General features: G+C 37.8%; 2 protein-coding genes across 6 annotated transcripts in view; one reads left to right on the top strand and one right to left on the bottom strand.

The window, feature by feature from the left end:
* Positions 1 to 38,984: 38,984 nt before the first annotated feature.
* Positions 38,985 to 109,387, top strand: LOC115439268 (rho GTPase-activating protein 23-like). 4 transcript variants are annotated; one of them, XM_030163087.1, is made up of 24 exons: positions 38,985 to 39,143; positions 79,756 to 79,947; positions 85,645 to 85,675; positions 85,863 to 85,955; positions 86,201 to 86,279; positions 86,408 to 86,468; positions 88,822 to 90,241; positions 92,974 to 93,138; positions 94,362 to 94,470; positions 94,574 to 94,613; positions 94,697 to 94,834; positions 96,055 to 96,363; positions 97,228 to 97,289; positions 98,675 to 98,781; positions 98,873 to 98,985; positions 100,060 to 100,212; positions 100,293 to 100,371; positions 101,784 to 101,857; positions 103,197 to 103,286; positions 103,364 to 103,489; positions 103,573 to 103,617; positions 105,193 to 105,286; positions 108,115 to 108,146; positions 108,229 to 109,387. In XM_030163087.1, the coding sequence occupies exons 1-24, from the start codon at positions 39,090 to 39,092 to the stop codon at positions 109,225 to 109,227; spliced, it is 4,665 nt and encodes a 1,554-aa protein (XP_030018947.1). In that variant the 5' UTR covers positions 38,985 to 39,089; the 3' UTR covers positions 109,228 to 109,387. The 4 variants fall into 4 exon arrangements, with proteins under 4 accessions (XP_030018947.1, XP_030018946.1, XP_030018948.1 ...); XM_030163086.1 differs by lacking the exon at positions 38,985 to 39,143 and adding an exon at positions 68,524 to 69,266 and having other exon boundaries at positions 86,408 to 86,462; XM_030163085.1 differs by lacking the exon at positions 38,985 to 39,143 and adding an exon at positions 69,051 to 69,266.
* Positions 109,388 to 132,357: 22,970 nt separating this feature from the next.
* acbd4 (acyl-CoA binding domain containing 4) overlaps positions 132,358 to 132,657 on the bottom strand; it is an 11,183-nt gene continuing 10,883 nt past the window's right edge. For both annotated transcript variants that reach the window (XM_030122542.1, XM_030122543.1), the window contains exon 11: positions 132,358 to 132,657. This exon is cut by the window's right edge. In XM_030122542.1, coding sequence (XP_029978402.1) covers positions 132,528 to 132,657 — 130 coding nt within the window. In that variant the 3' untranslated portion in view covers positions 132,358 to 132,527.

The raw sequence follows: 132,657 nt of genomic DNA, 5'->3' as shown, positions 1-132,657 counted from the left end.
TATCATTTAAATAAAAATGCTTATGATGGGATCTATTCCTTAGGTATTACCATGTTCTTTGATATGACACCAAACATTATTATTATCCAGCCTTATATTCACACAGAAAACACACAAAAATACAAACACACACTTTATGGGTTTACTTTACCAACATCCTCCTGTTGTTTTTTGTTTTTTCTCCTCTGTTATTGTGTTGCTGATTTTAATGTTGTATAAGTTTGGTGTGTGTTATAGATTTCACACACACACACACACACACACACTCTTAAAAGCACATTTCCAGTTGTTGTCTTCTTCAGAGCAGTGGGTCGGAGTCGACGCCGCCCTGTTATTAGTGCGACCACGCTCATAATGACCGCTTTAACTTCATGACACTTTGGGATGAATGTTGGAATTCTGCACAGTTTGACGTACGTCGTTACCCAGGACTTACGTAATATTTAACATCGGGATGAAAAGCAGGATTATCGGAGCAGTGAAAGAGGCAGCGGCAGGGTCAGGATACGAACAAACCTCAGCTCTCATTATCTGGATGAATATTTGGGATAGAGAGTGTTTAGTTCGTCAGTTTGATATGAAATATTAACCCTCTGGTGTCTGCCCATAGAGGTCCTTCTGAACACACACAGCACGAAATATGCACAGCACTGTAGTGATGTCAATTTTCATTTTCAGAGTTTATTTTGAGCTTTTTTTTTTGTTTGTTTTGTTTTGTTTTGTTTTGTTTTTTTTTTTTTTACATTTTTTTGTATTTTATCAACTTGAGCCATAAACAAAAATGCCAAATACTCAATAACTTAACCCTTTAAACACCATGTTTGTAATGTAAACAAACTATATTTTGACTTATAAAAAACACAAAAAACTTTTTTTTTTCAATAAACTAAATAAAAATCGATTACTTATTTTTTTTATTTTTTCATCCTGGCATATGTCAATGATTAACACCAACAACATAGGTTAATTTGCATTTTTTTTTTTTAAATTCTAGGTCAAATGTTAAATGCTAAAATGTGTCAGTGCACATATTTGACTCATTTGGCAGATTGGTGTAAATGTAGGAATTTAACATTGTTTACATTTGTCGATTTTAGTGGATGAATCAGAATTTTAAAAAATCACGCAAAAATGAACAACTTTTGAATTCTGTACATACAATATAACATGACATTTATAACATGAAGTGCAAAATGTGCATAATATGCTCACCTGGATACCAGAAGGTTAGCTTCACTGTTGAAATCAAGTGTTGTCCGTATGTTATTAGTCGGGTTATTATGGGTTTGTTGGTTCTTTTAGGAGAGACTTGAATAAAAATCTGCTAAAGCCTTTATTTGGTTCAGTATGTGGACAAATTTTATTCATTTTACAGAGAGATTTTTTACACTAACAGGCAAAACAAAGGTTTAACTTCTTTGGTAAACTAACATTTTGTTTGGAATAACATCGCAACTTCATTTTTATCTACTTAGATTTAGTCAAAATCACGATAGAGCTGTGATATTTGGGCAAAGTTGCATCTTTTTTTGACAGGCTTTATTTTAATTATGAATATTACCTTTGTTCGCTTGTTAGCAAAGTGTAGCAAGAAGCAATATTAGCATTTTCAATTTAACCTGATAGTTACTCTAGTTTTATCTCCATGTTAGCTTGTGTTGACTCCTGATAAAACATCTGTCTATTTAGATGTTAAATGATTTACTACCTTTGTTAACTATCTGCTAAATGTGGCTGTTAGCCAAGCTGTTAGCTGCTACAGAAACATACATTTGCTTAAAGCTGCTGGTTGTTGCTGACTTATACCAAAATAACAAAGTCACTCTTAGCCTCATTTTTGTCAGTGTCAGTTCTAAAAATATCTGTTTAGCTGTTGAATGCTTTATTATGCTTTTCAGCTAAAGTAGTACATTAGCTATTATAGAAATATAGCATGTGTTGGGTTTAGCTGTTTATTTTTTAGCAGAAGGTGTTTGTAGTATTTATTTGAGAACCTGTTTTCACCATAATCCAAAATTTAATGTAGTTGTATCTCTGTTTTAGCTTGTGTTGACGCCTGAATAAACAAAACACAACTGTCTATTTAGATGTTAAACATTCGATATATTCATGAGCTATTTGCTAAAGGTGTCTGTTAGCGGTTAGCTGACATGGCATTGTTGTGTATGTTGGGTTTAGCTAATTATTTTTGTTAATAGCTGCTTGAAGCAAGATTACTGAAACTATACCTAGACTTCTAAAAAAATATGTGTGTGTTTTCTTAGCTGTTTTATCACTTGTATGATATTTATTAGCTAGATTTACCTGTTCGCTGTTATGGAAATGGAGCATATGCTGGGTTTAGCTGATTATGTTTTGCAGACTTCATTTATTTGACATTCTATTTCTGTCAGTAAAAAGATATATTCCAATAATCCATCTGCTTTTGCTTTATATTTAGTGGTTTTTCTTGGTTTTCAGAAGGTTTAGGTGTTGTTGTGGTTTTAGCTTTTCCCAATGTTTATGAAACATTCATATATGTTTGAGCAGTTGGTCTTTGCTTTAGAAATTATCGCATTTTTCTTCAACAAAAAATCTGAATTTACTGTTATTTCAATCATTTTTATTCTCATATATGTGTAAAATAAATCAGAACCACATTATAAATCAGTTTTGATGCTCTCCACGTATCCAAAATAGTCAAATTAACCTTATAATTAAAGAGAAAACCTTTCATATTTGTCATATTTGTCTGTTTTTAGCCGTTAAATGGGTTCTTCCTCTAGTTATTTCATTTGTCTATTTGCTGCTGCAGAAATGTCAGTTTAATCAGATTATTTTTCATTAAAAACAGATGTGTTTGTCAAAGTTAAGCGTAATGCCGTTAAGTCTCTTAACTTGGTTTTAGCTCCTTTTTGTCTGGTTTAACCTCTCTAGCTTTTGAGCTAATGCTAATTTTGGTCATTTAGCTGCAGTAGAAGTATAGCATATGGTGGATTAAGCAAATTATTATCATTTGCTGCTCTTTTAGGTTCTTTTATGAAACAGTTGTGTACAAATGTTTTCAGTCGGACAAGGACGGGGAAGGTTTGGTAGCGCTTATTAACCCTTTAGGATTTAGGAATATTTTTTTCTAAAAATATTAAATTTTGATATGAAGATTTCAAAAAGCTGTATCTTGGAAGTGGTTAGCGATAAAGTCATACTGTAAATGAGAAAAATGTTGGATATGACCCAAAGTTTATGAGTGTACTGTAGATGAATGTACTTATCAAATTTGCATATTGTGATGTCACAGGGTGGCGGCCATATTGGATTCTGTAGCTTTTAGTACAATTTAACTTTTTGCGTATTTACATGGACGTTTTCTCTGTTTTCTTTTTTTTTTCATCTTATCCTTAAAATAAATGAACTTAAACATTAGTAGAAAGTAAAATGCTGTAAGTTTTAGTGTCTTTTTAGCCAAATCTGTCCTTATATATCTAAACTGAAACTAAATCAACTTTACTTCCTTACTAAACCAGCTCAAGACCACACCTTTAAACTGGATTTTCTTCTTCACTTTGAATAGAAACATGCCCTGAAATTGTGTTAGGATTGAAGGAGCACATGTTGCACCATCTATTGGTGGGAGGTAGTAACAAGATTTGGTAACTATCTGGAGCTATTATGGTCTGTTTCAGTTGCAGTATTGCGACTGTAGGGCATAACAGGTTAAATTTATCTCATGTTTTGTACTAAAATGTGTGTTTTTTCTTGTCGTGTGTGTTTGTTGTTGTTGTTGTGTGGTAGTAAAGACAGTAGAGCAGACTTAATGTGCTGAGAGTGGGTTTATTTCAGGGCTTTCAGTGACAAAACAGTGGAATGGGGGGGGGGGGGGTGGGGGGGTATTTTTGTCTTGTCTCTATGAGGGCGAGGGCATCTCACAGAGAAAGGAAGGTTGTGTATTTTTAGCCAATCGGCTCAAGTGATGCTGTTTATTCAGTCCATGTTCTGAATGTGTGCACGTGTGGACGCCGGGTCTGTGGGCTTTTCATAGTGAATAGAATGGGGGGGGGGGGGGGGGTCTCTGAGGTCTTTATATGGTCTGGGTTTAGAGGACAGTGGACGGTTGAGATGGAGCTGGTACCGAGTGGATCTGAGGCAGAATAAGTCACAGTTACGCGTTTGTGAAAGGTGCATTGTGGGTTTGGAGGTTGTGTATTTGTGTGTGTGTGTGTGTCAGAGACTTAAAACTGACAAAAAAGCTGGGTCCGGAATACGACTTGGTTTTAGAATTAGAAGTTTTCAGATGCGAACAGTGAGAGTCGAGTGTAGGAATTTAACATTGTTTTAGGGATTTAACGATTACTGGTATAACGATAAAGCACGGTAAAATTGTAGACAGTTAATATTAGTTTAAATTCTAAGTATCATGATAACCGTGTTTGATTAACACACTTTAAGGGGGAAAAACGCCTATGTAAAGATCTGCTTTTATGTCAAATATTTGAGTATAGTTTTAATTTTTTTACAATTTAATTGTATATACCTAATATTTGGAACCAATATTCACTTTTAAAGTCTTTGAAAAGGTTGGTTAAGCATCCGTGTGTTATTTATGCAATAAATTATATACATTTTTCAAATTGGATTTTATGGGGTTTTTTTGTGTTTTTTGTCCTTTTGTGTTGATATAGTAGGTTAAAGTGAAACATTATAGGCAGTTGATATAAATGAAGTTGTGCTGAAAAAAAAATCCCAAACATGAGTATAGTAAACATTTCTTTATATAGTATATAAACGCAAAATCAAAAGTACTGAAAAATGGACAAAATAGGCTCAGAAGGTACATTGTACCTATTATTTTATTTGTTTTTGGTTTTTTTTTGTTATTGTTTTTGTTTGTTTTTTTCAAAATACAACTTGGTTAAATTATTTCAGTGTGTGTATTAGTACTTTTTGAACATTTTGAGCACAATTCCAACAATACCGCGATAATAACGATAACCGTGATAATTTTGGTCACAATAACCGAGATATTAAATTTTCATATCGTTACATCCCTACATTGTTTACATTGTGTTGATTTTAGTGGATAGATCAGAATTTTTAAAAATTCATGCAAAAATAAACAACTTTTGAATTCTGATCTAAAAAGAATTGTGAAAAATAATATGACTATTTATAACATGAAGTGCAAAGTGTGCATAATATGCTCACCTGGATACCGGAGGGTTGAAATTAAGTGTTTGAGTATTAGTGAGCTGCATGTACGTATGTTATTAGTCGGTTTATTATGAGTTTGTTGCTACTTTGATCTGAGGTTCTTTTAGGAAACAGTTGAATAAAAATCTGAATGAATATTACCTTTGTTAGCTTACTTAGCAATTTGTAGTAAGATGCAATGTTAGCATTTTCAACTTAATCCAATCGTTACTCTAGTTTTAGCTCCATGTTAGCTTGGGTTGGCTCCTGATAAAACATCTGTCTATTTAGATGTTAAACTATTTACTGCCTTTATTAACTAGTTGCTAAATGTAGCTATTAGCTGTTAGCTGCTACAGAAACATACATTTGCTCAAAGCTGCTGGTTGTTGCTGACTTATACCAAAACAACAAGTCTATTCGAGTCGAGGGAGTCGAGGGAAATGCATTATGTCAGTGTGTGTCCTCACAGTGTTTTTGCCAGAAGTGTGTGGGTGTGTTTGTGTGTGTGTGTGTGTGTGTAAACATCAGGATATCCTGCTCTCGCTCTTGTGGACAGACGAACACATTTGCTGGAACAAACAGCAGTAGAAACGCATGAGAAGAAACTCTAATATCAGGGTCAAACAAACTGTAAACACAACAGGTCGTAATGAAGACGTGTGAAGCTAATGTTAGCAAACAAACACTTGCTGACAGGTTTAGTTCGCACTTTAGAACCTGTTGGAGGCAGAAGAAACAAGGCCAAGATCAAAGGTAAACTTGTTAGCACATGTAGCTAACAGGTTAGCCGTTTAGCCGTTAAACCAGGGGTGTCTAAGGCTACGTTCAGACAGCAGGTCGTAATGCACAATTCGGATTTTTTGGTGATGTTTTTTTTTTTTTTTGTGGACTTGCTTATATTATACATTAAATGCGACTTCTATCAGTTTTGAGTATGAACTGAATGCGACCCTGAAGAGACCCTCATGCACAAGAGGTCCTGACAAAGACGTGAAGGTCGGATAAATGCGACCAGGCCGTTCAGACTGAAGTCGCTTTGCAAAATATCAGATACGTATCGGATTTAGGATCAACATATGAAAGTGGACTGGGTCGGATTAGTGCTGTTCAAACTGTCTTTAACAGGTCAGATACAGGTCACGTACGGGCAAAAAAATCGGATATGGGCCACATTTGGCTGAAGTGTGAACGTAGCCAAAGTTATTTTAGTTCAGTTTCCACATTCAGAATAATATGAGCTCAAACGGTCAGAACAGTAAAAGGATGACAGTGGAAAAAAGTAGAATTACATCATGAAAATATTTACATCTGCAAACTATCCTTTAAAAAATATGAATGACATGAACAACCTGAAATGTCTGAAGAAAAAGAGACGTATTATATTCTGGAAATGGTTTATTTAAAGACGAATTCAATGTTCACAAAAACCATTTGGACCAGAACAGCCTCAGTGGTCTAACGTTTACAGCAACGGTACAAAAGTGTAGATTTTAAAAATATTTTAAATCCAAATCAAATCAAAGTTTATTTATATAGCACTTTACAACAACATAAAGAAGCCCAAAGTGCTTTACATCTAAAAGCATGATTAAATTATAAGATAGAAACAGGTTAATCAAGTACCATAAATATGCATAAAGCAATAGTTACAATACACACAGTGATAAAAGAGACCACAGACCACATTTTAATAGTTCTTTTGGGATCATTTGAGGAAAATCATACAATTTCCAAATCCAATTTTCAACTGGGAAGAGTGGATTTCAGTCAATGATAAATTTTGCTGAAAAAGTCACTTTTTCTTCAGTTTTCTCTGTTTTGATTTAATAACCTTTGTGTTTACTCTTAACTTAAGTATATTAAATATAGGAAAAATAAATTGATTTTCAAGATAAAATCCTCTTTTTGGGTCTTCATGTATTTTTTTGCATCATGTTCGATCTTCAGAATCATTTCCATCTTGTGCATTTGTCTTGTTCCTCTTTTTACATAATTTTTCTAATATTCTTTTAATTTTTTTATGTAATTTTCCTCATTCTGCAGCATTGATTCATCAGTAAAACCCATGGAGTTGAATCAATGACAGTGTTTGTTGACACTTGGTTTATGTTCAGTTAATGATATGTTTTGCTGAAAAAGTCACTTTTTCCTCAGGTTTCTCTGCTTTTTTTTTTGTTTGTTTTTTTAAGTCAAATTTTTATTCAAACAGTCTCACGACATATTGCACAGGACATCATTGGTGCAAAGTACACTTCTCTTTTTTTTTTTTTTGAAAAAGCAAAGAAGGGTTTCAGTATTACTCACACAACAAAAGAAAGAGAAAAAAAGACACAAAACAAAACAAAAAAATAACACACAGGTCATTTGTGAATCTTTGTTGCATGAATATCTTTATATAAAAATAGACTATCCAGTTTAATACAAAACAGAGGAGTAGTTTATGAAAAAATCAGTGCTTTTCATGGCCATCCTACTTTTGTACAACAATAGGTTTCTCTGTTTTTATTTAATAACCTTTGAATTTACTCTGAACTTTTATGAACATTTACATGGTCATCAAATTAAATATAGGAAAATACTTGAGTTTCACTGAAATATGCAAAATTCAGGGGATAATATTGGTATAAATGCTGATAAATCACTTAGAAAAGGTTAAATGTGACGCAAACTGGATTTGAACAGATCACAGACATAGTTGTGGGTCTTTAAGGGTTAATGTACTTGTGTTTTTCATCACTGTGCATAAACCTCAGTTTTAGCCTTGAGTCTGAGCGTTCAGGGTTAAAAATACACTTCCTGTGTTCAACCTGAACCGACACAACGGCCTTTGAGACGTGGTCGACGTACTCGATCTTCACAGTGACTGGGACTGATCTGACATGTCCTCGGTTCTGAAGCCTCTCTACAACGTCTCCTTTTATTTCCCTTCATTTCCACAGCTCTGACCACAGCCCTTTATCTTCCATGGGGATTTAACCCTTAAAGACCCAAACATCCACCGTCTGGACTCGGTTGAGGATAAAAGATCAAATATGATCACAGGGACGGTGGATCTGGTGGCAGTGCTCCATGTTTACTGTGTTATAACAAATAAAAACTTGTGATATTGTGATGTGAGCTGGGTTTAGATTTACATACTCAGCGTTTATGTACAAGACTTGATGCCCGAAAGGAAGAAACACCAAGACAGACACACACCAACACACACTAAAACACACCAACACACACCAACACACACTAAAACACACCAACACACACACCAACACACACTAAAACACACCAACACACACTAAAACACACCAACACACACCGGTCTATGTGTCTGTGTCCTCTGGGGATGACCACCACTCATAAGATATTAGCATCTTCTGTTTTTTGTTTTGTTTTGTTTTTTTGTCAAAACCTTTTTGGATTATTACAGAAAATCAGCTTTGCAGAAAAAAAAAGTCCATCATTCACACCTTTTTCATGACTTTCCCCCAGTTTCTGAAGAGCTATATTGTGGTCATTTAAATGCCATAAAATGTGTCACCGGAGACACAATGGTCTTCAAAGGGTTAACTTGGAAATGGAGTTAGCTATCGTTTACAAACAACCAGCTACCAGTAGGCAAAAGAAACAGTGACATTCAATAAAAAAATCACACTGGTAGAACACTCCAAAATGTCACTGCTGCTGCTATAAGTAATAAAAAATTTCCATGTCTCTCTCACCGACTGCACTCTGCTGCTCTATGCTCCGCCCACTTCCTCCCCTCCCCCTCAGCCAATGCAGGTCTCTACCCTAATGTTTTACAGACCAATAGAAAGCTCTGATTCTCAGTTTTCGTTTGAATTTTGTCTATACGGTAACGGTCATTAAAATGCCAAAATAAAAATTGTGTCACCAGAGACACAATCGTCTTCAAAGGGTTAACGTGGTAATGAAGTTAGCTAACGTTGACAAACAACCAGCTACCAGTACAACACAGAGTCCAACTTAAATGATCTCCGTCCACTCGGCTGTAGGTTTGGGAAGTTTGAACCTCAGAAAAGAATCAAATGTTGACCTTTGACCCATGGAAAATAAAGAGGGGATCCATTTGTCTTTGCAATGACCTGGTTCTTCTCTGAGCTGGAGGTCATTTATTCAGGTGTTTGCTTTCATACGACCTTCCTGATACAGTGATCATACAGAACACACCACCACAGATCTGTGAAATGACAACAGGATCACATCCACAAATCCTCATGTTGGTGTGGACAGACGGACGGACACAGGACATGTCTGTGCACTTCCTGTTTCCTGTCCTCTGTCAACATTTTATTACTGCGGCCCGAACATTTCCAGAACTTTCACTGCATTGGATGTTTTTCTTTGACAATGACAATGACAGATCCTGAAGATATAAAGAAGTGGATGTTTATTTTATGACTGGGACAAAAATGGAACCAGTTCAGGGACAGATTCAGAACTTTGAGTTTGGAGTTGTATGTGTGTTTTTTATCCTCTACTCTTACAAATATTAAGCATTAGATCATCATCATCATCATCATTGTTAAATAGTTTTGTCTTAATGTGTTGTGTTTACATCATTCTCATCATGTTCCATCGCCTTGATCGGATGTTTCTTTGAACTTCTCATGACTTTGTTGAGGTCAGAGGAATTAGGAGAATTCATTCAGACTTAATAGTATTTTGAGTTCCAGGTGGAATTGTGTTGGTATTTCCACACAGACTGTAGCTCAGATTTCCCATTCAGCCACAATATGATCTCAAATGGGTCACATAAAATAATATAAATAACAAAATAACCTGTAAATAATGACAACTCCAAACTTTTCATGTTTTAGAGTGAAAAAAGGAAAATTACATGATGAAAATATTTATGTCCACAAACTTTCCTTTAAAAAAAATGCAAATAACATGAAAAACCTGAAAATTCTTAAGAAAAATAAGTGCAATTTTAACAATATTCTGCTTCAGTTTATCATTTATACATGTTCATTACAACTTACAGATCACAGTGGATCTACAAAGATTCACAAAACATTTAATGACTGGCAGAATTTTGGTACAAATGCACTTATTTTTCTTGAGAATTTTCAGGTTGTTCATGTTGTTTGCATTTTTTTAAAAGAATAATTTGTAGATGTAAACATGTTCATTTAATTTAACTTTTTTACAATAAAACAAACAGAAAAATTTGTAGTTGTCATTATTTTTAGATGGGTGGTGAAGTGGATAGCACTCGTTTCTCGTAGTAAGAACATCCTGGGTTAGATTCCAACACCAGACCTTTCTGTGTGGAGTTTGCATGTTCTCTCCTCCCAACATGCACTGACAGGTTAACAGGTTTATCTAAACTGCCCATCGGTGTCAATGTGAGAGTGATTGGTTCTTTGTTTCTATATGTCAGTCCTGTGATGACCCATAGGTAGCTGGGATAGGCTCCAGCGACCCTAGTGAGGATAAAGCGGGTTCAGATTGTAACAGTTCACTCATTTTCCAAAGCGACCCTGCTACAACGCATTTTAAGGACACGGGTGGATTAACCATCAGCAGGAGAAAATAAGATAAAGACAAAAGTCAATAATCCATGTGTAAAGGGAAAAAGTTTAATCCAAAAAAAAAGAGAATGAATTCCACCAAATTTAGCTCCGCACTTTCCAGCACTGGCACGTTTCCAATGCAGCTTCTGACGTCCCACTCCTCCGAGCGTCTGCACACACGCGTCATATCCACCCCTTTTTAGATTGTCAGCGTGCATAACATTTTATTGAATCTTTTAGAAAATACAGTCTACTCTCGTTATACCGCCAACTTCCGTTCACGGCCAAATTGGCGGTATAGCGAAAATGGCGTTACAACGGGTTGCGTCCATAATGTGCATGTCTTTACTATATGATGTCTATGCTGCCTCCGTTAACCCGTTCTAATTGCGTTTCTAAATAAATCTTGATTCTGTTATGTTGTAAGGCAGGGATCGGCAACCTTTAACACTCAAAGAGCCATTTCGACCCGGTTTCCACGGAAAAGACAACACTGGGAGCCGCACCTCGGAGGTGCCACGGCGGCGCACCTCGGAGGTGCCGCGCCGCGACGCTGGCGGTATAACGGTCGGGAAATCAATGGTATAAGTGTTATTTGTGCATGGAACTGGGCTGGTGGATGGCGATAAGCGGAAATGGCGGTATAACGGCGGGCGGTTTAACGAGAGTAGACTGTACAACAAATGGTAAATTACCCCAGTGACCAAGTTGTTCATATAAAAGGTTTGTCCAATAAGTTATTTCACCCCTGCTGGAGGTCTTAATGTGACACATATTCAAACAGCATCATAAATATGGGAAATGACCTATGGGGTCTTTACAAGATTATGAATGAAGGAAGGAAGTTGTTCGAGATTATCATAATTAGGGCTGTAAGAAAATATCGGTTCTGCAATATAGCCCAATATTTCATTTCACAACACTGTATCGATATTAAAAAGTACTGTATCTGTATTTTTAGGTGTTTCTTCAAATGCACATATGGCAGAGTTTCATTTTTCTTTTTTTGTTTATATTTTATTTATTATTATTTAAAACTGTTTTATTAAATAATGTTAGTTCCTTTGTTGGGATCGCACAAATATGATGTTCTGATGTTAGTTCTGAACTAATAGAATATGAACATTTGAACAGGATCTGAATCTGTAATGTCTGTAAAACAGAATTTAAGTTCGAACACAGGAAAGTTTTGTGATACAGTATTATATCCTGTTCTGATCAAATAAAAATGTCTTTAGTATTTGCGCATATTTCTGGTGTAATTCAATTCTTCAAGGAAATAATCATTTTAAAAAAGAAACCAAAAAAAATTGCCTTTTTAACAGTATTGTGATATATCGCGATATATCGTATCGTGATCCTAGTATTGTGATTTGTATCATATCACCAGATTCTTGCTGATACACAGCCCTAATCATAACAGTATTTTACTGGTCTGACCCACTTTGGAAAGCACTGGTGCCGCACAGACAGAAGGTCCTGGGTTCGATTCCAACACCAGTCCATGGGGGTGGGACCTTTAGTCCATGGGGGTGGGACCTTTAGTCCATGGGGGTGGGACCTTTAGTCCATGGGGGTGGGACCTTTAGTCCATGGGGGTGGGACCTTTCTGTGTGGAGTTTACATGTTCTCTCCGTGTCTGTGTGGGTTCTCTCCAGGTACTCTGGCTCCTCCCACCATCCAAACACAAACTCTGATAGGTTAACTGGTTCATCTAAATTACCCATAGGTGTGAATGTGAGTGTGATTGTTTGTCTCCATATGTTCAGTCTGCGATGAACTGGTGACATGTCCAGGGTGAACCCCGCCTCGCCCGTAAGTAGCTGGGATAGGCTCCAAGCGACCCCCGTGACCCTAGTGAGGATAAAGCAGGTTCAGAAAATGAATGATTATTAATATATTAAGTGGAATTTTTGTATTTGAGTAATTCCTCCCGTGGGCCTGAGTGGACTCTTTGACGGTCAGTTTTGGACCACGGACCGTATGTTTACCAGCCCTGCTGTAGAGTAAATATGAGGTGAAGCTTTACTTCTGCCTGTTCATTCACTCGTTTATCCAGTTGAAGTGCATTTCAACCAGAGCCCGATTATAGCGTTTCACCGATTAATCAACATCAGCCAATATGTGGCCGATGTATAAACTTTTTTGCTGCGCGGAGATTCTGTTGCTCGCTGCTCCTGTGTGTGTGTGTGTGTGTGTGCTGTTTGGAGAGTCAGACGAAAAGTAAAGCGAGTTAGTTTCACTTTCACTCCTACTCAGATAATGATGCTATCACCCCCCCCACACACACACACACACAATCACATAATCACGGAGCAAACCCCCCCAACATGTGCTCTGACAAGGATGGACTGCTAATGCCCCCCACTCCGACCGACCCCCCTAACCCCTACTGGCGAAAATCATCCACTGCTACCGCGCACTCTAACAAGGATGGACCGCTAACCCTCCTCCGAAAATCACGGACCCCCCCGTCTTATGAAGTATTCACCCCCCCCCACACACACACTCATGTTCGTGCACTTCCTGTCTCCCTCACAGTTTCATTCTGCAGGCACACCTGGGTGTTAATAGTGTAGGGGAGACCGGGGACAGTTGTAACATGGGTCAATTGTAACTATTGCTATTGCTCCAATCAGGAACAACTTAGGACTCACCTAATTCACTCTGCACATGCTCAGTTTAGTCCTTAGTCCACATGGGCAATTGTAGTGCCATGAGGCAGACACATCCAAATTTGTGAATGAAAACAGAATTGTGTGCTCTGTCATATTTTTTGCGCTAATTATTTTTGTGATCTCATAGTTTGCATTTGAAAGTTGTGTAAATTATCTTTGTGAGATAAACACAGATTTATGCAGCTGTTTATCCACCTGTCCACAATTATCTGACAGAAGATTATTATATCCTGTGTAGATCAGTGTTCTTATTTCATATATCAGCTAATATATCGGTTATCGGCCGATATATTGGATATCGGCTTTTTTTAGCCCCTAATATCGGCATCGGCCCCAAAAATCCCATATCGGTCGGGCTCTAATTTAAACAGCAGTTCAAGTGTTTTCCACGTGGACTCTAACATGTACTGATCTTCTTCACTCCACAAACATCATACACTCAGACACAAAAGCGTTGCGGTCTATTCTTACATCCGGGCTCGTAATCGACATCCCAGCTCCGGACCTGAGTGTTATCAGCGCTGAGCAGAGCAGAGCAGAGGGGGGTGGGGAGGTGTTTGGGGAGGGGAGGGGAGGGGGAGGAGACAAAGGAGACGTCGCTGCAGGGTCGTAATGACAAATTACAATCACAATCACAAACGACTGCACGCTTTTCACATGTTTTCACGTCACAGGCGGAGCTTTTTGATCAGGTTCACGGCTGGTGTTTGTTTAGTCTGAGGTGACAGATGATTAGAACGTTGGCCCCTTACAGTCAGATGATTACACAAGCAGGGCGAAGGGCGTCTGGAAATACCTCTGCACGCATTTAATGGATCGATTTGTGCTTCGGTTTGCATTTTTTCAGCTTCAGACCCAGACGTTACATGTGTTCTCTGTCACTGACCCATCATATACAGTTAGCTTTTGTATATTTCAGTAGTTTTAGTAGCACTGTAGTAACATATGTGTGTTTAATATTTAATTCTGTAGCTTTTCACACATGCCTGCATGTTTCTGTAGTATTTTATGTGATATTTTTATACGGTCTTTTTTGCTGCTCAACTGATTTTCATTGTTCCTGTGACAGTGACAGTAACAATCTATTCTATTCTATTCTATTCTATTCTATTCTATTCTATTCTATTCTATTCTATTCTATTCTATCAAAATAAGAAAATATGAACACAATATCTATTTATTTATAGACTGTAAACTGTGATGTTAGCTCACATTTTCCGCCATCCAATAACAAACCAAGATAAGATAAGATAAAATTAGATAAGATACAATAAGGTAAGATAAAATAAGATGAGATAATAAAATAAGATAGGATAAAATTAGATAAGATAAAATAAGATAAGGTAAAATAAGGTAAGATAAAATAAAATAAGATAAAATTAGATAAGATAAGATAAGATAAAATAAGGTAAAATAAGGTAAGATAAGATTTAAAATAATATAAGATAAAGTTGGATCAGATAATATAAGGTAAGATAAGATAAAATGAGGTAAGATAAGATGATAAAATAAAGTAAGATAAAATTAGATAAGATAAGGATGAGACTTTTAGAACAGATGATGCAGATACTTGCAGGTGCATCCATCACTTCGTATCCTTCTCTGACTTCACGTGTCGCCCTTGACGACCAGCTGTTAATTCCACACATTAATGAACTACAGCAGTTTGTGTCCTCGTCGTCTCTGTAGCAGATGTTGTTCAGTTAAATTCTGTTTTTATCTCACCGGCCGATCGGCCATGACTTACGGAGAAGGCGCTGTGTCCGATGTTGCCATCGTCTTCATTAGCAATTTTTTCTCAGATGAAACTACTCATCAGATTCATTTCAACTTTTCTATGTTTCTTCTTTGGGACAACGTCTAAATACTTTGTTCACAGTTTTGAGCAATTCTGATTTTTGAATTTTTGATGAAATCTTGAAATTTTAAAAATGTGTCTTTACTTATAATGGTCCATATTTTGATGGTTTATAACATGTAAATGGTTCCAGATATCAGTCTAGGGATGTAATGATCTGAAAATTTCATATCACGGTTATTGTGACCAAAATTATCACAGTTATCATTATTATCGTGGTATTGTTGAAATTGTGCTCAAAATGTTCAAAAAGTACTAATACACAGACTGAAATAATTTAATCAAGTTGTATTTAAAATAAATAAATAAATAAATAAAATAATTGGTACAATGTCCCTTCTGTTGCAGAAACATTCAAGTATTAACCCTTAGTGGTCTGAGCCTATTTTGTCCGTTTTTCAGTCCTTTTGATTTTGCCTTTATATACTATATAAACAAATGTTTACTATACCCATGTTTGGGATCTGTTTTTTCAGCACAACTTCATCTATATCATCTGTCTATTATTTTTTCGCTTTAACCTACTATAAAAGCATAAAAGGACAAAAAACACATAAAAAATATAAAATCCAATTTGAAAAATGCATATACTTTATTACATAAATAACACACAGATGCTTAACGAACCTTTTCAAAGACTTTAAAAGTGAATATTGGTTCCAAATATTAGGTATAGAAAATTAAAATTGTAATAAATTAAAACTATACTCAAATATTTGACATAAAAGCAGATCTTTACATAGGGTTTTTTCCCATAAAAGTGCAGTAATCAAACACGGTTATCATGAGAATTAGAATTTAAACTGTAATACTAACTGTCTGCAATTTTACCGCGGTTTATCGTTGTACCAGTAATCGTTACATCGTTCCTATTGATCACTAGTCTCTTTTCCATTGGACATCTGCTCAAAACTTTACTGATATTCACTAAATGTTGAAAAAACAGAAGTGTGTAATGTTGTTTTTTCCATTAAATCACAAATGCGATGATTTGTTTATTTATTATTGCGAGATTGCACGAGAAGTCATTCCATAAACATGGCGACAAACGTAAATATGGTGGTATGGTATTACAGATATATTCACTATTATTATATATTACCCCTCTGTCTCGTACTAAATTAAAAAATGGTTGGGTTTCCTGGTGTGTCCACACATACTGCGACATGTTTCTTTTTTTCTAGTGAAAAAAGCTGAAATAGTAAAAAAAGATTCCCTTTAACCCTTAAAACAAAATGTCAACTTCAGGCTTTAACCATTTTCTAGTGATAGTCTTTTTTCTTGCTGCCAAAAAGGGTTTAATTTAATCCCTGTTTTGTTTTTATCTGTCTCTAGTATCTTCATATACGTTTATCTTTAGTCTGTTTCATTTCAGTCCATCTTTAGTTCAGTAGGTCTGCGATCGGTGCCTACAGAGTTAATCTCATCGGGTCCGAACTTTATCTTCCTAAAGTTCCCGTTTGCCTCCTCACCTTCTGCACTTCTTCTGATCTTTGTCCCGTGGAGTTTCTCATCCACTAAACTATGCAGCTGCTGGACCCGCCCATCGGAGCTCATCTGAATCCGTCCAGTCTCCAGATTCCTCCGACCGAAACGCCACGCAAGGACCCAACGTTCAGCGCCGCTGCCACCGTTCACTTTCTCTTTTAAAAATAGCTGCCATGGCCTAGCTGTCCTTAAAAAGCACAGCTGCTTCCAGTTTTGTTACTGCTTGGCTGCAGCTCGTTCTGTTTAATTACAAGTGAAGCATTGACGTCCGCAAAGACACGACTGTGAGGGAAAGGTCTCACTTATAATTCATAATGAAAGAGTATAAATAGCCTTTTTCACTTCAGAACTTGTGTTTTTCAGACGTGTTCGTGTATGAGACGGCCTGTTCACATGACATTTTAAAATGTTAATATCTCAGGAACAGCTAGACAGAGTGTTTTAAAGGGGTCGTATTTGTTTAAACCCACTTTTCTTAGTCTGTGGTTCATTCCTTTGTGTGTTTAGACCCTAATAGTTCATACAGTTTGAATGTGAACCCTCCAGCTGCTGCAAAACTATCTTTAGATTCATTCTGGCAAAAATCCAGAGGATTTCTACAACCTGTTTGAATTCCTGCTTAATTTGTTACATTTTATAACTCGTTCCGTGTCCACATTTGCACATATAAGGTCCAGACTTCAGACGAACATTTGTCCAGTACGACATAATTGTTTGTCAGCAGCAGCAGTTGTACACTGTAAAAAAAAAAATAAAAAGTAAAAAAAACAGTATTATTTCGGCAGCAGGGGTGCCGAAAAAGTACTGTTCAATAACGTAACATAACCATCTCATAAAAATACGCTAATTTTCCATAATTAAAATACAGTTTTTGCCCTAACTTTACATGAGATTTTGCTTCTTTTTTTTCTTGACTTTTTGACTTCAAAAAATTGCCTTTTTAACAGTATCATGATATATCGTGATATATCGTATCGTGATCCTAGTATTGTGATTTGTATTGTATCACCAGATTCTTGCTGATACACAGCCCTAGCTACAACTGTAGATTTGTACTAACTGATAAAACAGCATGAACATAAGTTGGTTTTGGAGTTTTTAGGCCCGAGCCAGTTTTTACTTGTAGTTGTGTGGTTTTTTGATGCTGTCCTACTTGTTTTATAAGCTACTCTAACAGTAGCTGCCTTTGCACGTTGAAAACATCTCAGTAAACACACATATTCATGCATATTGTTGTGAATGGATGAACTCAACAAAGACATCATTAGCTTCAAAGTGTAGTTGTATACAAACATGTGAATCGTTTTAATCGTGTGCAGTGAAACCTTTTAGATTCCGCATGAAATCCGCCCACTTAAAATATAACTTTCATGCTATCTGGTTTCAGCATAACTTACTTTTGACAACTTTCATCTAAAAATACCAGCGTATGTATATACTGAGAATAGATCAAAGCAGCAGAGGCCGAAGAAAGAAGGAGGTTAAAGGGAGGGAAGAAAAAAAGCCAGTACGTTCACCCTCAGAGTTAAACAAACTATATGTGCTACAGATGGTTTTTCTATGAGCTGCTATTTTGGCCCAACGTGGCGTCTCATTAGTTGAACTTTGTCGACAGGTCATGTATCTGTTTTCTATGTGTGTGTATGTACAGAATGTGTGTGTCATGACTGGAATGTGAATTATGCAACGTATGTAACTGTAGCGTGGTGCTAATGTTCAATACTCGGTCGTAAAAGGAGAAGAAGAATCTGCACTTCCTCTAATGTCCACTGTAAACCTAATCAACCCCCCACAGATCTGTTAGTTTTGGTAAGTAGTTTAATAAATGACTGACTCAAGGTTCCCAAACACCATTATATTTGACCCAGAACACTGTCAGCGTTCTAACATTTATAGCACCGATATAAACATGTACATTTTTTAAGATTTAAATTGTTGTTCTTTTGGGATCATTTGAGGAAAATCACCCAAATTCAGGGTAAAAAAGTGTCAAACTCTAGTTCAGGTTCCACATTCAGCCCAATATGATCTAAAGTGGTTCGGACCAGTAAAATACCGAGGCTTACACTGTCAGGGGCCAGCAGCAACGGTATATCCCTGAAATCCCCCCAATCCTCTGCTATATATAAAACTATTTGAATATATGTATGTGTGTGTGTGTGTGTGTGTGTGTATATATATGAATATTTGAAGTTTTCCTCATTGATTTCACTGTGTTTTGGCTGAAAAAACCTTCACAACATAAATATATGCCTGAAGATTTAACACTAATTTAGCTGTTTCTGTTTGAAAATGACCACGTTATGAGTTACAAAGATGGAATCATGAAACTGTCATTATTACCTCTGCCAGGAGGTGTTGTGATCACTTTGCTTTGTGTGTTTGTGTGTTTGTTTGTTTGTTTGTTTGTTTGTTTGCATGTTTGTTTGTTTGTTAGCAAGATAACTCAAAAAGTTAAGGACGGATTTTCATGAAATGTTGATACTGGTATAAGGAAGAAATGATTACATTTTGGTGGTGACTGGGGGGGGGTCTGTCTTGGTGAAGGTCTGCGCTCTCTGAGTGCTTTTCTTGTTTATAGGTTATTATGATGGTATTTTACTGGTCTGACTCATTTTAGATCATATTGGTCTGAATGTGGAACCTGAACTCCTATAATTGTTGATGTCTTCAGTGTAATTTCATAAATTCGTCCCATGGGATGGACTGGACTCTCTGTTGAGTCGGTTTTGGCCTCGAGCCATAGTTTGACCCCCTGCCATAGACCGTCAAATGTCTTCAGAGCAGAAAAAACAGTTTACAGCCCCATTTCTGGAGTTAATTTCCCCTTTTATGACTTAAACCTAAACTTAACCCTCAGACCAACTCTGACCCTTTATCCACGTCTGCGAGCGTCCAATCAAACGCCAACGCCTTTGTAGGTCGGATCCAGGGTTTATGGGTTAAAAACCAACACATAAGTGGTCACACATGAACAGACAAACGGTTCAGCTTTAGCAGCTGCTGTTCATTGTTACACTCCACTAAACAATATGTTGAAGTGTGCGCCGCTGATTTAACGAGCGAGGAATGTGGTGGTGAAATGAAAACGATCCCCGAGCCTCGGCAGCCATTGTTTCCAATGGGCTCAGTTTGTATTTTTATGGGACTCTCCTTCATCTGGTGTTTTTTCCCTGAAGACGCTGTGGTAAAAATAAATGAAGGCAGAGAAAGGAACAGGTCGACACAGAACACCGAGTAGATGAACCTGGGTACAGCCACGATTAGACCAGGTTAGATAAACTCACACAGATTATGTCTGTTATCAATAGACTGAATGGAAACGGAAAAACACAGACATAGAGGATCAATAATGGGTTTTAAAGACTGATAAAAGATGATAGTGTCCAGTATAAGATGTGCAATGTTTGTTTGTTGTCATCAATTTGTTTTTCTTCTTCTTTTTCTTCTTCTTATTATTACTCCGCCCCCCTAAGGGAAGGCAAGGGTGTTGTTTTTGGTTGGGTTTGTTTGTTTGTTTGTTTGTTTGTTTGTTTGTTAACACCCTAGCAGCAAAACTACTGGTTGAATTCATACCAAATTGGGTTTATAGATTGCCAGTGACCTTAAGTCGATTAGACTTTGGGAAAAGTAGGTCAAAGTAAAATTTTTTAGGAATTTTTTAAATATTTTTTTCCTGACTTTACTTATAATGGGTGAAATATCAAATGTCTGTAGCAGCAAAACTAATGGTTGAATTCATGTTAAATTGGGTTTATAGATTGCCAGTGACCCAAAATAGGTGTGGTTACATTTTGGGAAAAGTAGGTCAAAGTTCACATTTTTTATGATTTTTTAAAATCTTTTTTTTCTCCCATTTACTTAAAATTGGTGAAATTTCAAATGTCTATAAAAACATACATTTTGTTTCAATTTCCCTAAAACTTGGCACATATATAGAGGCAGTTGACATGATGACATCAGCTGGATCAATGACAGAGGAAGTGGCAATACCTGCGAGGGGTGGGGTTTGTTGTGCCTGGAACCACTTTTTATTATTACTATTAGTTACATACTTATATTACTTATTACTTATATGTCATTATGACTACTATTACTGTTGTCACTTTATTATAACTTTTATCCTGTGATTATTCATGGTTCCCACGGGGTCTTAAAAAGTCCTAAATGTCTTAAATTTACAAATCTGCATTTAAGTCATTAAAATGTATTAAACTTGATATGGTAGGTCTTATGTTATGTTTCCATAAACGTGTTCACTGTATTGTGTTTAAATGTGTCCGTTAAATGTTGAAACTGCGAAGACAGTAACATTTGTTGACTCAGTTCAACCCATTCCAACCCGACAATTTATACTGAAATTAGGACCCAATTATGGTGAACTTTGCAGCCGCAACAGCGGGAATGAAGGTGTTGAAGTAACTAAATACATTTTCATAAATTCTAGGAGTCCTCCTGTTCCAGACTAATGGTAGATGGAACCAGACCTACTTAGAGCAGAGTGGAGATCCAGGTGGACATACGAGGAGAATGAAACTGAAATGATGTCAATCTGCATCACTGAGCATCAAAACAACAGCCATTAAATCCATGATTATTGACCTGAACTTCAATGAACAACTAGAAAAAGAACCACCGAGCTCTGACGTTGGAGTTATAATTTCCCCTCATATGTCAGATTCACATCAGACTGGAACAGGAGTGTCAGATAGAAAAGGGACCCCCATGGAAAAGTGACCCCCATGGAAAAGTGACCCAAGGGTCCGTTTTCTATTTTAGAATTCTGACCCACCCTTATGGAAAAGTGACCCACCCCCAATAAATGATCCAATTTGAAAAAAAAATTAAATAAAATAAATAATTACATGTCATGAAAAACACAAAAATGTATTAACAATAATGCACAAATGTACAAACCATGATATTACAAATATTTAAGATTCAAGGTTTTTATTTGTCACATGTAGACATACAGGTACACTCACAGTGTAATGGAAGTGCGATAACCACCCCTGTGCAAACGGTGCATAGTTTAGAAGATAAGAAAATATAGGCTACGTAAAATATATTAAATCAAATAGAAAATGTACATATGAACGTACAGTGTAAACAGCAGTATATGTGTGTTATGTTACAAAATGTGCAATATGTGCGATTCTGTGTTTTTTTGTTTGGGGGGGGCTGGGTGTTATGTTGAGGGTTGAAAGTTCAGCGTGAACCAGTGATTAACGCCTGTTATTTACTCAAAAAAACTTACTGATTCAAATCCCATAACTTTTACTACAATCTGTTTACACCCATGCAGTGTTACATAGTTTTTGTTAAATATAATAGTAAATTAATATACACTATCTATCTATCTATCTATCTATCTATCTATCTATCTATCTATCTATATTCATAAAGCTTTTTTTTTCATAATTTGGGGTAGATTTCATGTCTATGATGTCCATCAACTCTAAAATGAACAGAGTATGTATTTTAATGTCTGTATGAATTAATTAATTTACTAGTTTCTGGTGAAAATTTCAAATTATTCACATAAATGTGTTAGAACATTTTATTAACATACAGTAAAATTTATATAAGGGTCAACATTCTGTGGGGAGGGTCAGTTTTCCAGACTACAAACTTAACCTGTATGACACCTGTGGACCAAAACCCGCCACCACAAAGTCTAATCCAGTCCATGGGATGAATTTGAAACAATCAAAGATTATAAAACTATTTTAGTTCAGGTTCCACACACAGACCAATATGATCACAAATGGGTCGGGCCAGTAAAATACTATCATAATAACCTATAAATTATATCAGCTCCCAGTTTTTCTCTATTTCATTTAAAAAAAAAAGTATAATAATAATTCAATGAAAATGTTATAATTTACAGACTATCCTTTCACGGAAATATCAATAACCTGAACAAATATGAACAACATGAAATGTCTAAAGAGAAATCAGTGTAATTGTACCAATATTCTGTCTGTTATTAAATGTTTTGTGTATTTGTAGATCCACTGTGATCTGTACGTTATCATGAACATGTGTGTAAATGATAAACTGAGGCAGAATATTATTAAAATTGTACACAAACAGTGCACAAACTGTATATATTATTCATATTATTCAGATTTTTTAAGGATAGTTTGTAGATGTAAACATTTTCATCATGTAATTTGACTTTTGTCACTATAAAACAGAAAAGTTCAGCGTTGTCATTATTTCTGGGTTATTCTGTTGTTATGTTAGTGTTCTGACCCACTTTAGATCATACAAGGCTAAATGAACTAGAGTTTGATGTCCCGGTTTATGAGGATTGATGATTAATATTCACATTTTTTAAAGGACAGTTTGTAAATATAATAAATCTAAATAAAAGATTAAATAAAAGTGTGATTTAAAGTGTGACCTTAGTCTGTAGAATCCACCCGGTGTGGACAGACCTTTACTGACTCTATTTAATTATTAATAAGGTCGTACTTACTTTCTCTCTACACGACTCATGACATCATCTTCGCGGGGCGACGCCTGCGGGCTCGTGTGTGACATCATCACCGCGCTGCGTCCTGGTGAGTCACCCGCCGGGGCTGATGGGTATTCGTGGTTACCATCTGTGTGTAAGGTCATCTGCTCCCGTTGTGTTTTCTCTGCGCTCCACTTGGTTTCGGAGCTGGAAATAGAACGGCGAGGGCCTTATTTGTGCGATGCGCGTTTGCTTCTGACCTGATAATAGTTTTCCTCCAGAGTGCATCTCCCTCAGGGCGCTGCCAACAAACACACAACATACCACGGGTTTTGTGTTTGTTACATGTTTGAGTAAAAGCATCCGGCCTGGTCTCTGAGGGTTCTTCTCTTAAACCTTTACATAACGTCCTTCCACATCCGTCCTGTCTTATCTGCACAGGTGGCATTTATCGTCTCACCGTCAGCTCGTCTTCTTACTTTACAGGGTGTATCAGAAAAAGTAGACTGTCAGAAAAAACATCAAACCAAAAACGCAAAGACGTTTTCAAAACCTGCTCATATGCGTTTACTGACCATGTAATTGTCCCTTGATTAACACGCGCTGGAATCCTTCGACTAACGGAAGTGTGTGCCTTCAGTTCAGATCCTGAAGTGTAAAACCCAAATCTGGACTCACTGAGCAGATTTTGCTGTAGAGGGTCTGCACGTGACATCACCGCTACAGAAGTCACAGCGGTTCTGTCCACTGAATGTCAGAAAAGAGGAAGATGAGTGACAGCGTTGGCTTCAATACTGTCTAAACCTAAGAACAATATTTAATAAAAAACGAGGAAGAGCTGTTGTGAGACTGATTGTATTTTCAGGTTCTTAAGCAGTGGAGCTATCGTTTTACAGGACACCGAAAGACAAAGAAAAGAGAAGGACATGGATCCACAAATCCAGGAAACCAAACCTAGATCTGTGGATCCTGTTTGGTGTCAGCTAACATTCATTTCTGCTGAATTTCTGGATCCAATCAGACCTGAAATGACATATTGTTTTGACTAACGTTCCTTCTTAGTGCAGCTCTTGGTTTCATGATCAGATCTTTCCTGGTTTTTGTCTTCATTTTGTGATTCTGAACCTTGTGCTCCTACATGATTAGTAAACTAACTGAAACTGAGGCCAACCTAGTTTTACAAATACGGGGGAACTGGAGAATAAAGCTACGACGGAGTATTAGGACCACAGAAGAAAAGAAACACACTGGTCACTACCAGTATACAGTCATAAAATATGGAGATAAAACCTGTAATTTTATGAGAATAAAGTCGAATACAAAAGAATCACAATGTTATGAGAATAAAGTCGTAGTCATAAAAAAACTCATAATTCAACAAAATGTCATTTGTTTATGAGGTTAAAGTCATCATATTCTGACAATAAAGCCATAATATTACCAGAATAATATTGTCATTTAAAACCAGGTGGTGTAAATCTGCTATTTTCCCAGAATGCAGTGGTGTCCTGCTGGTCCACAGCAGTAGTATCTGTGTTGGATAAAGGACTGGATCTGAACTAGACTCAGTAGATCTCCTCAGTCCCAGTAGATCATGTGTATATTCACTGGGCTCAGTCCACACTCTACTGGAAATGGATCCATGTCCAGTCCAACTGTCCTTTATTTAATTCAGATTTCACATTTTCTCTTTTCTCTGGCTGTGTTTACTGCTATAGTCCGTCATGTTGAACAGGTTGGTTTAAGACACTCAGTCTGACTGAGAGGGGCGTGGCCGGGGGGGAAGTGACGTATGTGCAGACCTTCTATTAATTTTCAGTTTCTCACCGATGTGTGAAATCTTTGTATCGATGGTAGAGGGTTAACATGTTATTACTTTTGTCCTGTTTTATGTGTGCAAGTAAAACACCAGTGGAACTTGTCATCCATGGTGACAGATCTCATTTTAACCCTTACACTTCCATGCGCAAAAGACTTTTATGTTGCACAATTCAAATGAGCGTTGTTCACTGAAACATGAAAACTGACCCAGGACACGGGTGTCAAACGGGACCAGGACGTGGTCATCTACAAAAGCACCCAGAGAGTGCAGACCTCCGCCAAGGCAGATCACCCCACCACCACCCGCCCACCCCCTGAGCACCACCAAAATTTAATCATTTGTTCATTGTGCCAGTATCAACATTTCTGTAAAATTTCATCCAAATCCATCCTTAACTTTTTGAGTTATCTTGCTAACCGACAAACAAACAGACAAACCCAGATGAAAACATAACCTCTTTGGCGGAGGTAATAAAGCACATATGAGCAGATTTTCAAAATGTCTTTGCATTTTGGTTTGATGTTTTTTTCTCAGTCTACTTTTTTCTGATACACCCTGTAGATACTATATCCCTTTTAAGACCATTGTGTCTCTGGTGACACATTTAGCATTTTTGCAAAACATGTCTCAGTCTGCATTAACTCTGACCCACCACTGCTTTAACTCTGTATTTAGAGTTTATTTAGTGGATTTTCATGATCCACATTTCAGGTCTGAGTGTCATTCAGTTTTGCTGGACAAAATATGCATCTAATTCCATTGCACTGCTCTTGTTTTTACCCAAAATCACCTAAGATTAAAATATATGAATAAAAATCATCTAAGATTTTGCTTAAAATATATTGTTTGTCTTATTTATAAATTGTTTAAAACTGCACCATCTTGTCATCTTGTTTTGTTTCTGCATCTCTCCTTGTAAACAGGGTAGGCATAAATAAGCTGTTACTTCAGCCTACTCCTTTTCGCCAGTGTTTAATATAGAAATCTAAACTGTATGTATGTATATATGATGTTCTGTCAAATGGACAAATACATTACTACTACAAAATGAAAAAAAACCCAATAAAACACCTACTTTTTTAAACTGTAGTGACAGGACTTATATTTTAAAGTGCTCATATTTGCCTAAACCCACTTTTATTAATCTGTGGTTCATTTATTTGTGTATTCGGACCCTAATAGTTCATACCTCAGCTGCTACAAAACTATCTTTATATTCATTTGGGCAAAATCGAGTGGATTTCTATCAGTTTCATGGCTTTTTTGGCAGATATGTCATTGTGTGGGCTTATCATACAGTGTATGGGCACATCCTAGGGGAAAACATGGACAGTCTGGTTCAGATATGACTGAATGATGCACATCAGGGGGGATTTAGAAGTGGGTATACACAGTGACTAAAAAATAAGTAGGTATACTCTGTATACTGGGTATACCCTGGACTACACCACTGCTTGTACTGTTACACAAGTATCTGTACTTCTGTACTACTTGTCATAACCATGAACTAAAAAAGACACACACCTGCAGTGACTGAAATAGAAAAATAACACTTCAGATGACCGATATAGAACAAACTGTTAATTTAATAATTAATCTAGTGTAAAGAATCAGTGCTTGTACTTTTACACACGTGTCTGTACTTCTTCTAGAGTAAAGAATGTATGGACTTGTGAGTGTGATGTAAAGGATCAGACACCTATTATTCATTTTAAGCATCACAACGGTCACATAATAGACCTTTAGCGCAGTTTAATCCAGTCGGTGGATTGCGGAGTCGTTCAGTGTTAGGTTTTTCTGTATCTTCAGTGGTGTGACGCTGATCTGAGGCGACCGTCCTGTGAAACGGAGCCTGTATGTGAAACGCAGAGCTCTAATCCAATCATCATTTACATGTGATCACACCAGGACAGGCCAACCGGCACAAAAGTCCACAGGAACCCTGGGTAAAAACTCACATGTGGGTTGTGTATGTATGTAGTGTGTCCACATCCTCCAGTGTGTGTGTGTGTGTGTGTGTGTGTGTGTGTGTGTGTGTTCCGCTGTGGTTCAGTCTGAGTCGGCTCGCCCCCTGGTGGCCGCCGCCCACCGCTGCATGTCCCGCCCACAGCTCCACCACTGAGGATTAGATGGATTAGATATTTAGTGAAATCTCCCCGTGCTGCTGTAAATAGACAGATGGGTGTGTGTGTGTGTGTGTCCCTCCCCCAACAACACACACACACACACACACATATATATATATATATAGTAACACACACTCAGCAATGCCTCGACACAACCCCAGGATGTAGACAGATGTTCGACTGTGTACGACTTTAATTCCAAAATAAAATGAAACATGAACACGATCCTTTTTTTTAATTTGACATTTCCATTTATTATTGATATTATTTCATTGATAAAAAGTCACATTTAACTCCACTGTTTCTGGTTCTTGTGAATATTCTGATCCATCGGTGCTAACTGGGGGTCAAAGACATGGGGGTGTGGACGCAGGATCCCCCCCCCATCTTTTATCGAGAAGATAAAAGATATGGAAAAACTCAATTAATACTAAAACTAAACTAAACTAAGCATTTAGAAAAAGACAAAAACTAATAAAAACTGGCAAACCTGCTCTAAAAACAAATTAAAACTAACTGAATTAGAGAAAAAAAAAAGTCTAAACTAAATAAAAGTAAACCACCATGAAAAATCCAAAACTATTATAACCTTATAACAACACTGTATAAGTAATAATAAGTAATATAAGTATGTTAGTAATAATAACAATAATAATAATAATAATAAACAATAAATTGACAACAACAAACAAACAAACAGGATGCAACCTTCTGATGGATTGGTGCTACATGGGGGTCAAAAACATGGAAATGTGGACGCAGGACAACCCCCCCCCCATCTTTTATCGAGAAGATAAAAGATATGAAAAAACTCAAATTAATGCTAAAACTAAACTAAAACTAAGCCTTTAGAAAAAAACAAAAACTAATAAAAACTGGCAAACCTGCTCTAAAAACGAATTAAAACTAACTGAATTAGAGAAAAAAAAAAGTTTAACTAAATAGAAGTAAACTATCATGAAAAATCCAAAACTATTATAACCTTGTAACAACATTATATAAGTAATAATAAGTAATATAAGTATGTTAGTAATCATAATAATAAGTAATAAATTGACAACAACAACAAACAAACATGAGCTAACCCTCTGATGAATTGCTGGTAAATGGGGGTCAAAAACATGGAGATGTGGGTGCAGGACCCCCACGGTGAGGATGAAACTCTTTTCAGAGCAGGCCCAGATTAAACCCCCCCCCCCCCCCCCATATGCTGAGGTCACCCTCCTCCTCCTCCCATATCTACATCTACATCTCTATCCACACAATCATCACTTTCCAGCACAACAACCATTAAATTAAACCCTCCTCAGCCTGCTTTCTATACTGGGGGTGGGGGGGTTAAACCCACTGGGGGGGGGGGGCACTGTGTACCCTCGTGGACTAAGACAATTTTGGAAACCTTTTGTTTTTTGGGATGTTTTGGCACCAAACTGCTGTTAATCTGGTTTTAACTGGGATATAATTCCCAGAAATCCTCCGTCCTTTCGTCCAGTTCTGTTTTAATGTTTGATTTTCAGCTTCGTGTGTTTGAGTTTCAGATGATATTAGAGAGTAAACAACTACATGAACACAAAAACATATACGGGAAGTCTGAAATGACATTTTCATTCACCGCCATCACAGATTGTCAGATAAAGCATCAGCTCCAAGCCTAAAAGACACACAGTTATTGTCACGGAATCTGTGAAACTGTTTTCATTTTGTTGCGTCTTTAACGGAATTTTTTACTTCATTGATTCTTTCACAAGTTCAGTTGATTTTGTCGGGTCTCGTCCCCAGATTTTTGTCTTTTTTGTTCCATCGTGTCTTTTACATTATTTTATTGTTTCATGTTCTTCTCGCATTTGCGGTTTTTTATCTTATATTTTACGTTTTTCCATTTTTCATCATGTTTTTTTTGTCTCTTTTCCTTTTTTTTTAAGCTTGTTGCGTTTTTGTGTTGTTTTTGCCTCATTCCGTGATTTCTGTTTTATTTTCTACTGTAGTTTTTGTCCTTTATGTTGTTTTTGTTCATTTGCTGTTATATTTAGTCTTTTGTGGGAGGTTTTTTTGGGTGGTTTTGTACATATTATTTGCTTCTTTGTGTTATATTTGTCTTTTGCATTGTATTTTGTCTGTATTTCATCTCTTTCTTGTCTTCTATTTTGTTTTTGTCTTGTTCTCTCTTTTACGTCAGTTTTGTCCACTGTCCATCATGTCTTATGCTATTTTCTTTCATGTTTTCCTCTCATTTGCTGTTTTTTATGTTTCACCTTTTTCCATTTTTTGCATCGTGTTTTTTGTGTCTCTTTTGCTTTTTTTTTTTTTAAGCTTGTTCTGTTTTGTGTTATTTTCGCCTCGTTCTATGATTTCCGTTTTATTTTCTACTGTATTTTTTGTCCTTTATGTCATTTTTGTCTCATTTGCTTTTATATTTTGTCTTTTGTGGGAGTTTTTTGATTGGTTTTGTACATCTTATCTGCTTCTTTATGTTGTATTTTGTCTTTTGCATTGTATTTTGTCTGTATTTCTTGTATTTTATTTTGTTTGGTCTTGCTCCATCCTTTTCGTCACGTTTGTCTACTGTCCCATTGTGTGTGTTATGTTTGGTTTTTTTTTATCTTTTATGTTGTTTTGTGTCTTTTACATTATATTTTAAAATACCAACAAAAAAAACATCTCTGTATACAATAAGCCAAGTCTAACTATAGTTATTAAGTGTTTTGTTCATTTTTAATATTGATTGTAAAATGAATTCATTGTAATCATTGAAGATCATTACGTCGCTGTAGCCTTAATATCTGTCTAATTAACTGGTGGTTAAAAAATACCTCTGATATAATATTTATTTCAGAGTTTATGTTTTGTTTTGTTTTTTTATTAACTATTGTAACATGTTATTAGCATATTAGCTAAAATACTTGCCTACGTTAATGGTAGTTACGCTAATTTGCTGTAAAAGTACTACAGAGTTTAGAGTTAGCATTTTTTCGTAAAGCCACATATTTGGCCTTTTATCTTGATATTGTACAGCAAAAGTTTTTTTTTTTTTATCGTGTACATTTTTTTAAAATAAATTTTGTTCATTTTTATTCATTTTATTATTATTTTAGTTGTTTTTGTTAATTTTGTTACTTATTTTGTTTATCTTTCTACATTTTGTGCTTAGTTTTTTATTCATATCTTCAATTTTGATCAATTTGTGGGTTATTTTGTCAATATTACTCATTATTTTGTTGATTTATTATTTATTTTTGTTAATTTTGTTGCTTATTCTATTCTGTTTTACTTCATTTTATTAAATTTCTTTGCTTATTTTTTCAAGTAATTATTATTTTGTAATTTCTTATTCATTTGATGACCATGAAAAGATGAATAACTGTATTTTACACCAGTTATTTCAGTGTGTTTATAGGTTTAGTGGTTCAGAAGTTATAGATGGGTAGATGGTTTGGTTGCCAGTTGCTGTTTGGGTCTTTATGGGTTAAAGTCAGCTAACGTGCCATTGTCACGGACGTAAACATCATGCGCGGTCGTCTTTACGTTTCCTCACATATGTTACATACTGTATCATAAATCTTGAGTGAAAACAGGAAACTAAACGGAGTTGATGGAGCGCTGCACTTTAAACCTCAGCCACCACGACGCCTCATTTTACTGCACATAGAAACACATTCATCGTATTACCTGTAAGATACTTAGTGTTAGCGTAGCGGTACCGTCATTAGCGATAACAGGATGGGCAGGACGTCCAAGCTGGTGCTTTTTAACGTCCCTCTGTGTGGAGCTTTTATGTGATAGCAGCGTTTGACTTCTCTTAAACAATACAGCACTCACAGACTCGACTTATATCAGGAGACCCATCAATTTATACATTTTTTATGATGTTTTTATCGTGGACGTTTAGCCAAGTCAGCACTTCTACTCTGTACTCTGTGGTATTCTATATGGGTGGATTGTTTCCTGTCTGATGGGCAGTTTAATATTTATATGCATGTGTCACTTTTAGAGCAAATCATCATAAACCTTAAAAAATTGTGCCATTTTGACCATTTATATCCGTAACATTGACTTCTATATGTAGAGGAATCTGTAGCAGAAACAGTGTTGAAAAGTAGCTCCGACACAGACTCCAACAAAAACTTCAAACATGTGTGAATGTTATTTTTTATTCTTTTATCTTTCCAGTATCCCGCCCATACAGGTCCTTCTAATCACCAAAAGCGTATAATCTACGCAGGCACCGTAGTAATGTTGAAATATTTTTCTTACAGTTTATTTTGAACTTTTTCACTTTTTTTGTATTTCATCAACTTGAACCACAAACAAAAGTACCAAATACTTAATAACTGTCATATTTTTTTAACCCTTTAAATGCCACATTTGTAATCTAAACAAACCATTTTTAATGCAAAAAATACGAAAACCTTTTTTTTCAACATAATACATAAAAATTGGTTTGTTTATTTTTTTATTTTTGCAGCCATATGTCAATGATTAAGAGCAGCATGGGTTAATATGCACTATTATTTTCTGTGCTGGGTCAATGTTCTAAAATGTGTGCGGTTTTTTACTCACTGGGTGTTAGTGTAGTAATTTAACATTGTTTATAATGTGCTGATTTTAGTGGATGGGTCAGAATTCATGCAAAGTCATGCAAAATGAACAACTTTTGAATTCTGATCTAAAACAAATTGTGAAAAATAATACAACCTTTTATAACATCAAGTGCAAAGTGTGCATAATATGCTCACCTGGATACCAAAGGCTTAGTTGGTAATTGATAAATTCACCTCTGTATCTATAGCATGAACTAGCATGTTAGCAAGACTATTGACTATTAGCAACCTAGCTTAAATATTGTACATAGTTTCTGAATTAGCTTTTTTATGGCTAAACTTGGTCTGTTTGCTTGAAAATGGTCCCTTGTGGAAATAAGAAAAACTCAGAATTAGCTTCTAAATGGTTTCAATAAATTTTCGGAGGGTGTAGGTAATGTTTGGGTTTCAGCATTTTCACCAGGTTTGACTTAATCACATCTCTGGGGCATTTGGAGATCCTTGTATGACATTGTTTTTGAACATTTTACAATAAAATACATAGCAATTAGCATCATTTTGGTCCATTTTGCTAATGATATATGCACAAAAAATTGCAAAAGTACCCAAAGCATCCAAGAAAAACATCAAACAAACCTTCCATATGTACATTAGGGACCAACTGTAATGTGATTTATGTTAGGTGTGATGTTTTCCACATTAATTTAACATTAATTTGTTGCAGGCGGTGCCCAAAACTTACAATTTTATACTACAGCTAAAAGAATTATTGTCAGTACTGAACTAATCTGCAGTTAAATGTATACAGTGTTTAATAAAACAAGATAAATTCAAGCACTGTTTTGTTTTTTTTGTGTAACTACGATGCTAGCAGTGGTGGAATAAAGTGTGTTGAGAAATGACCTGTAGCTGTGTAAATGAATGAATGAATGTATAATGAGCGTAACTGATTATAATTTACAGTGTTTAATGGTTTTCATTTCCGAGATCAACCGAGAGCAGCGTCCCACAAAAATCCCATTTGACGTCATGATGTCAGATTATGTTTACGTAACAGAGTTCATCTGTTCAGTCTGTGTGTGATTACAGAGGTGACATAAGACTGAGCACAATGACAAACTAATCTGACCACGACTGCTTTTCCATCACACATGAGCATCCATCAGCTGTCTGTGTTAACGGGTTTATTATTATTATTTTTTTTTTTTTTTCCATTTTTTATATATCCAGTCTTCCCAAACTTAGGTTCGGGGCCCAAAAATGAGTCACAGAAGTGTTTTTATGACATGAATGGGTTTGAGTGGGTGGAGACAGGTGTGGGGTTTGAGTGGGCGGAGACAGGTGTGGAGTTTGAGTGGGGCGGAGGACAGGTGTGGAGTTTGAGTGGGCGGAGACAGGTGTGGAGTTTGAGTGGGTGGAGGACAGGTGTGGGGTTTTGAGTGGGCGGAGACAGGGGTGGGGTTTTGAGTGGGCGGAGACAGGTTGGGGTTTGAGTGGGCAGAGACGGGGTGGGGTTTGAGTGGGCGGAGACAGGTGTGGAGTTAAGTGGGCGGAGACGGTAGGGTTTGAGGGGGCGGGGAGACGGGGTGGGTTTGAGTGGGCAGAGACAGATGTGGAGTTTGAGTGGGTGGAGACAGATGTGGGTTTAAGTGGGTGGAGACTGGATGGGTGTTTGAGTGGGGGTGGGGTTACTGTCGAACTTGAACAGGTGTCCTGAGGGAGTCCAACAGAACTGCAAAATAAAAGTTAGCGGAAAGGCTAACGATACTGGAGAGTACGCAGATATGAGTTAATAGTTAATTAATAGTTAATTATTCAGGGTCTACAGTGCAGAACTGAAATACCTTCATACAGACGAGAAAATGAGTTTGTATATCTTATCTTATCTTACCTTATAAACAGCATCCAAGGTGATAAATCATATGTATACTGGTGTGGATTTGAGTGTTTTAGTAGTCCATGCTTCAGTCTGTGGGTGTAATTCCACTGTTGGCCACTGGGTGCTGCTGTAGAACCCTCTGACTCCCACAGTCGAACATGAACTTCTCTGAAATCCTCACTGACAGTCTTTTGTCCTTTTTTCCTGCTTCCCCTGCTTTCTTTGGGACCCTCTTCTTCTGCTCTGGTGCTTCTCTCTGTGTTTCAGAGCTGATACGCTGCTGTGTATCGGGTGTACTGACGTTCCCAGGATTCCTCTGTGCGACGCTGTCGTTAATAATGACCCAGTGTATGTGTGTGTGTGTGCATGTATGTATATGTTGTGCACGTCGGCTGTCATGTCCCGAGGCGCCGTCACCCACAATCCGCTCGAGACCATGAACGCACATCACAGAGTACAGAATATGTGTGTGATGGACCCGGGTATCACACGGGGGGCGGTTCCCAGACCTGGACCTGGACTCAGTACAGAAGGTTAACCTGGGTCTGACCCTGAAGGTTAACCTGGGTCTGACCCTGAAGGTTAACCTGGGTCTGACCCTAAAGGTTAACCTGGGTCTGACCCTGAAGGTTAACCTGGGTCTGACCCTGAAGGTTAACCTGGGTCTGACCCTAAAGGTTAACCTGGGTCTGACCCTGAAGGTTAACCTGGGTCTGACCCTGAAGGTTAACCTGGGTCTGACCCTGAAGGTTAACCTGGGTCTGACCCTAAAGGTTAACCTGGGTCTGACCCTGAAGGTTAACCTGGGTCTGACCCTAAAGGTTAACCTGGGTCTGACCCTGAAGGTTAACCTGGGTCTGACCTAAGGTTACTGGATCCCTGACCATGAGGTTTAACCGGGTCTGACCCTGAAGGTTAACCTGGGTCTGACCCTAAAGGTTAACCTGGGTCTTGACCCTGAAGGTTAACCTGGGTCTGACCCTTAAGGTTACACCTGGGTATGACCATGAAGGTTACCCTGGGTCTGCCCTAACTGAGGTTACCCTTGGTCTGACCTAGAGGTTTACCTGGGTCTGACCTGAAGGTGTAACTGGTTCGCCCCTGAAGGTTAACCTGGGTCTGACCCTAAAGGTTAACCTGGGTTGACCCTGAAGGTTAACCTGGGTCTGACCCTGAAGGTTACCCTGGGGTCTGACCCTGAAGGTTAACCTGGGTCGACCTCTGACGGTTAACCTGGGTCATGACCCTGAAGCGGAACACCCACACTAGCCGGGTCCCATCGCCACACTGCCCTCACACTGAAGGCTGGAGTGTGTTTTTACTGTTCTGTCACTAATCTGATGAACTGGAAAACACACTGAGAGAAATAAACGAGTGTAGCTTCGACGCACAGACACGGACCTAAAGCAGATTTAACCCTTAGAGGCAGAAGTGGGTCAAAAGGACCAGGATGTTGTCTTACAATGTCTTTATAATGAAAAGATGTTTTTATTTCATATTCCAGGTATTCCTCAAAAAAACTATTATTGACATCATAACATTTACATTTTTAACTCATACCTCCGCCAACGAGGTCTGTTTTTGCCGGCGTTGGTTTGTCTGTCTGTGTGCAAGATACCTCAAAAATTATGGACGGATTTGGATGAAAATTCAGGAAATGTTGTACTGGCACAAGGAACAACATGATTAAATTTTGGTGGTGATCTGGGGGGGGCAGAGGTCTGCGCTCTCCGAGTGCTTTTCTAGTCTTGTATAGATTTGATGTAATTGTACGGAGAGGCATATGTTTCTTTATAGTTCAATCAAATAGAATAGATTCAAAGGATTCAAAGGAGTTTATTTATCATTCCATCACAGAGAAAGAAGGAAACTAGATACTGAGGACCTGCATTAGCCAGAGCAGTATTGAATAAATGACTAACAAGAAAAGCACCTGGAAAGTGCAGACCTCCACCAAGACAGATCTGTGGTTGCCCCCCCCCCCCCGGATCACCACCAAAATGTAGTCATTTCTTCCTTGTGCCAGTATCAACATTTCCTGAAAATTTCATCCAAATCCATCCATAACTTTTTCAGTTATCTTGCTAACAAACAAACACACAAAGCAAAGTGATCACAATACTTCCTGGTGGAGGTAAAAATATATTTATTTAAAATACTGAAATGAAATAAGGTCAGGAGTGTCATTTTTATTATATGAATGTATTTGTGTTTTATATTTCTGCATTAATTCTCATTATTTATTTTGTATTCAGTACATGATGACATATTTAATGTACTTTTCCCAAGAATTTCAAGTACCCCCTGGGCTCCTTCCAGGTACCCCTGGGGGGTGCACATACCCCGTTTGGGAACCGCTTGCACTGAACCTTTTTAACTTTGCCACATTCTGTTTTTTTAGGTCATCAATCATATTTTTGTACATTTATTGTGAGTAAAACATTCATTTCATTCATTCTAAAATAAGATTTATGCTATTTAAGGATTATTATTACCATACTAGTTGATTACTAGCTATTCTTTTTCTGTAAAATTTGTTATTTTAGCAGGTTAAATTCCTAATTTGATTAATAAATGACTTATTTGAGATGTTTATCAGCACAAATCAGTCTTTTTTAGACACCTGAACTGCTTTTTTTAAGATCTGAGATGACGAAAGGGTTTAATTTGCAATAATGGGTTGGATTTTAAAAGCTTTTTCCATCAGATTTTGGTCAAATATTAAATCTGAGCAGCAGTATCACCATATATCTGGAAGCAAAAACAGTTAAAAAGTTCTTATAAATATGAGGGAGTGGACGTATGAAGTGGCCTAAATGAAAAATCCTCAGCATCATACCTGAACCCTTTCACGCATGAATTATGAGAACCCTAATCAAGGTTTTTTTCCTGAGGGTTTTTATTCCTCTTTAGGCATGAAAAGAAAACAAACAAAAAAACAATGTGAGTGATTTTTTTTATGAACCTATTTTTCATGGAGTTACAAAAATGTCCACTCAGCTGGACACCATGTGTTTAATTTTAGAAGTACAGAAACATGTATTTATTGATATACTGTGTGAAAACTATGAAACAAAAACATTTTAAGTGCTGTTAATCTGATGTTTTCTCACATTTTAACATACCTGCATGGAGATAATATGCAAAAAAAAAACAAAAACCAAAAAACACTTTTTGTTTAAAAAAGTCAAAACAAAGCAAAACTGTTAATTACAGTCGAATAGCAATTATCAATTTTTTTTAAACAAAACATGTTAGTGCAGATCAGGTTTATCTAGAACAGCAAAGTTACAGTAATGGTGTGAATGTCAGTGTGTGGGATGATGCATAAGTGTTGGCTGATATGGAACTAAAACAACAAAATCCATGAATATACAAGAGAACAGCTTTAAGCAGCTGTCCACTGTGGTGACCACTGTGCATGAAAGGGTTCATGTAAAGAAACCCATGAAATCAGAGCCTGTGGATAAAATGACAGTGTACATGTGTGTATTTCTGCTGATGGGAGCTGTGTGTCCTGTATTATTATGGAAATGCTTCAGTCGCTGCTCATTGGACTCATTTACATCATAAAGATCCATTTTCTGTTTGTCTCCGTGGCCACGCCCACTTTCATGAGGGCGCGGCGTCACTTTTTTGTTGTTATTTGGGGGCGGGGCCTGGTCCAGCTGGTGATGCTGCAGACACCACGAGCCACGTCAAGTTCAGGAAATGGAACGTATCCGGAAGAAACATGTGTCAAAATAAAGTCTGAGATACAGGAGTCTATGTGGCAGGAAAAATATTTATGTGATGATTTTATAGTAGTTTTGTGTGTCTGTACCAAGGTTCTAATAGTTTTGGATTTTTCATTCTAGTTTAGTTTTATTTAGTTTTGACTTTTTTTTTCTCTAATTCAGTTAGTTTTAATTAGTGTGTAGAGCAGGTTTCCTAGTTTTTATTAGTTTTCTTTTTTTTCTAAATGCTTAGTTTTAGTTTAGTTTTAGTTTTGTCATATCTTTTCTCTTCTTCTCTGTCGTCGTATTCAAATAAATCCCAGACAGGACTCTGCTGCTTTCTCCCAACTTTAGTCTCCATGTTTCCAGGTAGAGTGGGGACGAGAGGACGACTAAATGACAAGTAACGAGAAGTGACGGACTGTGAAGTACCATACGGTGCTGCTAGCTAAAATTGCTAGAGTGAAATAAATCGCTTTCATATCAATCCGACGTTGACAAAGACAAAAATGAAGGGAATTTTATCCATAATTTGTATATGTTTTAGTTAATTTTGTACAGACAATACAGTTTCAGTTAGTTATCGTTTTTTTCTTTGAATTATAGTTTTTATTTATTTCAGTTAACCAAAATGTTTTTTCAATTCTAGTTTTTGTCATGCCATTAGTTTTCGTTAACAATAATAACCTTGGTCTGTACATTTTTGGCTAAAAATTAAACATTTATGTCATAAACTGTAACTCAAAACACAATAATCAGCAAATAAGCAAAGAAAAAAAGACAAGAATATAGAAAAAAAAAGTTTAATAATACTAACAAATTTTTTTTATTTATTTTTTTTAATTGAACAATGAACAATTGAACAGTATATATACAAAATAGTATACATCTAAGTAGGATAGAAAAAGTCATAATTCACAATATATTTTACATTTCAAATATATAGAAACAAATGTAAGTAAAACTATAAAAAAAATAAAACTAAAAAAAAAGCTTGTGGTATAAAATAGAACTTATACAAATTAAAAAGATTATATACTTGACATAGTTTTTTGATTTTATTTGCTTTAGAGTTTGTGAAATTTAAGTAAAATGTATTTTTGTTTATGTCAGTGATGTTCTCTGCCGTGGATTTCTTACTTGTTGACAGCTGACAAATTGATTTATTTTTTCAACTTTATTGGAAACATTTAAGTATACAATACATACATTTTGAACAAACAACAAAATGTCAAAAATGAAGAAAGCATTTGAACAAATAAGTTTAAGAAAATAATGCATAGATTTAAAGACACAAGCATAATATACAAATAATAGTATAAAAAGTAAATAAATAAATAAAAATAGCAAATCTAAAATAAATAAACAGAGAGTTCAGTCAATATTAAAGAATTATTTATAAATAGCCAGAGTGTTAGAGCTTTTTTATTATAGATAAATTCTAAAGATTTAATATATTGTTCAATTCCAATAGGAAGATTTTAAAATTGGGGTGTGTTTTGGTGAATTTATTTGTATGAATATGAAAACTAACACATTTAGTGTCCGAAACCAGTCGACGCTCGTGACGCTTTTATTTTTGTCGGCCCATTTCCGCTTCCGGTCGCTCGTTGCTAACTCCGCTAGCTTTAGCCGGGCTCGGGTCCGCCTCCCGCCGCCTGTAACGGGACTGTTTACGCCGTGTATCCCGGAGGCGGACCGTCCAGCCTCAGATGAAACCCTCCGTCGTCCGGACCTCCACACCGGAGCCCCACCATGCGGACCGCGGACCGGCTCTGAAGCGTTTCTCGTTCGGGTTGGTGGCCCCAGACTCAGAAGCCAATGAATGGAGTTACTTTTTACCTTGTTGGAATTCCACCTCATTCAGACACTGAAGTAAGTCCGAGCCGACGCACTGAAGCAATGTTTATGTAGTTTTTATTGGATTTAAACTTCAGACAGTGTCTCCTGCAGCTTCTGGAATCATATGTAACTGTAATTAATGCGTCACATGTTGAACAAAAGGTGTAAAAAGACCCTGGTCTGTCCACATGTACAGTCCTGGTAGTGGCTTTTGTTGTGTGAGTTCTGCATGTTTGGGCTTTTTGTTTTCATCTGACATGTTTTCTGTGCTTTACATCTTCATACTAACTGTAACAGAGCAGTGGTGTCAAACATAAGGCCCCTGGACCAAAACTGGACATCAAACTGTCCAATCTGAGTTCATGAAAAGCAAAAATTACACAAAAGATTTTAACAATAAATGGTGTTAAAATCATTTTAGTTCAGCTCCGCATTCAAACAAATATGATCTGAAGTGGGTCAGACCTGCAAAATATTATCATAATAACCTAGAAATAATGAAAACTCTCAAATTTTCTCTGTGTTTTAATGAAAAAAAAAGGAAAATGACACGAAAATGTTGACATTTGCAAACTATACTTTAACAAAAAATGTGAATCAGGTCCATTTACAGTAAATTTACAGTAGAAATACTTTGGATTTTCTTGTTCCTCTTGAGTTCAAAGAAAAAAGGAAAAAGAAGTCTCACACTTTATTTGTTAAAAAGAAACAGTTAAAATGCACATAAATAAAGGTAAAACGATAATAAATATACACACACAGGGGCCATAAGCCAAATATTATCATAATAACCTTGAAATAATGACAAATACCAAATTTCTCTTTGTTTTAATGTAAAAAAATAAATAAATAAAAAGGAAAATGTTCACCATTACAAACTATACTTTCACAAAAATTGTGAATCAGGTCCATTTACAGTAAATTTGCAGTAGAAGTTCATTGGATTTTTTTGTTCCTCTTGAGTTCAAAGAAAAAAAGAAAAAGAAGTCTCACACTTTACTGTTAAAAAGAAACAGTTAAAATGCACATAAATGAAGGTAAAAAGATAATAAATACACACACACAGGGGCCATAAAGAAATTTAAATTATGTTAAAGTTACGAAGTACAGAAATACCTCCCTTAAAATAAATAAATGAATAAATAAAACAAGTTGAACTAATATGAACAATCATATTTCCCCATAAATAATGTCAACTCCAACATTTTCTCTTTGTTTTAGTGTAAAACAAGTAAAATCATATGAAAATGTTCACGTTTATACATTACTCTTTCACAAAAATGTGAATATGAACAAATATGAACAACCTGAAATATCTTAAGAAAAATAAGTGTAATTTTAACAATATTCAGCCTGTTATTAAATGTTTTGTACATTTGTTGATCTATGTGTAAATGAACTGAGGTATAGTCTTTTAGTTTATTTAACCACATTCTAGATTAGTTTCACTGTATTTTATGCAGGTTTTTACCAACTTTTAATCTCTTTTAACCATCTTTTAGGAAACTCTGAAATTATTACTCTGATTCTTTAAAAAAATAATTGCAGTTTTAACAATATTCTGCCTGTTTTTAACTGTTTTGTGCATTTGTAGATCCACTGTGATCTGTAACTTATAATGCACATGTGTAAATGATAAACTGAGGCAGAATATTGTTAAAATTGCACTTAATTTTCTTAAGACATTTCAGGTTGTTGATGTTATTTTAAAGAATAGTGTGTAGATGTAACATTTTCACCATATAATTTGACTTTTTTTCATTCTAAAACACAGAAAAGTTTGGATTGGACATTATTTGTGGGTTATTATTTTATTATTTTACTGGACCCATTTGAGATTATATTGGACTAAAATAAATTTAAAAATCAAAAATAATTAAAAGTAAATAAATAAATGAATGAATAAATGAAATGAATGTTTAAAGTATGTAAGAAAGTAAAACACATTATGCTAATATGATAGATGAGTTCATTTGTTTGATGAAAGCAGTGTTTTCTGTAACCGCTTTCTCCACATCGATGTGAAATGTTAAAGTGTATGTTTAGGGATGTAACTAGGGATAGAAATCGAGAACCGGTTCTTTTTTGAGAACCGGTTCCCAGTAGCTCGATTCCTTGGAATCTTTTGCCTGCCTGCTTAACGATTCTGCTTATCGATTCCGCCTTTGTTGTGCATGTGCGATGACGTCACACGTACGATGCATTGTTTTGGTCAGAACGTGGTCAACATGGTGTCAAGGCAGAAACGGTCCAAACAGACCACACCAGGTCCAAACAGACCACACCAGGACCAAACAGACCACACCAGGTCCAAACAGACCACAGCAGGTCTAAACAGACCACACCAGGTCCAAACAGACCACACCAGGACCAAACAGACCACACCAGGTCCAAACAGACCACACCAGGTCCAAACAGACCACACCAGGTCCAAACAGACCACACCAGGTCCAAACAGACCACAGCAGGTCTAAACAGACCACACCAGGTCTAAACAGACCACACCAGGTCCAAACAGACCACACCAGGTCCAAACAGACCACACCAGGACCAAACAGACCACAGCAGGTCCAGTTGAACACTGTCAAAGCTTCCATGTCTTCAAAAGGGTGGAATCCCTCCAATCTGCTCAAACATTTGTTCACAGCATGTGATTCATTTACAGGAATGTCATGTATTTGATTCACTACTTAGCGACACTTGTGAATGTAGCAGCAGAGTGAACGCCGGGTCGGTTCTGGTTCTGGTGTGGGCAACAAACGTCATAACTCCTCAAATACAAGTTTCCAAAGGTAAGAAGGGAAAGGAAATGAGGTGCACAACAACGGGAGACGAGACGAGTCGAACCGGTTCCACGTAGTGGAAATGCGGCAATAGAGGAATTAGTAAAGAGTCTGTAGTTTCACTTTCACTGCACGACCCCCCCCCGCCCCCCCCGACTGGCCCGGCGTCATCTGTTATTATTATTTGTCCATACTGTATATGTTCTATTTTCTGTGCAGAGATGGAAATATAAAAGACAGTTAATGCAAACACACCCATTTGTACTCTTTTATTCCCTCACCCAATGAGAATCGATAAGGAATCAGATCAATAAGCAATATCGATAATGGAATCGGAATCGTTAAATTCTTAATGATTCCCATCCCTAGATGTAACGATCTGAAAATTTCATATCACAGTTATTGTGACCAAAATTATCATGGTTGTCATTATTATCGCGATATTGTTGAAATTGTGCTCAAAATGTTCAAGAAGTACTTATACACACACTGAAACAATTTAACCAAGTTGTATTTTGAAAATATTTTTATTTTATTTTATAATAGCCACAATGTACCTTCCGTTGGCAGAAACATTAAAATATTAACATGTAAACATTCAAATATACAAATGTGCATTAAAGACAGCACCTTATGGCCACTGTTTGACCATTTTCCAGATCAAGTTTGAGTTGTTTGAGTTTCTCTTTCATAGATAGATGGAGCCTGGAGTGCTGCTGCTTCTCCAGGAAATGAGCAGTACCATTAGTTTTCAAAGTGCGGTAATCAAACACAGTTATCATGATAATTAGAATTTAAACGATAATACTAACTGTTGGGAATTTTACCACAGTTTATCGTTTTACTGGTAATTGTTACATCCCTCGTGTATTTTATAAGTATTTTTAGTTTTTTTAGTTTGTTTTAATGTAATGGTTTGGAGACGAGTTGCACAAGGAGGGGCTGTATTTGGCTTTATGAACCTTCAAAGAGTTAAACAGCCTCTGGTGACCAAAAACATCTACTGATCTGAAGTGTTTAATAAGTGCCGAACTACTAATCTTATCAAAACACTGAAATAATTCTGGTAATAATAAAAAAGAAAAGAGTTTAAAGTTGTTGCCACTCTGTCAGACTCCTCCTGGTAGAATAATGCGATCGTACTGTCCGTCTTAACGCCTGAATAAATATGACATCTCCGACTGAAAACTGCGCTGGTCCAATGTGTCCGACACTTCGCAGACGTCCCAGCCCACAGATGCATTTTTCTTCCTCACATTCTGCGAATAAGTGAATACATTTGTGTGTGATTTCATTGAACGTGTGGCATATTTGTGCTGTGACAGTTCCACTCCCTCCCTCCCTCCCTCCCCTCCAACCCCCCCCCCCCCCCTCCTCATTGCAGAGATGAGGTACGGCTGGGTGGGCACGGAGACAATAAGAAATTGGGCTGGAATGCATGTATTTCCATACGGCGGCCCACGTCTGCAGCCGCTGACAGAACACACATTGTTGCCTTCTCCTCCGGGAGGGAAATCTAAAATTAAAACGGCAGATATTTCCAGATCTGAGGTGAATGTGAACGAAGCCCCGACGGGACGGCTTTGATGGCCCCGGTCCCGTTACGTTATTGTTCTCCTGAGTTATTTTCTCCGTTGTCGGTGCGTGTCGTCCACATTATCCACAGCAGCGTTACTGTGGGATCATGTCACGGCCCAGTTAGCATCAGGGTCAGAGGTCATACGCCACCGATAACGGCCGGCGTAAGTGGATTCACATCAGAACGTAGAAAACGGACATAAATGACGCCGTTTATGCCCGGATTCACCTCAGATCTGTGGTTTATGACACTGGGCTTCAGCCAGAGACCTGAGACGGGCTCTGGTCAGTTGGGTCATTAGTTAGTCCATTTTGTTGGTTATGTTTGTTAATATTTTGGATTATTTGGTTCAGTTTTTTATTATTTTGTTCATTTTCTTGATTATTTTCATTCATTTTTTAAATTATTTTGTTGATTATTTTGTCCATTTTGTTGGTTAGTTTTGTTAATATTTTGGATTATTTGTTTCAGTTTTTTATTATTTTGTTCATTTTCTTGATTATTTTTATTCATTTTTTGTTTATTTTGTTGATTATTTTGTCCTTTTTGTTGGTTATTTTGTTAATTTTCTTGATATTTCATTCCTTTCTTTGATTGTTTTGTTGATTTTGTTGATTATTTCTTTTTTTTTTTAAATATTTTTGTTCATTATTTTGTCCCTTTTGTTGGTTATTTTTTAATTTTTGTGATGTTTCATTCTTTTCTTTGATTGTTTTGTTTTTGTTGATTATTTTATTTTTGAATGATTTTCTTACTGTTTTTTGATTGTTTTGCTGATTATTTTATTTCTTTTCTTTGATTGTTTTGCTCATTTTGTTGATTATTTCTTTTTATGTATATGTATTTTTTATTTTGTTCATTATTTTGTCCTTTTTGTTGGTTATTTTGTTAATTTTCTTGATAATTTTGTTTCTTTTCTTTGTTCTGTTCATTTTTTAAAAGTATTTTTGTTCGTTTTCTTGATTATTTTGTCATTTTTGTCGACTATTCCGTTATTTTTTTTGTAATTGAGAATTCAAAAAAAAGTCCAGATTCTGTAATTACAGCCTCAAAAATGGGAATATTTTCTACTTTTCCTCCTCTGTGACAATAAACTGAATAATGTTTTGCAAGACATTTGACGTCATCTGGGCTTTGAGGAAAAAACTTCAGCATTTTCTGACATTTAATGAGAAAATAATCAGCACCGTCTGCAGTATATGTAGGCTAGTGGATGAATGTATATGTAGTAGAAATAGGATGTGTATCGTAGTATTGACAGTTTTAGATGCAGTTTGATCCATTTATTGATGAATTGCTTATTGATCGTCAACTCCTCAGATGATCTTATGCAGTTGAAGCCAGTTTGTGTTGGACCAGGCTCTGCTTTTCTGTGTTTTCTGGACCCAGTTGTTCTTATAAGAGTCCTGTTCTTCATCATCTGGTCTGTGGTCCTGGTTGCCCCTCCCCCCCTCTGTTAGATTCTGTGTGTTCACTGGACCAGGATCCTGTTTCCTTATAAGTCCAGAACCAGGACGCCGGCGCTGAAGCCTCATCGCACCGGGTCGTGGTCTTCAGAGCGTAGACCGGCGTTAAACTACAGAGTCTGTAGATGCAGGATGATCCTCGTTGGTGGGTGCTCCTGGGTGTTGCTCATGGGCACTTCAGCAGGTTTAATCCAGGTCTTTCTAACCTCTAGTATCTGAACCAGGTGCTTTTTTTTTTTAGCTCATCTACTGATAGACCCAGAGCTGCTGTGAAGGCTTCCTCGGGATAACGTCTACAAAGTTTGTTCGCTGTTTAGAGAAATTTTATTTATTTATTTATTTATTATTTATTTCGAACATGCATTTTACTTCTAATCGTCCATATTTTGGTGGTTTATAACATGTAGATGGTTGCAGATATCAGTATAGTTTCTATTGATCACTGATAGGAAGTCATATATGGACTTTCATTTGGGTTCATGACCTTTGACCTTGAGTGACCTTGAAGGGTTAAACTCAAGGTCACCAATGTCTAGATTGTCAACATTTTCCTCTTCCAAAACCACTGGTCGAATTCATTTAAAATTTTATATGGAGCTTTTTTTGGGACAGTAGTCGCTTTTCCATTGGACATCTGCACAAAACTTTACCGATATTTACTAAATGTTGAAAAAACAGAAGTGCGTAATGTCGGTTTTTCCATTAAATCACAAATGCCATGATTTGTTTATTTAGTATCATGAGATGACATGAGAAGTCATTCCGTACACATGGCAACGAATGTAAATATGATGTTGATTTACAGATAGATTCATTATTATTATATATTACCCCTCTATCTCGTACTAATTAAAAAAATGTTTGGGTTTCCTGGGTGGTCCACACATACTACACCATGTTTCTTCTTCTTCAGAGAAAATTGCCTATGTAAAGATATGCTTTTATGTCAAATATTTGAGTATAGTTTTAATTTATTACATTTAGATTTTCTATACCTAATTTGGAACCAATATCACTTTAAAGTGTTTGAAAAGGTTCGTTAAGCATCTTTGGGTTTATTTTGCAATAATTATTTACATTTTTCAAATCGGATTTTATATTTTTGTGTTTTTGTCTTTTGTGTTGATATAGGTAAGGTTAAAGTGAAAAAATAATAGGCAGATTGAGATAGATGAATTGTGCTGAAGAAAAGAGATACCAAAACATGGGTATAGTAACATTTGTTCATATAGTATATAAAGGCAAAAAATCAAAAGTACTCAAAAACTGCCAAAATAGGCTCAGACCCCTTTTAAAGGGGCATTAAAAAGCATCAAATTAGATTGGCTGATGCCTCCAGAAACCCTGATACAGGAATATTGTGTTATTATTTATTACCTCCGCCAAGAGGTTATGTTTTTGCCAGGGTTTGGTTGTCTGTTTGTCTGTCCGTTAGTGGCAACATAACTCAAAAAGTTTATGGACAGATTTTGGATGAAAATTTTCAGGGCTTGTTGGAAATGGGATAAGGAGAAATGATTAACTTTTGGGGGTGATCGGGGGTGGGGGGGCCCACAGGGGGGCCCACTGATCAGCCTTGCGGAGGTCTGCGCTCTCCGAGTGCTTCTAGTTTTACTTTTTTAGGAAGCAAAATGTATATATTGTTCATATCTTCCTGTCACTAATTTCATTTCACATGGGTTTGGGTTTAAGTCTGTAAGGAAACCGTGTTTATAGTAAAAAAATTCTTCTCAAAAGCTTAAAATCAGAACATATTCAGGTGCATTGGAACAAACTATATCCATTAGATCTGTTAAAAAAGTCGTGTGTGTTAGTTTTAATACTCCGTGCGTTGATTTGAGTTGACTTTGTGTTGTCGTGTGCTGCATAAACGTTGCAGAAAGCGCTCCGGTCGTCTCTTGCACTGACAGTTTGGTCTTCGGCTGCTGCCGTTTTCTCCATTGAATGCGACTCCGTTTGTCGTAAATCAGTTCAGTTCCGTCGGATGAAGCCGCTGGATGTGAAAATCCAATTCCACTAAGAGCATCATTACTGTGATGAAGTGTCCGGTAACTTTTACATCAGTGTGTGTGGGGGGGGAGGGGCTGATGGGACTGGTAGTGTTGTGTTTATTTGAAGTTTTAATGGAGGCTGGGCTCTACTGTACAGTGTATAGGGGGGTGGGGGGGGTGGGTATGTATGTGGGATATGACGGCCCACTGTGACAATGGAGCTCTGTTAGTGGGTTTGTGTGAGAGTGGAATGATGTGGGTCGAGGCCGTGCGGGTCAAGGTTGAGAGGTCGGACTCGAGGCCCATTGAGTGACAGCGGCGGTTCCCACCTAAAGGGGCGGGGCCGTCCGCACACTGGGCCATTCTTCTGCAAACAGGTGGGACGCTCTGGAATGTGTCAATGAAAGGCTGAGGGTGATGATTATAGACGACAGGAACAGGGACGTGGACGGCTTTGGACAGGCCACGTAACCGGGGGCAACCACTGCAGCTGCTGTTTACGTCCATGTGGTTTATTTATCCCACATTTACAGTTGAATTTATGAACCCTTTGATGCACCTTCAAAAGAGAGAGAGAGAGAGAGAGAGAGAGAGAGAGAGACAAAATAAAAACTAGGAATGTAAGCAAGAAGGAACAAAATTTGCAAAAAGAAGGTAACAAAATGGACAAAAATGCACAAACAAATGAATAAAATGAATAAAAACCTGAAGGAAATGAACACTAATAAGTACCACAATGAACAAAAAAGTCAAAATAATAGACATTTATTTTTATAAGTAGCTGGGATAGGCTCAAAGCGACCGCCCTAACCCTAGTGTGGATAACGCGGGTTCAGATAATGAATGAATATATTTATTTTAACAGTTAACTTTATTTTTGTTAATTTTTGTTCAATATAGTTGATTGTTTTCATCATTTCTGCATATCATGATAATTTTGCTCATTTTTGTTTATGCTGTTGATTATTTCCCTAATTTTTTCTTAATTTTTGGTCATTTGTGTTTCATTTGATAATTTTTTTTATTCATTTTATTGTCTCTTTGTTGTCATTTCTCATTCAGTTTTAGATAGATAGATATTTACCAACAAAATGAATAAAAAATTAGGAATATAAGCAACAAAATGAGCAAAAAAGGAAGAAAATTGACAAAAAAAATGCAAAAAGGTCAAAATAATAAGGATTTATTTTTATATTTTTATATTTATTATCACAATTAACTCATGATGACTTAATTCACTTATGATAGTTGTGATAATAGTTTTGCTCATTTTTTTGTTGATGCTGTTGATTATGTCCCTAATTTTTTCAGAATTTTTGGTCATTTGTGTTTTATTTGTTCATTTGTTTTGTTCATTTATTGTTTATTTGTTGTTATTTCTTGTTCAGATAGATAGACAGATCAGCAAACACACTATACATGACTGTGCAGCTGTACTGTAAATATGTCAATAATATTTAAACATATATGAGCAGAAGTTTTTTTTTTTCTATATTTCATATCTCACTCATATTTGACTGTTTCTACCTGTCTTTTCTGTACTTTGTTTTTTGTATTTTTTATGGTGTGGGGGGTGGGGTGTCATAAATGTGCTGCCAAACAGAAATAGATCAGTAGACGAACATCAGAACAAGTGACAGCAGAACTAGTACGACTCTGGAGACGTCAGCTTCAGTCAGGAGCTGCAGTTGTTTGTTGGTGGTTCACCCCCCCCCCCCTTTTACCCACCAATCCAGATTGCTCCAGCTGGATCTGTGAAGGGAGGTTGGGGGGTCGGGGGGGGGGTCCCATCTGGGCACCCAGCTGCTGCTCTGTTCTTCTGGGATCAGAAACCAAAGTTACCAAAAAAAAAGTAAAGAAATGCACATATTCATGTTGAAACGCCAGCTCTGCATCTGTAAGTACAGGACGTCCTGCTGTAGACAGGCTTCACAGGTGCCAAAGCGTCCAATCAAACCAACGTATGAGGGATGGGGTGGGGGTGTTCCTAAAAGCGTGGTGGTTGCATGTCCATCCAGCTGCCGTTCACCTGCAGAGCCTCAGCTGCCGTCACCGCTCTAATTGGCTTCACTGTGGTGGAACTGGGCCAAAGGTGTGGAACTGGCACCAGACGGACCAGTGTTTGGCACCGTCACCAACACGCCAAACCTCCGACATCACAAAGGAAACGTCAACTCCACAGCCAAGCCAGTCCCAACATCTGTTACACCGTTAATCATGTGTCACGTCGTGCAGCGAAATAATCGACCGTGTTTAACCCGTAAACTCCCAAAAGTCCATCAGAGACCGAAGTCATTCAGTGATCTAAACTGTTTAATATCTGTTAATCCACTAATTGTATCAGTACGTGCAAATAACTGGTGTAAAATACAGTTATTCGTCTTTTCATGGTCATCAGATATGACCCATTTGGATGTTCAGAGGCTCTGTAGTTACCATGGAAACACCGTCATCCTCTACAACACTGATTCACCAGGAAAACCCATGGAGTTGGATCAGTGACAGTGGATGAAATGGACAAAAATAATGAAAAAAAAACCCTACAAAATAATAAATAATGTAAAAGAAAAAAAAAAAAGTACCTAAAGTAAAAGAAAGAATAAAGTAAGAAACAAAATGAACAAAAAGAGGCAAAGTACTGAATAAAAAAGAAAAAAAAGACTACAAAGTAATAAATGATGTAAAAAAAAAAAAAAAAAAACAGGGCCGAGTACAGAATAAAATGAACAAAAATTAATTAGAAAAACCTAAAAAATAATAAATAATGTAAAAAAAAAAATGTACTTAAAGTAAAAGAAAGAATAAAATAAGAAACAAAATGAACAAAAAGAGGCAAAGTACTGAATAAAATGAACAAAAATTTAAAAAATGGGGGGGAAAAAACTACAAAGTAATAAATAATGTAAAAAAGAAACGAATAAAAAATGTACTTCAAGTAAAACAAAAAACAAAAAGAATAAAATAAGAACCAAAATGGACAAAAAGAGGCAAAGTAAGGAATAAAATAAACAAAAATGTATTTTAAAAAAATCTACAGAATAATAAATGTAAAAAAGTAAGCAAGAAATGTACTAAAAGTGAAAAAAAACCCAATAAAATAAGAAATAAATGAACAAAAAAGGCAAAGTAATGGATAAAATGAACCAAAATGAAAAGGAAATCAACAAAATAATAAGTAACATGAACAATTAGACACTAACTGAACAAAATCGAAGCTAGAAGTTAGAAATTAGTTCATTAATATGGAGAAGTACCCGATTTTCACTTAAAAATGAAAAATACTGAGCATCATATTAGAGGAAATGGTGATAAATCAGTGAAAGGTTAAAACTAGAGAAAAAAATCATTTGGGAACTGACACAAAACCAAAACTGGGTCGTTATGGGTTAATTAGTAAATGGATTGATTTCTTAATGACTACTAGTCTTCAGTTTGGCTGTTTGGAGTGGGAAGTGACCGTATTTGGACAAAAGGGGCGGAGCTGCAGAAAACGAGGGGTTAAGAGCCATATTCATGTTCATGCGTCTTCATTAACCTATAGAAGTCTGTAATATAAATATGTGTTGTTGCCAAACCTGTTAATAATCACCTTTGTAGACGTTTCTTATAACTTGACTGAATGCGACTCAATCCTGTTAAAATGGGACTTTCACAAACACACACTGCTTCTTAATTAATCTATAAATTGACGCGGCTCACAGTTGTGTTAAATGTGTCTCCGTTCACAGTTGTGTTAAATGTGTCTCCGTTCACAGTTGTGTTAAATGTATCTCCGTTCACAGTTGTGTTAAATGTATCTCCGTTCACAGTTGTGTTAAATGTATCTCCGTTCACAGTTGTGTTAAATGTGTCTCCGTTCACAGTTGTGTTAAATGTGTCTCCGTTCACAGTTGTGTTAAATGTATCTCCGTTCACAGTTGTGTTAAATGTGTCTCCGTTCACAGTTGTGTTAAATGTATCTCCGTTCACAGCGTCTTCCTTCCAGTGCAGCTGTGTTTTAGTCGCAGAACCTTAAAAAGCATCAGCTCACAGCGCTTGTGTTTGTCAGACAGGCGGCATCAAAGATAAACTCTGCCTCTTATCCACAGATTTCATCATTTCTACATGTTTCTAAGTAAAAGCGCCTTCCTAAAATAGACTGAACGCTGTCAGACTTGCCAGGTCAGTGGAAGGCGAAGCGATTAAAGCGGCTAACCAGATTCACAACACAGGAAGCGAAGCCTTCGTCGTCCTGTCAGGGACGATTTGGTCACAAGACGCTCGCTTTTAGGACTTTATTTTTCTACACATTCACACACTTATATTCAGTAATAGTTCAAGTGATGACTAACAGTTTAACAGGATATTTAGGGCCTTTTTCAACATGTACTCAAACCTAAGACCCTAAGAGAATTGTAGTACATTTCAAAGTGACAGAAAAATAATTTACCGGTTTAAGATGTGATAGTGCTATGGAAAAGATTAAGATTCAGAAAACATCATGGTTTGGGCTAAAACAAAACCTTATAGTTGTGAGGCCTTGAGTTTGCATTTGCGTTCTTGACTTTTTGGACCTGGAGGTGACCATATAAATGAAGGGAAGAGTGAGGGGGTTTTGCCAAGCTAACATTACCGCTAACTTATTATACACAATGAAAGGGCTGCTAACTGGGAAATGTTACATTAATCATGAAACAATAAGTTAATCACAGCATAACACCTGAATTTACTGCTAAATGTTAGTTATGATGCTGCAGTCTGATGATAGTAATGTCCTTTCACTGAATTCACAGTTTAGTTCTGGCAGAACAGCTAAGTGCTAACATTGGCTAATGTAGCTGTGCTAACAGGAGTCAACTTCTTAAACACAACTAGCTGAAGTGTCTGGAAAAAAGTTTGCATTTTGACTTTTGGACCAGGAAGTGACTGTGTAAATTAGGGAAGAGTGAGGGGTTCTGGGTAAAACCTTGCCAAGCTAACATTACTGCTAACTCACAGTATACATCGACTTTGCTGCAAAGTTAGGAATGTTGTGTTAATCGTAGCACAGATTCTGTTGGGTTTCTGTAAATTGGCTTAGAGTCTGGTTTTGACCAACTCTATATATAAAGTGTCATGAGATAACTTTTTTGTTGTGATCTGGCGCTATATAAATAAAATTTGATTGATTGAGTGATTTGATTGGTTTTCCCCTGTAAGTCACTTTGGAAAAAAGCGTCTGCCAAATGCATAAACATCAACATAAACATAAACAGTATATGAAGCTAATTACTAAATGTGTGTTTTATCTGATATAATTTATGTATCTTTACATAATTATATGTAGCTTTAGCTTAGCTTTACTTACCTGACAACATTTAGAATAGTAGCAGTGCTAACATGAGCTAATATAGCTATGCAAACAGGAGTCAACTTAAACACAACTAGCTGAAGTGCCTGGATGTAAGTTTGCATTTTGACTTTTTGGATCTGGAAGTGACCATATAAATTTAGGGAAGAGTGGGGGGTTCTGGGTAAAACCTGGCCAAGCTAATATTACTGCTAACTTAGGAATGTTGCATTAATCATAGCACAGTACAAGAAGCTAATTGCTAAATGTGTGTTTTATCTGATATAATAAATGTATCTTTAAATAATTATGTTTAGCCTTAGCTTAGCTTAGCTCAGCTGACAGAACATTTAGAAGAGTAGCAGTGTTAACATGAGCTAATGTAGCTATGCGAACAGGACTCAACTTCTTAAACACAGCTAGCTGAACTGTCTGGAAAAAATGTTTTATTCAATAAACATACAGTTGTGGATAAAATTATTAGACCATCAGAACTCATCAAAAACAATGGTTATACAATCCATTCCTAACTCCTGTGTGTATCATGTGACTAAAACAGACACAAAAGAAAACATGGAATGTCTAAAAGCACTGTTTTTGTCAGTACAATGCCATAGATATCGATGTAAGAACTGAAGTGATTTTGGTTTTATCAAGAAAACGTGTTAAATGGATAGATATCAGCTCTGAAATTAAACTACTATGAGCTGGTTTTGTTGTTCTCATTATATTTGTTCAAACAAATGTAGCTTTAGTTGGACCAGGCATTAAAATGAACAAGAAACTGAAGAAAACAAAGGGTGGTCTAAGAATTTTTTCTGTGACTGTAAGCTCTTTTTGTCAATTAACACCCACATGATAGATCCAAACGCCTTAAAATCTGGTTATTAGAGCAATAATTGACAAAAGTACCAGGACAAAACACATGTTATGGAGTCCAAATAAACCAGATGAGAACAGAAGGACTCCTGGGAGATAACCACTACTAACATAACACACCCGATAGTGAATTGTGGGTAATGAAGTGACAGTGGAAACACATTTCCAGTGCAGTTCCAGGAGTCTCAGGTCATATAAGATGAATTGAGGCTGAATATCTGTTGAATGTGGAGTTCTGTAGTGGCACCAGTTCTATGTGGAGTTGGTCTGTCAGCGTCGTATCTGCTGTTGTTTCCTTCCTTCATTCTTTGAAACAAACACAAACCCAAACTGTTTAGTCCCGTTGCCTTCTGAAGCACACAGAGCCTCTGTCTAATGCAGAACAAAGGTCTCATACATCCACCCGGGCTGATCCAGGATCAGTTCTGCTCCTGGTCTGAAGAGCGTCTGCTGAAGGTTGGCTGATCCCAGAACAGCTGTGGAGTCTGGGAGGAAAAAACAAAGACTGAGTGGAGATAGACGTGTGTTTACTGAGCGTCCCAGTGTCGCTGCCCGACGTCCACACTGTCCTCTGCTCATGACAGGGACTCATTCAGCATCTTCTGCTGCAGCCTTTTCTGACCTCCTCTGCTCCGGTTGTGGAATGTGACGCCAAGACCAATCTGGACGTGGTCGGACGGTGGCATTTGAGGATTTGAGGAATTCACTGATGGTTTTCATTATGGAAGTGGAACGACACCAGTAGTTATGTGCACTACAAGAACTTAACAGCTCATAGTTTCCACCTGGAGGACAGAACAAAGCTTTCACCCACTGGTTTACTGAGCTTAAATACTGAAGAGTTGTTGAATCGGCTGCAGTAACTGAAGAGTAGATGAATGTCCATAAAATTTTTCCTGCTCTGACTGTAAATAATTTTCTTCCACAACTAACCATCTACTTTCTTCAAACAACTTCAAAAAATCTACCATTAAACTTTAAGGAAATATTGATGTTTCTAAACTATGTGGACATAAGTATTGGGACACATCATGGCTCCAGCTGTCAGATGTCCTGTTCAGGAGGATCTGACATAAAAACCATCAATATTTCCTTAAAGTTTAATGGTAGATTTTTCTTCCTCAGACAGATGTGATGAAAGTAGATGGTTAGATGTGGTAGAAAATTAGCATTTACAGTCAGAGCAGGAAAAATACTTTAGAAATTTAGAGGGAGAACATTTAAAATCATAGTCATTGATAAAAAAAAAAAAAAAAAAAGAAAGAAAAAAAACAAGTCCAAACCATCAAGACCAAAATTATTTCCATTGCAGTTTTATGTGATATAAAAAAATAAATAAATAAAAAATAAAAAAAAAACACTTCTTGCCAGCGCAAAAACTTTTCATTGAAAAATGAGAGGTTTGGCAAAATTGACATTTTTCCATTAGGTAAATTTTTATGCACAAGTTATATTCACGCAATTTGAGGGTTACTAGAAAAGCAACTATGGTGACGAAAATTAATATTTTAAATGTTCTGCTTCTAAATTTCTAAAATATTTTTCCTACTCTGACTTGAAATAATAATTTTCTACCACAACTAACCATCTACTTTCATCACATCTGACTGAAGAAGAAAAATCCACTATTAAACTATAAGGAAATATTGTTTCTAAACTCTATGGACATAAATATTGGGACACATCATGTCTCCAGCTGACAGATGTCCTGTTCATGAGGATTGGAGATAAAAACATCAGTATTTGCAGAGTCATGGATGAAAATAAAGAAAAAATCAGTGTTGAGAGAAATCATCTCTGAGGCATTTTGGAAACAAAGATAATTTAACCCAAACTAACCAATGCAATGATATGTATCCCATAATATAAAACTACATTCTGACATTAGTCATTATTGTTTTGTATCCCAGACCCCTGTTAGAAAAGAAGCCTGACTTCAATGTGTCCACATACTTTTGTCCATATATTGTAGGAAACGTACCCTATCTTCGTTTCAGTTCTTTGGAGGGGTGATGTCAGTATTGGTTACAGGAGTGTCCACTTCTGTCCGTCACGTGGTATCAACCCCTGTGGGGCTCTGTTTGGTCATGTGACTGAAAATGAGTCATGGTTTGGCCACTTTAGCCCAGAGCTGGAAAATGCCACTTTGGGTTATTTAATCTAGAAAGTCACTCAGTCGATAAAAACGTATTAAAGATGCAAAATCATCTCTCATCTCACACACAGTCTGACATTTACAGACTCTAACCCAATTCACAGAAGGGTTTGCATTAACAGTTTCCTGCCACAAACACACAAATAGTTTAGTAACTGAGTGCAATTAGCTGTTTTCATTCTGATTAACATGATAATATTATGTCTTAGTTTATCATAACGTACAGATCACAGTGGATCTACAAAGACACAAAACAGTTAATAAAAGGCAAAATGTTGGTACAATTACACTGGTTTTTCTTTCAGGTTCATATTTGTTCAGGTTATTTGCAAATTTTTGGGAAAGAACAGTTTGTAAATGTAAATATTTTCCTGTAATTCTGCCTTTTAAAGTATAACAAAGAGAAACATTTGGAGTTATCATTATTAACCCTTAGTGGTCTGAGCCTATTTGGCCGTTTTTCAGTACTTTTGATTTTACCTTTATATACTATATAAACAAATGTTTACCATACCCATGTTTAGTATCTTTTTTTTTTTTTTTTTTCAGCACAACTTCCTTTTATTTTTTCACTTTAACCTACTATATCGGACATATATATATATATATATATATATATATATATATATATATATATATATATATATATATATATATATATATATAGGACAACAAACACACAAATATATAAAATCTGATTTGAAAAATTTATATAATTTATAGGGTGACACGGTGGTGCAGTGGTTAGCACTCGTGCCTCACAGCAAGAGGGTCCTGGGTTCGATTCCACAGGGGGTGGGACCTTTCTGTGTGGAGTTTGCATGTTCTCTCCGTGTCTGCGTGGGTTCTCTCCGGGTACTCCGGCTTCCTCCCACCATCCAAACACATGCACTAATAGGTTAATTGGTTAATCTAAATTGCCCATAGGTGTGAATGTGAGTGTGATTATTTGTCTCTATATGTTCAGCCCTGAGATGAACTGGAGACTTGTCCAGGGTGTACCCCGCCTTCGCCCCTGTGTAGCTGGGATAGGCTCCAAGCGACCCCCGTGACCCTAGTGAGGATAAAGCGGGTTCAGAAAATGAATGAATATATAATTTATTGCATAAATAAAACAAAGATGCTTAACGAACCTTTTCAAAGACTTTATAAGTGAATATTGGTTTCAGATATTAGGTATAGAAATTGAAATTATAATAAATTAAAACTATACTCAAATATTTGACATAAAAGCAGATCTTTACATAGACGTTTTCTCCAGTGTTCTCACCCCCCACCCCACTCGCGGTTCTCCTGGTTTCCTCATCCGGTTCAGGTGGGGGTCATCCTCACCCTTACCTGTAATGCTAATACAGTCTTTGGATTAGAATACACAGATTCTGCCAGTTTTTTCTATTTTGAAAAAGGACAAAAAATTACGTAGATATGGTCAGAAATCTAATGAAATCTTTTGCACTTGTCTGCTCTGTGAATTCTAACATAATTTGTCATAAACCAACAAATCCGACCCATCAGAGTCTCCTCAGATACGACGATCGCCTGCATCATATGAAACCGTTCAGTTCGTGTTAATTTGTGGATATTTTTAGCTCCGAATCATCTTCAGTTGACTAAAAATAGGTCATGCTGCGAGTGATTACGAGTCGGTTTACGTTCATTCATGTCTCCGGTGCGACCCCCGCCCTCCTCAGATGAGATTCACCGATGTGGAGGAGGACGAGGCTCAGATTAAACCCTGCAGATGATGCATAGAAGAACAAAAAAAAAACAAAACCCTTATATCACACATTAAAATGTAGAAAACAAACGAACATGACAGTGAACGTTGGGTTTAAGTGACAGGTCTGAGCAGTGACAGTAGAAGCAGCTGTTTGACTGATCCAGAGTCAGCCCGTGCAGATCATTATTTCCCATAAGCCCTCTGTGATGCACTGCTGCCCACTGGTGGACGGAAACTGGAATTAGTCACATCTATTCAGGAGTTTAGTCTAATCCATGTGTGTTTTAAATCCCAGCTGGTAAATGGTCATTTTCACAGCAGAAAATCTGAATTTCTAAAGGAATATGTTGAAATTACACATTAAAACAGTTCTTATTTATACTGCGTGACCTTTAAGGAGGATCAGATTTGTCTTGAAGTGGATGTAAGTGGACGTAAATAAATAAAAATGTTAACTTTAACAGATGAAACTATGTAAAACTGAAGAAAAGGCAGAAAGTGTGGTTTTTTTTCAAACCACACAAGAAAAATCTACCATTAAACTTTAAGGAAATATTGATGTTTCTAAACTAAATGGACAAAAGTATTTGGACACATCATGTCATCAGCTGACTGATGTCCTGTTCATGATGATCAGATATAGAAACATCAGTGTTTTTATCGTTTCTATCCTCGCGTGTTTTTATTGTGTGTTTTTGTCGTTTGTTTCCTCATGTGTTTTTGTCATTACTTTCCTTACGTGTTTTTGTCATTTCTGCCCTCATTTCTGTCCATGTGTTTTTGTCGTTTCTTTCCTCGTGTTTTTGTCATTTCTTTCCTCATGGGTTTTGCCATTTCTTTCCTCATGTGTTTTTGATGTTTCTATCCATGTGTGTTTTTGTCATGTCTTTCCATGTGTTTTTTCGTTTCTTTCCTCGTTTCTATACTCATGTGTTTTTGTCGTTTCTTTCCTCGTTTCTATCCTTGTGTTTTTTTTTTGTTTCTATACGTGTGTGTTTTTGTTGTTTCTTTCCTTGTGTGTTTTTTCGTTTCTTTCCTCGTTTCTTTCCTGGTGTGTTTTTTCGTTTCTTTCCTCGTTTCTATCCTCCTGTGTTTTTGTCATTTTTATCCTTGTGTGTATTTGTGTGTGTTGGTCTCTTGCGTGTCGCCGTGGTGTGTCCGTGCTCCGTCCTCGTGGCGTGTCCGCGCTCCGTCCTCGTGCGGTCATCGTGGTGTCCGTTCAGCCGTGCTTGAGCGTTTAGTTCAGCCGTCGCCTGCAGCCTCCTCTTTATCCCGTTCAGCCTGTCTCTCTTCGTGCTCGTCTCTGTCGCTTCTCTCTCGTCCTGTTGTTTATTTCCACTCTGACTCAGTCGCTCTCAGTTCTCTCTTGTAACAAACAAACTGAAGGGATTCGTTAAAATCATTTGTCTTGTCTCAATCTGAAATAGAATTATTCATTTTTTGAGCTAATGCATGTATCCCTGTGTTCTGCTTGTTTTGCTGTAATATTTGATGCCAGTGTATTGGATTGTACAGATATGAAAGGAGTTTATTTACAGTGAGTGTTTGGTGGATTTATGTGACCACTAGAGGGAGTAGTGAGTCACTCTGTCGGTCTATCATGAGCGGCTTTTCCATTGGACATCTGTGCAAAACTTTACCAATAGTTACTAAATGTCGAAAAAACAGAAGTGCGTAATGTCAGTTTTTCCATTAAATCACAAATGCGATGATTTGTTTATTTATTATTGCGAAATGACATGAGAAGTCATTCCATAAACATGGCGACAAACGTAAATATGGTGTTGATTTGCAGATATTATTATATATTAGTCCTCTATGTCATACTAAATTAAAAATGATTTGGTTTCCTGGTGTGTCCACACATATCACACCATGTTTCTTTTAAAACTCTTCTTCTTCTCTTGTTGTAACGTCCGTCTACATCCGTTTTTTTTTTATTCACCTGACTCTAGTTGCGGAAAAAGGTCTTTCCATTGCAGTTTTGCGTGATATACCAATTGTGCTATGCCTGAAAAGCTACCTCTTGCCAGCGCAAAAACTTTTCGGCAAAAAACGAGAGTTTTGGTGAAATGGTAGTTTTCTGTTAGGTATATTTTTGGGCAATTTGAGGGTCAATGGAAAAGCGACTATGCTGATGAAAATTAAATTTTAAATGTTCTGCCTTGACATTTCTAAAACATTTTTCCTGCTCTGACTGTAAATAATAATTTTCTACCACAACTAACCATCTACTGTCATTACATCTGACTGAAGAAGAAAAATCTACCATTAAACTTTAAGGAAATATTGATGTTTCTAAACTATATGGACATAAATATTGGGACACATCTTGTCTCCAGCTGTCAGATGTCCTGTTCATGAGGATCTGACATAAAAACATCAATATTTCCTTAAAGTTTAATGGTAGATTTTTCTTCCTCAGTGAGATGTGATGAAAGTAGATGGTTAGTTGTGTAAAAAAAATTATTTACAGTCAGAGCACAAAAAATATTTTAGAAACTTAGAAGAAAAACATTTAAAATTACAGTCATGGATTTAGAAAAAAATCAATACTGAGAGAAATGAAGTCCAAATCATCTCTGAGGCATTTTGGAAACAAAGATAACAATTTAAACCAATGATATTTATCCCATAATATAAAATTATATTGTGTCATTATTAGTCGTTATTGTTTTGTATCCCAGACCCCGGTTAGAAAAGAAGCACCTGAACTCAGCGTGTCCACATACTTTTGTCCACATCGTGTATATTAATAGGGTGTAACGGTTGGCTGGTTGGTGCAGGTCATTCTTTCCTCTGAGTAGTATTTTCCTGTTTTCACACTTGTTCCCGTCAGTCGGTGGGTCGTCGGTTGCTTGGCGGTTGGTCCTCGGGGCTTTTATCTGGTCTCTCGTTCCTCCAGTTCCTGTGTCTGCTCTGACTTTTCCGTCTCGCTGTGTCTCTCTTGCCTCTCGGACTCAGATTCTGGGTGACAGCTCTTTATTTACCTCGTTCTCTGCTGCTTTGTTCCTCTTCTTCCCACTCGCTCACAACTTAAGGACTCTTCTTCTGAACCCGACTGCGGGTCATTTATAAGTTTAGACGTTATGTAACTGAAGTGGGTGAGGAGTTTCGTTTGGGAGAGGATGGAAAAGCAGCCAAATGCACAGGAGCTTCGTAGGTTTAAAGACTGAAACTGAGGACGGAGACGATGATCTGGACCGTAATCCATCTGAGATACGAACACAGCAACTGATTATGTGAAGCATTTTCAAATAACTGACAATATAATGGAATTAAGTATCATATAAATATTTGTTATGGGTGGGACAATACTCAGACTTTTTGATTATTGTGGTTTTATGTACATTATTCCATTAAGTGTCACTTTTATGCCAGTTGGCCAAAGTCAGGGGTGTCAAACGTACGGCCCATGGACCAGAACTGACCACCAAAGGGTCCAGTCTGGCTGTGGGATGAATGTGAGAAACACCAAAGATATTAACAATGATTTTAGTTCAGATTCCACATTCAGACCAATATGATCTAAAGTAGTAACTGATCTGGATTTTTTTTGCCTCTGATCCGTTTTTTTTTAGGATTAGTTTTGATATGATTTGATACCAATCCGATTCCGATTTTTAAAATTAAAATTCCATGTAGTTTTCTTCCAAAATTTCAGGTTGCTCATGCTATTCATTATTTTTTGTAAAACGAATGTTTGTAAATATAGACATTTTTACATTTTCTTAATATAATTTTACTTTTTTGCATTAAAACAAAGAGGAAAATTTGGAATTCTCATTATTTACGGGTTATTTTTCTATTACTTTACTGTTCTGACTCACTTGAGGTCATATTGGACTGAACTAAATTAAGGTGTTTTTTACCTTGAAATTAGTGATGTCCCGATCAGGATTTTTTTTTTGCTTCCAAGCCGATCTGATTTTTTTTTTAGGAGTAGTTTTGCCGATACTGTTCCGATACTGAATTTTACAATGAAATTTTGATTTAAATTTGGAGTCATTATTTAAAGGTTATTATGCTATTATTTTACTGTAGATCACAATTGGGCTGAATGTGGAACCTGAACTAACACACGTTTGACACCTTTGACTCTAAATAACTTTAGCTTAATTTTTGCACTTTCCAAATTCATACTGTGGGACAAATTAGAACTTTTGGTGTGCCTCAGAATGAGTACACACAAAGTGAAAGTGAAACTTAGAGACACTTTAGTAATTCCTCTAAGCCTCCTGCTGATGTGCAGCTAAATTTCCTTTTCCCTGCCTTTGGGAACTTTAACTTGAGGGAGCAGGAGGACGTTTGTTTACCCCCTCCACAACTGGGCCCAGATCAGCCCGATCTCATGACTAAATCCGATCCGATCCTCCAAAAAAATGCCAGATCAGCAGCCAGTATTGATCTGTAGATTGGATCGGGACATCCCTAATCTAATGTGGGTCAGACAAGTAAAATACTCTCATAATAATAATCTATAAATAATAACAACTCCAAATGTTTGACTTTGTTTTAGTGTAAAAAAGTAAAATTACTCGAAAATGTTTCTATTTCCAGAGTATCCATTTACCTTCACATCAACAGGATTTAATGTGATCAAACAGCATCTGGTCCCTTTCGATCAGGGGTGTCAAACATACGGCCTGTGGACCAAAACCGGCCGCCAAAGGGTCCAATCCAGGCCATCAGATGAATTTGACTTTAACAGTCTAGGATGTTAAAATCATTTTAATTCAGGTTCGACATACAGACCAACATGATCTAAGTAAGATGTATGTATGATCTAAGTAACATAATAACCTATAAATAATGAGAACTCCAAATCTTCCTCTTTGATTTAGTGTAAAAAAAGTGAAATTACATAAAAAACTTTTTACATTTACAAACTAGCCTTTCACCAAAAAATATGAATAACCTGAACAAATGTGAACAACATGAAATGTCTTAAAGGAAATGTAATTGGACCAATATTCTGTCTGTTACTAAATGTTTTGTGTATTTGTAGATCCACTGGGATCTGTAAGTTATAATGCAAGCTTATAAATGATAAAAGAAGGCAGAAGATTGTTAAAACATGACTTATTTTTCTCAAGAAATTTCTGGTTTTTTGTATTATTCACTTTCTTTTAAAGGATAGTCTATAGATAAATGTAGACAAACTACAATGAGTTTAACAGTCTTTTTTTTTTTACCCTAAAATTGGACAGTTTTCCTCAGATTGTATACTTTTGTTGTGACATGTTAAAATCATTTTAGTTCAGGTTCCACATTCAGACCAAGTCTATCTCAAGTGGGTCAAACCAGTTAAATAATAACATAATCACCTGTAAATAATGACAACACCAGCATTTTCTCTTGGTTTTAGCATGAATAAAGTCAATGAAAATGTTTACGTCTACAAACTGTCCTTTGAAAATTGTGCAAAACATGAACAACCTGAAATATCTAAAGAGAAATAAGCATAATTGTATCAATTTTCTGCCTGTTTTTAAATGTTTTGTGTATTTGTAGATCCAGTGTGATCTGTACATTATAACACACATGTATAAATGATAAAACTGAGGCAGAATATTATTAAGATTGCACCTGTTTTTCTTCAGAAATTTCTCATTTGTTCATTTTATACACAATTTTTAAAGGATAGTTTGTATAATTTTACTATTTTAACTGTAAAACAGATATATTGTCGGAGTTGACATTATTTATAGGTTATTATGTTAATAGTTTTCTAGTTCAGGCCACTTCAGATTATATTCAGTAAGTTGCACTATAAGTTTCTCTTCTTCCCACCCCTTTTCAGGCATGCAAATTGAATTATACTGCTATTCTTAAAATGAACATGTTTAAATGATAAACTGAGGCAGAATTTTGTTAAAATTCCACTTATTTTTCTTCAGAAATTTCATCTATTTTCTTTTCATGCAAAATTTTTAAAGGATAGTTTGTATAATTTTACTATTTTAGCTGTAAAACATAGATAAATTGTTGGAGTTGACATTATTTATGGGTTATTATGTTATGTTTTTTCTAGTTCAGGCCACTTCAGATCATATTAACTAAGTTGCACTATAAATTTCACTTCTTCCCACCCCTTTTTTGGGCATGTAAATGAAACTATTATGCTGTTCCTTTGTCTAAGATTGTTATCATTGTTGATATTTGTATTATTATTTATGTTTTGCTTGTTCGCATATATGTTTAAATTTCATCGCATGTTTGAAATAAATCACTAAAATCAAATCAAAATCAAAGTATTGGTCTGAATGTGGAACCTGAGCTCACATGAGTTTGCCTGTAAACCATATGAGGACTTAAATCAGTGGTTCCCAACCTTTTTTGGCTTGTGAACCCCATTTTAATATCACAAATTTCTGGCGACCGCAGACATTCAAAACTGAGACTTTTCTTGTTTGTTTTTTAAACTTGTTTTTGATCATGTAATAGTTTGTTACACTATGTTGCAAATAAACATTAGTTTTAGAGAACATTTAGTCTGTATAATGTATATTATTGTGGACGGAGGCAGTAAATCCAGGTGTAGATTACTGCACAAAGGGAGAATTTTATTTTCCTTGGTCAGGATATGTACAGTCAGTCCAGCTGTGATTTACAAGGCTGACAATTAATACTGAACAAACAAGAACTGAAACTATGAATTATGAAAGAGCTGCAGCATCTGAAACTGACCACAGTGAACATTTGACAGATAAACAGAACCACAGTGCTGCAGTTTCACACTCACACTTTGTCTGCTATGGATTGTGATTGTCTCTCTCAACTCACCATATATATTTTTATTAGTAAGTTTTTATTTTATCAATTACTTGAAATTTCAGGCGACCCCATTTGAATTCCAGGCGACCCCACATGGGGTCCCAACCCCAAGGTTGAAAACCACTGAACTCAATATATTAACAGTAGGTGTTTGGTTTCCATCCACTCGTGCCTCCTCGTTGGAACCTCGTAGAACCGAGACTCAGAGAATCAGGGCAGAACAGATGCATATTCTGCTCTGAGTCACACATCACATAATGTTATTTTTGCTCCAGCTCGACTCCACCACGATTATGAGTCGTCGCCGTCAGGAAAACAGAACTATATAAGAGCCCAGATTGGTCACAGCGCTTCCCATAAACCACCACAGCTCACAATGCGCCTCCTAAATCACCAGGGCTTAAACGGATAGGCATGTACAGCAGATTAATGCTCTGTTTGGACGTGTCAGACACTTTAACATCGGTCATGTAGCGGCGAAGAATAGCAAAAAGCAGAGTGTAATAAAAGATGTATAAGAAGAAGACGAGGAGTAAGAGGCAAACAGCAGGAACAGGGGATGAAAGATGCAGGGGATTCTGGGAGATGTTTGCGCGAACGTCAGCCTCTTTTATCGTCTTCACATCTCACTTCTCCCTCTTTATCTTTGCTCGCCCGGTCTCTCGCCGCCTGTCACCGTGGCTACGCTCAGGTGTCGATGAAGCAGCGGCCGAGAGGTTGACAGTTACCGCGGACACGTGGACGAACCGCAATGTGTTTTTTACGGAATAAAGTCAGCGAGATTAGAGTCGACAAAAACAGAAAATGAAAGTCAAATCTGCTTTCACTTAAACCCTCTGGATTCATTCAGGTCAAAAGATGTTAAAAAAACACTTTAAATACGGCACAGATTAATATTTTAGTAGCTCTTTTCGGCATAAATCTCGGGAAACAACTTCAGCCCTGCTTAAAACTACCAAACATTCAGTCATTTTAAGGATTTTAACCCTTTAAATGCCACTTTGATTACTTGAAGTTACTGTTGTTACTCATAAAAAATAAACAAAAATGAATTATTTTCCTTGTAACAAATGTTTGGTGGCTGGGTTATTTTATTTATGTCTTTATTTTTTAGAACAAAATGGAAATCACAGCTGTACAGCCACACTAAAAATACACATAAATGCAATAAAAGTCAGTACTAAAAACAAACCTGATAAGAACATATATATAAAACGTCACCATTATTTTTAAAACTATGCCGTATGTTTTTGTATATGTCAAAGATTAGTTAAAATATTAGCTGTGGTGCATTATTAGTTTTTGTACAGCATCACATTTAACATTTACCACCATACACCTTACATTTACTACTTATTTTTAGCCGTTTTTTGGAGTGTACAATTACGTTCTGATGATCAGTTAGAAAAATTCTAATTAAACTAGCTAATGCTAGTCAGTCATTTTTGTTGTTGGTTTTACTTACAGCAGGGAAGTCAAACATACGGCCCGTGGGCCAAAACTGCAGAATTTTAACGACATTCTGCCTGTTAGTAAAATGTTTTGTCTAGTTGTTGATCCACTGTCTTGTGTCAGTTGTAATGAACTTATAAAATGGTAATTTGAGGCATAGTATTGTTAAAATTCCATGTAATTTTCTTACAGAATTTCAGGTTGCTCATGCTATTCATTATTTTTTGTAAAAGGAATGTTTATAAATGTAGACAATTTTTACATTTCCTTAATATAATTTCACTTTTTTGCACTAAAACAAAGAGGAAAATTTGGAATTCTCAGTATTTACGGGTTATTTTTCAATTACTTTACCATTCTGACCCAGTTGAGGTCATATTAGGCCGAACTAAACTGAGTTTGTTTTTTGTTTTTTTTAATTTTTAAATTAGTGATGTCCTGATCTGGATTTTTTTTGCTTCCAATCCGATCTGATTTTTTTTTTTAGGATTAGTTTTGCCAATACCGATCCGATACTGACTTTTTACAATGAAATTTGGATTTAAATTTGGCGTCATTATTTATAGGTTATTATACTATTATTTTACCGTAGATCACAATTGGGCTGAATGTGGAACCTGAACTAAAACAACTATGACACCTTTGACTCTTAATAACTTTAGTTTAATTTTTGCACTTTCCAAATTCATACTGTGGGACAAATTAGAACCTTTGGTGGGTCGGTTTTGGCCCACGGGCCGTATGTTTACCACTGCTGTAGTGCGTCTATGGACAGGTCTGTCCAGGTATTATACGGGGTTTGCCTCGCGGGTAGAAAAAAACCTGACTCGTACACTGTTTACTAATTCCTCTAAGCCACAGGTGTCAAACATGCGGCCCAGGGACAAATCTGGCCCGCCAAAGGTTCCATTCCAGCCCACAGGGATGAAAGTGCAGAAATGAACCTGAACAGTCAAGGTTGTCCAAATCATTTTGGTTCAGGTTCCACAATCGGACCAATGTGATCTGCAGTAAAAATAACACAATAACCCATAAATAATGATGACAAATTTTCTTTGTTAAAAATTATGTGGACAAAATTTAAGTGAAAAAATAACATTACACTGTGAAAATATTTACATTTATAAAACTATTCTTTCACAATAAAACACAAATAAATACAAAGATGAACAACCTGAAATGTGCAATTTTAACAATATTCTGCCTGTTACTAAATGTTTGGTGCATTTATGGATCCACTGTGATCTGTAGTTGTGTTAATAAGAGATATAATATTGTAGAAATTGTTCAAATTTTAGTTGCAACCTCCAAAATTTTAACAATATTCTGCCTGTTATCAAATATTCATGTAACACTGTGTGTAATGTACATGTATAAATAATAAGTTGAGGATATAATATTGCTAAAATTGCACTAATTTTTCAAATGAAATTTCCTTTTTTTTCAGCTTATTCACATCTTTTTTGTAAAACGTAAATATTTTCATAATTTAATTGGATTTTTTTTGTACTAAAACAAAATGAAAAACTGGGATTTGTCATTATTTATAGGTTATTAAGTCATTATTTTACTGGTCTGGCCCGCTTGAGATCAAATCGGGCTAAATATGGCCCCCGAACCTAAATGAGTTTGACACCCCTGCTCTAAGCCTACCTTCGGAAACTTTAATTCGAGGGGGCAGGATGTTTGTTTAACACCCCCACCCCCCCAGAACTGGTCTTAATCTCATGACTAAATCGTATCCAATCCGATCTTCTAAAAAACGCCAGATCGCCGATACCAATCTTTAGATCAGATCGGGACATCCCTACTTGAAATTAGATGATTTTCCTCAAATGATCCCGAAAGGACAATTTAAATATGACCAAATGTATACTTTTGTAGTGGTGCTGTAAATGTTAGAACACTGAGGCTGTTCTGGGTCACATGGTGGTTTTCAGGAACCTTGAATTAGTATTTTAATAAACCGTTTACCAAAAACAACACGTCTAATTTTCTTCAGACACCTGAAACCAGTTGATTTCTCTGCCAATAATGTTCAAACCCAGTGGAACTCAGCTTCCAGCTCTAATAAGTCTGACTTTTAGAGTTTTGTGAGCGTTCTAAAGGGTCTTTAGAATAATACCACAGCACAAAAACCTTAAAAACACAAACGAAGCAAACGTTCTGTTGCTTCACGCTCAAAGTCCGTCCACCGTCGGATGGATTAAAGCAGGAGCCGTTGGGCCGTGAGTGTAAAAGGAGGCGACAGTTGGACCCAGCAGAGACCGGCGGAGCTCCACCAGGAGGCCGGACCGTGGAGTTAAAGGATGAGAGGAATGTGACGGAGAGAAAAAGAGCGGGCGAGCGAGCGAGCACCGGGATGTCAGCAAATACACCCAAGGGAGAGAGAGAGAGAGAGAGAGAGACTGAGAGGGAGAGAGAGGCAGAGGAGGCAGGACTATACTTAGACAGCAATAAAGATAGTCAGACACAACCAGCGCCGGCGTGGAGGGGGACGCAACGGATCGGCGAGCAGCAACAGCGGCGGCGGTGGCGGCATGGGGTCCACATCCTCAACAACAAACCCCCAACTCATGCCTGAACTCAGCTGTAACATCAACTCTACTGCCAGCGTCAACGTTCCACTGGTGGAGTCTACGGAGGGTAAATGCTATCAGCTAACGGCTCCAGCGTCATAACAACACCAACAGGATCATCTAAGCACCAGACACTCTTCTTCTACAACCGAACATAAGCAGAAACCAGGAAAACCACGCCGAGGTCCGACTATGAGGACTACGAGTTTGAGACGAGTTGGGAAATTCGATGGAAGTCTGTTTGGAATCGGATGGAGTGTCATCATGGCTTGAGGAACTACCGTCAGGATCTTCAAAATACTTGTTTATCAGAAAAAAAACACACATGCAATGAGTTGACCGGAGGAATCTACGACCGAACAACGAAATAAAGTCAACATGGATTGAAATTCACATCGATTTGACTGAGAAATTAGTGTCAGATTGCATTTCCTGATCAACAAATTAGTCGTCTGATGGTCTTGTTGGTGTAACTTGTCGATAAACTGATCAAGACACTTGTATCAGAAAAACGCAAATGCAATGAGTCGACCAGAGGAAGCTACGACTGAACAAGGAAATATACTCAATTTGGATTAAAGTTCACATTGATTTGACTGTTACATTATCATCAGGTTACGTTTTCCGGTCGTCTTTTAAAATGAGTTACATTATCAACTTGAATATACTCCATAATCTGTTTTAAACGAGTGGACAGAACACTGTAACCCTCTAGTATCACATGTTCTGTAATCAAACACATAGCCTAAATGAAACAAATTAGTCATCTGATGGTCTTGTTAGCTTGTTGACCAGAGATAAACCAATTAATCAACACTAATAAGAAAAAAAATGCAAGTGCAATGAGTCGACCAGAGGAATCTACGACCTGAAAGCAAAAAAAGTCAACTTGGATTAAACTTCACTTCTATTTGACTGTGACATTAGCGTCAGATTTCATTTCCCGGTCAACAAGTTAGCCGTCTGATGGTCTTGTTGGTGTAACTTCTTGATAAACCAACCAATCAGCACTAATAAGAAACTTATATCAGAAAAAAGCGAATGCGATGAGTCGACCAGAAGAATCTACGATAAAAACAACATGGATTGAACTTGGCTTTTATTTAACTTCAGCGTCATTGGCGTCCATTTCCCCGTCGTCTTCTTGTGATGCTCGGGCTTCAGGTTGGGCGTAGGTGTGGGTGGATGTGACTGGCGGGTATCGGACCCTCGTAGCGCCGGCGTTCACGCGTGTTCGGATGTGGACGTGCTATGCTGAGGGTGTCGGGTGTCGCTCCAGCTCCGTCGGGCCACGAGTGGCGCTTCCAGTGCTCCGTCGGCGTGGACTGTAGCGACGCCGAGCCTCGCTGCATCTGGCTGGCGGTTTTAAGGGGCGTTTCGCCTCGATCCTCGCCGCGACCGACCCCTATCGCATCGCCACGGAGACGGGGCTCCCAGAGGGTCATACAGCGCCATCGCTTGACCTGGGTAAGACAGGAAGAGGGGGTACACCTGAAGTCTAATGTTTAACGAAACCTGAAAAGTATGAGGTTTATAACTATGTATAAGAAAAAATGCATTTATTAGACCGAGAGCAGGGAAATACTACAACCTAAAAGAATAGAATAGAATAGAATAGAATAGAATAGAATAGAATAGAATAGAATAGAATAGAATAGAACTTTAGTGTCACTGTTACAGGAACAATGAAAGTCAGTTCAGCAGCAAATATTTAAATTGTACCAAAAAATATTGATTATATACAAAACTACAAAGAAATATTAAAATATACAAAAAGCCAACTCTATAATATAGATGGAAGAAATATGTACAACATATAATGGCTATATACAGATAATATAGGCTATATAATGGATATATACAGTTAAAACGGGATATAAGATATTTACAGTTAATATAGAATATTTAATGGGCATGTACAGTTAATATAGGATATATAATGGCTATATACAGATATTATATGGTATATAATGGCTATATACAGATAATATAGAATATATAATGGATATATACAGATAATATAGGATGTATAATGGATATATATAGTTAATATAGGATATATATTAGATATTTACAGGTAATATAGAATATTTAATGGACATGTACAGTTAATATAGGATATATAATGGATATAAACAGATATTATGTGATATATAATTGCTATATACAGATAATATAGGATATATAATGATATATACAGATAATTTAGGATGTATAATGAATATATACAGATAATTTAGGATATATAATAGATATATACAGATATTATAGGATTTGTAATGGATATATACAGATAGTATAGGATATATAATGGATATATACAGATAATGTAGGATGTATAATGGATATATACAGATATTATAGGATTTGTAATGGATATATACAAATAGTATAGGATATATAATGGATATATACAGATAATGTAGGATGTATAATGGATATATACAGATATAGGATATATAGTGGATATATACAGATATTATAGGATATGTAATGGATATATACAGATAATTTAGGATATATAATAGATATATACAGATATAGGATATATAGTGGATATATACAGATATTATAGGATATATAATGGATATATACAGATAATTTAGGATATATAATAGATATATACAGATATTATAAGATATATAATGGATATATACAGATAATTTAGGATATATAATGGATATATACAGATAATATAGGAATATATAATGGATATATACAGATAATATAGGATATATAATGGATATATACAGATAATTTAAGATATATAATGGTTATATACAGATAATATAGGAATATATAATGGTTATATGCAGATAATATCGGAATATATAATGGTTATATGCAGATAATATAGGATATATAATGGTTATATGCAGATAATATCGGAATATATAATGGTTATATGCAGATAATATAGGATATATAATGGTTATATGCAGATAAGATAGGATATATAATGGATATATGCAGGTAAAATAGTGATAAGAATAAGAATCCCAACAGATGTGGAATCAGTGCTTACTGAAGTTTAAAGTCAGATTTTTGGTTCTTACATAAAGTTGGAGAAACCAAGAGGTTATTTATGGCTTTAAATTATTCATAAATGACTCAACTATGCAGACAGAAACACAACCGTAGTCTGTGATTTCCCCATTTAGAAGATTTTTTTTTTTTTTTTTGAGTATGTGCTGATATTCACAGCATTAAATCAAAATATAGAAAATGAGTTCAGTCTGTGTTTATTAAACAAGATGAACATGACAGAAAAGAGGATGATTAGTTCTATTTTTTTTTCATATAATAATGCCTGCTGTGTTCACCTTTTTTTTCCTATTTTTAATTTTCTTTTCGGACTAAACACAGTCTGGTTAGTTGGTGTTATTTTGAGTATAAAAACCTTTTAGTTCATAATGTGTGGACATTGTTGGACTCAGCTGGTGACAGAGGTTCATTCACTGTTTTATACTTTTTTTCTGAAGTTGTGAGTGTTTGTTGAATGTGTCGTAGTAGCTCGTATTAAAATAAATAAGACAAAGTACAGATATGAGCATGAAAATGTTCTTACAAAGCCTAATGTTCATAATATAATACACTGTAGATCATGTACAGTGTTTTATCATTCACTCAAAGGTGTCTCTGTCAAACCACAGATGTTCATCTAAGTGTTTTACTTCCACACCCAAGAATTCATGAATGGAAAATAAATATTCAGTACTTAGATTTGTGAAAGCAGAATATAATACAAACATTTGACCAATGAGATCAATCGATGTGAATGTTCCTAGTTACTGTAAACCAGTCGTCCTATAACAGTGTCTGTCCTCTAGAGTCTGAGGTAAAACCACAAAGAGCAGAATCAGAAACACTTTATTAATCTCAGAAGGGAAATTTGTGCGTTACAGTTGTTCAAACACCAGTCGCTTTTCCATTGACCCTCAAATTGCGTAAATATAACTTGAGCATAAAAATTTACCAAACGGAAAAAGGACAATTTCGCCAAAACTCTTGTTTTTAGGTGAAAGGTTTTTGCACTGGCAAGAGGTGGTTTTTAGGGTGTAGAGCAATTTTTGACAAGTTTTTGAAATTTTACAAGTGTGCCTTTCCTTTTAATGTTCCATGTTCTGATGGTTTATTACATGTAAATGGTCACAGATATCAATATAGTTCCTGTTGATCACTGATAGGAAGTCATATATGGACTTTCATTTGGGTTCATGACCTTTGACCTTGAATGACAAGGTCTACATTTGAACAATCTTCTCTGAAACTACAGGCTGGATTCATTTAACGTTTTAGATGTATCTTCCTTGGGACAATGTTTACAAAGTTTCACAGTTTTGAGAAGTTTCGATTTTTACATTTTTGACAATTTTTTCAGTTATTTCAAACGTCCCTTTACTTGTAATGGTCTATATTTTGACAGACTGACTGACTTTAATGATTCCAAACTGGGGTATTGTAGAGCAGCAGCATGATACACAGCAAAAACATAATATCAGATCAACATAGAATAGAGCCACAAACACACTATACAGAATGAGGTGGAAGGATAAAAAACAAAAATGGTACAAAAACAGTAAGATGTAATAATACACCATAATGTGCAACGTAAACTGGAAATTGTTCAGTACAATGGACAGTAAAGTGTCAAAGTGGAAATATGTGAATGACTGGATTTGAACATTAGGCAGTGGTGGGTTGGTAGGTGGTACATGGCGCGAGTTTTGTAGGGGGGTCCGGGGGCATCCTCCCCCCGAAAATTTTGAAATTTAGAACTCTCTGAAATTTCTGGCCTTTTGAGGAATGAAGCACACACTACACGCACACACAGGCTAAATTTTAGATCTAATTTTCCGTTTAAATAAGATAAATGGATTGAAGTCTCATTGTCAGCCAATGAGGGTAAGGCAAGTGATGTTGCCAGGCGGGTGTCAGACAATACCAAGGCACACAAAGGGGTGTTGATTATGTTGTTCTTATTTCCTGTCTGCAGCACTTTGCGCCAATACAAAGGAATGTATTTTTTCAAATTCAAATCTCGTTATCATTACGCTGGACGATCACACACACAAAAAAAACACCATCACGCTGCTTGAAAGACAGCGTCGCAGGTCAGATCTCAGCGTTGGGGCCCCCCAGGGACAGCGTCAGGGGCGCCGATGTTCAATGACGCTAGCAAGAAACCTGAAATTCATTTTAGTTCAGGGGCCACATGTACCCCAACATTATCTCAAGTGGGCCGGACCAGTGAAATAATAACAGTAAAAAAAGTAAAATCACGTTATGATAATTTTTACATCTACGTTTCCTTCAAAATCTGAGTAACATGAATAACTTGAAATGTCTTAAGAAAAGCAAATGTAATTTTAGCAGTATTCTGCCTCAAGTTACCAGTTTATCAGTTACACATGCATTCCAACTGACATTATTATCACAAATACACAAAACATCTGGTAACAGGCAGAATATTTGTAAAGTCGCATTTACTTCTCTTAAGACATTTCAGGATGTTCATATTTTTTTCAGGTTAGTCACATTTTTAGTCAAAGGATAGTTTGTTAATGTAAACATTTCATATAATTTTACTTTTTTACATTAAAACAAAGATCAAATCTGCCGTTGTCATTATTTATAGGTTATTATGAGACTATTTTACTGATCTGACCCAACTGAGATCTGTATGTGAAAACTGAATTAAAATGATTTTGACACCATAGATTGTTAATATCTTCTGTGTAATTTTTGCATTTCACAAATTCATCCCAGGGGCCGGGTTGGACCCTTTGGTGGGCCGGATTTGGCCCCCGGGCCGCATGTTTGACACCTGTGGTTTAGAACATGTAAATGGTTCCAGATATCAGTCTAGTTCCTATTGATTACTGATAGAAGTCATATATGGACTGTGATTGGATGAGTTGAGTTCTCCTCCAGTCAAAGTCCCGCCCACTTCTATAGTTAGATTGATGTGCATCCAGACCACAGAACCTGAACAACCTCACACATTCACCTTTTTGATTCTTAATAGAACATGACGCTGAAGTACGGGGACACTGGTCTTATTTTTCCTACTTTTCTGGACCGCGGCTCTAAACTCCGCCCCTTGCGTCTCGGTTCTGGAGGATCCTCATCCCATCTGATCTGATGACTCCAGACAGGTGGATTTCCTCTGGGATGCCCCTCCCGCCATCTTGCTTTTAACCTTTCCTGTCGGTTCCCATCAGCGCTCGGGAAGGACGCCGTTACCCGCCGTCCCTTCGCTTTCCCGCGGTAGATACCCCGTCGCCGCTCGCCACCACCACTGCCGCCGCTGTCGTGTGCGGTTCGAGTCTCGCCACGTGGTTTTTGATTCATGCGTCTCCTTTAGGTGTTACGTAATGTGCCACCGAGGGGCCTGTTGACGAGCAGAGGGGAAGGGAGTCGAGGATGATGCCCTTGCCACGCACACATGGAGCGTCGTGTTGCTTTATTTAAAGTCTGGTGTGTGTTTGCGTACGGGTGTGTGTATGTGTGTGTGTGCGTTTGGCCTTCGTCTGTTCAAGTATGCATCGACGATCATACCGTCTCCATCACATGCCTGAGTGTGAAGGAGCGTCTCTATAATCCAGCTTTTAGTCGATATGCTGACAGAGTGTGTGCGGTTACACAAAGTATCTGTCAGTTTGCATTATTTGATGTGTGTATTCAGGGTGGATGTGTGTCTTTCTGCATTGTGTCACTCTTTGTTCTGCTCTCCACTCGTTTCGCTGTGGTTTGATGTGTTTTCTGCCGTTTACAGACTAAATCTGAGGAAGAATGAACATTTACCGCAACAGAAGAAAAAGTATGATTCAGCTCTTATTGTTTATAGCAGTTATTTCCATGTATTATACTGAGTTTGTCTATTGCACAGGTGTCAAACATGCGGCCCGAGGGCCAAATCCGACCCGCCAAAGGGTCCAGTCCGGCCCCTGGGATGAATTTATGAAATGCAAAAATTACACTGAAGATGTTAACAATCAAGTCTGTTAAAATAATTTCAGGTAATTTCAGTCTGAAGTGGATCAGAACCAGTAAAATACTGTCATAATAACCTATAAATAATGAAAACTTTAAATTTGTCCCTTTGTTTTAGTGTAAAAAAAAAAAGTAAAATTACACAAAAGCATTGACATTTACAGACTAGCCTTTTACAAAAAATGTGAATAACCTGAAATGTCTTTAGAGAAGTATGTGGAATTTTCATAATATTCTCCGTTATTTAATGTTTTGTGTATTTGTAGATCCACTGTGATCTCTAAGTTGTGATTCACATGTAGAAACGATAAACTAAGACGTAACATTGTTAACATTGCACTTATTTTACTAAAGAATTTTCAGGTTCATATTTGTTTATGCTATGTTCAAGTACAATTCATAGACGTTAACATTTTTGTACCTGCATGTATCTGGGCTCCTACAGCTTCCAGTACTGTCCCATTTCACGAATCTCCACCTCGTCTGAAAGAACTGGAACTGGGCTGAACTAGGCCATATCAGCAGACAGGACGTTGTTCTAAATGTCTTACTTTAAACTAATACAGAATTTACTGGTGTAAGAATGAAAAACAGAGTCTGAGGTCGAAAGTAAGGCTTGGAAATATATTAATTCAACAGTTTTTGCTTTCTGAAAACTATGAAAAATGCTGTTTTCTTAGTGGATTAAGAAAGTCTTAGAAACAGTTATTTATTTGTTGATGATGCCATCTGTATGATTTTTTTATTTTTTTTTAAATTTTTTTATTTTTTTTATTTTTTTTAGATTTTATGAACATGAACAGAAAAAAATGCAATTTTAACACAATAAGCACTGGTAGAAAACGACTTGTCTATCAGTTCAGAATTATCAACACAGTGAAAGCTTAACTAATTACAAAAGGTTAAAGGTTAACTCGCTTTATTGATCCTGTAACAAAATTTGATCTCTGCATTTTACGCATCCTAATACATACACACAGTACCTAGCATTAGCATTAGCATATTGGGAGCAGTGGGATTCCATTGAAGGCAATCAGCAACCAGTGCATTATGGGAAGTGTTTCATATATTACAGAATGATGTGGTTTAAGGTGTGACGTGAGTCCTGTTGAAAAAAAAAGTTTTACACCCAAAAGAAAGATTTCCTTCAAACTACATGAATGATTTAGTTGTAATGACTAGGGCTGTGTATTGGCAAGAATTAGGCGATACGATACAAATCACAATACTAGGATCACGATACAATATATCATGATAGATCATGACACTGTTAAAAAGACAATTTTTTGTTTCTTTTTTTAAAATGATTATTTCCTTGAAGAATTGAAGTACACACAAAATCTGCACAAATACTAAACACATTTTTATTTGATCACAACATGATCTAATGCTATATCAAAAAATGTTCCTGTGTTCAAACTTAAATTCTGTTTTACAGACATTACAGTTTCAGATCCTGTTCAAATGTTCATATTCTATTAGTTCAGAACTAACATCAGAACAGTATTTTTGTGCAATCCCAGCAATGGAACAAACATTATTTAATTAAAGAGTGTTAAATAAGAATAAATAAAATATAAACAAAAAAGAAAAACTAAAAACATAAAATGAACCTCCACAATATCTGCATTGGAATAAACACCTAAAAATATTGATACAGTACTTTTGAATATCGATACAGTATTGTGAAATGAAATATGGTGACATATTGCAGAACCCATATTTTCTTACACTCCTAGTAATGACACCGCTGCAAATCCCGAGTCCTCTATTCAACTGAGGTCGTACAGTTGGGCCTTTAGCGGCGTTGGATCGGTCAGATTTTGGCGTTTCACACTGGTGTCCACCGTCCTGTCCACCACCTCACCTCAGTGTAAACAGCCTCGTCACATGACCAGCAATCCAACACAACAATGGGCGCTGCACACATCCTCCACACACTGGCACAGATATGATGACACCGAGCTTTGGGGCTTCGCACAACAACACTCAGCAACACACCCACAGACCGACACACAGAAATGTCAGTGGGCAGGGATCCTCGGAGGGCTATTTTCACTCTGTTTGTGCAGTGACGGTGGAATAATATATGTTACATAACGCCATAGGAGTCATAAAAAAAGCTGCGAATCCACCACAGATCATGATCCGATAACACACTCGCTAACAAGCTATTATTTGTTTCAACATCAGATGGAAAAGTCAACCTCTGCTGGCATCCAGGGATCTAATCTGATTGGCTCCTCTCTCTGGAAAGTGGAAAGTCTCCACCCTGGCGTTTCTTGGAACTATTCTTAGAGGCGGAGGTTTCCCCAAATCACATCTATGAATGGGCTCGGCCGTCCACTTCCTGTCTTAAGAAACAGACTTCCTGTTGTTTGTGTGACTGGCTGATGCAGAGGTTCGTGTGTCGATGATAACCCACTCCTATCACCTCTGGGTCGGGTTGAACAGGTTCTGTATGATGAATAAAAGGGGTTTTCCTGATTTTTTGGTTTAGAATTCCAATCCATGATCACGTCTTATTAAATATAGGCGAGTTACAACCAAACTACGACCACTTTTCCTTTAGTTTCTCTGCTTTCTGGAGGATTATTAACTCACTGGCCATCAGCTACTATGAAGATGTTGTGGTTGTTGTCATCCTCGTCTTCTTCAGCATCTTATTTGTCATCTTCTTCTTCTTTGTCGTGTTCTTCGTCATCTTCTTTGTCATCTTCTTCGTCGTCTTTGTTGTGTTCTTCGTCGTCTTCTTTGTCATCATCTTCTTCATCTTTGTCGTCTTCTTCTTCGTCTTCTTTGTCGTCTTCTTCACAGTGTTCTTTGTTGTGTTCTTCGTCGTCTTCTTTGTCGTCGTCATCTTCGTCATCGTCTTTGTCGTCATCTTTGTCATCATTTTTGTCGTCTTCGTCATCTTTGTTGTCATCTTTGTCATTGTTTTTGTCGTCGTCTTTTTCGTCGTCTTTGTCTTCGTCGTCTTTGTCGTCGTCGTTGTCGTCGTCTTTGTCGTCGTCTTCGTCGTCTTCGTCGTCTTCGTCGTCTTCGTTGTCTTCGTTGTCTTCGTTAGCCATTTCTTCAGACATCTTGTCTGACAAAACTATTGGTCGGATCCATTTCAAATTTTTTATATATCATGCTTGGGACGATGTCTTCAAAGTTTGATTACAGCGTTTTGAATTTTTGAAAAATTTTTGAAATATAACATTTTTTTACATTTCCTTCTATAATGGTACATATGTTAATGGTTTATATCATGTAAATGGTTACAGATATCAATCTAGTTACTATTGATCACTGACAGGAAGTCATATATAGACTTTCATTTGGGTCCATGACCTTTGACCTACCTTGAAGGGTCAAACACAAGGTCACCAATGTCTACATTTCAACGCTCTTCTTCTCTGAAACTACTGGTCGGATTCATTTACAATTTTATATGTAGCTTTGTTGGGTCAATGTCTGCAAAGTACAGAAGAAGATTAGGGCCATTGGAAAAAATAATTTACAATTAAGGTCCAATATATATTTTTTATTATAATTTCGAGAAAAAAGTCCAAATTCTGAGAAAAAAGTTAGAATTCAGACTTTTTTTCTTAGAATTCTGATTTTAATCTCAGAGCAATAATTAAAAATAAATAAATAAACAGTCACACTTCTGAGAAAAAAGTCAGAATTCTGAGATTAAAGTTAGAATTTTTCTCAGAATTCTGACTTTTTTTCTCAGAATAATAATAAAAAAAATATATTGGACCTTAATTTTTTTTTTCCCAGTGACCCAAATCTTCTTCCGTAACAAAGTCTATTCACAGTTTGTTTGTTTGGTTTGTTTTTTTGACAAATTTGAAATATTTATAATTTTTACCTTTCCTTCTAATGGTCCATATTTTAATGATTTATAACTTGTAAATGGTTCCAAATATCAGTCTAGTTCCTATTGATCACTGATAGCGCAAAAACTTTTAATCGAAAAATTAGACTTTTGGTGAAATTGTTGTTTTTCCTTTAGGTAAATTCTTATGCAGAAGTTATATTTGCACGGTTTGAGGGTCAATGGAAAAGCGACTAATGTCTACAGAGTTTGGTCACAGTTTTCAGAAATTTTGATGACTGAATTTTTACTGAATTTTTGAAATATTAAGATTGTGCCTTTCCTTCTAATGGTCCATATTTTGATGGTTTAGAACATGTAAATGGTTCCAGATATCAGTCTAGTTCCTATTGATCACTGATAGAAGTCATATATGGACTGTGATTGGATGAGTCGAGTTCTCCTCCAGTGAAAGTCCCGCCCACTTCTGTTGTTAGATTGATTTGCATCCAGACCACAGGACTGAAGCATAGAACAGAACCTGAACAACCTCACACATTCACCTGGTATTACAGAACATGACGCTGACATGCAGGGACACTGGAACTATTTTTTGGCTCTACTCTGCTTTTATTTGTGGTTGAACTGGTTTAGCCTGGTTTAGCCTTGGTGTTTTGATGTGAAACTCTGGCTGGATTCCACCTCCTGTACCCACAGATCTGTCCGTGGATGTTTGTAGTCCCACTCTTGTCTTTGTCTATTGTTCATATGATTTTCCAGGTTAGTGTTTATGAGGCCTAATAAGTTCCTGTTGTTCCGTGACTGTTATTAATAGACAGCGTTTATTTTTAACTCCACCATTGTTGGCCAGAGGTAATAAATGTGATTATAGGTGAGGCCGTTGAGGGGAAAATGGCGTTTCCTCCTTAGAGAGAGGAAGTCTGTGAGAAATCCCTGGCATTGGTGGAATTCCGCCCTGGTTGTGCTCAGTGACTAAAGCCACGCCCACAGCGTCCTCCCACGCTTCCCTTCGGACGAATCCACCTATAGATGGACCCGCGCTTTCACAACATTCGCTCCCTGGACATGAAACTGCGAGCGTACTCCAGGATTTACATGGTGAAGTTTTACATGGTCAACTCTTCTCAACAGGCTAAAGGGCGGAGAGATGGCATGGTGTCGTCCAATGAGAACAGACGGCGGCCTCTGTCGTCGGGCGAGGTGGAGGGCGTGTCGTGGCAGGGCCCGCGGACCATCTTCCTCCAGAAGAACTTGCAGGGGTTCGGCTTCACCCTCCGCCACTTCATCGTGTACCCGCCGGAGTCGTCGCTGCACAGCCTCAAGGTAAAGTCGAAACGTTCCTTAATGAGCCGAATTTTGGCACTAATGTCACAGCGGTTCGTTCATCTGTCAGGTTCGACTGAGTCTGCTGCCTGTTCTTCATAAGGTCACGTACAAGGTTCTAATAGTTTTGGATTTTTCATTATAGTTTAGTTTTATTTAGAACAACGGCGACTAAAAACTTGACAAAATAATAAATAAGGTGGAAATGAAGTTAAAAAAAAAAAAAAACTAAAATGAGCAACAAAATGAACAAAAAAAGTCAAAGTGATCAATAAAATGAACAAAATGAATAACAAATCAACAAATTAATAAGTAACATGAACAATATAAGCCACAAACTGGACAAAATTGAAGAAAAAGTCATTAAATAGTCAACAAAATGAGCAAAAAAGAAATAAGATAATAAATAGTATGAATAAAATGAGCGAAATGAATTAAAAATGAACAAAATAAGGATGGAGACACTGGGTTTATATATACATATATATATATATATATATATATATATATATATATATATATATATATATATATATATATAAATAAAATGAACGACTAAAATTTTCCGTCATTGACAGATTTTTTTTTTTTTAAATGATGGAAAATTCTGAAGGCCGTCTGTCATTTTGACAGATTAAAATACTGAAGGTAATCTACCAAAGACAGTTTTCACACAACACTGTGAACAGAACCTGCTGCAGGATGGCTGGTCTGTCTGTGAGCAAGGCATCAAACATTCTATAACAGCATCCACCTGTAAAGAACCAACAGCACCACTGTTCACAACTACACTGAATACAACAGCAGTACTGCAGTCACATGACTCACTGTTAGTCCACCTGTAGTAGACCCCCTGTCCAGTTAGTCCACCTGTAGTAGACCCCCTGTCCAGTTAGTCCACCTGTAGTAGACCCCCTGTCCAGTAAGTCCACCTGTAGTAGACCCCCTGTCCAGTTAGTCCACCTGTAGTAGACCCCCTGTCCAGTTAGTCCACCTGTAGTAGACCCCCTGTCCAGTAAGTCCACCTGTAGTAGACCCCCTGTCCAGTTAGTCCACCTGTAGTAGACCCCCTGTCCAGTTAGTCCACCTGTAGTAGACCCCCTGTCCAGTAAGTCCACCTGTAGTAGACCCCCTGTCCAGTTAGTCCACCTGTAGTAGACCCCCTGTCCAGTTAGTCCACCTGTAGTAGACCCCCTGTCCAGTAAGTCCACCTGTAGTAGACCCCCTGTCCAGTTAGTCCACCTGTAGTAGACCCCCTGTCCAGTTAGTCCACCTGTAGTAGACCCCCTGTAGTAGACCCCCTGTCCAGTTAGTCCACCTGTAGTAGACCCCCCTGTCCAGTTAGTCCACCTGTAGTAGACCCCCCTGTCCAGTTAGTCCACCTGTAGTAGACCCCCTGTCCAGTTAGTCCACCTGTAGTAGACCCCCTGTCCAGTTGGTGTCAGTGTGCATATTAATCAGTCAGTGTCCAGTCTTGTGTCGTAGTTTTGCTGACCCTAACCCTAACCCTAACCCTAGCCAAAATCAGATGCTACTTTGCTAGTGCAAACTGTGCAGACATCTGAGTCTCCTTAGTTCTTTTAAAGCCCAGTAAATGTGATGACATTGATAAAGGCAGTGAAAAAAGAGGGACTGATGTGGTAAAGGATGAAGGACAAGCAAGGAATACTGCAGTTCTTCTTTCATTTGGTGTGTTATGTGAACACATTTTCTACCTTTCATGTTATTTGATGGCATGTAAATTTGTTTCCAAATCTGTGCTTCACAGAACCTGAACCCTAACCCTCAGTTCATGGGATTGGACACCTCATGAACAAACACAAGGAAAGCTTAGAATGTCTACAGATAACACATTAATTAAAATTTGAGTATATAATTATGTGAGTCGTGATATCACGTTGGTTTATCAGCCAGCAGCAACTACAGCTGCTGCATCAGTGAGATGTTTTTGAACATTAAATACTACTAAATATATCTCATTATCAGTAAAAAATAAAAATTTGAAATGACGGATAATAATATGTTATGACGGAATTTTTACAACCCTGTCCGTCAAAATGACAGACAATAAAAATGTCTAGCACAACCTCTGCTCTACACATAAAAACCTGACATAAACTCATCATATATCAATATATTTTCTGTATAAATGTCTTAAATCACTTCTTTAGCGCTGTAGTCCATGGCACTGACAGGAGAATGAACCCATATGTACCTGAATTTACACAATGATTGTCTAAATAACGTATTCACAGATGTACACTGTTGTATTTGCTGTTAAATCACTAAAAAGGACCGTGTGGAACCTGTTAAACTTTTTCCTCCTCTGACTTTTCACCCACGCAGACTTGACTTTACATGAATGATTCTGTCCTGGTGTTTTTGATCCGTACTCTCTTAGTATTTCTGTAACTTACCCATTTTCCATCCGCCTTCTGAGACTCATTTTTAGTCGACGTGCACCACAGGAAATAAGCTGAATAAATGTACAAAGGAAACAAAAAGTGTTGCATAACCAGGAAATCACAGTGGTGTCGATTCACAGCGGACTAATATTATAACAGGACGTCTGTGGACGCTGAAATACACCAACGAACAGTGGAATTTATACTGTACAAGTTATATACCTGACAGATTAGCACGGAATTAACACAAATGAACCAACAACAATAATAAAAAATTACAAACCCAGAGTTAATGCTAGTTCTATGTGAACACGACTGACTGGTTAGAAAAGACATGAGCTAACCGTCACTTTTAGACACTGAGGCTGAATTCACACCTGAAAAGTACTTTGGTCCACTTATCTGATTCGGATCGAATGCGGACTTTATTTTTTCGTTTAGGTCGGATCGCATTCTCATTACACGTTTTTGCTAGTGGACCAAAATGTGTGAACAGAAGCACACATGTGACGAACTGCGCTGGCATTGGACAGAAAAGTTGGGGGCGGGGTTAATCAGAGACAGCCGGTGTTGATGAAAACAAACATGGAGGTCGTACATGCAGTTATCGTTTTTGAATCTGTGTTCTGTTTTTACAGACGCACATTTACAAAAATAATGTTCACTGTCCAGAACAGCTGATTCAGAGCCAGTTTCATAATATGGACACCTGACCTGACCAAATGTCAGTGAGACATTCCGTGTCCTCATTGGTCCACGTCTGTCCTCGGCTCATGGCTGCTGCTGTTAGCTCTGACTACCCATGAGGCTCGGCTGCTTCCAGCTTCTACGGTGGTTCATCGAACACAAAAAGGTGCATGGTTCCTTGGTTTGTTTGGGCTGGAGGCTGATTATACTCACACCAGAAGTGAACCGGCCCAGAGTCTGTTTGGAACCGGACCCAGACCACCTGTTTTAGATGGTCCTGGTCTGCTTGTTTGATTCGAATCAGAGTTCACATGTTTGTATTCACACTGAAAAAAAAAAAAGTCTGGACTTTCCTGGGAAATGAACTGAGGTCCATTTTAAACGGACCAAATGAAGTAGGTGTGAATCAAGGTTATAATAGTTTAGGATTTTTCATTCTAGTTTAGTTTTATTTCGTTTTGACTTTTTTCTGTAATTCAGTTAGTTTTAATTAGTTTTTAGAGCAGGTTTTCTAGTTTGTATTAGTTTTCTTTTTTTTCTAAATGCATAGTTTTAGTTTAGTTTTATTTTTTTTTATATCTTTTCTCTTCTTCTCCGTCGTATTCAAATAAATCCCAGACAGGACTCTGCTGCTTTCTCCCAACTTTAGTCTCCATGTTTCCAGGTAGAGTAGACTCTAAACCACAAGTGAACACAAGTGATGAACCATGAACTGTCGTATGGTGCCTCCAGCTAAAACTGCTAGAGTGAAATAAATCAATTTCATATTTTTTATTTATTTTTATATTTTAGTTTTGTAAGCACACAATACAGTTTCAGTTGGTTATTGTTCTTTCTTTTAATTACAGTTTTTATTTATTTCAGTTAATGAAAATGTTTTTTCTATTCTAGTTTTCATCATTTCGTTAGTTTTCATCAATGATAATAACCTTGGTGTGAATACGCCCAAATTTAACAGGAAATTTTACATTGTTATTACTGTGTTTTTTTTTACATTTCACTTCAGGGACACCCACTGCTGTTGTGAAGCTCATTTACCTTTTCCCTACCTCCTGAAACTTTCACAAACTTTGTTTTGAGGGGGCAGAACATTTGTTTAATAGGGCATTGATACATCGGGACTGTAGCTTGTAAATGTGGCTTTCCTGTTTTTAACTTCATTTCCCATCATGCAGCGTGCTACTGCGCTTCTGTAATTGTATGAAGGCAGTTGTATTCCAAAAAGACTAATATCTCTGAAAATATTGGTCCTATGAACTTGCAGAGTTCTTTACTGTGGAGATGGGACTGTTCCTCTACTGTAGGTTCCAAACTGACCACGTAAAAACATCTACATTTGTCAGAATTGTGCAGATACACACACACACACACACACACACACACAGACGGTCCGAGCCCTTCCAGTATTATTATATAGATTGTAGTGCTCTGACCCACTTTAGATCATATTGGTCTGAATGTGGACTAATTTATTAACATTTTAGAGTTTACAACAGGAAAAAATTTTAACCCCAAAAATATTCTGATAATAAACATGTATTATGCTTTAAATACCACACTATGCATATTTATTTCTTTATTCAGCAACAGTGCATGTACATGTAAATGGACCGCTTTTGTCAGATTTTGGTTGAATTGTCCACAAAAATTACAAAACAACACAAGCAACATGCATGGTACGACAACACGACAGAATATAGAAGGTGAATCCTAAAGTCTGTCTTTAAAGCTACAGTTCAGTGCTTTAACTGTGGGGTTTTTTTTTTTTTTTTTTTTGGTCAAATGAGTGAATAACAGAAGAACAGATTATTCCAGAGGAGTAAACAGACTAATCAGATCCACTGCTGGTAATAATGGACAATAATGAGTCTATGAAAGCAGGCGAACTAATACTAGAGTAACACAGATTTAATGGGGTTTATAATGAGGAACATATGAGCATGTATATGAATAAAGCACAGACAATACGTACAAATAATCAGATAAATTAAGGTTAAAAAAGAATCAGATAGACCTAAAACCAACCAACAAGAACAGGTTTGGTAAATATTTGTTGGATTTAATCACTGATTTGAGCAAATAACTTTTTTTTAATTTTGCATCATTTTCATTTTGTTACTTTTTTGTCTTGTTTTTCGCATTTTTTTCATCTTGTGTTTTTCTTCACTGTTTTCCTCCTGTTGCATTCTTTTCTTGTTTTCCTTTTTCCATATGTATCCTTTAACCTGCATAAGTGTTCAGGAGGCGATAGTGGCTCTGCTGCCCCACGGCCTCATGGGTAACGTAGTTGTTGTGCAGGACACAGGCTGGTGGCTTTTATACGAGTCAGGAATGAGTGGAGTCAGCAAAGCAGCAGATGGATAGAAGCTGGTGGGACAGACAGACAGAAGGACAGACAGGGAAATGTACTGAGGTGGAAAGAGACGGTTTATGAAATGTTCAGTTTGACAGTGAACTGAGTCGTCATAGTAACATCAGCCCAGTCCCTCAGACCTGGTCCTGGACTGGACTCAGACCCAGGCCTGGACTGTAGTGGTGGGTTAAATATGGGCGGAGCAGCGCCCCCCTGTGGTCTTCATCATGTGTGCTTTGTGTTTCTCCACAGGATGAAGAGAATGGAAACGCAACTGGAAAAGGTGAGTTTGTGTCTGTTTATGTTGTTTATCTGTTTATGTTGTGTATCTGTTTATTTTATGTATCTGTTTATGTTGTGTATTTTTATGTTGTTTATGTCGTTTATCTGTTTATGTTGTTTATCTGTTTATGTTGTTGTTGGACGTTGCTGAACGGTCCATTTAACCCTTGGTGTTCCTGTATCTGCAGGTTGTCCACGGTCCCGTCTGGAGCCGATGGACACCATCTTTGTAAAGAGCGTAAAAGAAAACGGTCCGGCCCAGATGGCAGGACTGTGTACAGGTACCAGAACCACAACCAGAACCAGGACTGAACCAATGATCCATCATATTACAGCATCATTTATATACATATATAGTTTAAAACTATAAATAAACATCTAGTTTCTTCACTTCCCGTTTTCACCCTTTAACTTTATGTTGTATTTTTTAATTTTATTTTATTTTTTTTACATTTATTGCGATAATTCCAGATATTGACGCTGAACCCTGTTCTTCTTTGTTCTTCTGTGAATGTTGGTTCTCCAGGGGACAGACTGGTGAAGGTGAATGGGGAGAGCATTCTGGGAAAAACCTACTCTCAGGTCATCGCACTCATACAAAACAGGTACAAGACCACTGGACACAGACATGAAACAGATATGGGGATGATACGGATATAGATATGGATATGGATCTATATGTATATATAGACATGTATTAAGTATCGTCTTCTACATCGTCTTGTCTCTGCAGTGAAAACATCCTGGAACTGTCCATCATGCCAAAAGATGAGGATGTGTTGCAGTTGGTAAGTGTGAGTATTGTCTTTCTTCTTTTTTCTCCTCTTTCCTTCTTTTCTCCTCGTTCCCTGTGAATCTACCTTTAGCCAGGCTGAGACAGGACACTTTACACCTGTTCATGTGTTTAACTTCATAAATGCATGTGTGTTTATTACTGCACGGAAGCGGCCGACACGTCTAGAATAAACACCAGCTACTTGTCAGTTTTCTGCTGAGATTTAATGAGAGGAAAAAACAGTCAAAGAACAATATTTACCGGCTGTGTTGTTCATTTCAGGCTCAGTGTGTTTGCCGTTGCGCTTACTGTCAACAACAGAACAAACCCAACATTATTCCTCTGAGCCACAGAGCTCTATTGTCTCTGAAAACGATTAAAAACACATCAGCGGGCCACACGGTAACGCTGGGTGACATGTTCCGTCGTACACATTGTGGTGTGTTTGGCCTCCTGCTGCCACAAAAACACATCCGACGTGGATTAATGCACCCGCGTTACTAACAAATGTGTTACTTCCTCCTTTTAGAGGCTTGGACTTGAAACCGAGCCACAAAAAGGCCGGAAACACCAGAACTTTTCAGCACAGGCCTGTTTAATATGACTTATTGTAGAGTTTATTCTGTTTATAGGTCATACACTGGTGGAGATAAAGTTCAGCTTTTACCCAGAAAGACCTAAACAGCCACTGGTGACCAAACACATCTAGGTTTAATACCTGTTGATCCACTAATCCTATTAATCCATGTCAATAATTGGTGTAAAATACAGTTCTTCATTTTTTCATTGTCATCAGATATGACCCATTTGGACGTTCAGAGGCTCTGTAGTTACCATGGAAACACCGTCATCTTCTGCAACATTGATTCACCAGTAAAACCCATGGAGTTGGATCAATTATTTTTATGTTCAGTTATTGATATCTTTCCAAAAAAAAGTCAATTTTTCTTGAGTTTTCTCTATTTCTGTTATAATATTCATCAACTTTAATCTGAGCTTTTATAAACATCTACATGATCAGTGAATTAAATACAGGAAAATACATGATTTTCACTGAAAAACCACAAAATGCAAAAGATAATATTAGAATGAACGGTGATTAATCACTTAAAAGTTAAACATACAGCTGCGGAAAAAAATATTAGACCATCAAAAGTCATCAAAAACTAGAGTTATGCACTCAAGTACGAACTCCTGTGTGTATCATGTGACTAAAACAAACTTTTTGGATCTGGACGGGATCATGTAAATTTAGGGAAGAGTGGGGGGTTCTGGGTAAAACCTTGCCAAGCTAACGTTACCGCTAACTCACAGTAGACATCAACTTTGCAGCTAACTCAGGAATGTTGTGTCAATTGTAGCACAGTACATGAAGCTAATTGCTAAATTTGTGTTTTATCTGATATAATGAATGTATGTTTACATAATTATATTTAGCCTTAGCGTAGCTGACAGAACATTTAGAACAGTAGCAGTGCTAACATGAGCTAATGTAGCTATGCAAACAAGAGTCAGCTTAAACACAACTAGTTGAACTGTCTGGAAAAAGTGTTTTATTTAAGAAAACATACAGTCGTGGAAAAAAATATTAGACCACCAGAACTCATCAAAAACAATGGTTATGTAATCCAGTCCTAACTCCTGTGTGTCATGTGACTAAAACAGACAGAAAAGAAAACATAGAATGCCTAAAAGCACTGTTTTTGTCAGTACAGTGCCATAGATATTGATGGAAGAACTGAAGTGATTTTGTTTTTAATCAAGAAAACATGTTAAATGGATAGATATCAGCTCTGAAATTAAACTACTATGAGCTATTTTTGTTGTTATCATTATATTTGTCCAAACAAATGGACCTTTAGTTGGACCAAGCATTAAAATGAACAAGAAACTGAAGAAAACAAGGGGTGGTCTAAGAATTTTTTCCGTGGCTGTAGAGAAAAAACTATTTTGGATCTGCCAGAAAAGAAACACTGGGTCTTTATGGGTTAAAGCAGCGTTAAATAAATGTTTGAGGTTCATGTAAAATTAAAAAAAAACCTCTTCAATTTCTCCGTTTACATTGTTTGTAGGTCTACATTTTGTTAACAGTTACATGGAACCACAGCTGCTGTTTTAGCTCAAGGTCAAGTTTATTTCTATCGCGCATTTAAAACAACACACATGCTGCACAAACGTTGAGGTAAAAAATACAAGATATGATAAAACTAGTAAAAATAAAAAAATGAAGACTTGGGATGAAGATCTTACATTCTGGTTGATAAACAGCTGCATGCGTCGTCCTCCTCCCTCTGTCCTTCATCTGTTCCTGCTGGTTGTTGTTGTTGTTGTTGGTCTTGTCTTACTTGGCGTCTTGGCGTGTCCGTCCTCAGGCGTACTCCCAGGACGCCTACCTGAAAGGCAATAAGCCGTACACCGGTGAGGCTCAGAGCCTCCCGGAGCCCCCACCCCTCTGTTACTCCACCGCCAAGTCCAGCCCCGCCCCCCAGCCCGGCCACGCCCTCCACAGCCCCCTGGACAACTGGCAGTGCCGCCCCGCCCCCGCCACCTCGCCCCTGGACAACCGCCCCCCTGCCGCTTCGACCCCGACCTCCGGCTGGTCCGGGGGTCCCGAGGACTCCGGCGCTCACTTCGGTCCACAGGGGCGTCACCGAGGTCGCTCCTCGTCGGCCATCAGCGCGTTGGACTTTCATTTCGCTAACCACAACGCCGCCATCGCCTCGGCCACGCTGCCCCCACCGCGGAAGAGCAGCCTCCCGGCCTCGGCCCGAGCACACGCCGACGCCCTGTGCCACCAGGCGCTGTCGGACTGGTACTACAGCCAGGCGGAGGCGGCGGAGCGCATGTCCCCTCGCCACCGCAGCATATCTCAGGATCGCTTGGCAGAGCTGGGGCTGGGGTTGGCACTGGGACCCGCGCCTGGACCTGCCGCCGCCGCCGCCGAGCAACGCAGACGAGAAACCCTCATGTACCACCACCAGGCGGCCGCTGCATCCCACGACTCCTATTGGCTCGGGGGTTGGGGCGGAGTCTCCGGACCAGGAAGCAAGTCGTGCTCTGAGAGTTTACTCGCCGCCTACGCCGAGTACGAGCACAACTACGGCCGCTCGGTGGAAACACTGGCACAAGCGTCCGCACTCGTCAAACCACACTACGAACACACTCCACATCCTCAAACCGCCAAATTCAGCGAGCAGAAGGATCATCAGCACCAGCCCGCCATGACATGTCCGGTCACGTCATCCTCCACGGCGCCTCCCAGTGGCCGGCAGTCGGGTCAGCAGGTGGCCGAACCTCAGACCAGGCGGGTCAAAGAGGAGGAGCTGGTGGGCTACAGGAGCTACAGCCCCTCATTCTCCCGTAAAGCCGGGCACCTCCTCCAACAGGCCCACTCCTTCAGGGACCCCACCCACAGCTGGAGCCCCGGCAGCAGGAGCAGCCCCTCGGACGGTGAGGGGGGGCCCTCCCCGAGGCCCCAGTCCACCCCCGCCATGCCGGCCCCAGAGGACGACAGGTCCAGGCTCGGGGAGGACAGGGATGTCCTGTCCCCGGTGTCCCTGAACCAGGAGGTGGTGCTGAGGCAGAAACCTCCCCCAGGACGTCGGACGCCCAATCAGGTGCTTCGACATCCCAACTATGCAACCCCCGTCGAGTCTCCTGAGCCCCCGGGGTTGACCCCCTCACCGGGTGGGACCCCCTCCCCTGTTTCTGGAGGACCCGGTCCAACCCGGAGGGCCAACGGGAGCCTGGCCCAGCACGCATACGACTCCCTGTCCTCCATTCCATTCATAGGTGAGTGGGTTCCTCTGGGGACCATGAACACACCAATAACACAACAGAATATGGAAGACATGTTTTTAAACGACTCATGCAGTGATTCTTTCAGTTGTTCAGACAGTATTTCTCTGTTCATGTCATTCCCATATGCAGATGTAATATTTGTACATATATGAACTTTTTGTACAGAAAGTATGACATAATAACAGATGAGTGAAAATATATGTCGCATACACACAAACATCACATATACATGTACATGTGACAGATATATGTGACACTCTGGTGTGTTCACTGTCTTCTGTTGCATTCACTGTCTCCTGTTGCGTTCACTGTCTCCTGTTGCGTTCACTGTCTCCTGTTGCGTTCACTGTCTACTCTTGCATTTCATAGTCTTCTGTTGCATTGACTGTCTACCGTTGCATTCACAGTCTCCTGTTGCATTCACAGTCTCCTGTTGCGTTCACTTTCTCCTGTTGCGTTCACTGTCTACCATTGTGTTCACCATCTCTTGTTGCGTTCACTTACTCCTGTTGTGTTCACCTTCTACCGATATATTCACTGTCCACTGTTGCGTTCAACGTCTCCTATTGTGGTCACTGTCTACCACTGCATTCACTGTCTACCCTTCTGTTCACCGTGTACTGTTGCGTTTATCATCTACTGTTGCATTTACCGTCTTCGGTTGCGTTTACTGTCTCCTGTTGCATTCACTATCTAGTGTTGCGTTCACCTTGTGCTGTTGCGTTCACTGTCTCCTGTTGTGTACACTGTCTACTTTCGGATTCACCATCTCCTGTTGCGTTCACTGTCTCCTGTTTTTCTCTATGTAACTAACTTCACTGATTGACTTTTATGTCATATATTACGTTTCCATATGGGATGATCAAATCCCACACACTCCCATAACCTCTTCTATGGTCAGTTCATGTAGTTTTTGTGTGTTTTATACTACATTTATAGTGTGTTTTTTATTTATTTCTGAACCTTTACTGGTGTCTGTTCTGTACAGATAATGTTTTGTGCAAATCAATGTTAGATTGAGTTTAAGTTCTGACGTTTCATTAAATTAGAGCTGCTCTGGAAATAGAACACACATTAGAATGTAATAGGATACTGGAAGCTTCGTCCACGATTTATCACTCTGATTTCTCATTATTTATTTATAATGAAGTGCATTTTAGATTTCATACACTGTGTCACTGAATATCACTGTAATGTAGTATAAAACTGATAAGATAAAATAAGAAACTTTATTATTTATTAAATTTGGTTGCACCTCCAGAAAAGTTACTCAACATTTAACGCACAAGACAATTAATTTAGAAGTCAATTAGTTAAAAATCTAAAAAGAAACCTGCATATTTAAATTAATAAGTTGAAATAAATGAATAATATTGCATATTGTCATAATTTTACTTTCAAGTTGCAAAAGTTATAAAAGTTGCCTCAATAATCATCTTCCTACAATACAACGGAAAACATACTTTATTCCGATATAAGAAGCCGATTTTTAGTTCCCAGTTCGTTCGCACTTGCACATTTACAGTCAATATTTTAACAAATCCATGTGTCAAATTTTAGAGCAATCGCCTAAATGAAACAGCAAAAGCGTCTTCAAGCTAACATTGAAGTAATTAGTCCTAGTAAGTAAATAACCAAGGCATTTATTTTATTGAATATTGGCTAAAAACTGAACATTTCTGCTTCCAGAGCAGCTCGACCTCAGAAACGTTTCAGTAACTAAAACACCTCATGGTCTGAATTCACACGGCAGACATTTTGTTGTAACATCAGGCTAAGGGTTAAAATTAAAAACACTATTAGCAAAATATTAGCAAAATGTAAATGTTGTTCTGCTGTGGTCACATCTGACAAAACCATTAACTACAACAGCTCATGTTCAATTATGTTACTATGATACAACAGGAGAGATGTGAATTAATTTTTGCTGTATTTTTATTCAAAAACACTAAAAAAAATGTTCTGGTTAAGTCAGTAATATTTAGTAGCGTGATGCTAACCCTTACAGCAGTCTGAAACGGTTATGTTAGCTAGGAAATATTAAAGTTTAATGGTTAAGGTTAACTCTTTTTTTGTTGACAATGAAGGAAAAGTCAATTTCTGCATTTTACCAATCCTAATAGCATTAGCATGTAGCATTTAATCGCTATTGAAGCACTTGTACTTGGAAACTAACTCCAGATCTTCAGCAGCCCATCATGGTCAGGTCATTAGCATTAGCTCTAACAATTAGCATTAGCACTTAGCATACAATTGGAGCAATGACCTGCATTGAAGGCCTTTGGAGACTAGCTCCAGATCTCTGTCAGCAGTGTGGTCAAGTCATTAGCACTACCAATTAGCATTAGCACTTCGTATACAGTAGGAGTAATGAGCTGCCGTTGAAGGCTCTTGGAGACAAGCTCCTGATCTCTGTCAGCATTACGGTTAGGTCATTAGCATTAGCATTGGAGATTAGCATTAGCACTCAGAGATGTTGCGTGTTAAATATAGTCTTTTATTTTGAAATACAGTCCGGTGGAGGATATGAAATAATAACATTTGAACACAGCAGGATGAACATTATCCTTTGCGCGCCAAACCCTCTTAAAAAAAACAAAATGTCCGCCTGTGAGTGCGTCCATTCAGAGGACACTTTGAGCCTGTGTTGTCTTGTCTTGTTGTTTAATCGGTCGTCTCTCACCCCCCCACCCCCCCCCCCTCGGTTGCTGGCCTGGTTGCAGATGACCCCTCCAGTCCTAGCACTGACCTCCAGGCCTGCTATGTCCCAGCCTGCTCTGTGGTGTCCAGTCACCGGGCCTCCACTATGGCCTCCCTCACCTCCACCTTTGTCTCCCCCACCCCCTCCTCCATCTCCCCCTTTGTCCAACTGCGTTCCCAGGACTGCAGTGAGTCCCACTCACCCACTAAATGACAACATAATGATCCTGGATTTGGATTACATTTCAGATTAAAGGTTCAATGTGCAAGATTTGAAGGTTCTGAAGTTTACGCTAATTGTGTTTATGCTCATTTTGTTCTGAACACTAAACCTCTTTTACCAGGAGAGAACTGAATTACCAGCATTTTAAAGCAAGTTTTGATAAGTGATCAGAAGACCAAGAAAACATCAGAGTCAGAAGATTATTGTTAGCTTTTATAAATTCTCATCATTTCATTTAGAGATTATTATTTTAAAAACAAAAAACGTGACTCTATCCTTTTTTATTCCTGCATTTTCATGTTTAAAACCAAACTTTTTACGACCCACTTGGAATAAATCTGCGAACCACATTTGGGCCACGAACCACAAGTTGAGAAAGCTAGCACTAGAGCCTTAGCATGTGATTATTTTGTAATGTTATCTAAGCAATTATATCATTTCATTACAGATGTAGGCAATAAAGAATGTTGATAGGTTAAAAATGGAGTTAGCTAACATTCAAGTTAGCTAACGACTAAACACAGTAGCCGTATAGGGTTTGTATTGAACCTTTAAAGTTGACATATTGAACATTTTACCTCCTGAAACCAAACTGTGTTTTGGGAACAAGTGTTAAGAATTCCACAACTTTATTTAAAAAAAAAAAAAAGAAAAGAAAGAAAGTAAGAAGAAGCAGATGTTCACTGTAAAAGGACATTTATGAAAAAAATTCTGAATCTGGAAAAAAATTTTGCATTATGTTATTTTCACTCAGGACAATATTATCATGCAGAAAAGCAGAACTTTTAAATTCTACATATTGAACCTTTAAAGTTTGTTCATTTAACCCTTTAAAGTGTTTTCAGTGGTAGAACTAAAACTAATTTTCTAACAAAGCATTTACTAATAATCTGAAAGACGCTAAAATCATTAACTTCAGCTCTCATCAAACAGAGCCTCTTTTTGGGGGCGGTGCAGAATTAGGGCTGTTATCTCCTATAACTTATTAATGAATTCAGTAGCATATGAATGGACTAGAACCTAAAGTTTAACCCTTTACTTCACCAGGATCATGTCCTAATAATCACTCAGTCACAGGAACCATTCACTCACATTCATGTTTTCATCCACTTCTGATCATGTCTCATATCATTCATTTCATATTTAAAGTTTTTTTTTCTTTGTACTAACGTTGTTCTTCTGAACCAGGCAGTATTAAAAGTCGTCGTTCATCGTACCTGTTGGCCATCACCACCGAGAGGTCCAAGTCCTGCGACGAGGGTCTGAACACCTTCAGGGAAGAGGGACGGGTCTTCTCGTAAGTCTGGACCTCCGATGTGGATTTAACGTGGACCGTAGTCCAGACAGTAGGCGTCCACCGTACCACTCGCTCTTTTAACTCCTGTTCCTCTTCTCCACAGTAAACTACCAAAAAGGGTCAAGAGCTTTTTCATCGACGGGGTGAGTACCGACATAGATCTGTAAGAACTAGACTGGACCACGTCGTATCCTGTCATGTACTGGACCTGTTCTGTGTGTTTTAGTCTCTGGAAAGCCTGCGAGCCCAGGAGGAGGCCCGGTCCAAACGCCACTCCACCTCCGAACTGGGAACCATCACCTTCAGCGACGTTCGCAAGGAAGGATGGTTACACTACAAACAGATTCTAACTGAGAAGGGAAAGGTGGGTTTTAGAAGTCACACCAAACACTGTACTTAGAAGTTTAAGTTCTATTTTTTGTGGGATAATTTAAGCATAAAATAATAATAATAATAATACATTTATTCTGAAAGGCGCCTATAAATAAAATGGCTCTGTAGCATCTCTCTATGGCTCCTCTGGTCAAAAAACATAAGGAAGATTTTGAAATGAACTGAATGAGTCATTACTTTTTAACATCGTTATAGGCCTAAATGTATTCTAACTTTGTCCATCTGTAAAAATGCGCAGGCTTTACACAGAGTAAAATATTTTTTTGACAGCATAAAAACCAAAATGGATTATTTTCTTGGCAAATTCAATACAAGATGCTCAATTTGCATTTGTTCGTAGTTTTGTAAGTAAGCCACTGTACATGAAAGTTGCACTTTTCTCCATTACACAACGAAAGTAGGTTTTGGAAATAGTGTCCATCATTAAAAAAATTGTACAAATCTTGAATGTTTTCTTTCTTGTAGTTGTATAATTTCATAAATGCACCAGACATTGCATTATTATAATGCAAATGCAAAGTTAAAAAACTAATCACAAACAGGCTGCAGCAGAGCAGCCACCTCAGGATAAACTTTAGATGGATGTAAATAATTTTTTTATGACTCCAGTCAGATGTCTTTATTTTTTTCCAGACAAAACGGCTCTTTAGGTTGGAAAGGTGGCTAACCCATGGGTTAGGTTGCTGCTGCAGCAAAGGGCCAGTCAAATATTTGAGTATAGTTTTAATTTATTAAAATTTAGATTTTCTATACCTAATATTTGGAACCAATATTCACTTTTAAAGTCTTTGAAAAGATTCATTAACCATCTTTGTGTTATTTATGCAATAAATTATATACATTTTTCAAATCAGATTGTACATTTTTTGTGTGTTTTTTGTCCTTTTATGTTGATATAGTAGGTTAAAGTGAAAAAATAATAGATAGATGAAGTTGTGCTGAAAAAAAAAGATACCAAACATGAGTATAGTAAACATTTATTTATATAGTAAATAAAGACACCTCCATGGGACCTCCATGGATCAGACCTCCAGAGATGCTCAGTTAGTTCAGATCTGCTCTGTTTTTGTGGATAATTGACAAAAAAAAGCTGAAGTGAACCGTGTCACAGCTCGGCTCAGAAGACAATATGGGGGCTCGTCCGGGATACTTTCCACGTTGACTCCCTGTTCCTGTCGTTTCTTTCTGTAGAAAGTCGGAGGTGGCATGCGACCGTGGAAACGCGTCTTCTCCGTCCTCCGCTCCCATTCGCTCTTCCTCTACAAGGACAAGCGAGAGGCGGTGCTTCACGGGGCGGGGGCGGGGCCCGGCCAGGACGAGCACCCGCCCATCAGCATCCGCGGCTGCCTCATCGACATCGCCTACAGCGAAACCAAACGCAAGCACACGCTGAGGCTGACCACGCAGGACTTCTGCGAATACCTGCTGCAGGCGGAGGACCGCGACGACATGTTGGCATGGATACGAGTGATCCGCGAGAACAGCAAGACGGACAACGAGGTCAGGCCACGCCCACTCTCACACTGGGTGGATTATGGTTTCCTTTTTTGGTTCATTTTGGTTTTACTTTTCTTCTTTTTAAATTTTTTTTTTATCCTTTTGCTCAATGTTGATTTACTTTTTTGTTCAATTTGGTGTTAATTTTCTTTATTTTGTTTGTCATTTTGTTCATTATTTTTACTTTTTTTGTACATTTTGTTAATTTTCTTTTTTTTAATGTTTGATTTCTTTGTTGATTGCTTATTTTGTTTTTTATTGTTTTTTTTCTCATTTTTTCATTTTTTATCATTTTGTTGTTTATTTTTTTACTTTTTTGTTCAGTTTGTCATTCATTTTCTTAAGTTTTGATAATTTTGTTGATTATTCGTTACCTTCTTTGTTCACTTCATTGTTAATTTTCTTCTTTTTGTTTTTTTCTTGTTTTGTTGATTATTCTCTTCTGTTTTTGCTTATTTCTTTGATTGCTTTTATCTGTTTTTGTTGATTTTTGTTGCTCATTTTGTAATGTCTTTCATTTTTTTTATTTTTGTTATATTTTTTCCCTTGTTTTCTTTAGTTTTTTTAGCAGGAGAAGAAAATAAACAGGTCATATGAAGTCGATGCGATGAGACTAAATGTATTTCAATGTCACTATTAACATCCTTGAGTCTTGTTAAACATAATGTATTTGTAATATATAATATTTTCTGTTTTCTTTCTTCTGTGACTGAATATCTTTGAGTTCTTGATGTCATCTTCCATCATTATCTGACTTTTTTCCAAACTAAAACCCCATCAGTTCTAATGGACGTTCAGTGTAAAAGTCCGTTCCAGTTTCTGTATTTGTTCAAATCGACCTCATTCGTCTTTTCTTTTTCGCTGCAGGAGATCGGTTTTTCCAGACAAGCTCTCATCAACAAGAAGCTGAACGACTACAGAAAACACAGGTCAGCGTCAGGTTACGTCTGGTTTTTTTTTTTTGGTTTCTATTTTATATTTAGACAAACGTTTGTGCTGGAACTGTCTCTTGGCCTTTGTGTAATTACTGGTCAGCGCAGCTTCAGGCCTCGTCCGTCACAATCGATGACTTAAACAAACAACGTGAATAACAACATAGTCATCTGTTTTATAAGACGACGGCGCCGAGGACTGGAGGCAAAGACGTTTTCAGGATGAGTGTGTGTTTGTCCCTTCAGTTCTCCTGTTTTCAGAAGTAACTCGACTCTTTTTCTTCTGATGCGCCACAAAAAATTAAAAAAAAAAAAAAAAAGTTTGGATTTAGATCAAGTTCAATCATCAAATTTAAGGTGGATTTTTGGTCCTGAGATAAAACAGATGATTAGTTGTGGTTTTATTTATTTATTTATTTATTTATTTAGACTTTATTTTTATTTACAATTTACAACCAAGATCAATATAAAATGAAAGGAGAACATTATGTTAGATAGAAAAAAGCCCAAAAACAAGGTAAAAGATGCAAAAATGATCAGAATCAGAATAGACTTTATTATCATTGGGTGCAATTGAATTATTGGTGCTGCTCCAGTCAGTGAAACAATATGAATGAAAAACTCATATATAAGAAAATAAAATAGAGCATATATAAAATTATAAAAGTAAAATAAGAAAATAGAATATAAAGGTTTACAGAAAGTAAAAATAAAACAAAAAGTAGAATAAAATAAAAATAGTCATATCATCTGAGTAGACATTTTATTAACAGTATATATATGTATGAACAAGTCTATAAAAATAGTGCATTTATGTTTGATGAATAAATATTGCCAGTCAAAAATGATGGTAAACAATAGAAAATTATGCAAAAACACAGTTCCATACAAGACGCAAAAGAGCCAAAAACTAAAACACTATGTAGAACTTGCAAAAACAAACACAAAAGACAAAAAACATTTTAAAAAATTATGTAAATAAATAAATTTAAAAAAATGTTAAAATGTGAAATGATGCCAAAACATGAGGTTTATGTAAAAGGTAAATATTGAAAGAGAAAAAAACACAAAAATCACAAGAAATGAAAATACACTAGTTGTATTATTTTGTGATTTGATTTTTATTTTTGATGTTTTCACAACATTAAACCAAAAAAAATGAATAGAATAGAATAGAATAGAATAGAATAGAATAGAATAGAATAGAATGGCAATGCAAAGGAAAATCTAATCTTTGTTCTTATTCAACAGCAGGAAAATACTAATACATTTTCTGTTTAATTTGACGACATGAATAAATAAACCTGTTTATATTATATTTCCGCAGTCATGTGTTGGTTTTGGATGTAAATAATGTGTTTTGTTTTCTCTTGGTGTCTCAGTTTGACAGGAAACAAACCGGACACGTCTCCCAGAAGCCACCGCATGATGCCGCCCTTCCTCCTCGCCAAAACCGACAACACATCAGTGAACCGCGGCTCCAGGACAGGTCAGTACGGACGCACGCTGTAAACGCCATAAAAACAAATAAATAAATAAAAATAAATGAACCCAGAGTCACATGACCCGTGTCTGTTCAGACGACAACAAGGCGCTGTGGGGCATCAACATCATGAAGAAGACCAAGAAGAGCGGCGCCCCCAAGGCCTTCGGCGTCCGCCTGGAGGACTGTCAGCCCGCCCTCAACCACAAAGTAACAGCAGGACCACACGTCAACACGTCACATGACCACAATGTCACATGACCACAATGTCACATGACACATGTAGAAAAAGGAGTGAAACTGTTTTTTATTTTCAAGTCTTCTGTTTTTAGTTTTAACGTCTCAGTACTGATGTTTAATGTAGAATAACTTTAATCTTAAAGGATTAAGAGAAAGTTTAATGTTTTTGACTGAAATAAGTAAAATAAACACCAGATGAACCAGGTTTTTGTACAGATTAAAGATGAAGATGTAAATAAGACAACATCTGAAAACACTCACATCAAACACAGACTTTAAACATCCACATGAATTTACAAACACATACAAAACTAGAAGCACTCGGAGAGCGCAGTCCTCCGCCAAGGCTGATCAGTGGCCCCCCCCCCCGTGGGCCCCCCCCACCCCCGATCACCCCCAAAAGTTAATCATTTCTTCCTTATCCCATTTCCAACAAACCCTGAAAATTTCATCCAAATCTGTCCATAACTTTTTGAGTTATGTTGCACACTAACGGACAGACAAACAGACAAACAAACCCTGGCAAAAACATAACCTCCTTGGCGGAGGTAATAAAAACAGGCTCAATTTGTTCCTAAAATTATTCAACACTTAGTTTTATTTTAGACAAAAAGAAAAGAATCTGTCACTAACACTGTTCTCCTCCTTTTTCTTCCTCCTCCTTCTTCTGCTCCTTCTTCTCCTTCATCTTCTTCTTTTCCTCCATCTTTGTTTTCTCCTCCTCCTCCTTCTTCCTCTCCTTCTTCCTCTCCTCCTCCTTCTCCTTCCTCTCCTCCCCTCCTCCTCCTCCTCTTTCTTCTTCTCCTCCTCCTCTTCCTCCTCCTCCTCTTTCTTCTTCTCCTCCTCTTTCTCCTCCTCCTCCTCTTTCTCCTCTTTCTCCTCCTCCTCTTTCTTCTTCTCCTCCTCCTCTTCCTCCTCCTCTTTCTTCTTCTCCTCCTCTTTCTCCTCCTCCTCCTTCTCCTTCCTCTCCTCCTCCTTCCTCTTTTCCTTCCTCTCCTCCTCCTCTTTCTCCTCCTCCTCCTCCTCCTCCTCTCTTCTCTCCAGTTCGTTCCTCTGATCGTAGAAATGTGTTGCGGTGTGGTGGAGGCGTCAGGTCTTGAATACACCGGCATCTATCGAGTCCCAGGAAACAACGCCATGGTGTCCAACCTTCAGGAACATCTGAACAAAGGCCTGGACATCAACACGGCCGAGGAGGTGCGATAAAAACAAACAGTCGCCGTCGTGGTCGTCTTATTCTGATGATCCTACAGTCAGTGTGTGTTCTGTGTCCACAGCGATGGCAGGACCTGAACGTCATCAGCAGCCTCCTCAAGTCATTCTTCAGGAAACTCCCAGAGCCGCTGTTTACAGACGGTGAGGAGTTACCGTCCAAGGACCAGGACACGTTACGCTGTTTTATGTTCACGTCACTGGTGTAAAATACAAAAAACACTCCTCACATAACCACAAATACTCAGGTTCTTCCCTCTTATCGTCCTTTTTCTTCTGTCCTAACGTCCTGTGGCTGGTCTGAAAATCTAAACCATCCAGCAAATTATGTCAAAAATTTATGGAAATACTGATGGTTATAAACTATATGGACAAAAGTATTGGGACACATCATGTCTACAGCTGTCAGATGTCCTGTTCATGAGGATCTGACATAGAAACTGCAATATTTCCTTAAAGTTTAATGGGAGATTTTTTTTTTTTATTATTGAAAAATTGACCTTGTACAGATTGAATGAATGTTGAATTTATCTGTAGAGACCAAAAGTGTAAAAGCTTTTAATTCTCTGTAAATCTGGTCATTTTAACATGGGAGTCTATGGGTATTGGTTTGTTTCTGGTGCCTCAAGTGGCCATACGAGGAACTGCAGGTTTTGACACTTCCACATCAGCTCCATTGTTTATCCTCAGAGGTGATTGTGACCTTTTATCTACTATATTTATAAACTATATGGACAAAAGTTTTGGGACACATGTCTGCAGCTGTCAGATATCCTGTTTGTGAGGATTTGAGATAAAAACATCAATATTTCCTTAAAGTTTAATGGTAGATGTGATGACAGTAGATGGTTAGTTGTGGTAGAAAATTATTATTTACAGTCAGAGCAGGAAAAATGTTATAGAAATTTAGAGGAAGAACATTTAAAATCATAGTCATGAATAAAAAATAAAAAAAAACTAAACTAAATCAATGTTGAGAGAAATTAAGTAAAGCCTCATTTTACTCTGTTGTGGTCAGATGTTAACACACAGCTTGACTAAATGTACACAACTTTTCACCATTTAACTGAAATATACACTATATGGATAAAAGTATGTGGGCAGGTTGAATTCATGAAGTGTCTTTCTTTTTTTGAATAAAATTTTGTGTTCTCCTTTAATGTCGAAACTTTTTGCTAATATGAAACATAATTTTAGATGTTTATAGCATAAGACAATGTGCATCATTGTGATAAAAAAAAAGTAAAAAAAAAAAATCCTGAGTGTATGTATTCCTGTAGAAATTGATTTTAACCCAGAGATAAAGGGCTGTGCTGGAAAAATTTGAAAATGACCCTTAAAAGTGCTTGAATTTGACCTTGAAAAATGTGAACGAACCCTGTAGAAAAGAAACGCCTGAATTCAACGTGTCCACATACTTTTGTCCATATAGTGAATCTCCAGTACAAACAGATGAGACCTTTAAAAACTCTCATAGTTCCACTCTAGTCTGGACCAAACACACAGATGCTGTAATATTTCTACTGTTTGTCTTTAAACACTTTCTCTGTTTTTAGACAAATATAACGACTTCATCGATGCCAATCGAATAGAAGACGCCGAGGACCGACTGAAGACCATGAAGAAACTGGTGGGTTTTCAGACGGCAGCAGAAAACTGACGCATAATACGACTCAGATCAGTAGTTGGTTTTCCACTGACCCTCAAACTGCGTGACTAGAACTTGTGCATAAAAATTTGCGTAATGGAAAAACAACAATTTTGCAATGAAAAGTTTTTGTGCTGGTAAGAGGTGGTTTTTCAGGCGTAGTTAAATTGGTATATCAGGCAAAACTGTAATGGAAAGACCTTTTTACGCAACTAGAGTCACTTGAATAAAAAAAAAAAACAGATGTTGACGCACGTTACAACAAAAAAAAGAAGAAGAGTTTTAAAAGTATGTGTCAGTATGTGTGGACACACCAGGAAACTGAATCATTTTTAATTTAGTATGAGATAGAGGGGTAACAAGTATTCTAGATTCAAAACAACACATTTATGTTCATTAACATGTTTATGGAATGACTTCTCATGTCATCTTGTGATAATAAACAAATCATCGCATTTGTGATTTAATGGAAAAACTGACATTACGTACTTCTGTTTTTTTACAATCAGAATCAGCTTTATTGGCCAAATATGTGAACACACACAAGGAATTTGGCTTCATTTTTTTTTAGCTCACGTCTTACAATTTCAGCATAAACACGAACACACTTAAACATAGACCTGATAAAAAACAAACATTCAACTAGAGACAAGGACAAGTATAAAATAAATATAAATAAATGAGTAGTGAATATTGGTTGCACATGTGTCTAATGTAGTGGTTTTCAACCTTGGGGTCAGAACCCACATGGAGTCGCCTGAAATTCAAATGGGGTCGCCTGAAATTTCTAGTAATAGATAAAAATTAAAAAAAAACTTATTAATTAAAAAAATATATGTTGAGTTGACGGAGACAGTCCCAATCCATAACAGACAAACTGTGGTTCTGTTTATCTGTCAAATGTTCACTGTGGTCAGTTTCAGATGCTGCAGCTCTTTCATAATTCATAGTTTCAGTTCTTGTTTGTTCAGTATTAATTGTCCTCCTTGTAAATCACAGCTGGACTGACTGGACAGATCCTGACCAAGGAAAATCCAGTTCTGCCTTTGTGCAGTAATCTACACCGGGATTTACTGCCTCTGTCCACAATAATATACATTATATAAACTAAATGTCCTCTAAAATTAACCTTTATTTGCAACATAGTATAGCAAACTATTACATGATCAAAAACAAATTAATTTTAGCAAAAAAAGTAAATGTCTGGGGTCGCCGGAAATCTGTGATGTGAAAATGGGGTCACGAACAAAAACGGTTGGAAACCACTGGTGTAATGGAAAAGCCACTCCTAACAGGTTCCATATTCCCGCTCTGGTTCCAGATCCACGACCTGCCGGATCACTACTACCACACCCTGAAGTTCCTGGTGGGTCACCTGAAGAAGGTCGCAGACAACTCCGAGAAGAACAAAGTACGGACGTGAATCAGAGAACCTTCGACTACAGCTGGTTTGGTTTCAGTCTAAACGCTCCCGCTCCTGTTTTCCAGATGGAGCCCAGGAACCTGGCCCTGGTCTTCGGTCCGACCCTGGTGAGGACGTCTGAGGACAACATGACCGACATGGTGACGCACATGCCCGACCGCTACAAGATCATAGAGACGCTGATCCTGCACGTAAGAAACCCAAACCACGCCCACAGTCCAATCTGAACACTGACGGTACGAGTCTGACGCCACGCCTCCTGTTCCTTTCACAGTTCGACTGGTTCTTCAGCAACGGAGAACTGGACAAAGAGGAAAAGGTGAGTCCAACTAGTCCAGACCCGGTTCCCAGGAGCCCCGGTCTTTGGAATTATTGGTCCGTTTGATGTATTTTGTTCAATCACGGACATCAAACTCATTTTAGTTCAGGTTTTCAAATTCAGTCCAGTATGATCTGAAGTGGGTTAAACCAGTAAAATACAAGTGTTCAGAGAACGCAAACCTCCGCCAAGCACCCCGAACAGCGTGCATGTGTGGATCGACTATTTCTGTTTCAAACTATGGATGTGCAAAACAAATGTCAGAATGATATTTCATGAATTTTTTTGAAAATGGTGCATAAAAAATAACAAAAGTCAACAGAGCGTAACAGAAGAGAAACGGAGCGGAACCATATTTTGTACAAAGTTGAAGCTTGGTACCAGTCATATGTCTGTCAAATTATATTCAATTCCAATCAATATTTGTTGAGTTATGATGAAAAATGTGTCGTAAATGTCCACAGAGTCCACATTCCACAGTGGATGTGGACAATTTAGTTCCAGATACAAGAGATTGTTCTAAGCTACAGGTGGATCCAACTGGAGGCTAATCGGAGTTTGAATTTTTGATGAATTTTCAAAAATTGCTCAGTGATGACAGATAGGTAATTGTAGATGTTGTGACCTTTCTGTGACCTTGAACTTTGGCCTACTGGGACCAAAATTTCATGGGTTGGTCCCAGGGCCTAGGCCTATCTGTGGGGAAGATTTGGAAAAGATGGGAGGAAGAGTTTTCCCCTAAAGTTGCAAACAAACAAACAAACACACAAAGCAAAGTGATCACAGTACCTCCTGGTGAAGGTAACAAATATAAAAACCCTTAAATCAGGGGTTTCAAACTCATTCTAGTTCAGTTCCACATTCAGTCCAGTCTGATCTGCAGTGGGCCAGACCAGTAAAATAATACCAGTGAAAAAAGTCACATTCTATTATGATCAGGTTTGCATCTACAAAGTTTCCTTAAAAATCTGAATAACATGAACAACTTGAATTCTCTTAAGAAAAACAAGTGCAATTTTAACAATATTATACCTCCGTTTATCAGTTTATCATTTACATGTGCGTTACAGTCGCACAAAACATTTAGTAACAGGCAGAATATTGGAAAAATTGCATTTACTTTTCTTAAGACATTTCCGTTTGTTCATATTTGTTCAGGTTATTCACATTTTTTGTAAACGTATAGTTTGGTAATGTGAACATTTTCATGTAATTTTACTTTTTTTTCCACCAAAAAAACCAAGAGAAAATTTGGGGTTGTCATTATTTATAGGTTATTACGATAGTATTTTACTGTTCTGACCCACTGAAAATCTAATTGGACTGAATGTGTCTGTATGTGGAACCTGAATTAAAATGACGTGGACACCATTGACTGTTAATATCTTCAGTGTAATTTTTTGCAATTTTTCACAAATTCATCCCGCAGGCCGGATTGGACCCTTTGGCGGGCCGGATTTGGCCCCCGGGCCGCATGTTTGACACCTGTGTTCTAATCCAATGAGAATCGATAACAGTTTAGTGTTTGTTGGTCGTCACTCGTCCTTTTCTTCTTCTGTGGTTTTTTGGGTTCAGGCTCCTGAGGACAAACGGGACATGCAGCCCGTCCCCAACATCGACCACCTCCTGTCCAACATCGGTCGGCCGGGGATGCCCGGAGAGGCGTCAGGTGAGGGCGGAGTCACCATGTGACCTGTAACAGTGTCCAGACCCAGGACCCAGGGATGGTCTTAGCGGGTCTGGTCTTAGCGGGTCTGGTCTTAGCGGGGCTGGTCTTAGTGGGTCTGGTCTTAGCGGGTCTGGTCTTAGCGGGGCTGGTCTTAGCGGGTCTGGTCTTAGCGGGTCTGGTCTTAGCGGGTCTGGTCTTAGCGGGGCTGGTCTTAGTGGGTCTGGTCTTAGCGGGGCTGGTCTTAGCGGGGCTGGTCTTAGTGGGTCTGGTCTTAGCGGGGCTGGTCTTAGCGGGGCTGGTCTTAGTGGGTCTGGTCTTCTCGGGTCTGCGGCTGTTACAGATCATTCTGTTCAAATCTGTTTGTGATTCTGTCGACGTTCAGTCACTCGTCTTCCAGGTGGACGTCGGTCTGAACGTCCAGCTGTTGTTTCCCGCTCTTTTCTTACTCTCTCTCTTTTCTTACTCTCTCTCTTTCCTCTACTTTTCGGACTCTCCTTTAGCTGAGACGGTGGATCAGCCTCTTCGGTAGGACCTGGTCTACCTCCTTTGTTTGTTGGTGTTCTTTCCGTTGCCTTTGGGTTTTCCTTCCACTCATGAACTCATTCACTTATTCCGTTCTTACTCCACCGGTTGTTGTGTTCCACCATTGGTTTTTGGTTTTTGGTTTTGTTTTTTTTTTTTTGTTTTTTTTTGTCCTGCTGTGGTCGAAGGTGAACTCTTGCCATTTTTAACCCTTTATCGAGTAAGTGACTATTTTTGGTAAGGGTTAGCGGAGGCAGTGAAGATTATGGTCACAGCATCTGAAACACCTTCGTTGCCTCTTGCTCCTGCTCGTAGCTCCTCTTCCTACAATGCACGTCGCGACAAATTTCCGAAAATGCCCGACTGACTTCCCGGCTCTGTTTGTAAACAAGTGGACTGTTTAAGGTGGAGTACACTTTGAAATTGTTTACCGTGAGGGAAGAGATTCAGGTGTGTAACCACAGAAAAACTTACGGACTTGTGATACTTACGCCGCGTTTCCACTACGTGATATCGGCTCGACTCGACCTTTTTACGTTTCCATTACGAGAAAGGACCTGGAATCTGGTACCTGGTACTAGTTTTTTGGTATCACCTCCGCCGATGTTCCAGGACTGGGGACCAGATACTAAAAGGTGATGTGTAAACACTGCAGACCACTGATTGGTCAGAGTCGTCTCTGTGACCCGCCCTTTTACAAAACTTAGATGCAGAAGTTGACAGTAAATCTGTCAGTAGGTGAATCCACATGAGGACAGTCTGTAAAACTACACCATGGTCGGTCCAGGAGGTTCGGTCTTTGGTGGCCGACGTAAAAATTCAACGTGAGCTTGACGAGACAACACGCAACGAGCGAGTTTATCAACAACTCTCTGAGCAGATGACACGGAAGTAACGCGCCGCATCGCTATGACGACCAGGTACTGTAGAGTCAGTAGTATTCTGTAATGGAAACTAGGGCTGGGTATCATGGCCAATTACCTTAATCAATTCAATTTCGATTCAAAAGTTTCTGAATCGATTAATTGCGATTCAATTCAATTCAGTATTAATTGATTCAGATTCATTTAGTGATGCCAAAGTACAATTTTGAGTTGGAACTTGATTATTTGACTACTGCAGCCATGCAACACAGAATGAATACTGACATTAGAAAGGAAATAAATCTGACATTTCATCAGTAAACAGATGAATCTGCTCTGAAATAATGAACAGACACAAACATGTCCATGTTTCTCCAGTGGATCAGAACAGACTTGTGTCTCGTCTTTATTCTGTTTTCTACCTGCTGCTTCCAGACTTACGGTTCATTACTGCCACCCTGGGGCACTGACACCAGTGTGGCCCCCCTGAAACAGACTGGTGGTACAAGAAAGTCACTGGAGGGGGAGGGTGGGCGGAGCTTCGTGATTTCCACTTTACTATTCTGCCCTACTACTCCGCCCTCAGCCACAGGTGATTGAAGTTAATATTTTTAGAACGAGTGACTTCCGCAACCCGCCTCCTCCAGCCAGTTCCTTCACACTGCCGGTTCCAGTTTGAGGCCTGGAGGACCTCCCACTGATGGGTTTTCCCCACCCTTCCTCCCACTGATGGGTTTTCCCCACCCTTCCTCCCACTGATGGGTTTTCCCCACCCTTCCTCCGCGTTCCTCCTGCACCAGTACTGTCGCGAGCACGACCAAGACGACCGTCTCCACGGGGGGCTCGGAAGACAGAGCCGTCCGCACTTCCCTGTCGGTGGTTTACGTGTCATTTACTCGCAGTCCTGCTCTGAAAAATCGATCTCATCTGTCGTTAATCAATTATGCAAAATTTAAAAGAAATTGATCCAAAATGGATCAAATCTATTTTTTTACCCAGCCCTAATGGAAACGGTCTACAGGAATAGGACCTGGTACCTGAGTCGAGTCGAGTCGGTTCCACGTAGTGGAAACGTGGCATTAGACTATGACGGGGGTTTTACAGATTTGATGAAAAATTGGTGATGAAAGTCTCCCGCAGCTTTAATGTATTTTTACAAAAAGATTTCAAGTACCCCCTGGGCTTCTTCAGAGTACCCCACTTTGCTGGTATAAAGGGTTAATCACAGGTTTTTTTGTGTTGTTTGTTTTTTTTGCATGATGTTCAAACCCGTTCTCCGATAATGGCCAGAGTTCTCCTTAGCGGTTGCAGTTCCAGTAGTATGTGCTGTTGTTAGCCACGTTTCACCTTCATGTTCTGCTCCTAACACTACTACCAGGACTTCACACATTCGCCGACGACACAACGCTAACCTTCTTCTTCTTCTCTTGTTCTTTCCAAAAGATTCCACCACCAGCGATTCGCTTAAGTCGAAGGTAAGCGAGAACCCAGAACCCTGCTGTTTGTGTTTTCGTAACTTAAGTGTGGAATGACTGATTCTAACTTCGGATGTTTCAGCTTTCCTTGGGCTCCAAGAAAGACCTGAACGCCAAGGACTTCCTACCCAGGTCCTTCATCTCAGCCGTGACCCGCAAACGCAAAAAATCCCCGAGTACCAACCGTCAGGGAAGCAGCGCCGACGAGGATTCCGAACACGAACCCGTCAAATCCAGCAACTACAGAGGAGGAGATGGAGGAGATGAAGAAGAGGAGGAGGAGGAAGAGGAGGGAGACGAAGGTGTGGACCAGAATAAAGTCCAGGAGGAACGGGATGAAAAGGACGATGGGGTCCATCCTCAGGAGACCACGATGGGAAAAGAGCGTCTGGTGGAAGAAACAGGAGCCGAAAGAGACGTAGGAACCAGAACTGGTGCTGAAGTAAAAACAGAAAGACGGCAGAAAACCACCTTACCTGGACCTGGACCTGGACCTGGACCTGGACCTGGACCACAGCCTCGTCCCAACAGTTTCCTGTACTCGCATCACCAGGTCCATTCAATGCATCCGAGACCCCCGACCGTGGCCCATCCCGTCCCCCATCTGCAGCCTCACAACCTGACCCGAGGACGCCCTATAGTCCCCCTGTGGATCTGCCCCACCAGAGTTCCCGGTCTTTACCAGGGACCCAGCTTTCACCCCCAGCTGGACTGGAACCCACCGGTCCGCTACAGGAAGACCAGAGGGGGGCGGACCAGGGCCATGTCCATGAATCTGGACCTGGAACTGGGCAGGAGCGACGACAGGGTCCGGGGCTGGAGGGCAGACCGGGTGGAGGTGATCCGAGTCAACGAGCGGGCGCCGGGCCAGCTCGGCGTCCCTCAGGGCTCGCTTCTGGGTCCTCATTCGATTCAACAAATAGATTCTCGAGGGGTCCAGGAGGCCCCGCCCCTGTCCTCATCGTCCTCCAGATGGACAGATCAAACCTCCCCGGGGTCGTCGGGGGTCGTCCTGAGGAGGTCGGGCCTGGTCCCGCGAGACAAGATGAGAGCCTGGCGTCGACACACGGTGGTGGTTTAACCCATTAACGCAATAAGCACTTACCCTTTACTTACGAACCCGATCAGCTGATCACTGATGGAACCGCCGCATCTCAACACTCGTTACATTTGGCTTTAATTAGTTCTGGAGTCGAGGAAGGTGATGTGTTTACATACAGTTGCAAAGTTTTAATCCAAAACATACGATAAAAATATAATGGCTAACCTGCAGCTAATTAGCCCAACCTGCGATTACATTTATCACTATGAGTAACAGTTTTCAGAACGTTCTGAAATCTGATTTCAAGAAATCTAACCAAGATCATTTTCACTTGTTCCATTGGCAGATTTTTTTTTGCTTAGTTCAAGATTTTTATTTATTTATTATTTTGTTTAATTCAAGATTTTTTGTTGTTTAACTCAAGATTTTTTTTGTTTAACTCAGTATTTTTATTTTATATTATTTTATTTTATTTATTTATTTTGCTTAATTCGAGATTACTTTGCTTAATTCCGGGGGGGGGGGGGTTGTTGTTGCTTAATTCAAGATGTTTTTTGTTTTGTTTTGTTTTTTTTTTTGCTTAACTCAAGATTTTTTTTTTTTTTGCTCAATTCAAGATTTTTTTTTAACTCAAGATTTTTTTTGCTTAATTCGAGATTTTTTTTGTTCAACTCAATATTTTGATTCTATTTTTATTTATTTTTTTGCTTAATTCAAGATTTTTTTTTTTTCTTAACTCAAGATTTTTTTTTTTTTTTTTGCTTAATTCAAGATTTTTTTTTTTTTTTTTTTTTTTTAAATTCAAGCAAAAAATCTGCCAGTGAAACAAGTGAAAACTATCTTGGTCAGATTTCTTAAATCAGGTTTTCCAGCTCCATCGTCTCTAAATCCGTTCTTCTGTCTGACTGAACAGTTCCTCTGTAGGCGATTCTGTCTGATTTTCAGTGTGATCAAATATTTGGAACAGAAATGAGACAAATACACTTGGTCAGATTTAGATTTTTTACAGTGTGAACACATGTAAATGATAAACTGAGGCAGAATATTGTTAAAATTGAAAAACGTTCAGATTGTTCACGGTTACTCACATTTTTTAATCCATCCTGAGGGTAAATCTGTCTACATTTACCTTTTATTATCGGGTCTAAAAAGCTTTGAAAAGTGTCAGATACTAAAATAAACCCACTTTCATTTGTAGAATGTCAGTGTTTTGAAATAAAACCTTCAACTGTGAACGATAAATATGGAGTAAAAGTGTAAAAAAAATCTAGAGCTGCAACCGATTAATCAACTCAAAGTGATCCAAAAAACTAGTTCAACCTCGGTTCTCCTGAATCAAAGCTTTGTTTCCTTCATTTCTCTGCTGTTAAACATTGGTTCCACTGTTGTGTTTCACACGGACACTTATTGTGACGCACAAAGAAGATTCAATTCAGGAAAACTGCGATACAATATTTCCCTTCAATCAAATCGTGAGTTTTTGCATTTGCTTCAAACACCTAATCGATTAATGGGTTGCAGCTCTAAAAAACATCCATGAAAGAGTCGACTCCTGAACTGAAGTGCATCCGTTTAAAGCCGACGTTCACCAGCACAGACTGGAATCAGACCAGGAGCAGCGGCGCCTCCTTCCACCGGTTTCCACGGACACTCATCCACTAACGCTTCCGTTTTCACCAGCTCTTCCAAAGCCTGAAGCTGAGGATCTCCAGGGAACTCCACCGACCCACGGGAGCTGAACTGTCCCCTCTGGACTCCGGACCGGGTCCTGATGCCAAAGCCTCCTGCATGCCTGGACTCAAATATGCAAACCCTGGGTGTTTTCAACACCAGCCCGTCGTCGTCGTCCCCGTGTGTCTGTCCGACGGTTCAAAGGTCAAAGGCAGCTATGTGAACTCATGCCAAATGTCTTTTTTTTTTTTTTCTATTTAGAAAACCGTACAATATCCGCAGTAAAAGATGAGCCACAGACAAAAAAAAGTGGAGGATCCGGAATGATATTTGTACATTTCTTTTTTCCTTTTCATCATCACATTCTCATTGTTTTCGCTTCCTTCCTTCCAGTGTTGATTCGTCACATCGTTAGTTTTTGTAAAAGTGTCTGAAAATCCCCAAACAAACGCAGACCGCCGTCATCCATGTGGGTCTTAATCCTCTCTAGACTGGGTCTGTCCTGGTGCATGTTCTTTATGTACGTGGGTGACTGTCGTGGACCAATTTTGTAACAGTTGTAAAAAGCCTTGTTAAGTTAACCTGTGTACATAAATATTATACATAATATATTAAATTATTTGTTTTGGAAAAAAGTTCTGGATTCATTTTTTAACTGACGTGTTAAAATTCATAATCAGTTTAGAACTACTGTTGATTTAAAGGGCTCACCCATCTGCATGATTCCAAAGCTGTTTAAAGGTATTTTCAAACATTCATGGGCGCCCCCTGGTGTTCAAATGGTAAGGCTATAGTATGTGCTCCAAAAAGGATAATTTTGGACCATCTTCACATCTCATTAAATACTTTTCTAGATCATTTAGGACACTCTTCTACATGTTTCTGGAGGTGTTTCAAGGTGTTTTGAGCCTTTCTCCAAAAATTCATGGGCGCCCCCTGGTGTTCAAATGGTAAGGCTATAGTATGTGCTTCAAAAAGGGTAATTTTGGACCATCTTCAAATCTCAGTAAAACCTTTTCTAGATCATTTTTGACACCCATTGGCAAGTTTCTAGAGGTGTTTCAAGGTGTTTTGAGCCTTTATCCAAAAAATTTTTGGCACCCCCTTGTGTTAAAATCGTAATGCTATAATATGTGCTCCAAAAAGGGTAATTTTGGACCATCTTCAAATCTCATTAAAACCTTTTCTAGATCATGTAGAACACCCTTCTACATGTTTCTAGAGGTGTTCCAAGGTGTTTTGAGTCGTTATCCCAAAATTCATCGGCGCCCCCTGGTGTTCAAATGGTAAGGCTATAGTATGTGCTTCAAAAAGGGTCATTTTGGACCATCTTCAAATCTCATTAAAAACTGTTCTACATACCTTTAGACACTCATCAAGATGTTTCTAGAGGTTTTTCAAGGTGTTTTCAGCCTTTAACCCAAAATTCATCGGCGCCCCCTGGTGTTCAAATGGTAAGGCTATAGTATTTGCTTCAAAAAGGGTGATTTTGAACCATCTTCAAATCTCAGTAAAACCTTTTCTAGATCATTTTTTACACGGATCAGCAAGTTTCTAGAGGTGTTTCAAGGTGTTTTAAACCTTTATCCAAAAAATTTTTGGCGTCTCCTGGTGTTCAAATGGTAAGGCTATAGTATGTGGTCCAAAAAGGATAATTTTGGACCATCTTCAAATCTCATTAAATACTTTTCTAGATCATTTAGGACACTCTTCTACATGTTTCTTGAGGTGTTCCAAGGTGTTTTAAGTCGTTGTCCAAAAATTCATCGGCGCCCCCTGGTGTTCAAATGGTAAGGCTATAGTATGTGCTCCTAAAAAGGATAATTTTGGACCATCTTCAAATCTCATTAAAAAGTGTTCTACATACCTTTAGACACTCATCAAGATGTTTCTAGAGGTTTTTCAAGGTGTTTTGAACCTTTAACCCAATATTCATCAGAGCCCCCTAGTGTTAACATGGTAAGGCTATAGTATGTTCTTCAAAAAGGTTAATTTTGGACCATCTTCAAATCTCATTAAAAACGTTTTTACATTATTTTGGACACCCATCAGCATGTTTCTAGAGGTGCTTCAAGGTGTTTTGAGCCTTTATCCAAAAAATTCATGGGCGCCCCCTGGTGTTCAAATGGTAAGGCTATAGGATGTGCTTCAAAAAGGGTCATTTTGGACCATCTTCAAATCTCATTAAAAACTTTTCTAGATCAATTTGGAAACCCATCAGCATAGTTCTAGAGGTGTTTGAAGGTGTTTTAAGCCTTTATCCAAAAAATTCATTTGCGCCCCCTGGTGTTCATATGGTAAGGCTATAGTATGTGCTCCAAAAAGGGTATTTTGGACCACCTTAAAATCTCATTGAAACCTTTTCTAGATAATTTAGGACACCCTTCTACATGTTTCTTGAGGCATTTCAAGGTGTTTTAAGCCTTTAACCCAAAATTAATGGGCACCCCTGGTGTTCAAATGGTAAGGCTATAATATGTGCTCCAAAAAGGATAATTTTGGACCATCTTCAAATCTCATTAAAACCTTTTCTAGATCATGTAGGACACCCTTCTACATGTTTCTAGAGGTGTTCCAAGGTGTTTTGAGTCGTTATCCCAAAATTCATCGGCGCCCCCTAGTGTTCAAATGGTAAGGCTATAGAATGTGCTCCAAAAAGGGTATTTTTGGACCATCTTCAAATCTCATTAAAAAGTGTTCTACATACCTTTAGACACTCATCAAGATGTTTCTAGAGGCTTTTCAAGGTGTTTTGAGCCTTTAACCAAAAATTCATCGGCGCCCCCTGGTATTCAAATGGTAAGGCTATAGTATGTGCTCCAAAAAGGGTAATTTTGGACCATCTTCAAATCTCATTAAATACATTTCTAGATCACTTAAGACATACATCTACATGTTTCTAGAGGCATTTCAAGGTGTTTTAAGCCTTTAACCCAAAATTCATGAGCGCCCCCTGGTGTTCAAATGGTAAGGCTATAGTATGTGCTCCAAAAAGGGTAATTTTGGACCATCTTCAAATCTCATTAAAACCTTTTCTAGATCATGTAGGACACCCTTCTACATGTTTCTAGAGGTGTTACAAGGTGTTTTGAAACTTTAACCCAATATTCATCAGAGCCCCCTGGTGTTAACATGGTAAGGCTATAGTATGTGCTTCAAAAAGGTTAATTTTGGACCACCTTACAATCTCATTAAAAACATTTTTAGATTATTTTGGACACCCATCAGCATGTTTCTAGAGGTGATTCAAGGTGTTTTGAGCCTTTATCCAAAAAATTCATGGGCGCCCCCTGGTGTTCAAATGGTAAGGCTATAGTATGTGCTCCAAAATGGGTAATTTTGGACCATCTTCAAATCTCATTAAAAAGTGTTCTACATACCTTTAGACACTCATCAAGATGTTTCTAGAGGTTTTTCAAGGTGTTTGGAGCCTTTAACCCAAAATTCATTGGCGGCCCCTGGTGGTCAAATGGTAAGTCTATAGTATGTGCTCCAAAAAGGGTATTTTGGACCACCTTACAATCTCATTAAAAACTTTTCTAGATCATTTTGGACACCCATCAGCATGTTTCTAGAGGTGTTTCAAGGTGTTTTGAGCCTTTATCCAATAAATTTTTGGCATCCCCTGGTGTTCAAATGGTAAGGCTATAGTATGTGCTCCAAAAAGGGTAATTTTGGACCATCTTCAAATCTCATTAAAAACTTTTCTAGATCACTTAGGACATACATCTACATGTTTCGAAAGGCATTTCAAGGTGTTTTAAGCCTTTAACCCAAAATTAATTTGCGCCCCCTGGTGTTCATATGGTAAGGCTATAGTATGTGCTCCATAAAGGGTATTTTGGACCACCTTAAAATCTCACTGAAACCTTTTCTAGATAATTTAGGACACCCTTCTACATGTTTCTAGAGGTGTTTCAAGGTGTTTTAAGCCTTTAACCCAAAATTCATTGGCGCCCCCTGGTGTTCAAATGGTAAGGCTATAATATGTGCTCCAAAAAGGATAATTTTGGACCATCTTCAAATCTCATTAAAACCTTTTCTAGATCATGTAGGACACCCTTCTACATGTTTCTAGAGGTGTTCCAAGGTGTTTTGAGTCGTTATCCCAAAATTCATCGGCGCCCCCTAGTGTTCAAATGGTAAGGCTATAGAATGTGCTCCAAAAAGGGTATTTTTGGACCATCTTCAAATCTCATTAAAAAGTGTTCTACATACCTTTAGACACTCATCAAGATGTTTCTAGAGGTTTTTCAAGGTGTTTTGAGCCTTTAACCAAAAATTCATCGGCGCCCCCTGGTGTTCAAATGGTAAGGCTATAGTATGTGCTCCAAAAAGGGTAATTTTGGACCATCTTCAAATCTCATTGAATACTTTTCTAGATCACTTAGGACATACATCTACATGTTTCTAGAGGCATTTCAAGGTGTTTTAAGCCTTTAACCCAAAATTCATGAGCGCCCCCTGGTGTTCAAATGGTAAGGCTATAGTATGTGCTCCAAAAAGGGTAATTTTGGACCATCTTCAAATCTAATTAAAACCTTTTCTAGATCATGTAGGACACCCTTCTACATGTTTCTAGAGGTGTTTCAAGGTGTTTTGAGTCGTTATCCCAAAATTCATGGGCGCCCCCTGGTGTTCAAATGGTAAGGCTATAGTATGTGCTCCAAAATGGGTAATTTTGAACCATCTTCAAATCTCATTAAAAAGTGTTCTACATACCTATAGACACTCATCAAGATGTTTCTAGAGGTGTTACAAGGTGTTTTGAAACTTTAACCCAATATTCATCAGAGCCCCCTGGTGTTCAACATGGTAAGGCTATAGTATGTGCTTCAAAAGGTTAATTTTGGACCATCTTCAAATCTCATTAAAAACATTTTTAGATTATTTTGGACACCCATCAGCATGTTTCTAGAGGTGATTCAAAGTGTTTTGAGCCTTTATCCAAAAAATTCATGGGCGCCCCCTGGTGTTCAAATGGTAAGGCTATAGTATGTGCTCCAAAATGGGTAATTTTGGACCATCTTCAAATCTCATTAAAAAGTGTTCTACATACCTTTAGACACTCATCAAGATGTTTCTAGAGGTTTTTCAAGGTGTTTGGAGCCTTTAACCCAAAATTCATCGGCGGCCCCTGGTGGTCAGATGGTAAGGCTATAGTATGTGCTCCAAAAAGGGTAATTTTGGACCATCTTCAAATCTCATTAAATACTTTTCTAGATCATTTTGGACACTCTTCTACATGTTTCTAGAGGTGTTTCAAGGTGTTTTGAGCCTTTATCCAAAAATTCATTTGCGCCCCCTGGTGTTAAAATGGTAAGGCTATAGAATGTGGACAAAAAAGGGTATTTTGGACCACCTTACAATCTCATTAAAAACTTTTCTAGATCATTTTGGACACCCATCAGCATGTTTCTAGAGGTGTTTCAAGGTGTTTTGAGCCTTTATCCAATACATTTTTGGCATCCGCTGGTGTTCAAATGGTAAGGCTATAGTATGTGCTCCATAAAGGGTATTTTGGATCACCTTAAAATCTCATTGAAACCTTTTCTAGATAATTTAGGACACCCTTCTACATGTTTCTAGAGGTGTTTCAAGGTGTTTTAAGCCTTTAACCCAAAATTAATTTGCGCCCCCTGGTGTTCAAATGGTAAGGCTATAGTATGTGCTCCAAAAAGGATAATTTTGGACCATCTTCAAATCTCATTAAAAAGTGTTCTACATACCATTAGACACTCATCAAGATGTTTCTAGAGGTTTTTCAAGGTGTTTTGAGCCTTTAACCAAAAATTCATCGGCGCCCCCTGGTGTTCAAATGGTAAGGCTATAGTATGTGCTCCAAATAGGATAATTTTGGACCATCTTCAAATCTCATTAAAAAGTGTTCTACATACCATTACACACTCATCAAGATGTTTCTAGAGGTTTTTCAAGGTGTTTTGAGCCTTTAACCAAAAATTCATCGGCTTCCCCTGGTGTTCAAATGGTAAGGCTATAGTATGTGCTCCAAAAAGGGTAATTTTGGACCATCTTCAAATCTCATTAAAACCTTTTCTAGATCATGTAGGACACCCTTCTACATGTTTCTAGAGGTGTTCCAAGGTGTTTTGAGTCGTTATCCCAAAATTCATCAGCGCCCCCTGGTGTTCAAATGGTAAGGCTATAGAATGTGCTCCAAAATGGGTAATTTTGGACCATCTTCAAATCTCATTAAAAAGTGTTCTACATACCTTTAGACACTCATCAAGATGTTTCTAGAGGTTTTTCAAGGTGTTTTGAGCCTTTAACCCAAAATTCATCGGCGCCCCCTGGTGGTCAAATGGTAAGATTATAGTATGTACTCCAAAAAGGGTAATTTTGGACCATCTTCAAATCTCATTAAATACTTTTCTAGATCATTTTGGACACTCTTCTACATGTTTCTAGAGGTGTTTCAAGGTGTTTTGAGCCTTTATCCAATAAATTTTTGGCATCCCCTGGTGTTCAAATTGTAAGGCTATTGTATGTGCTCCAAAAAGGGTAATTTTAGACCATCTTCAAATCTCATTAAATACTTTTCTAGATCATTTTGGACACTCTTCTACATGTTTCTAGAGGTGTTTCAAGGTGTTTTGAGCCTTTATCCAAAAATTCATTTGCGCCCCCTGGTGTTCAAATGGTAAGGCTATAGTATGTGCTTCAAAAAGGGTAATTTTGGACCATCTTCAAATCTCATTAAAAACTTTTCTAGATCACTTAGGACATACATCTACATGTTTCTAGAGGCATTTCAAGGTGTTTTAAGCCTTTAACCCAAAATTCATGAGCGCCCCCTGGTGTTCAAATGGTAAGGCTATAGTATGTGCTCCAAAAAGGGTAATTTTGGACCATCTTCAAATCTCATTAAAACCTTTTCTAGATCATGTAGGACACCCTTCTACATGTTTCTAGAGGTGTTTCAAGGTGTTTTGAGTCGTTATCCCAAAATTCATGGGTGCCCCCTGGTGTTCAAATGGTAAGGCTATAGTACGTGCTTCAAAAAGGTTAATTTTGGACCATCTTCAAATCTCATTAAAAACATTTTTAGATTATTTTGGACACCCATCAGCATGTTTCTAGAGGTGCTTCAAGGTGTTTTGAGCCTTTATCCAAAATTCATCGGCGCCCCCTGGTGTTCAAATGGTAAGGCTATAGTATGTGCTCCAAAAAGGGTAATTTTGGACCATCTTCAAATCTCATTAAATACTTTTCTAGATCATTTTGGACACTCTTCTACATGTTTCTAGAGGTGTTTCAAGGTGTTTTGAGCCTTTATCCAAAAATTCATTTGCGCCCCCTGGTGTTCAAATGGTAAGGCTATAGTATGTGCTCCAAAAAGGGTATTTTGGACCACCTTCCAATCTCATTAAAAACTTTTCTAGATCATGTTGGACACCCATCTAGCATGTTTCTAGAGGTGTTTCAAGGTGTTTTGAGCCTTTATCCCAAAATTCTTGGCATCCCCTGGTGTTCAAATGGTAAGGCTATAGTATGTGCTCCAAAAAGGGTAATTTTGACCATCTTCAAATCTCATTAAAACTTTTCTAGATCCTTTAGACACTCATCAAGATGTTTCTAGAGGTGTTACAAGGTGTTTTGAGCCTTTACCCAAAAATATTCTCGAGCCCCCTGGTGTTAACATGGTAAGGCTATAGTATGTGCTTCAAAAAGGGTAATTTTGGACCATCTTCAAATCTCATTAAAAACTTTTCTAGATATTTTGGACACACATCTACATGTTTCTAGAGGTGCTTCAAGGTGTTTTGAGCCTTTATCCAAAAATTCATCGGCGCCCCCTGGTGTTCAAATGGTAAGGTATGTGCTCCAAAAAGGGTAATTTTAGACCATCTTCAAATCTCATTAAAAACTTTTCTAGATCATTTGGAAACCCATCTAGCATGTTTCTAGAGGTGTTTCAAGGTGTTTTGAGCCTTTATCCAAAAATTCATTTGCGCCCCCTGGTGTTCATATGGTAAGGCTATAGTATGTGCTCCAAAAAGGGTAATTTTGGACCACCTTAAAATCTCATTGAAACCTTTTCTAGATAATTTAGGACACCCTTCTACATGTTTCTTGAGGCATTTCAAGGTGTTTTAAGCCTTTAACCCAAAATTCATTGGCGCCCCCTGGTGTTCAAATGGTAAGGCTATAGTATGTGCTCCAAAATGAGTAATTTTGGACCATCTTCAAATCTCATTAAAACCTTTTCTAGATCATGTAGGACACCCTTCTACATGTTTCTAGAGGTGTTCCAAGGTGTTTTGAGTCTTTATCCCAAAATTCATCAGCGCCCCCTGGTGTTCAAATGGTAAGGCTATAGTATGTGCTCCAAAATGGGTAATTTTGGACCATCTTCAAATCTCATTAAAAAGTGTTCTACATACCTATAGACACTCATCAAGATGTTTCTAGAGGTGTTCCAAGGTGTTTTAAGCCTTAAACCCAAAATTCATGGGCGCCCCCTGGTTTTCAAATGGTAAGGCTATAGTATGTGCTCCAAAAAGGGTATTTTGGACCACCTTCAAATCTCATTAAAAACTTTTCTAGATCATTTTGGACACCCATCAGCATGTTTCTAGAGGTGTTTCAAGGTGTTTTGAACCTTTATCCAAAAAATTTTTGGCATCCCTGGTGTTCAAATGGTAAGGCTATAGTATGTGCTCCAAAATGGGTAATTTTGGACCATCTTCAAATCTCATTAAAAAGTGTTCTACATACCTTTAGACACTCATCAAGATGTTTCTAGAGGTTTTTCAAGGTGTTTTGAGCCTTTAACCCAAAATTCATCGGCGCCCCCTCGTGGTCAAATGGTAAGGCTATAGTATGTACTCCAAAAAGGGTAATTTTGGACCATCTTCAAATCTCATTAAAACCTTTTCTAGATCATGTAGGACACCCTTCTACATGTTTCTAGAGGTGTTCCAAGGTGTTTTAAGCCTTTAACTCAAAATTCATGGGCGCCCCCTGGTGTTCAAATGGTAAGGCTATAGTATGTGCTCATAAAAAGGGTATTTTGGACCACCTTACAATCTCATTAAAACCTTTTCTAGATGATTTTGGACACCCATCAGCATGTTTCTAGAGGTGTTTCAAGGTCTTTTGAGCCTTTATCCAAAAATTTTTTGGCATCCCCTGGTGTTCAAATGGTAAGGGTATAGTATGTGCTCCAAAAAGGATACTTTTGGACCATCTTCAAATCTCATTAATTACTTATCTAGATCATTTTGGACACTCTTCTACATGTTTCTAGAGGTGTTTCAAGGTGTTTTGAGCCTTTATCCAAAAAAATTTTGGCATCCCCTGGTGTTCAAATGGTAAGGCTATTGTATGTGCTTCAAAATGGGTAATTTTGGACCATCTTCAAATCTCATTAAAAAGTGTTCTACATACCTTTAGACACTCATCAAGATGTTTCTAGAGGTTTTTCAAGGTGTTTTGAGCCTTTAACCCAAAATTCATCGGCGCCCCCTCGTGGTCAAATGGTAAGGCTATAGTATGTACTCCAAAAAGGGTAATTTTGGACCATCTTCAAATCTCATTAAAACCTTTTCTAGATCATGTAGGACACCCTTCTACATGTTTCTAGAGGTGTTCCAAGGTGTTTTAAGCCTTTAACTCAAAATTCATGGGCGCCCCCTGGTGTTCAAATGGTAAGGCTATAGTATGTGCTTCAAAAAGGGTAATTTTGGACCATCTTCAAATCTCATTAAAAACTTTTCTAGATCACTTAGGACATACATCTACATGTTTCTAGAGGCATTTCAAGGTGTTTTAAGCCTTTAACCCAAAATTCATGAGCGCCCCCTGGTGTTCAAATGGTAAGGCTATAGTATGTGCTCCAAAAAGGGTAATTTTGGACCATCTTCAAATCTCATTAAAACCTTTTCTAGATCATGTAGGACACCCTTCTACATGTTTCTAGAGGTGTTTCAAGGTCTTTTGAGCCTTTATCCAAAAATTTTTTGGCATCCCCTGGTGTTCAAATGGTAAGGCTATAGTATGTGCTCCAAAAAGGATACTTTTGGACCATCTTCAAATCTCATTAATTACTTATCTAGATCATTTTGGACACTCTTCTACATGTTTCTAGAGGTGTTTCAAGGTGTTTTGAGCCTTTATCCAAAAAAATTTTGGCATCCCCTGGTGTTCAAATGGTAAGGCTATTGTATGTGCTTCAAAAAGGGTAATTTTGGACCATCTTCAAATCTCATTAAAAAGTGTTCTAGATCATTTAGGACACACATCTACATGTTTCTAGAGGCATTTCAAGGTTTTTTAAGCCTTTAACCCTAAATTCATGGGCGCCCCCTGGTGTTCAAATTGTAAGGCTATAGTATGTGCTCCAAAAAGGGTAATTTTGGACCATCTTCAAATCTCATTAAAACCTTTTCTAGATCATGTAGGACACCCTTCTACATGTTTCTAGAGGTGTTCCAAGGTAATTTGAGTTATTATCCAAAAATTCATCGGCGCCCCCTGGTTTTCAAATGGTAAGGCTATAGTATGTGCTCCAAAAAGGGTAATTTTTGACCATCTTCAAATCTCATTAAAACGTGTTCTTCATATCTTTAGACACTCATCAAGATGTTTCTAGGGGTGTTCCAAGGTGTTTTGAGCCTTTATCAAAAAATTCATTTGAGCCCCCTGGTGTTCAAATGGTAAGGCTATAGTATGTGCTTCAAAAAGGGTAATTTTGGACCATCTTTAAATCTCAGTAAAACCTTTTGTAGATCATTTTTTACACCGATCAGAAAGTTTCTAGAGGTATTTAAAGGTGTTTTGAACCTTTATCCAAAAAATTTTTGGCGTCCCCTGGTGTTCAAATGGTAAGGCTATTGTATGTGCTCCAAAAAGGGTAATTTTGGACCATCTTCAAATCTCATTAAAAACTTTTCTAGATCATTTAGGACACGCATCTCCATGTTTCTAGAGGCATTTCAAGGTGTTTTAAGCCTTTAACCCAAAATTCATTGGCACCCCCTGGTGTTCAAATAGCAAGGCTATAGTATGTGCTTCAAAAAGGGTAATTTTGGACCATCTTCAAATCTCATTAAAAAGTGTTCTAGATCATTTAGGACACACATCTACATGTTTCTAGAGGCATTTCAAGGTTTTTTAAGCCTTTAACCCAAAATTCATGAGCGCCCCCTGGTGTTCAAATGGTAAGGCTATAGTATGTGCTCAAAAATGGGTAATTTTTGGCCATCTTCAAATCTCATTAAAAAGTGTTCTACATACCTTTAGACACTCATCAAGATTTTTCTAGAGGTGTTCCAAGGTGTTTTGAGCCTTTAACCCAATTTTCATCGGAGTCCCCTGGTGTTCAAATGGTAAGGCTATAGTATGTTCTTCAAAAAGGGTATTTTGGACCACCTTCAAATCTCATTAAAACTTTTCTAGATCATTTTGGACACCCATCAGCAAGTTTCTAGAGGTGTTTCAAGGTGTTTTGACCCTTTATCCAAAAATTTTTTTGCATCCCCTGGTGTTCAAATGGTAAGGCTATTGTATGTGCTCCAAAAAGGGTAATTTTGGACCACCTTCAAATCTCATTAAAAACTTTTCTAGATCACTTAGGACACGCATGTACATGTTTCTAGAGGTGTTTCAAGGTGTTTTAAGCCTTTTACCCAAAATTCATGGGCGCCCCCTGGTGTTCAAATGGTAAGGCTATAGCATGTGCTCCAAAATGGGTAATTTTGGACCATCTTCAAATCTCATCAAAAAGTGTTCTACATACCTTTAGACACTCATCAAGATGTTTCTAGAGGTTTTTCAAGGTGTTTTAAGCCTTTAACCCAAAATTAATGGGCACCCCTGGTGTTCAAATGGTAAGGCTATAGTATGTGCTCCAAAAAGGGTAATTTTGGACCATCCTCAAATCTCATTAAAACCTTTTCTAGATCATGTAGGACACCCTTCTACATGTTTCTAGAGGTGTTCCAAGGTGTTTTGAGTCGTTATCCCAAAATTCATCGGCGCCCCCTGGTGTTCAAATGGTAAGGCTATAGCATGTGCTCCAAAATGGGTAATTTTGGACCATCTTCAAATCTCATCAAAAAGTGTTCTACATACCTTTAGACACTCATCAAGATGTTTCTAGAGGTTTTTCAAGGTGTTTTAAGCCTTTAACCCAAAATTAATGGGCACCCCTGGTGTTCAAATGGTAAGGCTATAGTATGTGCTTCAAAAAGGGTAATTTTTGACCATCTTTAAATCTCAGTAAAACCTTTTCTAGATCATTTTTTACACTGATCAGAAAGTTTCTAGAGGTGTTTAAAGGTGTTTTGAACCTTTATCCAAAAAATTTTTTGGCGCCCCCTGATGTTCAAATGGTAAGGCTATAGTATATGCTCCAAAAAGGGTATGTTGGACCACCTTAAAATCTCATTAAAACCTTTTCTAGATCATTTAGGACACCCTTCTACATGTTTCTTGAGGTGTTCCAAGGTGTTTTAAGTCGTTGTCCAAAAATTCATCGGCGCCCCCTGGTGTTCAAATGGTAAGGCTATAGTATGTACTTCAAAAAGGGTAATTTTGGACCATCTTCAAATCTCATTAAAAACTTTTCTAGATCATTTTGGACACCCATCAGCATGTTTCTAGAGGTGTTTCAAGGTGCTTTAAGCCTTTAACCCAAAATTCATGGGCGCCCCCTGGTGTTCAAATGGTAAAGCTATAGTATGTGCTCCAAAAAGGGTAATTTTGGACCATCCTCAAATCTCATTAAAACCTTTTCTAGATCATGTAGGACACCCTTCTACATGTTTCTAGAGGTGTTCCAAGGTGTTTTGAGTCGTTATCCCAAAATTCATCGGCGCCCCCTGGTGTTCAAATGGTAAGGCTATAGTATGTGCTCCAAAATGGGTAATTTTGGACCATCTTCAAATCTCATAAAAAAGTGTTCTACATACCATTAGACACTCATCAAGATGTTTCTAGAGGTTTTTCAAGGTGTTTTAAGCCTTTAACCCAAAATTAATGGGCACCCCTGGTGTTCAAATTGTAAGGCTATAGCATGTGCTCCAAAATGGGTAATTTTGGACCATCTTCAAATCTCATAAAAAAGTGTTCTACATACCATTAGACACTCATCAAGATGTTTCTAGAGGTTTTTCAAGGTGTTTTGAGCCTTTAACCCAAAATTCATCGGCGCCCCCTGGTGTTCAAATGGTGAGGCTATAGTATGTGCTTCAAAAAGGGTAATTTTTGACCATCTTTAAATCTCAGTAAAACCTTTTCTAGATCATTTTTTACACTGATCAGAAAGTTTCTAGAGGTGTTTAAAGGTGTTTTGAACCTTTATCCAAAAAATTTTTGGCGCCCCCTGATGTTCAAATGGTAAGGCTATAGTATATGCTCCAAAAAGGGTATTTTGGACCACCTTAAAATCTCATTAAAACCTTTTCTAGATCATTTAGGACACCCTTCTACATGTTTCTTGAGGTGTTCCAAGGTGTTTTAAGTCGTTGTCCAAAAATTCATCGGCGCCCCCTGGTGTTCAAATGGTAAGGCTATAGTATGTGCTTCAAAAAGGGTAATTTTGGACCATCTTCAAATCTCATTAAAAACTTTTCTAGATCATTTTGGACACCCATCAGCATGTTTCTTGAATTTTTACAAGGTGTTTTGAGCCTTTATCCAAAAAATTCATTGGCGCCCCCTTGTGTTCAAATGGTAAGGCTATAGTATGTGCTCCAAAAAGGGTATTTTGGACCATCTTCAAATCTAATTAAAAAGTTTTCTACATACTTTTAGACACTCATCAAGAATTTTCTAGAGGTTTTTAAAGGTGTTTTGAGTCGTTATCCCAAAATTCATCGACGCCCCCTGGTTTTCACATGGTAAGGCTATAGTATGTGCTTTAAAAAGCGTAATTTTGGACCGTCTTCAAATGTCATTAAAAAGTATTCTACATACCTTTAGACACTCATCAACATTTTTCTAGAGGTGTTTCAAGGTGTTTTGAGCCTTTATCCAGAAATTCATTTGCGCCCCCTGGTGTTCAAATGGTAAGGCTATAGTATGTGCTTCAAAAAGGGTAATTTTGGACCATCTTTAAATCTCAGTAAAACCTTTTCTAGATCATTTTTTACACCGATCAGCAAGTTTCTAGAGGTGTTTAAAGGTGTTTTGAACCTTTATCCAAAAAATTTTTGGCGTCCCCTGGTGTTCAAATGGTAAGGCTATTGTATGTGCTCCAAAAAGGGTAATTTTGGACCATCTTCAAATCTCATTAAAAACTTTTCTAGAATATTTAGGACACGCATCTCCATGTTTCTTGAGGCATTTCAAGGTGTTTTAAGCCTTTAACCCAAAATTCATGGGCGCCCCCTGGTGTTCAAATGGTAAGGCTATAGTATGTGCTCCAAAAAGGGTAATTTTGGACCATCTTCAAATCTCATTAAAACCTTTTCTAGATCATGTAGGACACCCTTCTACATGTTTCTAGAGGTGTTCCAAGGTGTTTTGAGCCTTTAACCCAATTTTCATCAGAGCCCCCTGGTGTTGACATGGTAAGGCTATAGTATGTGCTTCAAAAAGGGTAATTTTGGACCATCTTCAAATCTCATTAAAAACGTTTCTAGATTATTCTGGACACCCATCAGCATGTTTCTAGAGGTGCTTCAAGGTGTTTTGAGCCTTTATCCAAAAAATTCATTGGCGCCCCCTGGTGTTCAAATGGTAAGGGTATAGTATGTGCTCCAAAAAGGGTATTTTGGACCACCTTAAAATCTCATTAAAACCTTTTCTAGATAATTTAGGACACCCTTCTACATGTTTCTTGAGGTGTTCCAAGGTGTTTTGAGTCGTTATCCCAAAATTCATCGGCGCCCCCTGGTTTTCAAATGGTAAGGCTATAGTATGTCCTCCAAAAAGGATAATTTTGGACCTTCTTGAAATCTCATTAAAAAGTGTTCTACATACCTTTAGACACTCATCAAGATGTTTCTAGAGGTTTTCAAGGTGTTTTGAGCCTTTAACCCAAAATTCATCGGCGCCCCCTTTTGTTCAAATGGTAAGGCTATGTGCTAAGGTATGTGCTCCAAACAGGATAATTTTGGACCATCTTCAAATCTCATTAAATACTTTTCTAGATCATTTAGGACACTCTTCTACATGTTTCTAGAGGTGTTTCAAGGTGTTTCTAGCCTTTATCCAAAAAATTATTGGCGCCCCTGGTGTTCAAATGCTAAGGCTATCGTATGTGCTTCAAATAGGGTAATTTTGGACCATCTTCACATCTCATTAAAAAGTTTTCTAGATCATTTTCGACACCCATCAGCATGTTTCCAGAGGTGTTTCAAGGTGTTTTAAGCCTTTAACCCAAAATTCATTGGCGCCCCCTGGTGTTCAAATGGTAAGGCTATAGTACAGGGGTGTCCAAACTTTTTTTAACGAGGGCCAGATCTGATAATGTGGACATTGCCAGGGGCCAGTGGTCCCTTCAGACATTTTTTAAACAGTAAAAATTGCATATAAATGCGCTGTTCTACACAATTTTATTTTCATTGTCACAATATAATTTTTTAAAATGGCAACGTAACCAAATCTAAGCCACTCAGGTGTGAACAAATTAAAAAAAAAAAAAAAAAAAACAATTCTTCCTTCCTTTCACATCTGGAGTCAGATAACATAGAACAAACTGTATAGAGTATCTTAAACATCCAAGTTGATAAAAATCTTAACCCCACATTCATTTTAAACATGACTTATATGAGTAATCATTACTCATATATTATTCAGTAATGCAAAGTCTGTTAACGTTTAAGATGAAAACATATGACTCTTACTCTTGTCTTTCACAAAATCATTCAGAAAGTAATATTTGTGTCACATCTACAAGTACATAACACCAGCAGTTAGAGGCAACTAACCTGGCAACTTGGTAGCCTGCCTTGGTGGTGAATTCATTGAACTCCCAGGTTCACATGAAGAGTCACTGTTGTGAGTTTAAAGCAGCTTGAATTTGCTTCACTTTTTCGGAGCGCTCACTCCCTGCTAGCTTGTCGTATGTGTTAGTATGTTTTGTCTGCTCGTGTGTCTTTACATTGAATTCCTTAAACAAGGCAACAGTCTCTTGACAAATTAGGCAAACACAATCGCCTCAATTTTCAGTGAAAAAAAATTGTAATTCCCATCTCTTCTGGAAGTGGCGGCCCTCACTGTCAACTTCCGTTTTTTTTATTTACAGGCACCATGGTTAGAAATTAGCGAAAAGGGTTCACGGTAAGGTCACAGAGCCAGATAGAGTTAGAGTGGTGCTGCCACCATGAGGTGGAAGGAGAAACTGCATTTTGAACCTTTTATGATTCATGTACTCGGTTCAACAGTCCAAGCGGGCCATAAAGAATACAATATATAACCCAAGCTGTGGGCCGTATAAAATCTGACCGTGGGCCGTGATTGGCCCCCGGGCCGGACTTTGGACATGCCTGCTTTAGTATGTGCTCAAAAAAAGGGTAATTTTGGACCATCTTCAAATCTCATTAAAAAGTGTTCTAGATCATTTAGGACAGACATCTACATGTTTCTAGAGGCATTTCAAGGTGTTTTGAGCCTTTAACCCAAAATTCATCGACGCCCCCTGGTGTTCACATGGTAAGGCTATAGTATGCGCTTCAAAAAGGGTCATTTTGGACCATCTTCAAATCTCATCAAAAACTTTTCTAGATCAATTTGGAAACCCATCAGCATATTTCTAGAGGTGTTTCAAGGTGTTTTGAGCCTTTATCCAAAAAATTCATTGGCGCCCCCTGGTGTTCAAATGGTAAGGCTCCAATGTATGTGCTCCAAAAAGGGTATTTTGGACCACCTTAAAATCTCATTAAAACCTTTTCTAGATAATTTAGGACACCCTTCTACATGTTTCTTGAGGTGTTCCAAGGTGTTTTGAGTCGTTATCCCAAAATTCATCGGCGCCCCCTGTCGTTCAAATGGTAAGGCTATAGTATGTCCTCCAAAAAGGATAATTTTGGACCTTCTTGAAATCTCATTAAAAAGTGTTCTACATACCTTTAGACACTCATCAAGATGTTTCTAGAGGTTTTCAAGGTGTTTTGAGCCTTTAACCCAAAATTCATCGGCGCCCCCTTTTATTCAAATTGTAAGGCTATAGTATGTGCTCCAAACGGGATAATTCTGGACCATCTTCAAATCTCATTAAATACTTTTCTAGATCATTTAGGACACTCTTCTACATGTTTCTAGAGGTGTTTCAAGGTGTTTTGAGCCTTTATCCAAAAAATTATTGGTGCCCCTGGTGTTCAAATGCTAAGGCTATCGTATGTGCTTCAAATAGGGTAATTTTGGACCATCTTCAAATCTCATTAAAAAGTTTTCTAGATCATTTTGGACACCCATCAGCATGTTTCTAGAGGTGTTTCAAGGTGTTTTAAGCCTTTAACCCAAAATTCATTGGCGCCCCCTGGTTTTCAAATGGTAAGGCTATAGTATGTGCTACAAAAAGGGTAATTTTGGACCATCTTCAAATCTCATTAAAAAGTGTTCAACATACCTTTAGACACTCATCAAGATGTTTCTAGAGGTGTTCCAAGGTGTTTTGAGCCGTTAACCCAAAATTCATCGGCGCCCCCTTGTGTTCAAATGGTAAGGCTATAGTATGTGCTCCAAAAAGGGTATTTTGGACCATCTTCAAATCTCATTAAAAACTTTTCTAGATCATTTTGGACACCCATCAGCATGTTTCTAGAGGTGTTTAAAGGTGTTTTGAACCTTTATCCAAAAAATTTTTTGGCGCCCCCTGATGTTCAAATGGTAAGGCTATAGTATATGCTCCAAAAAGGGTATGTTGGACCACCTTAAAATCTCATTAAAACCTTTTCTAGATCATTTAGGACACCCTTCTACATGTTTCTTGAGGTGTTCCAAGGTGTTTTAAGTCGTTGTCCAAAAATTCATCGGCGCCCCCTGGTGTTCAAATGGTAAGGCTATAGTATGTGCTCCAAAAAGGGTATTTTGGACCACCTTCAAATCTCATTAAAAACTTTTCTAGATCATTTTGGACACCCATCAGCATGTTTCTAGAGGTGTTTCCAGGTGTTTTGAGCCTTTATCCAAAAAATTTTTGGCGTCCCCTGGTGTTCAAATGGCAAGGTAGTGAAGTATGTGAAGTATGTATTTGAAGTATGTGCTTCAAAAAGGGTAATTTTCTGACCATCTTCAAATCTCATTAAAACCTTTTCTAGATGATTTAGGACACCCTTCTACATGTTTCTAGAGGCATTTCAAGGTTTTTTAAGTCGTTATCCCAAAATTCATCGGCGCCCCCTGGTGTTCAAATGGTAAGGCTATAGTATGTGCTCCAAAAAGGGTAATTTTTGACCAAATCTGGTTAAAAACTTTTCTAGATCAGTACAGATCCCCATTTACGTGTTTTTCTTAACAAAACTAAAATGTGTAATAAAATCCAACAAAAAACAGATTAATCCTTGATGTGGAGTTGATGGTTCGTCAGTCGTAGATAATTCTAGAAAAATAAGTTTTTTCTTTAGAAAATATTGTAATGATACTAATAATTATAATAAACAGAGGCCTGCGATAGTGACGCAGTTAATGTCATTTTAAACACAGGTTTTCTGACTTAAACATGGTTCATCATCAGTTTGACATGAAAAAACAAAAACAAAAACTGACAAATAAAATCACATGACTATCTGATGAGTCCGTGTCACATGTTCAGATCTAAGGCCTGATGACAAAGACTGGACTCCACACCGACTCGTATTGAACAGATTTATTCTCCAGCTCTTTTATTCTCACACTGTTCACCTTTAGTTCGAGTTAAAACAAAACGATATAATTTAAAGTCAGATCAGTGAATAAAATGACGAAAATAATTACAACCGTAAGAGACACAACAATAAGAGTTCAACACAAACCAGAGGCCGAAAGACCCAGAAACGACTTCACCCACAATCCATCAGGCGTCAATGATTAGACTGAGTTGTTTTTTTTTTTTTTTTTAGACAATTCCAGTTCCGGTTCTTTTCAATTTACACCTGATCAGTTCGACACTTTTCAAATGCGATCGATCGGAAGGTTCCATGGTGTCAAAGTCATGTTAGTTCAGGTTCCACATTCACACCAGTATGACCTGAACCGGATCAGAACCAGGAAAATAAAAAACAGAATCAACTAGTTTTTCCGCTGTTGTGTAGAGCTGCAACCGATTAATCGACTCAAAGTGATCAAAAAAAAAAAAAAGTCATTCAACCACAGTTCTCCTGAATCAAAGCTTCGTTTCCTTCATTTCTCTGCTGTTAAACATTGGTTCCACTGTTGCGTTTCACACGGACGCTTATTGTGACGCGCAAAGAAGCTTCAATTTAGGAAAACTGCGATAGAATATTTCCCTTCAATCAATTCGAGTCGATTAATCGAATCGTGAATTTTTGCATTCGCTTCAAGCACCTAATGAATCGGTTGCAGCTCTAATGTTGTGTTTTCTTACATGCAGTACCTCATTTGTCCAGCAGTCGCCGCCAAAACGTTCCGGCCATAGCAACGTGATTATAAAGCTAGTGTAGTCGAAAATTACTAATATCTCCTAAAATATTGGTCCGATCAACTTGCCGTTTTCACTCGTCTGTTCTTTGACCCAAAATCCTTAAGTTTGACAAACTGTGAAAGTCAGCTGTGTACGGATTTAGTGTGAATCCCCGGACACACACACACACACACACACACACACACACAAACACACATACACACACACACACACACACACACACACACACACACACACACACAGAGGCCACTTGGCATTTATAATATAGATAATAATGTAACTCCACACTTTTATCTGTTTTAGAGGGAAAAAAGTAAAATTATGTTATGAAAATGTTTACATCCACAAACTATCCTTTAAAAAAAATTGTGAATAACATGAATCTGAAATTTATTAAGAAAATTAAGTGTAATTTTAATAATATTCTGCCTCAGTTTATGATTTTTACACGTACATTATAACGTACAGATCACAGTGGATTTAAAATATACGAAACATTTAATAACAGGCACAATATTGGTACAATTACAATGATTTTTCTTAAGTCTTGTTCATATTTATTTGGGTTATTCACATTTTTTGTTAAACGATAGTTTGTAAATATGTCTTTCTCTGAAACTGGGTTTATTTTAGTTTCTGTCACTTTTCCAGTTTTTTTAGACCCAATAATAAAAGGAAAATGTAGACAGATTTAACCCAGGATGGACCTAATGATGACCTCAGAGAAATGCACAAATAATTATACTCTTGCTCTGAGCCATCCTATAATTAATAATTAATCGTGTCCACCGGTGTTACACGCGGAACCTGAACATTTAAACACAAATAAATGGCGAATGATTTTGCAACAGTGGTCATTTTTGTCAAACACTCTGCCTTGAATATTTACTTCGATTCCCAAAATGCACCTGTGAGAGAATAAAATGATATTTTGAAAAAAACAGTAGCTTGTAATTTTCGTGTCCTTCTTTATCGTGTTACATGCAGATTTTTGTTTTAAATATAATGTAAAATAATATAAAAAATGTGTTTTATCTGGAAAAATTGTTTCAGTAAATATTTATTTTTCAAATAGACACAAAATGCTTCCAAACTTGCTTCATAACATTCGTCGACATCTGGTTTGAATTTTTAGCCCCATGTCCTTCTTTTTTTTTTTTTTTCAAATGTAAATATTTTCATGTAATTTTACTTTTTTTTTTTACACTAAAACAACATGAAAAATGTGGAGTTCTCATTATTTATATTATTATTTACTTATTATTTATATTATTTATGTGTGATAGTGTTTTACTGTTCTGACCTACTTTATCTCAAACCTGAACTAAAATGATTTCAATGTATTTGATCGTTAATATCTTCAGTATAATTTTTGTACTTCGGGTTGGATCGGACCTTTTCGGCAGCCGGTTTACGTCCACGGGCCGTATGTTTGACACCGCAACCTTAGACGATAATTTTGTTCATTTTGATTGAACACACGCTCGCAAACTAATTAAAGACTGAACAAAACTTAAAATAATCCAATAAAACCACGATGTGATCTGGTTAAAGTTCTGGTTCCGGGCGACGTTTGAATAAAATGCTTGTTTTTAGTTTTTGTTTTTTCTCTTCGTGATCAGAAACAGAACACCAGTCCATCGAAGGCGGTCCACATTCAGGTCTCGGTCCTTCCACTAAAACCTCCGACACCGTTTCGTCGTCTTCGGCTACGTTCAGACAGCAGGTTTTAATGCACAATTCGGATTTTTTGGGTGAAATCCGATTTCTTTTGTGTGTGCTTGTTCGTATTAGACATTAAATGCGACTTATGTCAGTTATGAGTCTGAACTGAATGCGATGTGAAGTGACACTCCTGGGATGCAGAATTGCGGCGTTTGTCGCATTTCAATGACATAAAGGTCGGATAAATGCGACCTGGCCGTTCAGACAGAAGTTACATTGCAAAATATCGGATACGTATCGGATTTAGGACCACATACGAAAGTGGTCTGGGTGGGATTAGTGCTTTTCAAACTGTCTTTAAAAGATCGGATACAGATCGCATATGGGTAAAAAAAAATCGGATTTGTTCCCCATTTTTCTGCGGTCTGATCGTAGCCTCGGTGGGTGAGTTTCAGGAGGAAATGTCGCCTCTTCTTCTTCTTTGGCCTTTTCTCAGCAGGTAGAGCAGCCCCTGGGCCACGAAAGGCCACAGGAGGAAGAGGAGGACGGTGGGAGTGGACACGTCCAGCGGCCACCACTTC

This window comes from Sphaeramia orbicularis, chromosome 19 (genome assembly GCF_902148855.1).
Source record: "Sphaeramia orbicularis chromosome 19, fSphaOr1.1, whole genome shotgun sequence".
In the NCBI taxonomy this organism is placed as follows: domain Eukaryota; kingdom Metazoa; phylum Chordata; class Actinopteri; order Kurtiformes; family Apogonidae; genus Sphaeramia; species Sphaeramia orbicularis.
This window is presented reverse-complemented; position numbering and strand designations above follow the sequence as displayed.

Coding starts and splice junctions, on each gene's coding strand:
- LOC115439268 (XM_030163085.1), top strand. CDS start 69,051: ATGCTGAGGGTGTCGGGTGTCGCTCCAGCTCCGTCGGGCCACGAGTGG. Junction 90,242..92,973: donor GTCCTCCATTCCATTCATAG/GTGAGTGGGTTC, acceptor GCCTGGTTGCAG/ATGACCCCTCCAGTCCTAGC. Junction 105,287..108,114: donor GATGCCCGGAGAGGCGTCAG/GTGAGGGCGGAG, acceptor TCTTTCCAAAAG/ATTCCACCACCAGCGATTCG.